Here is a 111,630-nt window from a genome sequence, read left to right on the forward strand (position 1 = left end):
CCAACCTCCTCTCTGAAGCCTTCTCCAGCTTCTCCAGTCTGACCAGATGCTCCTCCTTGGAGCAGAATTTGGTCACTAGGCCTTGCCCTGTCTCAGCCAGTAGTAGATCTTATCTCCTTCACAACCAAGTCGAGGCTCTGTGAGGACAGGAAACACCTGGGAAACACAGGCTGAGTAATGACTGATTGGTTAGATGATGGTTCACTGAGAATTATCAGGGACATCCCCGACCCCTTCCGGGTCCTGGTGTGGTCATGACAAGGAGCCTGTGTGGGCTGATCTAGAATCTCTCAAAGGATGCTGCTCCTTCGGGGAAAGGCCTGGGGCCTGGTCCCTAAAAGAAGCTCAAAGGAAGTGAGCAGCTAGGGCTAGGAGACCTGGCTTCTAGTCCTGGCCCTGTCCAGGCTGTGTGACCTTGGGGAGGTCACTTAACCTTTCTGGGTGTATCAGTTTCCTCCCCCGGGGGAAAACAAAAAGGTTGGGGCTAGATGGTTGCTAAGGTCTCCTCGGCTCTGGCAGACGGTCTGGGATTCACTGCGTGCAACCCAGCCCAGCCTTGAGACTGTGGGCAGAGAGACCTCTCCCACTCTGGGTCATCCTGCCCTATACCTGATAGTTATCCATAGCTGAGGGAGGAGGCTAGGACAGCTGGATCCTCTGGGGACCCCGCAGCCTCTGCCCTAGAGCTGCGGCCTCTCCCAACAGCCCCTCACTTCTTCCCTGTGGCCTTTCCTTGGAGGCAGAAGGGGCCAAAGTCCATTCCACTGAGCCTGCGAGGCCTGGTCTCAGGGTAATCTCAGAGGAAAAATAAACTTCAGCCCTAGCAGAGGCCTTCTGGAAAGGGCCGTAAGCTGGCGGAAAATACCCAAGAGGCCGTGTGTCCCTGTGGAGCTGGCCAAGGCGGCCACAGAGGCAATAAGCCATGCTTATCTGGGTGTCTGAAGCTCCACTCCGTCCTGTCTGCTTAGGGTGTCCTAGGGGCTGGGCCTGGGGACAGGCAGAAGACCAGATGCCTCCCCTGATCCCACCTCTCCAGGCCACAGGGATACTCTCCCAGGACCCAAGGGGGAAACAAACCCCTCTCCCTGTAAGCAGCCATCATGCCCCAGGGAAGCTGGCCTGTGCGGTGTGAGGCCAGAGGACCGCCACCCTCATGGAACTCCATGAACACCTGTTTAGTCTGAAACCCATAAGCGCTCCATGAGTGTTTAACCTCCGCCACGGACAACGTCAATAACAGCAGAGGAACAGCCAGTTGCCGAAGCGCCAGAGACAGCCCAGGCTCCTGTTCTGGGACCAGCCATGGTTGGGGGGGGGGGCGGTCAGCAGCAGAGAAGGCACGACTCAACCCCCTCCCATTCTCCACACGGACCTCCACCCGGCTGGGCGGACAGGCCCACGGCCAGGTTAAGTAGAGCTGCCTGGGTTTGGAGGCAGAAGGGCTCTCCTTCCCTCACCCCACACCCCGCCATGCCCCAGAGCCCCGAAATCTGCCCCTTTCTGGGACACATGGCCAGAGCGTGTGGGAAGGAGGAGGGCGCGAGGGCTAAGCCGGAGGCGGGCTGGGCCCAGTTTACCTGGCAGCCACCAGGAAAGAGGGCCATTCACCCTTGGAGGCCACTGTCTGGGAGACAGTGGGAGAAGCAGAGGGGGGCCGTGTGAGGGGCTGGCTCCAGGAGCATGGGGAGAGAATCTTGCTCAGGAGAGCCCCTGAGGAGAGAATCTTGCTCAGCGGCTCCTGAGAGCACTTCCTCTGGCCCCAGACCTGCTCCTGAGGCAGAGGGGTAAGAGGAACTGGAGGCCGTGGCTCCTTCAGGCACCTGCCCAGGGCTGGACAGTCCCATGGGGCTGCTGCAGGGCCTCAGACGGGCTCACCGAAACCTCTCGCCAGCTCCAGGGGGCCTGGGGCTATGCATGCTGACTTCACCACATACACTGAGTCACGTCTGAGGCTTTAGGAGACCCCGAGGGCTTCTCTGAGCCTCAGGTTCCTCAAAATGTGGAGACTGCGAATGCCTTCCCAGTTCACAGCCTGCGGGTGGGCAGAATCACAGGAAATGCCCAATCCTAGTACCACGAAGAGTAAGAGTAAAAATCAACATCCACGGCTGCAAAGTACAGAACATGCGGTCTCTCGTCTGGTGTTAGCAAGAGGGGATGGTATTTTCAGATTGTGGCGACTGGGCTCCAAAACCCACGGTACTGCCGCTGACCACAGTACATCCTCCCCGACTGATGGGGATGACAGGTGAGCTGCCCTAACGAACTGACACGTCCGAGCCTCCTAGCCCCTGTCCCTGGGAGATATGTACTCCTGTGTCTCCTCCACGGAGTCAGAGAAGCCCACTGTCTTAGAAAAAGAACCTTGGATATCATGTAATCTAATGTTCCCATTTTACAGATGAGGAAACGGTGGCTCAGACTTCTTCCGTAACTGTTGCCTGAAATACGCTAAAAAGCATCAAAGGGGCCACGGGGTGGAGATGGCTGCTGGGCTAGGCCCCTCCCCAAATCCCAAGAGCACGACACTGTGCCAGTCCCAGGGGGCACAGCAGGGAGAGGGAGAGAGTGTCCATGAAGTTCAGGGCTGCTACCTCCCCTACCTTCTCAGTGCCTGAGGGGCCCAGAAGCACAGCCAGGCCCACGAGAGGATGGCCACCAGGCGGGCTGTGCAGCAGAGGGAGGGTGTGCCCGCCCTCCGAGGCTAACACTAGTGTGTGTGCGCACGCCCCTACACGCTCCCTCTCCCACAGCACGATAGGAAGCCTCGGTAATGGTGTGTGGCTTTGCTGCACGTCCCAGAGAGGCAGGGAGGGAGGGGCGAGGCAGGGGGCCTGGCATGCGACTCCTGTCTTCTGCACGTATGTCTCTTTGGCAAACGACACACCCTTTGAACATTCCCTCTTGATGCAACCCAGGGTGGGGAGTGGAGGGGCCTGGGAGGGCACAGCTCATGTTCTGTCTGTTTGTAATCAATGGAAAGGTCTGGTCAGATCCCCGCAGCTCCACCAGGGCTGGGCCTCTAGGAAGGTCTCCTCACGCCTCCCTAGTCCTCTTGATTGCTGGCCGCCGCAACCAGCTCCTGGAACCCCTAGTGCGCCCCTGGCTCTCCCTGCCTGCGCTGCCCTCTGAGACCCTGCCTGCCTCCTTACATCATATTGGGAAGGGGCTCCGAGCCAACCGGATGAACCCCGGGTATACGGGCCCCAGCCTCACTCTCTGTGTGAGGGGTGATCCCGGCCCAGGAGTACACCTCGCTGGGCCTCTAGGTCCCAAAAGAAGGATCTCTCAGGTCCTGCCAACTTTGTCAGCCAGGATGTCAGCCGGCTTGCAGACTCTCCTGAACTTCCTATCAGCCTGTGCCCATCCTTGATGCCAATCCCTTCTTATCCCCTGCAGAGGACAGGGCGGAGCGGTCTCGGTGAGCATGTGCATGCCCAGCCCGGTGTGCTTACCTTCCACCTCCGATGAGCCATTCCCAGCAGACAAGGCCCACTGCTGTGGACAGAAAGGGTCAAAGATGAGGGGGTCCACCTCGGGCCTCTACACTCCGTGGCCAAGTTGGCAAGAGCGTAGGGGCCCCTCTGAGCGCCTTGTCACCCGCTGTACACACTCTGCCCTGTCTCAGATCTGCCCCTTTCCGGATGCAACTAAAACTTCACTGGACCCTGGATGGATCCCACCCCTCTCTCTGGCCTCTGTTTCCTCAATTGGAAAGGGCGGGAGGCTAGAGGATTTGGGAGACCCTTTGCCTTCTGGGTCTCAAAGATCTTGCAGTCCTTCGGGGTCTCCTTTCTCCCCAGCCCCAGGCCAGCCCTGCTGGGCCCTATGCAGCAGCCTTGGCTGGGCGCCAGAGCCCGGGGTTGGGGGGTGGGGGGAGGTGATCAGCTGGTGGGAGCTGAGGGGCTGGAGCCGGTGGCGCCATGAGCTGGTGCTGCCGTAAGGTTACACCTCTGGCCAGCCCCGAAGCAGACAGGCAGTGGAAGGCAGTGAGGCTCTTCCGCCCTGCAGGGCTGCCCAGCCCACCCGCTCCTCAGTTGGAGCTGGAGACTCCTGGGGCAGCAGGACAGTGCAGTGGGAAGGGATCTCATTGGCTTTGTCAGGATTTCACTGCCCAAGCTGGCTCCCAGCCAGACTCACCCGGCTCCTGGGAAAAGGGCCCTGATCACTTCCCCAGGCCCTGCACGCAGGAACTCCGACTGCCCACCCAGGAAAGAGGGCACAGCAGGACCTCTTGTATCACCCCCAGCCCACCCAGGAGCCCTGGGTTCTCCCAGAGCCCTGGTGGGGGCAGGGCCCGGCCTCCCCACCAATGGCCTCTTCAGCTGGCTTCCCCTCCACCAGGCCAGGTCAGAGGTCCTGGGGGCGCCTGCCTGGTCATGGGGCCTCGACCCTGACCACAAGGCCAGGGACCCGCCTGGGATTAGTGGAAAGATGCTTTTAGCAAAGCCACCAGGGCTCCAGGGGCCAGAGAGGAAACCTCCCTCCTTCCCTGTGGCTTCCCTGCCCCCGCCAAGACAGACCCTGGAGCTGGAGTCTGGGACAGCCCAGCCTGACTGAGGTCTCCTCCCAGAAGACGTGGTCCAGCCTGGCTCCTGGGAAGAGTGTGGGCATCCATGGAGATGCCACTCCCCCGAGTGGGTCTGTGATTTCAGAACCCCAGCCCCGAGGGCTGCTGGGGCTGGGAAGATTGGGGGGTCAGGCTGGGGTTGGGATAGGTCTTACCTGGGGGGGCACAGCGGGCAGTGCCAGCCCAGCCAGGAGCTGCAGGAAGCAAGTGAACAGCCTCACGGCAGGCATCTTCTCAGACGTCCCAAGCAAGGAGGTTCCAAGGGAAAACCACCATGCTCGGCCCCCTGGGGGAGCCCCCGGCACAGGAGGAGAGGACCTCACTGCTGCCCCGAGGTCCCCGCAGGTGGCCCGAGCATCCTCTGGAAGCCCCAGGAGCCTGGAGCCCGCAGGTAGGGCTGGGGCCGGGGCACCTGATGCGGAGCGCCCGGCGGGGCGGGGCGGTGTGGGGCAGGCGGGTCCCTGGGGAGGGCCCGTCGGGCGCCCAGCGCGACCCCAGGGCCTCTCTTGGCTGGCCAGGGGAGACGCAGTCTCCTCGCACACTGCGGCTCCCTTCTGGGACTGCAGCCCGTTGGCGACCGGGTTTCAAGGGCCGTGAGTGGGGCGGGGCCGGAGACCCGCCCCGCCCACCGTCGACGAGGCCTGGGAGCGGCCGAGCGCCTCGCGGGGCTGGGGTGACGGCGGCGGCGGCGGCGGCGGCGGCGCGGACCCGAGCGCTCTCGGCCTGCAGCGGGAAGGGACGCCCCCATCCCCCCAGCCGCGGCAGCTCTCGCCCCGCCGCCGCCACCACCCCAGCCCGCAGCTGCCCCCGGGGCCGCTCGGAGCCTGGTGCCCCGCAGGGCGCCCGTGACCTAGGGCGAGGACGCTCCCGCTCCTCTAGGCTGGCGTGGGTGCGGGCAGCCCGGTGGTGGAGCCCAGTGTTCGCCACGAGGCTCCAGACTTGACCGGTCTGGAAGAAACCGCAGCTCCGGATCCCTAGGAGGGCGGCCGTTTGGTCTGGCCCTTTAGGGTGCCACCTGTGCCGTCCCCACAGGGCTCAGGGGTGAAAGGATTAGTAAACCCATTTTATAGATGAAGAAACCGAGGTTCCCAGAGTGCCCCTGCCCGTGTATGTTGAACATACATATGCCCTCTTGAGAAGTGTGTGCGTGTGTCTTTGTGTTTTTCAGGAACTGACAGAGACAACACACAAGTGTGGGACCCCAGAGCTGTCTCTCCACCCCAGGCACCATGCTTCTGGCCAAGCACTCAGACAGCAGGGCACCCCCATAGTGGGCACCTGGCTGAGGATCTAGCACTATTTCCTCCTGTGGGAAGCAGTTTTCTCAGGCTGCCACGTGTGGTTTGGAGAGTGGCCTAGTGCAGCATTTCCTCCCTGTCTCAGGAGAAGGAGGAAATGCTCTAACTGGGCAGGGGTCTGTCTCTAGGAGTCTGTGTATGTCCCATGTGTATGGGCATTTGTGTGTGACTGTGGAGGTCCACATGTGCCAGGAGTCTCTGTGCTGTAGACTTCTGTGTGTGTCTGCTGTATGTTCAAGCGAGGCTTGTGTGTGGGTCTGGCCACATATCTCTGTATGTTTGTGTGATTATGTGTGTGTGTGTGTGTGTGTGTGTGTGTCTGCTGTATCTCTAGGTGTGTTTGCAAGGGTGCCTGAATGTGCATTTGAATGGGATTGTGAATTTGTATGCCTGTCTGTGTCTTTGTGTGTGTGTTTTTCTGTGTGGGTGAGCATTTGGACTGGCTTCCCTGTAAGACTGTGCATCTCTGGGTGTTCCTGTGTGCCCTCCCACGGTCCTTGAGCACACGTCAGCCCCACTGCCCTGCACGCACAGTCCCCTGGCTGCAAGAACCCTGCAGGAGTCAGGGATTGGCCTGGGCCTGGGGCCCGTGAGTGCTGTGGGAGACAGGGGCGGAGGGGAGGCAAGGAGCTCAGAGGCAGCCCCTACCTCTCACATTCCAGCTGGGACCAAAGGGGCCAGGCCAGCCCCAGCTCTCACCCCAGTGACCTGCCTGCCCACCCACGCGGGCCTGCCAGAGACACTGCCTCCCTGCCTGGCCAAGCCCGGAGGTCCGAGAGCCAGGGGCCAGTCTTCCGCCAGCTAAGCGGGGGCTGCAAAGAACCTTCCGACAAGCTCCCACATGCTAGGGCTCGTGGAGCAGACAGACTCCTCCCTGAGCCCGGGGTCATGGTGGAGGGTGGTCTAGGCATCGTTATGGATGTGGATGGGGATGAGTAGATGTGTGTTTGTGCATATCAGATTGTGTATGTTTGCCCATAACATCTGTGTATGTGTAGGACATGCGTTTAGGTGTGTCTTTCTTTTGGATTTGGATCTGTGTATGTGGGCACAGGTGTGTGTTGTGCGTGAGTGTGTGTATTGAAATATCTGTGTTGTATCTGCCGGTCTGTAACTGAAGGTTTTGAGCACCTCCGCACTGGGCATGTTTGCCCGTGACTGTGTGTGTCGAGGCATGCATATGCTGTTTTTGCGTGTGTGTTTGTATTCACTCATGCTTTCATCCGTCACAAACTGATTCAGTCCTACTGTGCCTCAGGCACCGCCCCGGGGGCCGGGATTGTGGTGCAGAGGTTCCTTCGAAGTTTCCGTCCGTCCGCGGGGAGCTGCGACAGACGGCTGAGGCGTCTCCTCTCTTTCTACACTCCTGAGTGAGCTCCATACCCGGCCGATGTCTGCAGTTCCCACAAATGAGCTTGTTCTGTCACTAACCTGGGACCATATGCTTCTAAACCTGGCTTCTTAGGTCGTGAGATGAATTAGCTTGGGTAGGTGAGGGGCCGCAAGCAATGAGACCCAGCATTTCCATGGGGTTGATAGAAGTCTACCCTTGCTCACCTCCTGTCCTCTGCTCTCCTGAGCTGCGAGCCCAGTCCTTACTGGCTGTATAACCTAAAGTAACTTCCTCGACTTGTCAGAGCCATCCAGAGTGGGACTACTAACACTCCTCTCATTGATAGCCTGACTTCTGATTCAACTCTTGATTCTTATTAGACATACAAAAACAGGGTCCTTGCCATCATGGACATGAGACAGATAGAAAAATAAAGAGTTGTATGCTTCTGCTAATTGCAGGGAGCAACACGATGGAGGGATTTGCGTATGTGCGAACGGTCCTCCGCCTCCCACCCCTCACGGTCTCACCATCACCATCCAGGCGATCAGGTCGCAGCTGTCATCAGGGGCTTCTGAGTAGATCCACTAACAAAGTCAATGCTGGATATTCCACATCGAACTTTTTACCGTCACAGTCATTGGTGGGTGTTGCAGGGAGAAAAATGACATTTAGTGAGCACTTATTATGGGCCAAGCCGTGTGCCTGGCGCCTGAGTCACTTCAACGTGGCTGCATTCCACCATAACCTGGGGAGATGGTTTTAGTTGTGCCCATTTTGAAGATGAGAAGATGGAGGGGCAGGGAGTTTAAGTAATTTGCCCATAGTCACTTAGCTACTAAAGAAGCGACAGGGTGAAGGTCAGCGTAGGTCTTTCTCCAAGCTCCTACCAGTAAGCATGAGCTCTCTCTGCCAACCAGATTGCAAATACCTTGAAGGTAGGTCCATGTCTGGAACATTTTCTGAGTCTTCCCCTTGCTGGAGCTGAGCGGGTGCCTGACAGACTCTGAGAGGTTGATGTGTGGGAGGGAGAAGGCCTCATCCCAGGCCTGCAGCTGACCCTGTCACAGGGAGTTGGGCAAATACAGGTCAACACAAGGATGTAGGCCATGGAAACACTGTTTGGGCCCTGACAACAGTCACCCTGAGCAGCTGTGGGGTCTAGTCCCAGATGCTGGGCAGGCAGGCCAGCCCCTTCCTCCCAAGGCTGTCCCAAAACACCTGGCTTCCCACACCCTGCATTAGTCATGGTTTTAGCCTAAAACACCTGCCTCAACTCATCCCAATTTCTTGTCTTTCAGCTTCCTGACTCATTTTCCCGTTTTGGTCTAGCCGCCTCATGGTCTTGACCCTCTGAACTATTTCCCAACTGTGACCTTTTCCTATTTCTGTGATGACAATTCAGCATCTGCCTCTGGAGCAGTGTCTCAGGTAACGCCAGGTAAGCATGATCCCTCGGACCCTGTCCCTGAGCCCCAGACCTGGGGATGGCCAGAGGCGGGTGAAAAGTAGAGTATCCGAGGACTAGAATCTCTCCTTTCCTGGCTGGCAGGGACAGCAGCAGTGGGCAGCTGGGATGGAGGGCCTTCCCACTTTATGGGCTGGACAAGCTGGAGCCACCAGCTAGCCAAAGCCACCAGCAGGAAGCTGCTTGGTTGGCCTTCTCTGCCTTCTCCTCCTCTCCTCGGGCCGGGAGCTCCTGTGGGCCCACCCCAGCCTTGCCACTGAGCCCCTTTCCTTCTCTCCATGCACTTCTCCAGGCAGGTTGCGATGACCTTGCTGGCGACCACCACTGGGTGAGACACCCCTTATCCAGGTTTCCCCAGCACCTTGAATTGCTTCTCCATCATAGCACCTGGCCGTCAGTCTCATCACTGCCCAGCTACTTGTCCGTCTTCCCTCAGACTGGAGATTCAATTCACCCTCAGATCACCAGCACCTTGTCCAGTGTCTGGCACACAATAAGGGTGAAGTGTTTGTTGAGCTAGACCAATCTTCTGAGCACTCTCTGCTCTTTTCACAGAGAAAATGTCCCAAGTTTGCCCCTTCCTTACCCAATTGTCCTTCAGTCTTCAAAGGTGGTCCTCCTAGACCCCATGCTCAGGACAACTTGGGTGGGCCTCTCTGGTAGGGGTAAGTGTGGGAGGACAACCTCCCATTACTATGTAATCACACCCTGAGTTGGTCACCACAGCCCCACCAGCCCCCAGGGGACAAGGCTTATGCTTCTGGCCAAAGATCAGAACCCAGTGGGGGGCCTGGGGTGGGGTCATGCTGGAAAGGAGACAAAAGTAGAGCCCACGGGTGACCAATGGGTTCCCAGGCAGGAAACAAGATGGCACCCGCCACGAGGGCTGAGAACAAGGGAAGCCAGGCAAGGTGCCCGCCGCCTTGTCCCAGGCCTTCAGGGCGACGCATCGTCACCAAAGGATCGGAAACCTGTACTTTGGGAACTTGGCAGCCAGGGCTGGGTTTTTCGTGTTTTCTGTAATTATTTCCCTTTTGTTCTCCCTTAGTATTTAGTAAAGCCCTTTGTGAAAATGCCAGCTGGTCTCAGCTGTGCTAGGAGGATGACAAAGGGGTCCTCTGTGCGTGCTTGGCCCTCCACTTTAATGGAGGGACCTCACTTAGTGGTGACAGCAGAGTCAAGGACCACCAAGGGCAAAGGGAGGCTCTGGGGCCCCAGCCAGCACTTCGTGTTCAGCAGCCTCTCTGATGCTGAGCCTCCGGCCTGGTCCCAGACTGGGCTTTACTGAAACCAGAGGGGCCGGAGGGCTAGCCAGCCACAGCTGCTTTGAGGGAGGTCATTTGTTCAGATCCCGGTGGTGTCCAAAGCTCTTGAGAAATCCAGAGGCGGGGCACCTGCTGTGCTCCGGCTACCCAAGGAGGGGTGGGCAGTGCCTCCTCAGCTGGGGCCACTTGGCAAGCTGATGTCGAGGAATCAGGTGCACGAGCGGGTGCCAGAGCGGCCTCCCTTTCCTGCCCTCCCAGCTCAGGAGCCTTGCTAAGTCTTGGTCTCCTGCCTGCATGCTGCCCTCCAGGATGGACCCTCAGCTGGTCCCTTCCCAACTACGGGGACGCCCCTGCACCCTTATCTCCCACGACTGTGCCCTGCTTCTCCTCCTGCCCCTCCTTTTTTCCCCGTTGCTTCTCTCAGCTGCCCTGGTGAGAGGGGGCCTGGGAGACCTTCCTTCTCAGGAACAATCGCCCCTTTCTCTCTGTTGTGTAAGTGATACACGAGGAGAGGAAGTTATTTGTAACTAATCGGCTGTGATGTGGAACGGAGCTCAGGGAGCCGACAGCTCCAGGCTGTCCCGCCTCTGCGACAGCTGGGTGGTTGGGGACGGCAGGTCACCCTTCTCCTCCCCCACCCCACTGGGGACATCTGAGCAATGATGGCGAGTGGGAGCACCGCCTGCGCAACAGGCTCTGCGTGTGACACACAGAGTAGATGGGAATCTCGCAATCACCTTTGAGGGAAGTATTGTTTTTCCCACGTTTCGGATGAGGAAGCACAGGCTGAGCGAGGTGACTTCCCTCGGCCGCGAGCAGCAGGAGGGAGAGGGATGGCCCAGGATCTGCTGGGGCCATACAAGGAGGCAGTGTTGCACGCAGGGATTAAGAGTCTGCTTCTTCCTAGCTACGTGACCTTAGGCAAGTCTTTTCAGCTTTCCAACCCCCAACTCAGGGGCTGATTGCGTGATTTAAATGAGAAAGTGGCGGTCATCACATAGCCCAGTGCCCTGTACACAGTAATAATAACTTCAGTCACTGCGACCATTTCTCGCTTGAAGGAGAAAGAGATGGGCCAGATTACCCCCACCAAGTTGCAAGCTGCAAGCCGACTTCATCATGATCACCATGGATAACAGGAAAGCCATGCTGGAGGAGGCAAGGCTTCTAGATTTTTCTGCCCTCCAAGGGGTAGAGCTAACCTCAGGGACCTCCTTCTCCGTGGAGTGGGAATCCAACGAGAGGGTGGGAGAGAAGAGCGCCTCCGCAAGCACTGGGCCCCTTCTCTGTGTCACTCACATAAGGAGACAGAGATGCTCCTCGTTCATGGATCATCACAGATGATTATGAGTTCGAAACTGAAAAGCCAGAGTCAAGGTGCGAAGTGCTATGGGAGCGCGAAGAGTGGGGAACGTGAGGCTGGCATGTGTGGATGGGGGCAGAGAATCAAACAAATGTTGGACCTCCCTGGCCTGGGAATCCTGGTCATCCTTTCCCCCAGGGAAGGCACTCACCCCCAAAACTGGAAGATTCTGTGAAAGGGGAAGGGAGATGGACCCTAGAACCAGAGCCCGGGGCTTCTTGGGGAAGAAGGTCGTCATGCCCCAGCCATGTCTTTAAGGTGGCACTGTGACAAAAATCTTCTGCAGGGACGCCCCCAAAGGAAAAAAAAAATTGCTTTCCAGCTAGTCACTGAAGGACTTCTCTGAGCACTTGTGGGGAGGTCGAGGAAAACAGCGACCAAAACACCCATCCCCACCCCTTGATCTCATGACACCGTGTCCAAAGACTGCAGAGTTTAGGGAGGCGGCCCGTCGCTCAACCTCCCGGAGCTGGCAGGGGGCAAAGGGCCTGGAGTCTTTGCTTGGTGCTCACCCCGATGCAGAGAGCCCTGGAGAGGAGGCTTCTGTTTCTGTCAGGAATGACACTGTCTCTGTTGTGGGTCAAAAGGCTAGGGGAGACAGTCCAGACTAAACATCTCATAACTGGAACAGCGTGGATGTGGACGAGGATCCCTATGAGGGCTTAGATCTGTTCCATTTTAATGTCATCTCTGGGAGTGTTAGCCACTGGTCAAGTTGTCATTCTGTACTTCGCCGGTTGGGGGGGTGCGGTGAGTCACCAGGACTCAAGCTAGTGATGGAGGAGGGACATCTTCCGTGGGTTCTCTGTGTACTCAACCCTACTCAGTGCCAACCCCTGGGCTCAGTTCTGGGGACACTGAGATGGTGGCCCTTGAGGAGCTGGTCCATCAGGACATGCCTGAAAGCCCTCGAGAGGATAGGCCATCGGAGTGTCTGCCTTTGGCTCAGGATCCTCAGGATCCTGGGATGGAGCCTCTCATTGGGCTCCCTGCTCAGCAGGGAGCCTGCTTCTCCCTCTCCCCCTCCCCCTGCTTGTGTTCCCTGTCATGCTTTATCCCTCTCTGTCAAATAAATAAATAAAATCTTAAAAAAAAAAAAGACTTTGCATAGAGAAGGTGATGCTTATGCAGTGTCTTACAGGACAAATGGAGGCTTATCGGGAATCAAAGGCCAAAGGATCATTATAGTCAAGGGGAGCAGCTTGGTGAAGTACGGATTATTTGAGGGACACTGAAGAATCTGGTGGGGTTCAACTATGTGCAGGTGGGCGGAAGGACTGTGTCTGGAGCTGAGCAAGATGGTCAAGGGGAGGCTGAAGTCAGACTGTGAGGTGCGTTGAAGGCGGTGCTGAGAGTTCAGAGTTTATTCCAAGGGCTCTGGGGAGCCACTGCAAGTTCTTGAGCAGCAGAGTGAAATGGCCAGATGTGTATTTTGTAGAAGCAACTCATGGCAGGTGGGGGGTTCGGCCTGGGGGCAAGAAGACCAGATCTGTCGTTGTCATGGACTTCAGAGTGGTCTGAATCAGGTAGTGGCTGTGGGAGGCAATGGGACGGGCCAATGCTCTCCAGGTAGAAGTTCATTTTCCAGCCTTCTTTAGAGCTGCCTATGGCCTGATGACTAGGTTTTGGCCAAATTTTGCTCCCCAGGGCTTCTTAGGGCACTGGAGATAAGTGGAAGCATTGGGCTTGACCTCTGGGAAGTCTTTTTAAAGAGAGAAGCATTTCTATCCGCCAAGTTTTTGCCCAAAATTAAAATATGATGGCAGGAGCTGGTGCAGTCATCTTAGACCGGGAAGAGGAGTTGGAAGGACACTGGATCCCTAAAAATGTTCAGGGTCACCATACAAGCCCTGGCTTGCTTATATTCAGAATGATTTTATGTGAAAAGTAAATAAACTTCTATCTCACTTAAATCACAGTTATTTCAGAGTTTTCTGTTAACATATGTGCTGTTCCCATTTTGCATTATAAAGGTGAAAAAATGAGTTCCACAGTCCTACATGGGTTTTATTAAAAAAAAAAAAAGAATGCATTCTTCCACGGCTTATCCTGGGGAATGAATCATATCACTGCTTCCTGGGGAGAATCAGGGCTCCCCCATTACCCCACAGTTCAAAGCAGGAACGGGAAGGCCACTGTTAAAGATACAGATGTTGGGGCCCAGCTGAGCTGGACCTGCCCCCCCCCCCAGCCTCATCCCTCCCTTCTCAGTGCTCATCTTTCCCCAGAGAGCACAGGAAGGAAACTGGGTTGGGGGCAAGGGGTGCAGAGGGGAGCCAGATTAGTTCCTCTTATGGTTGGATTCCCAGGGGTGGAGGAGACAGAATGTCTAGCGGAGGCTTCAGCAGACAGACTGTGGACCTCCGGCTGGCCCTTCAGGCCCCAAGCTCTTCTCTGAGTTAAAGAACACTTGGCTGCTTCTCCAAAGATCCTCCTCTGCCTCCAGCTCCCTTCATCTTGGAGAAGAACAGGGGCCCAGAGTCTATAGGCCCGGAGGCCCTCAGGGGCAGAACTGGCTCCTGCCTTGGGTAAAATGGAAGGAGTGGGAGCAGGGGGGCAGTTGGGCTGCAAGGGACATCTGCAGCTGCACTCTCCGACTTTCCAGCTCTAGTCTTAGGTCAGGAAAGCTCTGGGGAGTTGATTTCTCCCCAAGCACAAATCAAAGGCTCCAGATGACCTCAAATACCTTGAATCACTTCCCTATGTTTCTGCCAGGAACCTGCGGGGTTTCCCGGGAACCCAAACTTACTGAGCACTTACTTATGATGTGGCAGGTCTCACGTGCACAAGTCTGACCTCATCCAGTCCTCACAACAACCCTGAGAGCTGGCATCGAGCCCCGTTTTTAGCCGAGGAGAATGAAGCCACAAACAGATTAAGTAACTTGTCTCAGGTCACCCAGCCAATGAGTGGCTGAGCTGGACCAGGAACACTAGTCACGTGACTCTGAAGCCCAGCTTTCTGTGCTGGATGTTGCTGCGGAGTCCTGGGGGCTTGGGAGGTGAGGTGGGGGAGCTACCTCTGCCTAAAGTCACAGAGGGCGGTTTCCAGCTTGTGCCAAACCTAGATCAGGTTGTGAAGGAGGGATACGGTCTGGGGTGTCCTGATCTTCCCAGCTCCCCTGGGTCGCCCCCCGTCTCACCGCCAGCTCTTCTCCCACCGCGTCTTCACTTTTCAGTGACAAGGATTTGTGATTCGACCACTAATATTAATAATCCTTTATGGAGATTTGATGATTCCAAACCCCTTATGTATACTTAGTGTGCTGAAAACACCCCTGTCAGGCAGTCCAGTGAGGAGATGGACGGGAGTTGTCTAGGGCCACACAGCTGGCAAGAGACCTAGACCAAACTCAGTTTCCCAGCCTTGACCTCTCACCTCAGGCCCTTCAAACACTTGTTGAATGACACCTACGCTGTCCCAGGCCCTGTGCTGGGTACTGGGGCCCAAGACACACTCTTGGCCACTGAGACACTCAAAACCAGCAGTACTAGGAAGAAAAGCCAAGGCATCAACACCCCGAAGACCCAGAGCTGGTGTAAGTAGCAGTGGGGGTGGGGGTCCATCAGAAGGACCCCCTCTCCCTCTCTCCAGGGACCACAAATCTCCCATGACATTATGCCACATCCGTGATGCTCGCCATATCCCAATGTCACCTACACTACTATATATCTAGCGGTGTATACTGATTCATTTGAACTTTTAAAAACTAGTCTTAAAGGAAATTTCATTCACTACCTTGGAAAGGTAACTGTAAAAATCAACTAAATTCTAGGTGGATGTTGCTGGGGCGGGGGAGGCTGAGGTCTGCTCTCTTTTTGTAAAAAGGAAACACAGCAAGTGTTTATGAGGTATTAGAGACACATTGGCTCCCTACCTGGGGCTTTCTCCTAGACTCATTTAGGAGGGAAAAAGGATTGGAAGAGGGACAATTTTCTTCCTCCATAATTTCCATGTTATTAAAGACTAGCCAAAATTATCTCAAACATGCCCCAAATCATCTCATATGTCCATACTTTAAGAACCAGTGGCACAGGGAACAAACATTCTAGTGCCTGTGGTCAAGGCGGGTCTGATGTCTGCAGAATGGACCTCACAGGGGACATATGGAAGGGTCATGTCATCTTCTCTCACAAAAGAACAACAGGATAGCTGGGCTCTCAGCTTAGGTATATCCTTTTACAACTTACAAAGCAAACTTTTTTTTTTTAAGTATATGAGGCTCACAGCCTTCGGAGGCCCACAAGACCCCCATGTAACTTTCCTCTCTATTGTGGCTGAGAAAGCTCGGTAGAGGTCACCGGACCTACCCAAGGTCATCCAGCAGGTTACTCCACAAAATACTGAGCAGGTCCTTAATGGTCCTTTCTATAGCACCGCTATCCTCAGGTAGGTGAATGCAGCATCCACTTTGTGCAAAAAACCTGTTCCCCGCTGAAGGAAACCCAGACCCTTGGAGGCTGGTCCTGGAAGAAGAGCTTCCGGAGAAGCCATCTTGGGAGTCTGATCTCGACTCTTGAAACTGTGTTCACCTTCCCTTAGCGGAATCTTTCTTCCTGACACCCACTGCTCCCACTCTGTCCATTCCACTCCGACGAAGGAAGTTCAAAGGGGATACGCACACTGAGGGAATAGGGATGGGTCACTGTGAGAGCCTGAGATGTCTGTGTTCCAGTGTCAAAGTCCTGGTGGCCTCGGTTCCCAGCCTGTGCCTGCCTCCCCATGGGTGGTTCATCTGCCAGCCCACCACCTGGGGTCCCTCTAACTTTGTCCCCTTTTCATGGTCCAGGTCCAAAGAATCCCACTGCTAGGTTGCCTGGCCAGGCCTTTCCAGTTCAGGGCGGGGTCTTGCACCAAGGGAAACATTCTTCGTAACTGATCTCAGCAACGTTTCCCCTTCTAGTGAGACCCACCTCTCATATTTGGGGTGTGGCCTAGAAGTATATACATACTTTGTTTTAATTAAACAATATAAATCCATTGTAGAAAATATGAATTAGCATAAAGAATAAAGTAAAAGTCACCCAATCTCATCAGCCAGAGAAAATCCCTATTAATATTTTGTTGTGTGTTTTTTCTACACGCGCATACTTTTTCTTATAAAATGGCATCTTACTGTCTTGTAGCATGCTTTTCTCCATTTTTGTCATATTTTGGTAATGCTTTTTCACATCCGTACTGAAAATTCTACGGGACCAGCCGCACTGGCGTTGCCTGGGAGATTGCGAGAAATGCAGGATTTTAGGTCTGATATTGGACCTGTTGAATCAAAATCTTCATTCTAACAAGATCCCCAGGTAATTCTTGTGCATTTTAAAGTTTGAGAGTGCTGTTTGGTGTCTTTTTTTTTTTTTTTTTAAGATTTATTTATTTATTTTAGAGAGAGAAAACACATGACTGGGGGGAAGGGCAGAGGGAGAATTTCGAGCAGACACAATGGGGCATGGAGCCTGACTCTGGGCTGGATCCCAGGACCCTGAGATCATGATCTGAGCCAAAACCAAGAGTCGGCCGCTTAACCAACTGAGCCAGCCAGGTGCCTCTGGTGTCATTTTTTAATGATCATACTTGCAGCTGTCTGGCTGAGAAAGCTCGTGGAGAGGTCACAGGGCCTCTGCAAGCCCATCCAGCAGGCTTCTCCCGCTGAGATAGGGAGAGATGTTGCCACTGAGGACCGCAGAGAGGGTGGCCTGAGCCCAGTCCTGGTGTAGGGCCCTGCACAGAGTAGATGCTCACACTGTTGCCTGCCTGAGAACACAGTCGGCTTGGGCCCAGTTCAGACTCAGTCTGGCTTCTTTGTGGGCCCCAGCCGCGTGCTGTGTCCAGACTCCAGAGCAAGTCCCAGCCATGTCCCCTCCTCCTGGCCTACTGGGGCCTGGGTGCTGGCTATCACCCAGGATGGTGGAGTCAGGTTCGAGCTGGGCACTCCATGGTTCTCCCAGCAGGCCGGCTGGCCAGCCAGATGTGCGGGGAGAGCCGGTCGTGAGAACAATTCAGGGAAGTGACCCTGCCCAGTAGCCGAGCTCCTGCCCCAGCAAGCATTGTGAGCCGCCCACTGGCCACAGTCACTAAAGCTGCTGACGGTGGCCGCAGGAAGCCGAGCTCACTCAGCCCGGCTGCAGGGCTGCACGTGGCTGTGTTTGCGCCCCTCTCCACCCAGCCTTCCTCCCAGGCACAGCCTGGCCCGCCAGCAGCTGGGGGAAGTGGTGCGCAGGGAGGAAACAGGGGGGACCACCCCCCACATCCCCTGCAAGGCTGCACCTGTGCTCCACTGGCCCTGCCACCTGCCGCCTGCCTGGGCACAGAGCTCGCCTGGGAGCCTCGGTGGCAGAGCGAGGCATGGGGCTGGGACCCGGGGTGGGTGCTGGCCTGGGGCAAGCAAGCTAGGAGGGGGACGCCGCGTTGACATCTTCTGGATGCACCACTCCCTCCCCACCGACACTGGGGTGTCTGAACTATTGTCTTTCTCTGCCAGAAAAGGAAATCAAAGCTCAGAAAATAAGAGTAATAAGAGCCTAACCTAGCATTTGCTTTTTAGGAGCTAGGAACTCTGCTGCACATGTTGCCAATGTTTTAACTTCTTTATGTCTCACAAGAATAGCAGGTATAACAGCTGGCCCGTTTTCCCTGATGAAACCCAGACTCAGAGAGGTGAAGACACTTACTGTAGAGCACACAGCCTCTAAGAGGCAGACCCACATGTCTGACTGCAAAACCACACCCTTAACTCTGCCCCCACACAGCCGATGACCGGTCCCCACAGGAGTACCCACACTGTACCTGGTGTGGCACTAGTCAGCAGGAGTCCCTGTCCCTCAGCCTCTGTCTCACCATCCCCTTCTGTGTCTCCATCCACGCCCCCCCAGGTGTCCTTGGAGACCCTCAGTTGCTGTGTCCTCTGGCTGTTCTCTATCCTGCCCTGACACTGGGTTTCTCTGGCTCTTCTCTCTGGTAGGCAAAGGGGACAAAGAGGGAATTCGCATGGAATGTGGCAAATAAATTGTGGCACCCAGTTGCCATGGGCTACAGAAGAGTGTCTCCCGGCTGGGAGATGAATGGGTAGAGAATAAAGCAGGCGGGAAGGGAGAGAGGAGCCAGTTCGGGGGCTGGGGGCCAGTGGAGCTGGTATCTGGAGGATGAGGGGGTGAATGAGGCAGAGCGCCGCGGCCCTGGGTCCCCCTGTGCTCTTTGGCTTTGGAAGTGGTAGTAGCAGCCCCAGGCCTCACTGAGGGCTGCTACTGCTGCTGTTGGGAGCCTTGGGTTGCCAAGGATGGGCGGGCAGGAGGAAGGGAGTTGTTCTCAGAGTGAGGGTCTCTTCGTAAGCCTGTTGACAAGCTTTCAAGTCTGCAAGATGGGATTCTGGGTTCTCAACAGATTCACTTCTACCCTGAGTGGGGCTCAAAGCCAGGCCTCTGCGCCTTTGGCAATCAGGATGGAATCCAACCACCAAGCTGTCATGGCAACCTGTATCTCTAGAACTGCACAGAAAGGCCTAGAGTCTGCAGCCCAAGGGACCAGAGGCTCATTAGTACGTGGCAATGGGCAAGCCCATGGGTGTGCCGGGGGGGAGCCCTATGGGGTTGGGCCCAGAAAGGGGTCTGATTTGGCCCAGCCGCTTCCTTCTAATCCTGGCCTCTTCCCGGCAGTGTCTCCAGGGTCTGGCCTAACTAAGTTGGGCTTTGGCCAAGCTGGCTGGCCTCCAGGTGGATTTGGGACAGACAGCTGGGATGTGGTGTTTCCCGCTCTGAAGAGACAGAGGCTGGAGATGGGGCCGTGATGGGGCTGGAGTCTGGAGCGCTGGGCCCCTCAGCGACAGAGCTCAGCAGGATGGTGGGGTCAAGGGTGGGTGGAGGCTGGATGGACTGTCCTTAGTGAGGTTTCCCAGCAAGGGGATATGTCAAAGGATTAGGACCAGGTGGTCCCCATGCCTCTACCCCTTCTTTATCCAGGGGTCTCTGGAACCTGAGCAGGTCCCTCTGGAAGGCCAGCCAGATGGCTCTGAAACTCCCTTCTCTGTCCTCACCCCACAGCTCGGACTTTTTCAGAATAGTTTCCCTCCTCCCTGGGGTCAGGTCAGCCTGCCCCAGGGTAACATCTGACACTGCTCACTTGCCTCTTTCTGCACATCCTGGTAGACCTGGCCACAGCTGCCTGCACTCCTGACTCTGGTATAGACACTGTGTTCAGCTCCTCAAGACAACCTTTGTTTGGATCTGCACGGCATACGTGAATAATAACACAGCCCTTCCCTAGCAGTCCTTGCTGCCAGGTTCAGCTTTGGTCCTTTTTTCTGTCCTCCTCTAGACAATTCCTATCCATCCTCTGCGCCCATGTCGGATGGAAAGCTCTGGCTCCTCCCGATCTGTTCAGGCAGAAGCACTCATTTCCTGCTCTGTGCTTCATTAGCACAGAGCACTGAGTGAAGGAAGCTTCCCAAAGAGAAAAAAAAGCTTCTGGTCTTGACAGTCTCCTGCTCAAAGATTTTCCATGGCTCCCCGCTGTGAAAAAGCCTTTTGCCCTTTGGGGCCTCATCAATCCCCTAACCTGTGCCAGAGAACCCTCCACTCCAGTCAAGTGGTCCCTTAGCCTTCCTCAAGCTTGGGCTGAACCTTCCCCTCTCGACTCCTCTGCTCAGGCTATCCCCTCTTCCTAGAACACACACCATCACACTCACATAGTGAAATCCTACCTACTCTTGCATTTTGTGGCCCTGGGAGGCTGGTGGCTCTCGGAAGGACATTAAGAGAAACTGCCCTTGGGGGGCCTACGGTTCCTCTTCCGCCCCCTCCCCGATCTCTAGAGCCAATCGCTTTGATCAACTTGCATCATATATTTCATAATTTGAACCAAGCTGCAGGTGACAACCACCCATTAATGTTCCATGTAAGTGCAAATGAGTGTGTTCGTGGGAAGATACGAGCAAACATGCGCACAGGGAGGGCGCAGGGTGTGCTTGGAAATGCATAGGAATGAGTGAGCCTTTCCATATGTGAGAGCAGGTGTGTCATGCCTGTGTGAACATGGGTGTGCACATGAGCCCATGTGCCAAAGCATGTGTGCACATGGAAACCTACAGGGTGCTTGTGTGTGCTGAAGGTGTGTGCTTGCATGTGCCAGCAAATCCGTATGTGCATGTGGCTGTATATGTCCCGGGACACCTTCTTCTGCCCAGCCCGGGAAGGCCAAGGCCAGTCAGTCCGCTTCCCACAAACCTCCCAATCTCCAGGAGCATGAGGACGGGCTGTACACTGCGCCCTAACTTTTGTAGAGATAAAAGGAGCGCTCCTGTGAGGCTGCTGGGCTGTGCTGCTGAGCAGCTGTGAGTGTCAGGGATCTGGCCCTGTGGGGACCTGGCCCCTGTCCCTCACTGAGCTGGTAACCAAGACTAGGAGGGCTCAGGAGGGGTCCAGCAAGAGAGAATGGCTCTATCCCAGTCCTCAGGTGACAAGACTCTACCCTAGGCCTGTGAGGTGCTGCCTATGCTGGGCCATGACAGTGGGGACAGTGACAGGGCCAGAGTACCCAGAGAATGCCAGGTCTCTGGTCCTCCTTCCTCTGGGGACCAAACTTTGAAAAAACAAAGCACCCAGTTAATGCTGAGGGAGAGTGCATTATGTGAACTCGCTCTACGTGGAAGAAGGATTTATCGGTTTAAAGTGCAGCAACGAAGCTTAGGCTAGACCTAGGGAAGGAGTGTTCTCCTTGACAAAGGCAACAAAATCTGTGCCTTCAAAGATCCCAACAACAGGATCCGTGTCCACCCACAGGACTGGTGGAGGGGGTCAGAGATAGGAAACTGGCCGTGGTGACCTTTAGAAGCGCCCCCTCCCACTGTCCTGGCTCTGTTCTCTGCAGCTCTGAAGGGGCCCAGAGGGGTGTCTGGGGAGAGAACTAGTCAGACGCACTTCCGTGCACGGCTCCCGAGATCCTTCCCTCCTCCGGAACCTTCTTATCCCTCATATCCTGCTTCTCTCCTCTCACCTCCAGTGGCTGCCCCAGCCTTGGCCTCAAAGTGGCTTCCTCACTCCCTCCCCGCTGCTCCAGAATTCTCCCAGCAGACCACCCCCAAAGGCCCAGCCCAATCCTGCCTGGTCCCTGGAGTACAGCCCTGGGCCTCCCACCCAGAGGAGAGGCGCTCAGAGGCTCAAACTGGGAGGGGTGCTGGGGTGGAGGCAGGGAGACAGCAGGCCTGGTGGGCAAGATCCCTCACCTGGGTGGTCCTCAGGGAGCTAAGGCCAACTGGATGTGAGAGTGTATCCTGGCGTGGGGTCAGCAGAGGAGCCCTTGGTGCTGGAGGTCCTCCTACTTGAAGGACTTTGGGTTCCCTACCTTGCCTTTCCTGGTGGCTTCCTCTGGCTCCCCAAGGAGTGGCCACGGGAAAGGATATGCAGAGGTCCTCGGGGAGGATGGGGAGGGCGAATGCCCCCACACACCCTGGGCTCCCCTCCTCCTCCTGGAGCGCCTATGCCTTCCCTGGGAGGTCTGACCCAGGCGAGCCCAGGGACGAGGGGAGGAGGTCATTAATCACCGTTATTTATTATTTCTTATGTAACCGGTGTTATGAAACATGGGACCTTGTACCAGGCACAACCGGGAATACGTGCAAGATGGCCCCTACTAGTAAGAGCTTCCTATGGGATGACCAGGTAGGCTCAGGAACCACAGGGCCACCTACAGTGGGGAAAGTGACAGCCTGGAAGGAGGGGTGCAGGCTGACCGGGCTCTGGCCGGAGGCAGGTCTGCCCTGTTGGGCTGCCTGCTCTCTCAGGGAGCCCTTAGGTAAGAAGGGAGCTGAGTTTTGGGCCCCCTGAACCACAACAGGCCTAGATCAGCTCTGGCTCCGGGGTGGCCTGGGTCACAGCTGGAGTTGTCAACATACTGACCCAGGAGGAGATAACATCCAAAGGGCTTGCAGTCCCAGTCAGACAAGGAGGGGGATGTCGCCGGAAAAGATCCCTGGCCCCTAGAGGGATCAAACTAAATGGGGCTTTAATAGGTCTCTTCCAGCTCAGATTTCATGGGTAATTGGAAGCAGGTCTTGAGCTGAGCAGAGTGGGCTGGCTCTAGTGGCCTGCAGGGCTGGGGACGGAGGAGAGGCAGGGGGACGCTGTCTCCGTGCCACTCCACACACCCCACTGCGGCCTCACTGGGGCTTCGGACTCCCTTTACACTGCTTTGGAAGTGTGGTTCTTTTAACTCTTTCAGGGTAAAAGAATGGATAAGCGGGGAGGGAGGACCTGAGTCGAGGATCAGAGAGGAACAGAGAAGCAGGTCCTGGGCTAGGTATGTACTAGGTTTTTATTCATTCATTCACCCACTCCACAAATCTACATTAACATTTTTTTAAAGATTTTTATTTATTTATTTGACAGACAGAGATCACAAGTAGGTAGAGAGGCAGGCAGAGAGAGAGGAGGAAACAGACTTCCTGCCGAGCAGAGAGCCCGATGCGGGGCTCGATCCCAGGACCTTGGGACCCACTGAGCCACCCAGGCACCCCAAATCTCCATTAACATTTAAAACTGGCTTCAACCCTTTAAGATAGAGCCCTTGCATATTTTTTTTTTCACTGCAAAAGAAGCACACACTTGCTGAAATAAGATTCAAGCAATATCAAAGCGTATTAAGTACAAGTGAAAATTCTCCTCCGCCACACCGCTACTCGGTCCTTTCCTTCCTACTCCCAAACTCTGGGGTATCTTCTGTCTACAGCTTATTTGATCTCCTTCAAGCCCATCTTCAGCACGTTCTGTATTATATCCTGCTGTTTTGATTCAACAATGCATCATTAATATCCTTCCAAGGCAGTAAGGAGAGTGTGGATATTCCTTACTCCCATTTTGAAGATGAGGAAAACTGAGGTTCAGAAAGCTTTAATGGCTCTCTCAGACAGCAGAGCCTGGCCTTGTTCTCACTCTGCCAGAAATCTCAGCTTCTTCCCTGCAGAGGGTGAATATGATAGAGCAGAAAGGCTGGAAACCCCCTGAGGGAGGGTTGGGATGGGAGAGAGGGACTGGAAGTGAGAAGGAAGCAGTGGGCTAGGAGTGGGTGCTAGATCTGCTTGGATACAGTGGCACTCTTCCTTCAGTGTCCCCCAGGGTCCCTCAGTGTCCTCTGTGGCTCTGGGGCCCTAGAGGCCGGGGCTGGGCAGGGCTGGTTAGCTGGTGGTGGAGGGATTTTCAAACCCAACCTGTCAAGAGGGAAGGAAGGACTGCATTTCCGCCCCTAATTTACAGGGGACACATACATTCCTACCCTGGCCTCCAGGGGCATTTCCTGCCTAACACCGTTGGTGGGTGCTGGCCACCGCCCCCGCCTGCTTATGCTGACGAGGTGGGCCTGTTCCCCCTCCAGGACTACCATCCTATATTTCCCTGTGGCCACCAGCTACCTGGCCTCTAGTGTGTCCACAGTGTGGGGAGGGAGGCACCCCTTACCCCAGCCCAGACCCTGAGCAGCCAGGACCACCTCCTACTCTCCGAGGGCCGAGGGCACCCCCTCGGAAGGTGACTGAGGGGACAGGCAGGTGGGAGGCCAGCCCAGCCTGCGCCTCAGCCTGAAATATAAACAAGACCAGCTCTGAAAAGGTCGTGACCCAGAAAGCCTCCCCACCAGACCCCTAGCCTTCCTCCTCCCTGCCTGGGACCTCCAAAGGAGGGAATCTGGGAAGCTGAGAGAACACAGAGGATGGGCAAAGAAGAAAACATCCAGCGTTCCTTCTGGGCAGACGCAGATGCTCACACCCAGGCACATGCACACACCCTCACGTGCGTGCGCACACACTCATGCCGAAAGGGGGACCTTGGCCAACGTGTGGCACAGCTGCCCGTCAGAGATGGTTTAGGGAATGCCGCCCTTAGAGGCAGGGGAATGGACCGGATGGCCTTGGGAGAGCTCTCCACTCGCAAGACTGTCTGGGAAGATGTTCCCACGAGGACCACCGTTGGAGGGGATCACAGACATTCTCCCACGAGGCAGTCAGGCCAATTGGGGAAAACGGGTCCACCCGCTGATGCACTCGTGTTGCCAACATCCTCGGCAAACCCACTCCATGCCAGCCCCTAGCTGGGCCTAGGAGAACAGACGGCTCCGGCAAGGCTCCAGGGTACCAGGCACCACCGCGCAAATGGGAAGGAGGGTCCGTAACTAGCAAGAGAGGAGCCCTTCCCTTCACACAGGGGTGGCCGGCCCGTCGGAGGGGCTGCAGACGGGTTCTCAGAGGAGCTCAGGTGGCACCCAGGATGAAGCCCCTCTGCCTCCCCTCCCCCTGCTGCCTGGCTTAGAAGAAGCAGGGGGAAGGCCGAAGTCTCCTTTCTGCCCCCCACCCCCCACCCCCCAGTTCTGGCCCTGGCTGGCCGCAGAAAGGAAATCATTAAGGAGGAGTGTCAATTCACCAACTAATTGGATCAGCACGAGCGGCTGCAGCACACGCCGTTCCCTCCCCGGCTCCTCCACCGCCCTGGTGGCCCGGCTGGCAGGCCCGACCCCGCCTGGCTGCGGCTGCTGCGAGGCCTGTCACAGCAGCCTAATCACCCTGTGGCCGGCGGCAGCGGCGTTAACAACTGTCTGCCCACCAGGCTCCTTCCTGGGGCTTGGCGGACGGGCTGACCCCTTGCAGCTCTCCTCTCGGAGGAGCGGGAGCGGGAAACTGGATCCCAGCAACAACCCGGTGGCTGCCGTCCAGGGTAACGCCTGGCTCCTCGCGCTGCCTGCTGGCCGCCTGCGTGTTTGCCCGGCTCCTCCAGCCATGTGGCCACTGAGGGTCTGCAAGGACTGCCCGGGGACTGAGCATCCCCTGAGCACGGAGGCCACTGTTCCTTCCCTGCTGCCAGTGCTGCTCATGGGCTGAGCAGGGGAAGCGGTGCTCCTTGCCAGCCAGAGCAAATTCGGTGCCTGGACGTTGAGGTCTGCTTGGCATTTCCTGTGTTGGCTTTGGCCGATGAGGCCAGGCCAGTGGGCCGCCCTCTTGACCCCAGCCCAGTCCAACAGGCACGTCCCAGACTCTGCGGCCCACAGACTTCTGTGCTCCACAGGGAATCCTGTTCCGGAAAAAAGAGATCACCCCTCCCAGCCTGGGTTCCCACTGAGCTGCCTTCCCTTGCCTTGTAGGGTGCTCTGACACCAGAGGCCTGGCCAGCCCCCAACCTGGCTCATCTCGATGCATGTTCCTCCGGCTTGGGCATGGAGCCCATAGAATTTGTAGATCTCTGAGCCTCCCAGTGCTTCCTGGACATGGCGAGCCCACTCTGCATGCAGGCCCCCAAGGCTGAGGTTCCATAGGGGTTGCTGATCTCCCCTGATCTCCTCTTCCCATCTGTCTATGGAAAAATTTCCCCAGCCCAAGGCCTGTCCTTTGCCTGGACCCCTGAGAGCCTTGAGCAAGGAGGTTGCTCTGGACATCGGCACCCTGGGTTCAGCTTGGGAACCCATGGGAGGTCCCGTGCTCAACCCCAGAAGCGTGGGCTTCACCTGCAGGCTTCAGCATTGCTGGCTCCTGTTCCTCGGTCCATGTTTTCTTTGGCTTGGGTCTCTAGGACACCAGATTGTCCAAAACAAGACGACTTCGTGATCCTTATTTTCCCAAAGAGCAGATTCTCTAACACAATCAGGCTCTTTGTGTGCAGTGCAGTCCCTGGCCACCCCCTCCCTGGTCACCCCCGTCCCTGCCCCAGCCAGGTCCCCTTGGGGCATGAAGCACTCCTCATTCCCAGTGGCCAGGGGTCTCTGGCCTAGAATTTGGCAAGGCCCAGCAGAAAGAGCAGAGCCAAACCCCGCCCCACAGACCATCCATCACTGATCTACAGCTCTTTCCTCTCTCCTCCCCAGCCTTGGGGTGCCAGCAGAGCCCCTAGGAGGAGAAGCAGAAAACCAAATAACCCTGAGTTAGAGAGGCCTGAGTACAAATCCCAGCTCTACTACACACAGATGTGTACCTTGACCAAGGCACCAAATGGCTGGGGACCTCAGCTGCCTTGTCAGTAAAATGGTGACAGTAGAGGAACCTACAGCATAGGCTTTGTGAGAGGAACCTAGCCTCACTAGAGCCTTTGGGCCTAACGTATAGTAAGCCCTCCATAAATGGCTCCCATTTATATAGCTGTCTATCTGTATGGAGTTGGCCGAGCAGTCACTAGAGTCCACAGATTTGTCCTGGGCCAAGCCTAGGCCACACCTAGGAGAGAGACTCTGCACCCCTTACCCTGCTAGCTGCTTCTTTGCTCCCAGGCTGGTTCTGCACTGCCATCTCCCCGAGGACGCTGAAGGCCCAGAATGGCTCTCCTCTGGGCCACTCTGCTCCATGGCCATCAAGGACTTGCCACCTCAACTGGACAGGCCGACCTGCCAGGGCAGTCTTAGGAGGCACCGGAAGCTGGCTGGGTACCCAGACTTGTGGAAGTCTTCACCTTTCTCCAGGAAAAGAGAAGGCTGCACACAGGCATCTGGCTCCTCAGTGCCAGGTACGTGAGTGCTCAGAAAACTGCCAGATGTGTGGTGAAGGAAGGAAAAGGCTCTGGATTTCCCGCATTGTTTGTGGGAAAAGCAATACGCATAATTTTTCTGGCAAGTGTGGGGTGATAGTTATCAAGAAGACTGAGGAATGCTTATTACCTTGATGAGCAATTCCATTTCCGGTACTCGCCCTTGAGAACTAATCTGAAATGCCAGAAGGCAGACAGGGCTGCAAGGAGGGCCCATAAAAATGTCTGCAGAGATGTTCTCGGTTTTGTTTATAAGAACAAGCAAACAATAAAACAAACAAAGACGATACGTCAGCAGCCAATGGCAGAAGACTGGTTAAGTCTATTACGCTATATCCATGCACATAAGGAATTAAAGAGTAAGCACTACAGATTATGTTTAGGGAAAATTTTTAATGACGTAGTAACATCTGAGTAAAAAAAGTCAGGATATCTAACTGCTGACAAAGTATAATCTTAATTATGTGAAAAAATGTTATGAGTACATAAACAAAATATGATATATATATTCACACACATATACACATGTATCTATACACACACAAAATGGCATATTAATCTCCGTTAAAAAGGAATGGATTCTGATTCTGACACACGCCACCACATGGGCAAATCCTGAAGACATTATGCTAAGTGAAATATATCAGACAGCAAAGTACAACGATTGTATGGTTTCACTTACCTGTGGTACCTAGAAAAGTCAAAGTCATAGAGACAGGAGGTAGAAGGGTGCTTGCTGGCTGGTGCCCGGGAAGAATGGACAGTTATTTTTTTAATGGGCACAACGTTTCGGTTTGGGAAGATAAAAAGTTCTGGAGATAGCGATGGTTGCACAAGAATGTGAATGTACTTGACGCTAGTGAACTGTACACTTAAAAATGATTAACATGGTAAATTTTGTTATGTACCTTTTATCACAATAAAAGAAGAGGTCATAGGGAAATACATCAAATGTTCTTAATGGGTATTTTTAAGGGATTATGCGTGACCTTTATTCTTTTTAGTTTCCAACATTTGCCCCTAGTAAATGAGATATTTTGTTTTGTTTGTTGTTTGTTTTAAGGAAGCTTGCTTCAGCATCTCCCAGATGTGCGGGGGTGGGGTGGGGGAGAGGTTCAGCCCAGCTGCAGCTGGAAACGAGGGGAGAAGCCCAGCCTGCTGGGGAGGGCTGGCTCAGAGAAGCCTTGGGGTCTCCCCAAGCTCTCGTTCCCCTCCTGGCTGGCCTCTCTCCCCCCCCCCCCCCCCCCGCCCAGCCCCATGCTCCAGCCATGCTTAGGGGCCTCCCTGCAGACACAGCAGTCACTAGCCTGAAGGGGCTGTCCCGGCTCTAGTGGGAATGCGGGCTCGGGGCTTTCTCAGACAGTCAGTACCCATGCCGCCTTCCCACTGCCGCTCCGCCCCAGCCCAGCTGCAAAAACAACAGCCCATACCCCAAGCCCTGTTATTGCAGCCCAGAGTGGAGCCTCAGTGTGCAGCGGAAGGAGTGGGAATGGGGCCGGTCAGTCCTAAACAGACCTAGGGGCAGGGGTACTCTCAGGAGGTTGGAGGGTCCCTTCCTGCTCCCTGGGGAAACCTGGCTCCCAGGTGTGCGGGGAAGGGGCTTGGGAAGGCCTGGGGACTGGGGTACTGAAAGCCAACTTTGACAGTGGCCTCCCCGGCTCCCTGGAGACTGCAGGGTGGGGGGAAGTATAGGGGAGGAAGTCAAGCCACTTGGGAACCCGCTGAACCAAGCTGAGCCAAGCCGTGGGCAGGAGGCGGCACCACCGTGGCTCCCAGGCAGGCCCGGGCCAAGGCTTTCCCACGGGGTGCAACTGGCCACTGGGCTCTACGGAGCCATCCACTCCAGGCTAGGGCCTGTAAACCCTGGGAGTTTTCCATGCAGTCTTCCCTTCAGGGCACAAGGGCCAGCAGGCAGATCCAGAACCCAGCAGAGCTCTTCCTTGTCCAGCCCCCGGCACCTGCAGGTGTGTGCTGGGCCTTGCAGGAGGCTGGGGTACAGCTCTCAGAGGACTGCTACTCGGCTTTCTCAACACCCTTTCTCAGCCTCATCCACTGGCTCCTTACCCATGTAGCAGAGCAGGGTCACAGAGCTTACAGCCCTAAGAACCCAAAGGCCTCAGAAACTGTTGGAAGTCTGGTCCCTGTTTGACCCCCAAAGGCCACTCTTGCCACTCTAACAGGAAGGGTGTGGATGGCGTGGCATTAGGAGGCACTGGGAGGTCTCTGGAGACAGACAAACCTGGGCTAGAACCTAGGCTCTGCCCCACTAGCGGTATGACTGGGCATGTCCCTGAACCCCTCTAAGCCTTGGCTTCTTCTACTGTTGAGTCTCAGAAGGTTCAGAGGTGGTATATGTAGTCTGTGGCGCATGTGAGTGCTTAGTAAGGGGAAGACACTGTAATTCTTAACACACAAGCCCCAAGGCATGAAATTAGCTGAGACTGGAAAGAACTTTCTGATCTCAATGGTCAACTTAGTTCTTCCGACCCATGGCATTCGGCACACTTGTGAAGTTCCCCCACCTCTTCTTTTTCCACTTTGGTTAGGAACCAGTTAATCAAACTATGCTCCGAGGCTAGACAATGACTGTTTTTAAAGATGTTGCGGGTCACAGACATCAAACCAGGGCCAGAAGTCATTTCAGGGAAGGAGGGGAGCCAGATGGGAGAGGGTAAGCCTCCGGCCTCTAGAAGCCACCAGCAGCCTCTGTCCGCAGGTTAGTCAGTGAGTATCACTGTGTACCAAGGGGGGCAGGAAGCTATTCCGGTGGAGGGCCCAGGCTTCCTGACTGGGATGCAGCCGTGTGCAAGGTCTGTTGCTGTTCTCAAATGCTCTCAGGTAGCTGCAATAACTCATTCATTCTTGGAAGAGAGGAGTTCTAGAAATAAGAGCTGATGTAATTTTTATCTGGATTATCTGGTCTTTAAAATACAACCAGACCGAAATACAAATCAAAACCACAATGAGATACCACCTCACCCTGGTGAGAATGGCTAAAACGAACAACTCAGGAAGCAACAGATGTTGGTGAGGATGCAGAGCAAGGGGGACCCTCTTACACCGTTGGTGGGAATGCACACTCCCCAAGCTGGTGCAGCCACTCTGGAAAAACAGTATGGAGGTTCCTCAAAAAGCTAAAAATAGAATGACTCTATGACCCAGCAATTGCCCTACTAGATATTTATCCAAAGGATACAAAAACGCTGATTCGAAGGGGCACCTGCACCCCAAAGTTTATAGCAACAATGTCCACAATAACCAAACTATGGAGAGAGAGACCAGATGTCCATCGACAGATGAATGCATAAAGACGACATGGAACGAGGGGCGCCTGGGTGGCTCAGTAGGTTAAAGCCTCTGCCTTTGGTGCAGGTCATGATCTCAGGGTCCTGGGATCGAGCCCCGCATCAGGCTCTCTGCTCAGCGGGGAGCCTGCTTCCCTCTCTCTCTCTCTCTGCCTGCCTCTCTGCCTACTTGTGATCTCTGTCTGTCAAATAAATAAATAAAATCTTTAAAAAAAAAAGAAGATGTGGAATGAACACACACACACGAATATTAGCCATCAAAAAGAATGAAATCTTGCCATTTGCAACAACATGGATGGAACTAGAGGGTATTATGCTAAGTGAAATAAGTCAGTCAAGGAGAGACAAATACCTTATGATTTCACTCACATGTGGAATTTAAGAAACAAAACAGATAAACATAGGGGAAGGAAAGGAAAAATAAGATGAAAACAGAGAGGGAGACAAACCATTAGGGACTCCTAACTCTAGGAAACAAACTGAGGGTTGCTGCAGGGGAGGTGGGTCGGGGGAAGGGGAATTGGGTATTGGGCATTAAGGAGGACACTTGTAATGAGCACTGGGTGTTATATGCAATGGATGAATCACTAAATTCTACCCCTGAAACTAATAATACACTATATGCTAACTATGTTGAATTTAAATAAAATTTTTAAAAAACATAACCAGACCTTTATTAAGTACATTAGAATAAACTTTTATGGAGACTTTTAAAAAATTCCCCAGATTAGGTAATGGGTATCAAGACCTACTACTTTAAAGATCACTAGTAACAGGGACATCTGGGTGGCTCAGTTGGTTAAGCGTCTGCCTTTAGCTCAGGTTATGATCCCAGGGTGCTGGAATCAACCTCTGCATTGGGCTCCCGGCTCAGCAGGGAGTCTGCTTTCTCCTTCTGTCTCCTGTTCCCCCTACTTGTGTGCACGCTCTCTAATAAATAAATAAACAAATAAAATCTTAAAGATCAGTAGTAGTACAATATCTCTAAATCTCTGAGGTCACTACCATTTATCAAATGTCACTGTTACTATCCTTTCCACTGACAGACAAGATCACCAAGCTTGGGAAGGGCAGACCTATGATCTGAAATGAGATTCATCTGACTTCCAAGCCCAAACTTTTAAACAGCGTAACACAGTATGAGCGGATAACTGGCTAGTGGGCCTTAGTCTCCACATTTTTCTTTTTTTTTTTCCAGAATCACAGATTATTTGTTTTGTCTACTTATGTATTTGGTATTATTCTCACTTATGATGAACCTATCAATTGTGGTATAACTGATCTCTTTATCAGAACCAGCTCACTTCTTAGAGCTCTTTAGAGAACAAAAGAGATAAGGAATATGAAAATCTTTAAGTAAAAGGCAAAATCCTCTACGTTTAAAGGATGATGCTGTTTTATTATTGGGTTTCCCTTAGTACAGGGGCTCTTTTCCAATATGCAATATGGTGCTTGGTATGAAAAGATGCTCAACAAATATTTGTTATATACTGTACACGTGGATCTATGAAGACCAACTGTTAACAGGCAGTCCTAATAACAATAGGGTTTTGTTTTTCTTTTTCCTAATCACATGCCTTGGTACCGTTACCTGTGTCTGTCAGAATTTTCCTCCAAATTCCTAGCAACTGACCAGGTCACGTGGCAGGGAATCTCAAGAACAGAGCCAGATATCACTAAAATATAAATCTACATTTAGACCAAGATCAGCTTCTAGTCTAGCAGAATCAAATAATGGCTGAGAAGAGGGTTGGGCTCCCTGGAGGACAAAAGAGAAGCTTAGTTAAGCCCCTAGCAACTGAAAAAGTTAAGCCAAAGGGCGATTTGTTGGTAAGTCCAAGGATGGCTCTACCTTCAAGCCTGGCTAGTTCTACAAGCCTACAAAAGTTCAAGTCTTCAGCTCATTTGCCCTTTCTCTCTCACTCCAGGAATTGTCTCTGTTCACTCTACTTCTTCTGGAGCAGTTGCCTGACTTTCTTCTACAGATATGCTTCTTCCATGAAACAGGAAAGCCAGCCACCAACAGTCCCAAGCCAACCTCCTTACACCAGATGATCTAAAGGCAAGAAACCTGCTTTCTTCTGGGTCCGTATAGCAAATCACAGGGAAGGAGTGAATGACTTAATACAAACAGTATGGAATTGGGGTGAGTGTCCAGATCCGGGTGGTGTGCCATCCCTAGGCCCTGAGATTGACAGTTCCACCTGAATGACATGAGGAGGGACAGTTCCCAGAGGAAAGGGGGTGCAGAGCAGACAAAAACAACAGGTGTCCATGACAATAGCACTTGTTCTCAGGTTGCGTAGAGACATGACTTATCCACCAAAACAATCAGAGAAGGATAAAAACAGTAGTGCATTCACATGCCGCAGTGTTGAGTCAAAGCCTTTCAGGAAAAGGAAGTGATCTGATGGCATAAAGGAGATTCTTTGGAACAGAAGGAGAAAGACACAAATATTTTGGTCAGCCTCCCTCCTCACAGTTGAGAATTATCATCATAATCACCCTATCTCCAAATTAAGTTCAGAAACTGTGATAAATTTGCAGGCAATTAGCCAGAATGTCTCAAATTGGGACACTGGGAAAATCTGAAAGAGCTGGTCAACATAATCGTACTCCTGGTTAAGAGAACAGGCCTGATGGAAGGATTTATTTTTCTTACAAATAACTTTTTTCTGGGTCTAAATGCGATGTGTCTATTGCTGAAATTTTGGGAAATACAGAACGCAAATGAACATAAAAATCACTCTTGTGTTTGTTAGGATTGGGTGTGACTGCAAATAATGGAAACCTCAAGATAAGAAGACAGAAGTTTATTTTGCTTGCAGCTACATGAAGTTGAAAAGTCCAGGCTGGTAGGATAGTTTTGCTCCCAGAGGGCTTAGGGTGCCCAGGCTCCTTCTAGCTCACTACTCTGCCATCCCTGCAGCGTGGCCTGAATCCAGAGCAGAAAGGCAGCCAGAAAGAGAAAGGGATAAAGAGGCCAAAGGAACATGCCAGTTATCTTCCCAGGAAGTTTCTCAGAAATGGCAACACAACACTTCCGCACTATCCCAATGGTAAGAACATAGTCATGTGCCACACCTACCTGCTTGGGAGACTAAGAAATGCAGTCTTTATTTTGGGTGCCTATTTGACAAGCCAAAATTCTACTACTATAGAAGAATGGCTTATGAGGCAATTACGGGTCTCTGATAAACTGGTAATCATACTATCCAGAGAGAGTCACTGCTAACATCTTGGTGTGTCATTTATACACAAAGATATCCACACACACACAAACACACATACACACATACCCATATATATATATATATGGGTGTGGGGGGGTGGTATATGTGTGAATATGTATTTACGCACAAAGCATAAAAATAACGTATAAATATTTTCCCCCTCCCCCATATAAATATTTTTAAATGAAATTGAAATCATAGCAAATATACTATTTTTGCATCTTGCTTTTTTGAAAAATTGCACCTTAAACAGTCTCTTTTATTATCTATTTTAGCAGAGTAGTTTAACAATTAACGTAATGTAACGCAATCCATTAATTTCTTTTTTCTTTTTTTTTTAAAGATTTTATTTATTTATTTGACAGACAGAGATCACAAGTAGGCAGAGAGGCAGGCAGAGAGAGAGAGGGGGAAGCAGGCTCCCTGCCAAGCAGAGAGCCCTACATGGGGCTCAATCCCAGGACCCTGAGATCATGACCTGAGCTGAAGGCAGAGGCTTAACCCACTGAGCCACCCAGGCACCCTTTTTTTTTTTCCTTTTAAAGATTTTATTTTTAACCAATCCCTACACCCAACATAGGGCTCAAGCTCACAACCCCGAGATCATGAGTCGCACGCTCTACCAACTGAGCCAGCCAAGCGTCCCTATAATTTTCTCTTAAATAGATGCTTTTATTTTATAAAACCTGGTTTATGAAGTTTTTGTCTATTTATTTCAAAATAATTGCAGAGTCACAGGAGGTTGAAAGGAATGTATACCAAAGTCCCACGTACTCTTCCGTCCTCTACAACATTTACAACCATAGTACTGTATCAAAACCGAAACACTGACATTAATATGGTCCGTAGTTTTAGATCTCACCACTTACACATGCACTCGTGTGTGTAGCTCTACGAAATTTTATCACGTGAAGCCTTGCGTAACCATTCCTACAACATCTACAGACTCAACTGCACTAACCTTTGTGTTATTCTTTCATAGCTACTCCCATCTCGTGCCCTCCACCCAATCCTAACCCCCAGCAATACTAATCCATTCTTTTTTTTTTTTTTTTAAGATTTTATTTATTTATTCGACAGACAGAGATCACAAGTAGGCAGAGGGGCAGGCAGAGAAAGAGAAGGGGAAGCAGGCTCCCCGCTGAGCAGGGGCTCCATCCCAGGACCCTGGGACCATGACCTAAGCCGAAGGCAGAGGCTTTAACCCACTGAGCCACCCAGCGCCCCTACTAATCCATTCTTTATTTCTCTCTGTATGTTACCTCATGAATGATACATAAATGGAATTATGCAGAAAATATACGTTTGAGATTGGCTTTTCTCATGCAGGGTAAGTTCCTTGAGGGTCACTGAATTTGTTGCAGGTATCACCACACCAGTTAGTTCCTTTTTATCGCTGAGCCATATCCCAGGCTATGGGATGTGCCACAGTTTGTTTAAACGTCAACCAATGGAAGGATATTTGGGAAGTTTCCAGTTTTTGGCTATTATGAATAAAGCGGGTGTTTGGACACAAATACTCATTTCTCTGGGATGAATGGCCAGGAGTGCAATTGCTGGATTGTATTATAAATCCATTTTCAGTTTTGAAAGGAAATGCCAAACTAATTTCCAGAGTGACTGCATGCAACGTACTTTTTAAACTTAACAATATGTTGTCAAAAATTCTTATCATTATTTCCTATGTTCTTAAATATTCTTCTAAAACATGGATGGCAGTACATGATTTCCAAACCAATTTCCTAATTTCGAATACTTAGGAATATTTCTGATTTTTATGTTCTAAATAATAAAGTGAAAAATGTGATTGTGAATAAATCTTTGTGCCTATTTCTGATTATTTCCTTAGGATAAATTTCTAGACTTACACATACTGGTTTAAAGAGTATGAATAAACATTTTAAAGTCCTTTATAAGAAAGATTTTATTTATTTATTTATTTGACAGAATGAGAGAGAGCACAAGCAGGCAGAGTGGCAGGCAGAGGGAGAGAGAGAAGCAGACTCCCCAACAAGCAAGGAGCCTGATGTGGGACTCGATCCCAGAACTCCAGGATTACAACCTGAGCCAAAGGCAGTGACTTAACCAACTAAGCCACCGAGGTGCCCCATTTTAAAGTCTTTTGCTACATTTAAAAAAAATTGGCCTACTGAGGGGCACCTGGGTGGCTCAGTGGGTTAAAGCCTGTGCCTTCGGCTCAGGTCATGATCCCAGGGTCCTCGGATCGAGCCCCACATCGGGCTCTCTGCTCAGCAAGGAGCCTGCTTCCCCCCTCTCTCTGCCTGCCTCTCTGCCTACTTGTGCTCTGTCAAATAAATAAATAAAATCTTTAAAAAAAAAATCGTCCTACTGAAAGGTGTTTCAATTTAAAATCCCACAGCAATATATGAGAATTGGGCAAAGTTTCTAAAACTAATACTGCAACACAAATTGCAAATGATTGGTATCTTTAATATATATATATAGATCTTATGTATCAACCAGAAGATTAAATACCCAATATCAAGATGCTTTGGGCTCCAGAAAGTGACAGAAAACTCAAAATTCAAAATTTTATCAATAGAGAAATGTACCACTTTATATAATAAGAAGTCCAAAAGTAGGGCAACTTCTGTATTTGTTGATTTTACACAACTTCAATAAAAAGCACCACAGTACACAGACCAACAGTGCAGACGCTGAAGTTACATTGTTAGATTAGTATCCCAACTCTTCCACTTACTGACTGTGTATCATTAAGCAAATCACTTATCCTATTTATGCCTCAGGTTCCCATTTTGAAAACAATTATAATAGTAGTATCTATTTCATAAGATTGCTATAAGAATGAAAAGAGTTTATATACATAAAATATCCATTAAGTGTTGATATCACCAAGAGCCTAGATTCTATTTTTCTGTTCTGCCATCTTTGGCATGTTAACTTTATCCTCAATCTTGAGACATCGTGGTCACAAGATAGCTGCAGTAACTCTAGGCATCATATCTCAGACAATCAGAGATAGAAGAAACAAAGTAATTTTCTCTGTTACTTAAGAACAAAGAAACTTTTCCAAATAGATCTCCCTCTTATCCTGCTGGCTAGAAAATGGGCTATCCAACACCAACCTGTTAAAAAAAATTTTTTTAAAGGAGAATGGAATTGCCATGATTGGCTTAGACCAATCAGGATTTACTCATAAGCTAAAACCACTTTCCCTGTGGGTAGATACCAAACAAAATCAGTTCTTTTAACAAGGAAGAAGAAAGAAATGGGTATAAGGTGGACAATCAGAATGTCTGTCATGTATCATGTTAGAAAAAAATGGGCAAACCACGTGCACCAGCAATTCATAAGAGAAGAAATGAAAAGGCAAATAAACATGAAAAAGAAATGTTCACCTTGATTAATGAGCAAAGAAATGCAAATTAAAAGGAGTTTCTGTACTTTCTCTATTTGGCAAGGATGAAAAAGAATGATAATCATTTACAATGGTAATAAATATACAAAGCGCCTAGGAATAAATCTTACACAAGATGTGCCAAACCTACATGGAGAAAACTATGAAATTTTATCAAACAAACTTAAAAAAGACCTAAATAAATGGAGATATATATCAAGTCCATGGATAGGAAGACTCAGTATCCTTAAGATGTCAATTCTCTTCAAGTTAATTTAGAGATTTAGAGTAATTCCAAGCAAAATCTTTAGGTTTTTGTTTTCTGGGTTTTTTGAGGAATAGACAAATTATTTCTAAAATATATATATGAAAGAGCAAAGGCCCAAATCTAGTTAATACCCTCTTAAAGAAAGAAATATGGCAAGGGAATTTTTCTTACCAGGTAGCAAGACTTTTTATAAAATAAGACAAAAGTAAAACAGATAATGTGATATTGGGTAAGGGATAGGCAAATTTAGCAATGGAACAAAGTAGTCCCCAAACAGACTCACACATTATAGACACTTGACATATTACAGTGGTAGCATTAAAAATCAATGGAGGGTGCCTGGGTGGCTCAGTCAGTTAAGTGTCTGCCTTCAACTCAGGTCATGATCCCAGGATCCTGGGATTTAGTCCCACATCAGGCTTCCCACTCAGCAGGGAGTCTCCTCCTCCCTCTCCCAGTTGGTGCTCTCTCTCTGGCTCACTCTCTCAAATAAATAAATAAAATCCTTTAAAAAAAAAATCAATGGAAAAAGAAAAGAAAACTGGATTCCCACCTTTCACTCTACCCAGAAAATAACACAAAATTACTTATAAATTTGAGTTTTTAAATTATTTAGAAGAAAATGATAAGGAGTTAATCTTTAAGCCTTTCTATTAGGGAAGTGTTTTTTAAATAAAACATGAAAAGCATTAACTATACATGACAAGGTTGAGATGTCAAAAATGTCAAAGACATCTCAAAGTGAGTAAAATGACAAGCCATGAACTGAGAGAAGATATTTATAGGACAAATAACTGAAAAAGTTTAGAGTTCAGAATATATAAGAAATTCCTACAAGTCTATTTTTTTTTCAAAGATTTTATTTATTTATTTGAGAGAGAGAGAGAGATCACAAGTAGGCAGAGAGGCAGGCAGAGAGAGAGAGGAGGAAGCAGGCTCCCCGAAGAGCAGAGAGCCCGATAAGGGACTTGATCCCAGGACCCTGGGACCATGACCTGAGCCAAAGGCAGAGGCTTTAACCCACTGAGCCACCCAGGCGCCCCCTACAAGTCTATTTTAAAAATAATTTTTTAAAAAGTAGGCAAGACACACACACAGGTATTTCACAAACAAGAAAAAAAAAACACATGGCCAATAAACATATGAAAAAATTAACAGCCTCATCAGTAATCAGGAAAACAAATTAAGATCATAATGATACAACCTTTTATATCTATCTGATTCCCCCCCAAATAAAATAACTGATAATACCAAGTGTTGGTAATGAGGTAGATCAGTTGGAACTCTAAGTCCTACTGGAGAGCATTAATTAATTTCACCACTTTGGAAGACAAGCACTATTTGTAAAGCTGAATATTCATATAGATAATGTCCTAGCTGTTCCACCTGTAGGTATGCCAAAATATACATAAGAATATTTACAGTTTATATTCTCCTAACCCCCCAAAAGACTGGAAACAACCCAACTATCTGTTGAAGGAAAATGAATACATAAATTGTGGTATGGTCACATGATGGAATATTATGCAGCAGTGCTAGTGAGAGGACCACAGATAGATGTAGCAACATGGATGAATTTTAGGAATGTCATATCAAGTGAAAAAAGCAAGTTATAGGAAATTACATTATAATGCCATTTGCAAAAAAAACCCTTAAAACCAAGCAGAACAAAACACTATGTTTAGGGATTATAAATATATAATACATTTTTTTATAAAACAAAGCAAAATCAATCAAAATTCAGTGGTTATCCTTGGGTATTCGAGAAGACAAGGAAATGGGTTGGACAAACACACACATCAATGAGATGGTTTTGGAAGTATTTCAAGGTTTTTTTGCATATGTCATATATTTTTTTACATTGTGGTAAAATACAAAGAACATAAAATTTACTATTTTAACCCGTAAGTGTGCAGTTCAGTGGCATTAACATACATCCATCATCCCCCATCCATCTCTAGAACTGTTTTTATCTTGTAAAACCAAAATTCTGTACCCATTAAATAACTTATGCCTCCCTCCAGCCCCTGAAAACCACCATTCTACTTTTCATGTCTATGTATTTGAGAATCTTGGTTTTTAAGTTGGGATGGGTTCATGTATGTTCATTTTGTTGTTATGTTTCATAACTTATATATATATATATATATATATTATATACATACAAACATGCATTCTTTTGTATGTATAAAATAGTACATACCTTATTTTGTAATGGCTTGATGCCTGGAAAAGTAAAGAACAATATCCAAAATTGGCCAGAACACGGTAAGTGCTAGCAAGCATGTAAATTGGTACATTTTTTAGGACAACTTAAACTTAATACAAACAAAATTGACAAATATATTATTACAAGTTTTGGCAAGAATGGTGTTTTCAATTTGGGTTTCCAATTATTCATTGCTAGTATACAGAAATAAGATTGATTTTTGTGTGTTGACCTTATATCCTTGCTATATTCACTTATTAGTTCTAGGAGTTTTTTTTGTCATTGTTGTTCATTCTTCAGATTTTCTGTGTGGACAATGTCTTCTGTGAATAGGGAGTTTTCTTTTTTTCTAGTCTGTATGTTTTAAAAATTTTTTTTCTTATCTTACTGCATTGGCTAGGACTTTGAGTATAATGTTAAATGGGAGTGGTGAGAGTAGACATCCTTGTCTTGTTCCTGTTCTTAGAAGGCAGTCTTTCACTATAAAGTATTATGTTAAGTGCAGGCTCTTGTATACTAAGTTAAAGAAGTTCCTTTCTGTTGCTAGTTCTCTGAGAGTTTTTTTTTTTTTTAATTCAATGGCTGTTGAATTTTGTCAAATGCTTCTTGCATCAATTGATATGATCATGTGGTTTTACTTTTTATATTATTACTACCGCTTGTTAAATTGATTAATTTTCGAATATTAAAAGAGCTTTGCATTCCAGGTTTGAACTCTATTTGATAATGATGTCTTAATCTTTTTTATATTTTGCTTGATTTGATTTGCTAATTTATTACAGATTTTGCATCTGTGTTTGTGAGGGATAATAGTCTGTAGTTTTCTTGTACTAGCTTTATCTCTGATTTTGGTATTGATGTATCTTTTTGGAGGTCAATTTGTCAATTGTAACAAATGTCTTAAAAATGTGTGTGTCCTGGGGTGCCTGGGTGGCTCAGTGGGTTAAGCCTCTGCCTTCAGCTCAGGACATGATCTTAGAGTTCGGGGATCCAGCCCCACACATTGGGCTCTCTGCTCAGTGGGGAGACTGCTTTCCCCTCTCTCTCTGCCTGCCTCTCTGCCCACTTGTGATCTCTGTCAAATAAATAAATAAAATCTTTAAAAAAAAAAAGTGTGTGTCCAAAGAGTCTAAGAACTTAAAGAAACAGGGATTCTCCTTATAAACAGACTTTGGATTCAGACAGATGGAGCTTTAAATACCAACGCATCCCCTTACCAACTGCTTAAATTTTGTGCCTGTTTTCTAACCTGTAAAATGAGGATAAGAGGACCCACCTCATAAATTGCAAGAGATGAGATAATTCACACACAGTGCTCAAGACCTAGTGAACTTTAAGTCAGCAGTAGCTCGTCTTTGCTCCCCTGTGAGCTCCCCCTGTGAATCTCCTTACTGGGGAGTATTCGGTCTCCTCATCCCTGATTCCTGTCTTACATTAGGTGTGCGAGGCGTTGGGATTGCAAAGGCAAAAAAGGTACGGACCCCGCCCTCGGGGAGCCGAAGCTATTAAAACACACAGGTGCAAACGAACCAGTTCCATGCAGTATAAGAGCATTATAATGGCGCGTCTGCCCAAGGTGCAGCGGCTTGGACCCGCACTCTGAGCGTCTGTCAGGAGTGCGGGTGTTCGCTTGGGGACCAGACCCAGGGAGGCAACTTGTGCAGCGCAGCCTCGGGTCTTGGGGGGTGGCGGGGGGGGCCCGAGACTAGCTGTTTCCATAGCAACGAGACTAGCCACCCGCATGGTCCCTCACCGCTCACCTCTGCTCAGCGTCTGAAGAGCCACGAAAGGCCACTTCCGGTCCTCCAGCCTCGGTGACTCGCGGTCACTCTGCGGTAACTCAGTAACTCGAACTCCTAGCTTCTGATTGGCTCGGCAGATGGAGGGGGCGGGACGTGACGCCAAGGGGCGTGGCCTGCGGACCCTCAGACTGGCGTTTTCCTCGCCGAGCGGAAAGCGACTTCATCTGCCCCGGAAGTGCAAGGGACGGGGTCGTACAGGTGTGGATTCCGCCGGCGAGGCGGCTCTTTTCAAGATGCCGGGAGCCGCGGTTAGGGGCTCTGAGTTGTACGAGAGCATCGAGAGCTTCGTGGAGGCCCTGAAGCGGGACGGCGGGCGGCGCAGCTCCGAGGACATGGCTCGGGAGACCCTGGGGCTGCTGCGCCGGATCATCACGGACCACCGCTGGAGCAACGCAGGTAAGGCAGGTCTAGTTCTGTCGCGGGCCTCGCCACTATCTGACCCCGGTCCTCAGGCGGAAAGCCGCCCGGGCCTCATCGCGCTGGTGCCCTCTCTCTGTCTCCCTCGGTCTGCAGGGGAGCTGATGGAACTGATCCGCAGAGAAGGCCAGAGGATGACGGCTGCGCAGCCCTCAGAGACCACGGTGGGCAACATGGTGCGAAGAGTGCTCAGGATCATCCGGGAGGAGTATGGCAGGTCAGGATGTGGGCCTTTCTGCACAAGCCCCTCTTCCTGCTGAGCAGCTCCTGTTACTTAAATGACTGCACCTCCGCCCACCTCCCTGTTTGGCTCTTGTTGCCTCCCTAGACTCCATGGACGCAGCGATGAGAGCGATCAGCAGGAGTCCTTGCACAAACTCTTGACATCCGAAGGCCTGAGCGAGGATTTCAGCTCCCCTTATGCCCAACTCCAGTCCAACATCATTGAGGCAATTAATGAGCTTCTTGTGGAACTCGGTAAGAGTCCTGATCCCTGATGGACAGGACAGGTTACAGGCAGACGAGGGAAGAGAAGACCTGGAAAGTTGTTCATCAGCAGAGAGAGGAGATAACCAGTCTGTGGTTCTCCCGGTTTTGTCTTCCATCCTGATTAAGAGAAAGGGTTGGAACAGGTGGCAGGGCTAAGATAGCCCTCTCTGCCTTTCCTTACAGACCAGCCGGTTGTAGACTGCAGGTCCACTGCTGCCAGGACTGTTAGGACAGAGCTTTATTTTCATTTTAAAGATGAACTCCGTAAAACCACAGATGATAGACTCTTCTTCCCTGAATTTCCTCCTGAATTTTTATACACACAGATGCACCACTGCCATTCCCATTGTCATTATGACCCAGGAGACCTGCGTAGATTCATTGCAGTCAGAGTTCCCCAAGGGAGGAAGAAGCTGGGTCTATGTGTCTGGCCCTGCTACTTCCAAATTCCTCCCCTGTTTTTCTTCTGTAGCCTCCTTTTCAGGTGGGCATGTTGCGGCTACCTTTTGGAGGAGTTCTTTTAGGGGAAAACTGTTTACCCCACTCTCAGCACTTTACAGTTTCCCAAATTGGACCACTTTTTACCTGAATTTATTGTGTTCAAAATGGATTTTAAGGGGCTGGTGTCATTGGGGAAGGGTTGACTGAGAACTTGGGAAGTAGAAGATGGCACAGGAGCAGGACTTGTAAGAAAAGGTAACCTTCACATTAAGTCCCTTCACTCTGTGTTACCCATGTCTGCTACATGGGCCGTCTGTGAGAAGGGCACCTGTCTCTTTCCATGTTTTATCACGTTTGTCTTGTGTTGTGGCACGGCAGTTTCACATTTCCCTTGCCAAACCGACTGTTCTTGCAGAAGGGACTACAGAGAATATTGCTGCCCAGGCTCTGGAGCACATCCACTCCAATGAGGTGATCATGACCATTGGCTTCTCCCGGACAGTAGAAGCCTTCCTCAAAGAGGCTGCCCGGAAGAGGAAATTCCATGTCATTGTGGCAGAATGTGCTCCTTTCTGTCAGGTAGGGGGACTGCTGGAGCTGCTAAGAAAAATGAAAAAGGAGGAGGGACTAAAGAAGTGATAGACGGGCTTCCATGCCACCTTTGAATTGATAAGTAAGACATTGAGAAGACAAAGGAAAGCACGAAGGGAATTTTCAAGTTGCTCATCCTTGTCAGCATTCTTAAACGTTGGCTTAGGAAGGTTAGGGGAAATGGCTGGGTCGAAGAAAAGAAACGCATTGGTTCTCTTAGGAATCAATAGAGTAAATTATCTTGGGGATGACTGATGCTTGCGCTGACCTCACTCAGTCTCTACATAAATAATAGGTCTCTAGAAAGGAAATAAGTAAGGATGCAGGAGGTCATAAAATAATGAGCCAGGAGCTATCCTGCCAGTGCTCCCTAATTACCCAAACTAAGCGGTATTTCCAGTTTTGTGGCTGCCCTAGTGCTCCTGTGGAAAATTCAACATTTATTGGCTTCTCCTGGGCTTCTCTGCAGCATGCCAGAGAATACCTACCATGAGGAGAAAAAGAAATTAACTGTTGGCAGTTGTGTGTTGGCTGTGCCCAGTATCACAGAATTCTCCAGATCCAGTTCCACTGGAGGTGCCTTCCACTCTCTTACCTTCTCTCTAACGTCAGGCCTTTCTCTCCTATTGCAGGGTCATGAAATGGCAGTCAATTTGTCCAAAGCAGGTATTGAGACAACTGTCATGACTGATGCTGCCATTTTTGCTGTTATGTCAAGAGTCAACAAGGTGGGTGTATTTGGAGTTATGTTGAATTCATGAAGATTATACTTAAAATACTGATTTTTTTTTCTCCTTCCTATAATATCCATGAGAAGAGAAGAAAGCTTCTAGTGCCTTTTGAAAGTACATACTTGGGCCTTTTTAATATATTAACTGGATTTCTTTTCCCTTTATCTGTATCATTGTCCCTCACTTACAATAGCTTCTTTTTGTTTTTGTTTTAAAGGCTTTATTTTGGGGGCACCTGGGTGGCTCAGTCATTCAGTGTCTGCCTTGGGCTCAGGTCATGATTCCAGGGTCCTGGGATCAAGCCCCACATCGGGCTCCCTGCTCCGCAGGAAGCCTGCTTCTCCTTCTCGCACTTCCCCTGCTTGTGTTCCCTCTCTCTTGGTCTGTCTCTCCCTCCCTCTCTCTCTGTCAAATAAATAAATAAATACATAAAATCTTTAAAAAAAAATTTATGTTTTAAAGCAATCTCTACACCCAACATGGGGCTTGGACTCACATCCCTGAGATCAAGAGTTGTGTGCTCTACTGACTGAGCCAGCCAGCTGTCCCAAGAAGTTTCGTTTTGGTGAAAGCATTGAAGAGAATGAAATAGGTCTAAGCTAAGTGTGGCAGCTGCTAGGCATTGGGTAGAGGGTTCCTGCCTTCTGCTGAGAGAGCTTGACAGTAGTGGATGGTGACTAGTAAGGCTCTTAGTTTCTCAGGAGGTATGGCATATGGATTCCAGAAAAGGCAGGGCTAAGAGCAAAAGACAGTGTACCTACCTATCACATACAGTATTCACACATACAATATTCATTCTTTCTTTGGGAAGCCACTCTTTTTTGTTTGTTTGTTTAAAGATTTTATTTATTTATTTGACAGAGATCCCAAGCAGGCAGAGAGGCAGGCGGGGTGGGGGGTGTGGAGCAGGCTCCCTGCTGAGCAGAAAGCCAGATGCGGGGCTCGATCCCAGGACCCCAGGATTATAACCTGAGCTGAAGGCAGAGGCTTAATGCACTGAGTCACCCAGGTGCCCTGGGAAGCCACTCTTGAGCTAGAACACGTGGTCCTTACCATAGAATCCCTTTTCCTTGACTAGTGTGTGACCCTCACGATGTCAAGACTGAGGCCTGGGCATTTAGCCTCTGGTGCCCAGTGGTCCACTTAAGGCTGTATCCCTAAGATGACTCACATTTTGCTTCCTGTTCCAAAGGTGATCATTGGCACAAAGACAATCCTGGCCAACGGTGCCCTGAGAGCTGTGACAGGAACTCACACTCTAGCACTGGCAGCAAAACACCATTCCACCCCGCTCATCGTTTGTGCTCCTATGTTCAAGCTTTCCCCACAGGTATGTCTGTCTGTAGCCAACAGAGAGAAGGAAGCCAAAGGCTAGGCTTGAACTCTGGGCCTTCAACCTACTCACTCTGGGGCTTCTCTTTAGCTGCCTTTGCTCAATGGATTAGACTCCTTTGAGGCTGGAAAAAGCCACAGAAGTCTTGAACGAGAAAAAAATATTGAGAGTTATAACTTGTCAACTTTGAGAAATCAAAATTGTAAGGTCGGATGGGACATTGTTAGGGAAGGCCCTCTGTTGACATTGCCACCATCGCCTATCACGCTGATCATTTCTGAAAATGCCAAACAAGTTGAAACTTGGAACACAGAATCGGTTTTGTCATCGTTGGAGGGACTGTCCTCTGTAGCCTGAATATAAGCAGTATTACCAAGTGATAGAGCCATTTCATTAGTGATAGAAGCTGTTAGCTCTGAAATACCAATATATTTGTAGGTCTCTTTTTTAAAAATTGAGGTGAAATTCACATAACATACAATTAACTATTTTTAAATGTACAGTTCAGGGTTATTTACTACATTCACAGCACTGTGCAACTACCACTGTCTGGTTTAAAACGTCATCATCTCAGAAAAACACCCCGTACCCATTACGTACATCATTTCAGAAAAACACCCCGTACCCAGTGATTCCTCTTAGGAATCACTGATCTGCTTTCTGACTCTGGCTTTGCCTGTTTGGGATATTTCATATAAAAGAAGTCATAGAACATGTGCCTTTTGTTTCTGACTTCTTTCACTTAGCATGATGTTTTCAAGGTTCCTAGCTATAGCACAGCACTTTCTGTGGCTGAATAATACTCTGCTGGGGGCCATACCGGTTTGTTTATCCATTCACCTGTTGGTGGGCAGTTGGGTTGTCCAACCTTTTGGCTTTTGTGAATAATGCTGCTGTAAGCATTGGTGTACAAGTCTCTGTGTGGACATACCTTTTTTAATTTCCCTTGGGTATACACTTAAAAGTGGAATTTGCTGGATCTCTCTTGCTCTTTTTTTTTTAAATTTTTTTCTTGTCTAGTTCCCTAATGAAGAAGATTCCTTTCATAAGTTTGTGGCTCCTGAAGAAGTCCTGCCTTTCACAGAAGGTACAGAAGGGGCTGTGTGTGTGTGTGTGTGTACACGCACACACGTGTGCACATGTATATGTTTTGGGCTTTTGCTTTTGTTTTGGTAGTCAGGGGATTAAATGCTGCCAGGTTGCACTTTTTATCATAATTCTTGTGGGGACTTCTCTTTAGCATCTTTGAGTGCAGGGGGGACCTCATCTAGTCCATGTTCATTTTGTTCTGACACTCCTGTATTTGACTGTTGGGGCCGTGGTGGTTGGATCATCCAGCATCGATGCCGTGTGGCCTTGCACATTGCTTGACACATGTGCAGCAACCCTGTGGGAAGATGTACTCATTCTCATTTGCTGTAGGGACTCATTTTGGTGACATGGCTCCCAAAGGAAGCATGCTCTAAAAGGCTCCTACTCTAAAACTTACCTATAACCTGGGCACCTTTATGTTTTGGGGTCCCTTTGACTTCTGAAGGCAGCAGCTGTGCTCAGGGAGCCTGTCACCTCATCAACATGAGATGGCCTTAAGCGCCCTTAAACCATACCTCGGTGCTAATTCTTAGAAGTTGAATCACTTCATCCATTTACTTACACAGTTTTTCAAGGATTGCTTGTATCTTTTGAGTACCCACTACGTATCCAGCACTATTCTAGGTACTAAGGATATAACAAAGAACAACACAGATCGGCCCTGCTCCCACAGAGCTCACATTCAGTTGCAGCAGACAGACAAGAATATGTCAGGTCATGGGATATTTTGGGAAGAAAACAAATAGGCTGATGTGACGGGAAGTGGTAGGAGACTACCTTAGTGGGGGAGGGGTCTAAATGAGAGGCCCTTTCAGCTGGGTCCAGAATGAATGGAGCCCACCATGCAAAGATCACGGAGAGTCTCCCAGGTGTTGCTGCAAAAGTCCTGAGTTGGGTCCAAGCTTAGCCAGTTGGAACAAGATGTTCATATAGCTGGAGAGCAATGAGCATGAGGGAGAGTGGGATGAATTCTGATTAGTGTAGTGCAGTGGGGGAGGGGCCGGATCTTGGAGGCTACTCTCCCAAGATGGAATTTTATTCTAAGGGCTATGGAAAGGCATTGGAGAGTTTGAAGCAGGAGTGTCATGGTGTGAAGCCATCTCTTCTGGTGTGTACTTTGCTGAGTTTCCTTTTCATGGGGTAGCACATATGCGTGCGCGGTTGAGCCTAGAATCTGTGTGCTCATTTATTAGAGCAGGATCCTTGATTTTATCTTTAGCATATGTGATTGCCTTTCAGGGGACATTCTGGAGAAGGTCAGCGTTCACTGCCCTGTGTTTGACTACGTTCCCCCAGAGCTCATTACCCTCTTTATCTCCAACATTGGTGGGAATGCACCTTCCTACATCTACCGCCTGATGAGTGAACTCTACCATCCTGATGATCATGTCCTATGACCACCACCCATCCTAAGCAGAAGCTGCTTAGCCAAATACAGAATGGAGAGGGACTTCAGTGTGATTGCTGAAAACATCGTCCTTGTATTGGGAGTGACCTGGAGTCAATCTGAAAAAACTTAATACTGTTTCCTGCCCTTTTAGTCATCCCAGAACAGGATGCACATTCAAGACTATCTCTTGCCTTTTTGATCTTAACGGGAGCAGCAGGGCTTGACCTATAAATTTTGGAATCTCTCGGGGCTCCTGGCCGGCTCATTTGGTAGAGCATGTGACTCTTGATCTCGGGATTGTGAGTTTGAGCCCCACGTTGGGCACAGAGTTTACTTAAAAATTTTTTTGGTGGGGGAACCTCTTAACCTCCTAGTGACCTGGGGAGTCTAGAATTTAAGTTTCAGGAACTTAAACTTTCTGGTTCAGTGGGGTGTTAAACGTAACACTGAAGACCTTGCTGGGATACAGGTTTTTGCTCAGAAATGGCTACCACACCTTTTCCTGGGCTGTGCCAATAAAAGCTTCTTGAAGATTCCTGAGTTAGTTTATTTATTGTTCTGCTCTGATTGAACAGCCTGAAACAGGAGCGGCAGAGCCCTTTTTGTGCTTTCAGAGGGCTGTAGTTAGAGGGAACTGGCTAAAACAGAATGCAAAAGTATTTACAGTTTCCTTCCTAATTCACTGGGAGTGGTCCCAAACAACTTGTTAGTAATGTAAGACAGTGGTTCCAAAACCTTTTTGATCATCAGAATCATCTGGGAGCTTAAAAAAATGTACCATCTTGGGTTCTAACCCAGACCCATTTTATCTGATCTTTGGAATGGCACCTGGGAATCTGCTTAAAGCAAGTGAGACATACTGTGGAACATTATGTATACACTGCAGTAGAGGTTTCAAAAGGGTGGCTTAAGGGCAATGTTTGGATTAAAGACGATTTGTCTTGTTCATTCTGTATTTAATTTGAATTAGTTACCAATATTTAAAAATGCAAAAAAAAAAATGTGGAGGTTGCACATTAAACAAATTCAGATTTCTTGCTTCCCTTGAAAACAAGCTTTGGCAATTCTGGGCCCAGTTTCCAAAGTGGTAGCAGCTGGCTGTAGCTGGGCTGCTTCTGACTCCATTAAAACGGAAAACCCTTTTCTGCAGTCCCTCCCATTTAACTCATTTACATTACCTGCCTAACCCCTATAGGCATTTGCTTTGTGAACCTTGTGTTAAAAAGAATGGGACAGGGGTGCCTGGGTGGCTCAGTAGATTAAAGCCTCTGCCTTGGGCTCAGGTCAGGATCCCAGGTCCTGGGATTGAGCCCCGCTCAACAGGGAGCCTGCTTCCCCCTCTCTCTCTGCCTGCCTCTCTGCCTACTTGTGATTGCTGTCAAGTAAATAAGTAAAATCTTTATTTAAAAAAAAAAAAAGGGACAGATTTGTAAGGAGGTCCATTTAATACTGTTAATTAAAAATAAGCTAGGACAAAGTCAAGCTGCAGAGCCGTATGCATAATATGACTTTTACTTCATTAAAACAAAACTGTATATGCAGTAGGATAAAAGTAGGGGCTCCTGGGTATCTCAGTCGGTTGAGCATCCAACTCTTGGTTTAGGTTCAGGTTGCAATCTCTGGGTCCTGGGATTGAGCCCAGCATCAGACTTCCTGATCAACAGGGAGTCTGCTTCTCTCTCCCTCTGCCCCTCCCCACAGCTTGCTCTCCCTCTCAAATAAGTAAAATATTTTTAAAAAAGGAAAAAAAGTCTCCCCAGGTAATCCAGAGGATCTGCCATGTTTGGGAACCACTGGTCCAGAGCAGAGGTCCAAGGCAGACAAGTGTGCTGAGGAACCCCCGGGGATACTGATCACAGGCCAGCTTCCCATCTCCTTCGGCATCCTCTGTGGGGTGGAGGGAGGGAGCACCCCAAGGGATTTTAACAGGTGATTTGATAACCACACTTTGGTAAATAATGGCCAGAGGTAGGCTATGAGGGAAAGGTCTCTACTCATTGACCTTAACTTGAGGTATATCTTTGCCTGAAGGCCTTTGTCTTCCCTGAAAGAGGGTAAAAGGGAGATTGAAGAGGGTCAGTCTGAAAGACAGACCTAAAGGCTCTATGACTCAGAAAAGCCTGACTCACTCAGGCCTCAGTCTGTCAATTATTTCTTAAAGCATCTAAGACCCCGCGCTTTCTCAGTGAAGTGGCTTGTAGCTACCAATTATGAGCAATTGTCTCCTCTGAAGGCACCAATCCTAACAGCAATTCACTTGGGTACAACTGTGTGGTCTGGAGTAAAAGAAACAGTGAGTCAAGGAACTTAAATCTGTTTCTGGCTCCAAAAATGCCTTATGATACTTGTCCTTTGTGCATCTTAGTCTCTGGATCTAAAATTAGCACCCACATTCTTCCCAGGCATAAGGGAGATGGATGAAGGTTACAAGGGTAGAGACTGTCTCGTTTGGGTCAACTCTTAAAGTTCCTGGGACAGAAGAATACACCAATGTGTATTCTTTAAGCTCTTTAGGACCTCAATTAAGTAAATCCCACAAAGCTATTTATAGGCCTCATTTTTCTATTTCCTTCTCTCCCTTTTCCTGTTTGAGGAAGAGTAAATATTAGAACCTGAGAGCCTGATCTGAACAGGGAGAGACAGGGGTTCTGTGTTAACTTCCTACCTATTGGCCTTTGTGCCTGCCTCCGGCCCCTGCTTTTTCAGGCGGAACCGGGAAACTAAGGTCAAAAACTTGTAGCTTTCGCTTGAAGAGAACAGAAAGAGGATTCCATGGATGTAAAAGTCCTCCTGAATACGCCAAATAAACCAAGTTAAAGAGTTACTCAATACAGTTTGTAAAGACACTTTTCCCACGGTTTATATCTTCCAGTTTGGGCGGAGGGCAGGAAAGGCACAATTCTTGGAACTCAAATAAGGAACAAATTCCTAATTTAGTCTCAGAAGAGAAGTCTTTGAAAAATACTCCACCAAGGAAAACTTCCGCGTAAAATGATACCTCAAAGAAATACATGCTAGTACCCGTAGGATCATACGTTTCACAGATGTGCTTTGAAACCATTTCTCAAAGCAATCTGTCGTATCAGTCTTCGGGGTAACGAAGGCTGCCAGTCCCGCGGTTCCATCATCGAGCTACGTGACTATAACACCACATATGTAGAACTCAGCACATCAGAACCGTTTTGACATAAAGATAGTACCAGATAGTGACGTAATTACTATAAAGGCCCCATACTATCCACCTGTGCTCACAGAACTCCTTCTGCAGGCACGCACCTCTTTTGGACACAAAGGAGCTATTCTGAAATGTGGTTTGGAAGTGTTTTATATCTGGCCTACTTTGCTTTGAATTATTCTTTCACTCACCAAACAGCTGTTCCAGGTTATTGTGCAATGGCTAAGCAATTATTAATAAAGAGCTTATAGTCTAAGCTTTCAGTCTTCTGCACGACAATCACACAACGGATGGCCGCCTTTGAGTCTAACCACACAACTGTGATTGCCTGATGTTTATATTAAATACTGAGCTGAAGAGAAGGAGCCTTTCAGGAGTGTTTTTTCAGGCCTGTTACATTTAGAATGAAGACCTATCTTGAGAAGGAGGAAGCTACTTGAAAACTTGACAAGATTCCTAAAATTCATAATTTATATGTAAAATTCTGCGGTTTACTATAAAAGAGGCATGACAAAGTACCATGAATAAAGGCTACACTAACAGCAGTAGCAAACTCCGACTCCGAACCATCTTTTTTTTTTTTTCTTCTGGGGTGGGGAGGTGGATAGGCGACCACCACTGCATACTCCCTGCTTTTGCAGTAAATAAGATTAAGTTGTTTAGTCGGGCAAGTTGTAAGAGTAAAGTTGGACCCAGTCTAGCTTCTTCACACTGCTTCTGGAGTCACGCTAGCTTGCAGGCTCCACAGACGCTCAAATCCCCTGGACCGGGATCAGGTTGCCTGCATTTTATCAGATGTTTCTGAGACAGAGTGCTCTATGACAAACGGGAAGGGGGTGAAAATGATCCAACGGTCTGAAAAACCCCAAGCCAGGGAAGAGCCTCTTTTTTCTTTATATCCCCACAAATTCTGATACATTTAGAAGGGACTCATACATTTAGTTACTAAATGATAAGTGGAGAAGAGAAGGAAGGGTTTAATTGGCAAAGATAATCTAGATTTTCGGTTCCCCAAACTTCCTTCTCTTCTGAGTCCACCTTGCTGCTGTCTTCCTGTCGATATGAGAAAGGGAGAAAGGGCATGATAGATAATGGCAAACATAGTGAGTGGTCAATTTGCTAACCTGCTTGTGTAAAGGTTTCCCTGGAACGGGGTGGCACTTCAGGTAGAGGACCGGAAGAGTCCGGCTCTTTGTGCCAGAAACTGCTCTTCCCGCTTCGTTCGGATATGCCCCTGCGGGCTCCCTCTTGAGGCTTCAGCCTAGCATGGTTGTCAGTGCTCTCTAGGAACTGATGGGCTGCATCTGTTCTCACCGCGCATGGCTTCCTCAGCCCCCTACACATCTCTAGAACTCGGTCTTGGGCCCCCTCCTGCTCCACCCCTGTTTCGGTTGCCCTTTTTTTTTTTTTTTTTCCACTGTTGGGTTCAGATCCCATCTGTTCATTTGTGCTGACCTTTTCTTTCCTTGCTCTGATATGTGATCGCTAGAACATCCCCATTCTCAACTGCTCATGGAATTCCAGATCCCCAGCTAGGTTCTGGATCTTTCCCTAGTCTTCTCCCCAGTCCCTCCCCTCCCTTCTAGCCTACACTCTAAGCTTTGCCTTAAGCTTTTCCTATACTAGCACTTTCTACCATCTATAGCCTTAATTTCTGACAGAACCATTATCTCCTCTTATCCCAGTAAAAGTGACATAGCTGGAACTCAGTGACCCCTGAGCCTGGAGGAAGTTACCACATTCAATCATCAGTTTCCTTGTCCTCTGACTAAAGTTACGCTTTCTGCAGGCATGTACCCTTATTGCTCAATAAAACTGTGATGAATGTTCTCAAAAAAGGAACCCTGGAGGGTGGCTTCATTGCACATGGCATCTGTCAAGTTTTACTCTGAAGCTAATGAAGTCTCCACCAGCCAGACTCTAATAAAGTTGAAATTGACAAACTGGTTAAGACCCTCACAAATTAGAAATAAACGGGCAGCATGGGTTAACAATGGGAAAGAGTGTTCCACGTGAAGCCACATAGATCTGGGTCTGGATTCTGAAACTTCTCTGAGGCTCAGCAGTCTCACTGTAAGAGAGACACTAGCTTGCTAACAGAACTGTTGTAAAGACTAAAAATAATGTACACAAAGTTGGGTATATAGTAGGCCTTAATAAATGGTAACATTTATTCTTGTTAGTGGAGCCAGAAAACTTGTTTACCATTCTCAGCTTTACTACTTAGTACCTGTGTGATCTTAAATAAATCACTTAATGTATTTCAGCTTTCGTAAAGTGAGAAGCATAACATCATCTCATCTCATGGGTTGCCAAGAAATTCAAATAACGTCTGCAAAAATTATTTTATAAATCTTAAAGCACCATGAAGGTGATAATGATTGCTATCATGTGTTAGAAAATTAAATATATCTTTGCTCTATGGCCAGTAAGTTAAAAACAGAACAGGGGCACCTGGGTGGCTCAGTCATTAAGCATCTGCCTTCAGCTCAGGTCATGATCCCAGGGTTCTGGGATCGAGACCTGCATCGGGCTCCCTGCTTGGCGGGAAGCCTGCTTCTCCCTCTCCCGCTCCTCCTGCTTGTGTTCCCTCTCTCAGTATATCTCTCTGTCAAATAAATAAATAAAAATTAAAAGAAAAAGAAAGAACAAAACAAAACCCTAAAAGGCAACAAAAGTAATGTTAGATATTTTTGGCTAATAGGTTGGTTTTATGCTGATGTATGCAACTGAGTTTATAAATTATTAAAATAGGGTAATTATCTCTTCCATTACTTGAGTCAGGCTAGCCAGGAAGACTAGTTACATAATTTATGGATAACTTTTTCTAATCCTCTGCTATTCTGAAAAAACAAAAACAAAAACATGTGGTTTGGGATTATAGCAAAACATTTTGAAACTGTACACCAACATCCTAATATAAGAGGTATCATAATACTTATTTTAATACCACACATTAGTCTAACCTCAAAAAGTTTTTAAACTCCCAGGACAGCTGGCCTCTGTATAGCTCTGGAGAGTGGAGGCTGAGGTCCCAAGGCCACAGCACCCCACTGGGCCTGGAGGCAGAGTCCCTGAGAGCCTTGCAAATCCCCCGAAAACACCCTCCTTTCTAAGGTCATGTCTCCCAGTCTATGAAACCGTTTATATGTATTTAGAAGAATAAAGACCATTTTTAGACAGTGGTGCCTATTCTTCAGGGTTCCGATTACGTAATTCTACAAGGATCCCCTTGAAAACCAGTGAAGGCTTTTCTTGAACCTTCTCTGAGACACACACTAATGAATACAATACTTCATTGCTCCTGTAAGATTCACTGCAGGGCTACTGGCGAACAAACTTTTCTTCCATGAGCACAAATTTGTTTCCTGTATTAAAAAAGAGAAAAATCATTCCACTGATACAAAGGCCAATTTAAGCAAGCTGCAAAATACAAAAGTGGAAATTCTCACTGCAACGTCTTTCTCATTGTACAGTATCCCAGATGCAATAAACACTGCCAGCTGGTTTTGTGCTTTTCTTTTTGTCCTTCTACAAAGCTTTAGTCTACTGAATCTTACTAACCAGAAATCAAACCTTTTAAAAAGGTAGAGGAAATACAGCTTAAGGGTGGCATAACAAGCATTTGTGCAAAGATCAGTTCTGGTCCCAAGTGAAATTATGAGGTCATTAGATAGGCATACTGTAATAAAACTGAGATAGGACTTGAAAGGGACCAAAAGAACCACTGTCTCCTGAAAAAATGCAAAGAACATACCTGGTTAGGTTGAAAGAATGAATGCTGCATTTTGATATGAAAATTGCTTTCACATAAAGAGAGATATTTTTAAAATACCCACAAAAAATGATATTTTAAAAAACAAGTTCATAGTACTCTCACCATTTTACCAATTGGGATATGGACAGTATCAGACTCTGAATGAGATTTTAAAGAGGCAATAAGACAAAAAACCAGGACGGGACTTTAAATCTTCTCTACTCTATCCTTGTCCTTGTTTCTCTCTACCAATAGTTTTTAATCCCTAAAATAATCTAACTGTAGGCCTGATGGAAGACTGCAGGGGATGTTTTTATTGAGTGTAGAGAAGCTCTTTAAGTCTGAGATTTAGAATGTAAAGCCAGCAGCAGCAGGAAGTGAAGAAGATTGGGAGAAAGGCTGGGACCAATGGAGCATGGCTATGGGCTGTGTAGGAAGGCAGACTGGATCCTGGGGAGTTCAACATCAGGCAAATCACATCAATGCCAACTGTGAGGCTGGAAAAAATTGCAACACAGAACCAAACCACTTCCACCCCCCCCCATTAAAACCCCCCCCACAAATGAACCAATTAATCATTAAATTTTATCTTTAAATAAGTTATAAAAAGTAGATATTATAGGGCAACCTCCTGTGTCCAGGGCTGCAGGGATACAGCCTTTAGCTTTAGCTGGAGGGCTCATCTGCCCAAGACTGGCCCATCATGTTGCCTGGGGGCACCAGCCAACTCAGGCCTCTGCTGGTACCTGCAGCTCATGCTCTCTGCTCAGGGGCATAGAGTTAGCGTTCCTTTGGTTCCTTATAGATAAGTAGTTCTGTTCTCACGGTGGCTCACAAGGATGCATGGATGCCTCCAGGCTTTGCCTTGCATCATCACATCTTTCTGCTTTTCCAAAGCGGTGCCAGGCCTGGGCCATTTTGCGAAGTTTAGCGAGATTGGGTTTAATCTGTGGGAAGAAACAGAATAACTGCCATATGTATCACAAAAAGCCAAGGAGCATATAAAAATTTCCTAATTATGGTTATTCCAATCTGTTTAGATTTCTAATTTCTGGATTCAGAAAAGAGGAGAGATTTCCTTAGGATAAGTGGGATTACAAACTCTAACTAGATTCTCATCTCTTCAGGAATGAGGATAAAACCTTTTTTCATTGTCATGTGAAATAGTAAGTTTAAGGGAGTAAAGTCTACTGGAGTATCAGAAAACAAAAGTACCAGAAAACTCCATGTAAGGAAGACTCTCTAGCCCTTACAAGAGAGGCAAGCAAAAGAAGAGATTTTGGAAAGCAGCAACATGGACATTCCTATTATGCTCTCATGTTCTGTTTCATTTAAGATTATAGTGAGAACAGAAAATATTCTTTAATTTAAACCACTCTGGGGCTTTATTGCATTACCCACACATCATTGTTCCTGGGTTGTTGAGTAATCAAGGCCAAACCATAATGTGAAAATATCCTAAGCTTGGTTTCCTGCCTAATGATCCCCAAATCATAACTCTAGAGATCCTCAGAGATTGCTACCATTTCCAGCAAGGGCCCCACTTACAGCACATACCATCAAGCAAGTGGCTGTTTATAGACTGTATTTGCTAGCAGGGGATTTGCTGTGTTTCTATCAACTTTCTGGAGCCCCACAGCAAACTTCTACATCTTATCAAACCGAGAGGCAGGAGACAACAGATGTTCAGGCTATGTTAGTCAGAACACGTGTGAAGCTTATACAATACAAAGGCATCATGTGTACAATCTGACAGTGTAGCCTAGGCTCCATGTCGAATTTGAAGTAGAAGATGAAATGGTGAAATTGTATATAAATAAACTTTCAATGCATACTTTATAAAACTCTGGTATTTTGGAAAGGATTAAGGTAGATTACATTTGACTAACAGGAGCTAGACTGGAAAGAGAAGATAAACTGTGCTCCCTCCTCTCCTGTCGGTCATCACTGTACCTGTCTTTCCTGTTCCAAGTGCTCTATGTCGGCCAGCGGCAGCATAGAAGGCCTCCCATGAGCACACTGGAATGGCAGCTGGCACCGGGACAGGCCTTCAATAAGGCGACAGCTCTCCTCTGGGCTTAGCCCATCATTAAACTTAATGGCCCCTAAACGAAAGACAGAAACAAGAAGGTTATGGTGTGTATAGTGGGAAACCAATCCTGACCCTGGGCCAGAGCCAAATATCTGGGAAAGTAAAAGGTTTCTTAGACTTTTTCATGTGACTTTAAGACTGCCTGAAATTGGCACTTACTGACCGTGGATGAAACTAAGGCTTCAGGACCAACCTATGTCTCAGCTTTTCCCTATGGAATCGTTGTCTTTCTAATCCCTCTAGGAGGCATTCCTTAACTTGCTAGGATTTTGCTTTCTGAGTTTTCCTCAAGAGGCAAGGGCAATATTTTTACAGGCTGTGAAATCGAGGTCATCTTTTAGCCAATCTATCACCAAGATCTCTGATTATTCCCTACAATGTCCATTTTATTTGCTTTTTCCTATTTCCGTAATCATCTTCCTGGTCTAAACTCTCATGTGGCCAGAACCTACCTTTACGCATACATTAATTCTCTACAAGTATACAAATATTTGTAAGTATATACTTTGTAGCAGGACCTCTGCCACAGTGAATGAGATGGTCTCTGCCCTCACAGGCTTATGATCTAATGGGTCTAATAGGTGAGAGACAAACATTAAACAAATAATTATACAATACAATAATTATACAATTATACAATAGTCATAAATTTTTTTGTAGGCCTCTGATCTTTCTTACCAGCCTAATTTCTTGGTGTCCTTGGTATCCTCTGCTGCTCCTCATATAACTAATCTGTTTCTGCCTTTCAGTCTGTGCATGGGCTATTTCTACCTCTTGTGGTAAACTTTTCCTTCTATCCTAGGAATCCACGTCCCTCAGCTCATTCAAAGCTTGACTCAGAATCCATCTCCTCCATGAGTTACTCCTCTACTCATATATGTCAGTCAGAATTATGGTCAATGTATGTGTTGGTATTTTGCTTTGTAAAAGCAATTTTTTAGTGTTCACTTTTAGTGTATACACTTTCTTGATCCAAACTGTACCCTCCAAGAAGTGAGTAGTAACTGTGCCTTCTACTTCTTTCCTAACGGTCATACCCCTGCCAGTGCTTAGCATACAGAAGCATTCACTAGCTGGCGTGCTGAGTCTTACCGTGGCAGGCTTGGGATGCCAACACCTTCTGGACGGTTAGTGGCAAAGTCCCTTGGATGGCTCCTGTGGTCTGGAGTAGCTAATGCATAAACACATTCTTCATTAATGGGAAAGGGAAATGGGACAACAGAGCCTTTGTGTGTAGGGTATCTGTGTGAAACCCCAAAATAAGAGAAAGGCTTACCTCCACTTGTTCTCGAATAAATTCCTACAAAGCAGAAAGGAAAACAGGCATTACTCTGTTTTAATTGTCTTTTTATATCCTTTTATAGTTTAAAAATACACCCCCTAAAGAAGAGAGTTCCAGCAGTATAGCACTTAGGTGCAAATAATTTTTTTGTTGTGAGGCATTTTGAGTCTGAAAATACCAAGACAATTTAATAGAACTCCTACTGACTAGATAATATATTTAGCTACTGAAACCTCCTCCAGAGATAGCTCATAACTCAGGAGGTTATGTAACTGCTGAGAGCAGCCTTGATGATTCAACTGAGTCTTAAGTATCAGGGAGACTTCTCACTAAAAGGCTGTTTGTATTCATGATCTTAGCCAAAACAAGTGTAATATTACACACAAACGGAATAAATACACCATGGTCATCAACACAACTGGGCACTGAGTCTGACACGCACTTAGATATATCGTGAACATAAGCAGTCACTTCAGTTCCCACAGGCATCTTTTTTTTTTTTTTTTTGACAATTCCCTTTAGGTCAAAAAGCTTGTTTTCTGGGGCGCCTGGGTGGCTCAGTGGGTTAGGCCGCTGCCTTCGGCTCAGGTCATGATCCCAGAGTCCTGGGATCGAGCCCCGCATCGGGCGCTCTGCACAGCAGGGAGCCTGCTTCCCTTCCTCTCTCTGCCTGCCTCTCTGCCTACTTGTGATCTCTGCCTGTCAAATAAATAAATAAAATCTTTAAAAAAAAAAAAAAAAAGCTTGTTTTCTGAGGCAATTTGTTCAGAAGTTTCTCCTCACTAGCATACCTCTGTCCCTTGGGTAGCCTTCTCAATAGTCACCCCTGCAGATGTTAATATTTACAAAAGGACCTCAAAGAAATTTAAAGCAGACACTATTTTTCATGCTACCAATCTGTTTAACCTCTAGAGATAAAAAACTTCTGAGATAAGGAGTATTTAATAATTTGAGAAAACAAAAGATTTTTTCACTCTTAGAACTGGTGATGTATAAATCACCTTCCTAAGAGTACAACATGATAGATCTTAAATCAGACTCAGAAAATTCTCCCCCTTTCCTCATACGCACTCTAGTCCACCATGCTCATAAATAAGCATAGTTAGCAAGAGCTAGGGGGTAGATACCATGTACTTTTCAAAAGCCATGTACTTCTCCAAACAAACCTACACAGAAAGATGTCTCATAATACCTGACCCACTAATAGAGCTCAATGTGGACAGTGATCAAACCTAACCTCTTCACCATTCTCTCTCATGCTTGTTCATCTGGGACTTGTGAAATACAATTTTTTAAGCCTGATAAGGGGGAGACAGATCATATTCTCTGTTCATTTCACATTTCAGTAGTTCAATTAATGCTAGATAATTTAAGTAATATTTTAAAAAGCTCATTCATCAGGCTAGAGGACAGAACTTGATAGAAAATACTCATGAGGGGTGCCTGGGTGGCTCAGTGGGTTGAGCCTCTGCCTTCAGCTCAGGTCATGATCTCAAGGTCCTGGGATCGAGACCCACATCGGGCTCTCTCCTCAGCTGGGAGCCTGCTTCTCCCTCTCTCTCTACCTTCCTCTCTGCCTACTTGTGATCTCTCTTTGTCAAATAAATAAATAAAACCTTTTAAAAAGAAAGAAAGAAAGAAAATACTCATGAGCTTTCAACTGTTAAGATCCAAGTAGCTATCTCCTTTTTAAGACACCAAAACTGTTCCAGCTTCTTCCAGAATCAACAAAATCTTTTCTGATCAGTGTGACTTAACATAGTCAAGATTTTCTGAAGCCATAAGTTTTATTTCAATTTGAAGTAAACTCCTTACCAGTAGTCTTTGAAGTCACTTTGGGAAAAGTTTTTATTATAATTTTCTGGTTAAATACTTAGGGATTGAATTACAATAAAAGATTCTAACAGATCCTATCTTTTGGATTTAAGACAGTTAGGAGGAGGAGCCTTGGAGAACAAGGCTGTGTTGGGAGACAGAGCACTGATGAAAGCAAAGCAAAGGTTGTCTGATCAAAGGGCAATTTTGGAAGGGCTAAACTCATGGTAATCCAAAAGCTGGTGCTATCAACTGTCTCTTCCTCTCAAATGTCTTCTCACCCTTAGCCTACAGACATGCGTAAGTCTCTCCCATCTGAAAACAATCAAAAATCTTTCCTCAACCCTGTGTCCTGACCTAGACTTCAGACCACTCCTAACCTTTAGCTATCACCCTCTCTCTCTTCTCCTGAATGCGGCCAAAGATCTTGAAAGAGCAGTCTACTCAGTTCCACCTCCAGCAATCTGTCTTCTGCACCCCCACTCCCAGGAACAGACTCCACCATGGCACCACTGTTCTCATGATTGCAAACCCAACTTTTCAAGCTTTATGGCTATTGTTGACTACTTCCTTCTTGCTTAAAATTTCCACTGGCTTTAGCGATATTACTTTTTCCTGATTTTCTTCCTCTCAATCTGACCAAATATTTTCAATCATCCTTTCCAGTTTCTTCTTTTCAGCAGTACCTTTCCAGACCTTTGTCAAGACATATGCCCCCTGAATGCTGGTATTCCATCAACTCCACCCTTTGCTCTCCTCTTTTTATACTTCCGCTAGACCCTTCTCCAGCTTCTGATATTATCAAAATATATACACTGTTAACTCCCAGATAGGTACATAGAGCCCAGCCTTCTTTCCCAAGCACTAGATCTGTATGTCTGCCTATCCATTAGACACCTCCACTTGAAGGCACATTCAATGCTTCTAAACCCAGGCTCATAATCCAGCTCCCCAGGCAGGTGTACCCCTCCCCCTCTACTTCCTTCTTTTGGCAATGGCACCACCATCCTTCCAGTCATCCAAGCTAGAACCTTCAGAATCCTATATCTTTTCTCCTTTATCCCTTTTATACTTTCTATTGCTCAGGTCCTCTTGATTCTACCTTCCAACTTATGTTTCAAATATATCCCTCCTCTCCATTCCCAATGCTATGACTTAGGCCCTCATCCTTTCCTATTTGAATGAGTGCAATAGTCTTTCAACTGCTCTCCCTGCCTCAAACTTTTCCTGTATCAATCTATCACACAATTTATCCGCCAAATCAATCTTCTAATTTTTTTTTTATTTTTAGATATGACTAAGGTAACTTAGATTTCTCAAAAAATGGTAGACTGGGTTCATGTGGATTTGCCTGTGCTCCAAACAGAAAGACTTAGAGATAAATAAGGAATAGAAACCACAATGAATTAAATAGGACACTGAAAAAAGAACAGATAGATTTGAGAAGGAACCTAATCATAATTCTGGAAGTAAAATAATACAGTCACTGAAATAAACTCAGTGGATCAGTTAAACATCTGATTAAACAGTAAATGAAGAGAGAATTTAGTTCACTAGATGATAAATGAGGGAATTGCCCAGAATGTATCATGAAGAGGTAAGACAATAGGAAATATGACTGAGACGTTAAAAAGGTAAGGTCCAGTAGACATCTGACAGGATTTCTAGGAGACAAGAGAGAATGGCGGAAGAAGCAGTGCTTGAAGTGATAATAACTGTACATTTTCCACAGGGAAGAAGCTTGATGAATCTCAAGAAGGAAATGGAAACAAGGCATATCATAGTGAAATGGCAGAACACCAAAGGCAAAGAGAAAATCTTAAAAGCCACCAGAGATAAAATCACATTACTTACAAAGTACTGATAACTAGGTAGACAATGGACTCCAGTGGCATATAGAATGTCAAAGTAATGGAAAGTTCTCAAAACACTGAGGGATGACAATATGGAATTTTGTTTTTAGCTAGACAATCATGCAAGTGTGAAGGCAAAATAAAGACATTTTCAAAGACAGTTTATCATTAATAGACTCTTAATAAAAGAACTTTTAAAAGATTTTGGCAAAAAGAAAGCTGAACATGGAATGAACAGTAGGATTCAAGGAGTAACAGTGAACAAAGACTATGGTAAATGTTTTGGTTAATCTAAGTAAATACTGGCTAACCACATGCAGAAAAATGAAACTGGACCATTTCCTTACACCACACACAAAAATAGACTCAAAATGGATGAAAGACCTCAATGTGAGACAGGAATCCATCAAAATCCTTGAGGAGAACACAGGCAGCAACCTCTTCGGCCTCAGTCATAGCAACTTCTTGCCAGACACGTCTCCAAAGGCAAGGGAAACAAAGGCAAAAATGAACTATTGGGACTTCATCAAGATAAAAAGCTTTTGCACAGCAAAGGAAACAGACAAAAGCAAAAGACAACTGACAGAATGGGAGAAGATATTCGCAAATGTCTTATCAGATAAAGGGCTAGTATCCAAAATCTATAAGGAACTTATCAAACTCAACACCCAAAGAACAAATAATTCAATCAGGAAACGGTAGAAGACTGGAACAGACATTTCCCCAAAGAAGACATACAAATGGTCAACAGACACATGAAAAAATGCTCAAAATCATTTGGCATCAGGGAAACTGAAATCAAAACCATGATAAGATATCACCTCACACCAGTCAGAATCGCTAGAATTAACTCAGGAAACAAAAGTTGGCAGGTACGCAGAGAAAGGGGAACCCTCTTACACTGCTGGTGGGAATGCAAGCTGGTGCAGCCACTCTGGAAAACAGTATGGAGGTTCCTCAAAAAGTTAAAAATAGAGCTACCTTATGACCCAGCTTTTGCACTACTAGGTATTTACCACAAGATACAAATGTAGTGATCTGAGGAGGCACCTGCACCCCATGTTTATAGCTGCAAAGTCCACAACAGCCAAAGTATGTAAAGTGCCCAGATGTCTATTAACAGATGAATGGATAAAGAAGATGCGGTATATATATACAATGGAATATTACTCGACCATCAAAAAGAATGAAATCTTGCCACTGCCAATGATGTGGATGGACCTAAAGGATAGTATTATGCTAAGTGAAATAAGTCAACAGAGAAAGACAATTATCATATGATTTCCCTCATATGTATAATCTAAGAAACAAAACAGAGAAGCATAGGGGAAGGGAGGGAAAAATAAAACAAGATGAAATCCGAGAGGGAGACAAACCATAAGAGACTCTTAAACACAAGAAATAAACTGAGGGTTGTTGGAGGGAACAGGGGCTTGAGGGATGGGGTAACTGGGTGATGGGTATTGAGGAGGGGACATGATGTAATGAGCACTGGGTATTATATAAGACTGATGAGTCACTGAACTCTACCTCTGAAACTAATAATACACTAAATGTTAATTAAATTTAAATTTAAAAAATAAAATAAACATTGACTATAAAATTAATGACTGCTAAGGAGATTAAAAACAAGATAGAGTTAAAATACTGAGCAACAGCATGGAAGATGGGAGGGGAATGATGGAAGATAAAGGGCTGTAAGGTTTTTGTACAGTTTAGGGAGAACAGAGAAACAAATTACCTGATAGTTTGTTAAGGCTGAAATTCAAGGCTAATCTAAAGGAATACAATAGAATATGTAACTTCTCAACTAGCAGAGGAAAAAAAGAAGAAATAGAGAAAACTCTAATAGAAAACCAGAAAGGAGTAAAGAAAAGACAACAAAGGCAAAATAAATTGTCTGTTGTAAAAAGTAGTGTGGGGTGTCTCCGTGGCTCAGGTGGTTAGGCATCTGACTCTTGATCTCAGCTCAAGTCTTGGATCTCAGGGTCATGAGTTCAAGACCCACAGTGGGCTCCACACTGGACGTGGAGGCTATATGTTTTTTTTTAAAAAGTGAAACACAATAAATAAAGTAAGAAGTATGGTTCTCTCTTCAACACCTCCAATGCCACATCCCAGCAGCAGTTTTCCAGACCTTTATCAAAACACATATGTGGGGGCACCTGGGTGGCTCAGTGTGTTAAGGCCTCTGCCTTTGGCTCAGGTCATGATCCCGGGATCCTGGGATAGAGCCCCACATCGGGCTCTCTGCTCAGCAGCGAGTTTGCTTCCTCCTCTCTCTGTCTCTGCCTGCCTCTCTGCCTACTTGTCTGTCAAATAAATAAATAAAAATCTTAAAAAAAAAACCACCCCACGTATGTGGAGGATGAAATGCAAACTTAACAGACTATGTAAAATCCCTTTATGACTTGGTCTTGATGGCCTTTCTAGCCTCATCTAGTCCATCACTACATATATATCTTCATTTAAGCCATATATACCGGTAGTTCTCTAAACACAGGATCTGCTCCGTGTTTCTCATATCAGTTGTTTTGTCTAGACTGCCCTTCTCCTCTAAGGTTCTACAAGATTTTTACTAAGGGAAAAAAAATAGCTTTTCTTCAACTTGAGGTAATTCATCTCTGAATCTCTAGCACCTGGCACATAGCAGGGATCTCACAGATGCTTGTTAGATAAACGATGAATATAGAGAATTTCTAGAATTTCTAAAGAAAACAGGAGGTTACCTTCACTCAGCAATCTCCTCAACATGTGAAGCTCTGTCTTACCTCCACAATACTCTTGGTCACAGGAGCTCTTCCTCTTCGAAGTTCATTGGCTTCTCTTTCTACAAAACAGAGTGGTACTTTTCCTACAAGGACCAGAGAATCACTGGTGTCTGGAAATGTAATTTCAAGGCCCAGATCTTCCAGATTTTTGTGGTAACACCTAAAGAGATAACCTCAATTACAAAAGTATTACTTCATTCACATTTTACTATGAGTTCCAAACACTGGATAGTTTCTCAAAAGCAGCCACAGGTTTTAAGAGTTGTACTGTTTTTCTCATACTTATGCTCATTTGTTTAGGATTTTATCATCAATTTTCCTTTTTGAATTATAGTACCTTTCATCTTTTTTTCTCTTTTTTTCTCCATTTTTCTCCATTGAGAGAATCAAGTTTGTTTCTAAGTTTTGTTCCTAAGTTTTTATTCTTCACTGGCGAATTGCTAACTTCTCCTCATTGCTGGCAGTTCAAGGAGTTCGGCACAAATAAAAAGGGCTGAGAATGTTTTGAATCAGCATTAAAGCAGGGAGGTAATTAACAGCCCTAGGAACTGAGAAGTCCTGATTAACAGCATGTAAATAAGTGGATCTGTTTCTATTATAAATTATGCCCCAGGGAAGAAGATTTATTGGCAATTGCATATTCCCAAACCTGACATATATTCAGAGACAATTCTTTTTTAATTTCCAATAATCTCTGCTGCTCAAAAGTGGGACAGCGTCCTATCTTGTGACTCACCATATGATTTACCCCTTCCTCATGGCTCAGTGTTTTACTTTCTTCCCAGTATGATTATGGTAATGAAAACTAAGAATCTAGAATGCACCAAGGCAAAGCAGAATGGAAGCAATTACTGCAGTAACTTTGCTTTCAGAAACAACACAGCATAAACACGGACTTTTCCAAGAAATGGTAAGAGCATTCTAAGCCAACTGCTGGAAAAAATTATCAAGGAAACTCTATCCTATACTCAACAGCTGTGATATGGTGGAAAGAAGAGCATTTGGAGTCAGAAGACCTGCATCTGAAAGACTGATCCACCACTCAAGAGTTGTTATAACATTGAAGAAGTCATGTAAACTCACTTTGGTCTCAGGTGTCTCACTTGAAAAAAGGAACAACAGTTATACCTCACAGAATTACTGTGAGAGGTTATACTGTTAAGTATCACACTCTCATGATGGTACTAACCGTAAGAGTCTCCTTTGTTCCTCTGTCACTTTTATCTCTAGTGGAGGACTTACAACGGAAGACAGTAATTTTTTCCGACCAGAGTCCTGTGGCTTTTGCTTCTCATAGGAATCTATTGGAAAAAAGATGAATGGGTGAAGAGGAAGAAGTAAAGTCTTCCAGAATTAGATAAAAATAAGGCATGGTGAGGTACAGCCATGTTAATTATTATCGTACTTAGGAATGTGTTCCCTGTTCAGTTTTAGGTTTTGAATTTCCATTATTAAGGTCAAACTAGTAAATATCTAGTCCATTTATTCATTTCGTCAGGATTTTCCAAAATAAGAAATATAAGACTTAAGTCTTACATTGAAATGAACAAGGCAATGTTTCTGTAGATAGTCAATAAATGTGGTTTTAATAACAGGGGATGGAGGTAATACTGTTGATTACTGAGAAAATAACATTGGTAAGGCTCAAGATTTCCCCACTCCTTCAGAAGGGTTTTCCAGTCTCTGAAGACAATCATCAGTACTGTTCTCAAATAGTCCTGAGCCTATGGCAAGTTTTCCTAACACTAATTTTACCATATCTTTCCTGACAATTAAGTCTTCATCTCATAAGGAAAAGTGAACGTGGAAGTAATATCACTGCCATTCTAGTCCATGAACTATCTCCTTAGGTCCTCCCCTCTTTGACATTAGTTTTCATTACTTGACCACAGGAGTAAAGATTTTCCTGGGCTTTTACCATTTGGAGAACATACGACCTCATGATGAGAAAATAGGGTAGCAAAGATTAAAAAGCACATACTGACTTTGGAAAAAACATATAACAAGTTAGTGATATTGCTTGTCTCTGGGGAGAGAAACTAGTGGGATGAAGAACAAGGGTAGAAAGGAGACCTTATTATATTACCTTTTATACCTTTCAGACTTGAAATTACTTGATTATACCACCTATTCAAAACAAATTTTATAATAAAAATAATATACTGGGTCTTATGAGCTGGTGGTAGTCTCTGCCAGATGAAGTGTTAAGATACATATACCAAGCTCATATGGGCACACAGCGTATTTTTATGCTGGTCACGATAAAGTAGCCTAATTCTTAGGTACCCAACCATTAGGGTCAATGATAAATGTATAGCAAATATATCTTTGACCATTTAAGACCACCAAGTTCAAATCACCAGAGCGAATCGCTATGTTCTTTCAGTTATAAAAGAAGCCAAACCAGAAGACTTCAGCTTAATTTTTTAAACATAAAATTCATCTTTCCTCAAAACAGTCACAGTTAGAAAAACTCCTTCAGTATACAAGCTCTGCACGGGAATGTCAAATCTCTTCTAGTCCCAAACAGATCCTTACCCGTAATCAGCTGCTCTAAACGGACCCGCTCATGGGCAGCATGCTGATCCACTAAGACCAGCAGGTTTCCACCTAGAAGATTAGCAAGGATGATTGGAGTTTCAAATTCTCAGATCTACATTAAAATAATCATGTTGTGTGCAGGGAAAAAAAATTAATTCAAACTATATAACAACATAAGCATAAGGGAAACATACATATGTAGTAGTAACAATTATATCCTTCATTTCTTAAAAAACTGAAATTATGGGGAAAACTATAACTAATTTATTCCCGATGAGAAAGTCTTTAGTTCATGGTATTTCATTTATAAAACAAGGTTAAAGCCCTATATTCCTAATGTTTAAATACTGATCTTGCTTTATTAATTCAAATTGATACAATGAAGGACTTTACACACATTATCATAATCAGCTGACTTTGATTTACAAGCTACTCTGGAGCCCATGAAGAACGTAATTCTAGTACACTTTTTTTTTTTCCCCAGAGAGTACACTTTTAATAAATGACAGATGTTGTTCACTTTAAGAAACATTATAGCCAAACATATAAATTCAATTTGTTGATTTACATTATATAATAATTATGTCTTTTAAATATAAGTGTAATTAGAATTTTTTTTTAAAAAACATCCTTCTGGCCAATTTCAACTTTTCTCACAAACCATTTACATATTAAAAAAGGTGGCTGCCAGATCTAGTACACTTTAGATCAGAGTTCAGCAAATTTTTTCTGTGGCTTTTTAGGACATATGGTTTCTGTCACAACTACTCAACTATTCCTTTTGAACCAAAGCAGCCATAGACAATATATTAACACTGTAGCTGTGTTCCAATAAAACTTCATACTGAAATATTAATTTCATATCATTTTAATGTGTCAAGAAATATTATTCTTTTGCTTTTTTCAACCATTCAAAAATGTAAAAACCATTCTTAGCTCCCTGGGTGCACAAAAGCGGGTGGTGGTTGGATCTGGCCCTCAGTCATAGTTTGCCTTGCTTCAGACTCAGGCTTCTCAAACTCTGATGAGCACACAAATAACCTGCGGGTCCTGCAGAATCTCATTCAGCAGATTAGAGATGGAATGCAAGATCATACAATTCTTTTTTCTTTGAAAGATTTTATTTATTTATTGGAGACAGAGAGAGCATGAGCTGGGGGAGAGAGAGAGGGAGAAGCCAACTCCCCGCCGAGGAGGAAATCAGATGCGGACTCCATCCCAGGAGCCCAAGATCACAACCTGAGCCAAAGGGAGATGCTTAACTGGCTGAGCCACCCAGGAGCCCTGAGATTCTGCAGTTCTAACAAATTCCCAAGTTATGCTATTTACAGACCATGCTTTTGAGTAGCAAGGCTTTTGACTCTCAAGTGCAAGAGAGAAGGCAGAATATTCCTACCCAAAAAGCCAAACCAACAGGGAAATCCCTTTTTCACTGACAGGACTGACTCTCAATTACATTAATACATCTTTTTGTCTTGTAATTTTATCACTTTGGGCCAAAGGGTTGAGGTTTATTGCTATTGGGCATATTGAAATAAAAGTTCTCCTCTTGAATATGATCAAAATAGATAATTCCTGTTTTTCCCATTTCTTCCCAATTCTCCCAATTCTAAGAATTGAATGTTACTATGACACCATCAAATTCATGGCATGAGAGCTTAAGACTTAAGGAAAAAAAGAAGTAATTTTTCTGACGGCATGTTCGACCACAGGAACATGAATTTTAAATTCCTTTGAGGATAGAAGGAGTTGCAGCTGGTTGTGATGAAGAGGGAACATCCTGTATTGGGCAAAACAATGGAATAAATAAAAAAGTTGTGAGGGAGTAACCTCAAACTTAAAATGAGTTGGTATGAATTCCAAGAGTCAGGGGCCCTAGGAAATCAAATCTGTACCTGATGGTAGCAGAATGATTTATAGTCTGTATACTGTTCACAACATTTTCTCCATTCCTCGAATGAAGCAGAAGATATGAAGTTATTTAATCATGTCAGAAGCTATATTTTTGATATTCTAACACAACAGAATAGCAGTTTCATAAGGGGAAGGAATTCTATCTGTTATACTCCCAGCATGTATAATAGTACAAGGCACATCAAGGACACTCAATAAATATTTACAGAATAAATGAATGAACCCTTATTCTTTAGGGTATCATAGCAACTGTATTTTATCACAGGTAAAAGTATGCTATACAAAATGCCAATTTATGAGTATATGGGATTAATTTCACTATAATTTAAAACAATACATTTGTCAATTAAAAAAACATGCAAATATTAAAATAAGTCAATTACAAGAATAAATTGCTTTTAGTATTCATGAGTGACAGTAAAAACACTTATATTTTGATTTTTAAAAATGTATTTATCTAAGAGTTCTCTTTGGTGGTATCTAACTAAAATCGACCATTGAACATGGGTTTGAACTGCTTGGGGCATCGACATGCCGATTTTTTTTGATAAATACAGTACTGTAAATGTATTTTCTCTTCTTTATGATTTTGTTAGTAACAATTTCTATAGCTTATTTTATTGTAAGAATACAACATATCATCTACATAACATATAAAATATGCATTGTTTAAATTATCAAAAAGGCTCTGGTCAACAGTAGGCTAATAGTAGTTAAGTTTGGGGGGTGTCAGAAGTTATACACGGACTTTGATTGTTTGGGGGTTTAGGGCTCCTCTGCATTGTTCAAAGGTCAACTATAAACCCAATGATAATACAGAACTGCAAGAGAAATTTAAATAGGTCCCTTTTGCTTCTCTGAACATCTCAGATTTTGTGGCTATACTCATCTCAGATGCCATTATAGAGATTTTGGTATTCAACAACAAAGGGGGGCGCCTGGGTAGCTCACTCGGTTCAACGTCTGGCCCATGATTTTAGCTCATGCCATGAGCTCAGGGTTGTGGGATTGAGCCCTGCATCAGCTCTGAGCTCAGTACGTGTGGAGTCTGCTGGAGATCCCTCTACGTGCTGGGTCTCTTTCTCTCTCTCTCTCTCTCAAATAAATAAATAAATAAATAAATAAAATCGTTAAACAACAAAGAATTCCAGGTAATCAAAACTTTAGAAAAAAATCTGTTCATTTTCCCAAAATGGTGAAACTACTAGAATTTGACTTTCACTCATATTTATGACAATTTTGACAGCACTTTTAATTTGCCTTTGATCTATTATGACATTTACTAAATAAATCTACAACATAAGCAAGGTAAAAGGGAATACTCTGGAATACCAAGAGCGTGAACTGCTTCCAAACTTTCGAAGCATCCCCCTGCACGTCTGCCTGTCTGGACCCAAGCCCTCCACAGGTGCTCAGAGCTCTCAGCCATACACTAGCAAGCATTCCTCATAAATGTGCTCGAATCTTCTCATTTAAAAAGAAAAATGAAAAACAAGCTTTCTTTCACCCTCAGCCTCCTTCAGTCCCTCTCTTACATGGGACAGATTTCTGAGGCTCTCCTTGGGATCTCTGTCACCTGGTCCTACATCATCCACTCAGTGAAGAGGTCAGAAAATGAGTTGTCATCTTTGATTCCCTTGCCACACCCAATGCATCACTGAATGCTGCTGACCTTATCTTCTACATATCTCTCTAATGCACTCACTTTTCTCCAGTCCACCCTGGTCTTCACCAACGATCTTTAGATATTGCAGTAACCTCCTACAGTCTCTCTGCAATTACTGGGACTCTACCCCAGCCCCAACCCATTCTCCATACTGCAACCAGAGCAGTATTTCCAAGGCACAAATGCGATGTGACATGTGTCACTGCAAAAACAAACAATAACAAAAGAAAACAAAAAGCTTTCCATTGTTTCCAATCGGGGTTGAGACAAATACAAAGACGGTAACTGACACTTAAGATCTGGCTGTGACCTACTTCTCTGGCCTCATCTCCATGCTCTCACTCCAGCTGCATGTGTCCTGCTTCCTCTCACTAGAGGAGAGGAAATCAAATATATATCATTTGTCATTCCTCAGCCCAGAATACTCTTCCCTCCCTTGGTTACCTAGTTAGCTCACACTCATACTTCAGATCTCATTTTACCAAGACAACCTTCCCAGGCTTTCTTAACTAAATCAAATCTCTCAGTACCGTTTTTTTTTACAGCATCTTGTTTCTTGGGGCACCTGGGTGACTCGGTTGGGCGTCTGCCTTCAGCTCAGGTCATGATCCCACGGACCTGGGTTCAAGTCCCACTTCAGGCTCCCTGTGCAATGGGGAGTCTGCTTCTCTCTCTGACCCTCCCCCGTTTCATGCTTTCTCTCTCTTGCTCTCTCTCAAATAAATAAAATCTTTTAAAAAACAAATAGCATCTTGTTTCTCTCTTCCATAACATTAGCTAGAATTAAAATTTTAATGTTAATCTACTTACCTGTTTTTCTTACATGTATATTTTTCCCCACCATTGTAGCTCTAGGGCCTAGTATAGTCCCTGTCATGCAACAGGCAATCAATATTTGTTGAATGAGTTAATGTTATTGTTTACAAACTACTATTGTTTTATTAAAGCAGGTCACCGAGGTATTATATGTAACTCTTAATAAACCTAGCAGAGTTCATTATATAAAATTTCTATTATTATAAAGGGAATACATGAAAACATTATAAAAAAGTCAAATACTATAAAATATTTTAGAGTAAAAGATGAAATTTCCCCTTTGCCCACTCTCATCGTCACCCACAAGGTAACTATTATTAATAGCTTAAAATGTATCTTACATATGTATGTCTCTGCATATGCATATAAAACTAATGTACTTTAAAACTGTTCTTTCATAATATTAATTTAAATTGGTTTTCCCAGTTGGTTTTAATCTGCCCAAATCACTGCAACTGAATTGTATATTAAAAATACCTTAAAAGGAGCCTACCAGACCAGCTGCTTATTAATGAAGGCTAAATTCCAATCTTTTTTTTCTTTTAAAGATTTTATTTATTTATTTGAGAGAGAGAGGAGAGAGTGAGCCAGAGAGAGAGCATTAGAGGAGGGGCAGAGGGAGAGAGAGAAGCAGACTCCCCTGCTCAGGAGGGAGCCTGATATGGGACTCAATCCCAGGACCCCAGGATCACAACCAGAGCCGAAGACAGCAGTCAACTGACTGAGCCACCCAGTCGCCCCCTGAACTCCAATCTTACCTGCTTCGCCATTCTCTTCAGTCTTGGTGCTCATTAAACAGGCAATAAACTTGTTATCCACTTGCTGGAGAACCTGCCACACATTAAAATAAGAGGCACAACACTAAATACAAATTAACAAAGTTTTATCTACATATAAAGGGAAAAAGTGTACTTAATTAAGAGTCATTTGCACTATAACATTCATACCTAAAACTATGGTAAGGTCCTAATGAATCTGAAGGAGTCATTAGGAAAGATTAAAAAATTGGCAGGTAGAATGATCAGAACACATAAAGGAAGGAGACTACAGGCTAAGGATTCTACAAGGGACATGCTAACAAAACTTTAGAGTAGACCTGAAATGTTCCCAATAGAATGACTCTTATTAATAGGAAATAGGACCAGAGAATTATTAATATAATCAGAGACTGCTAACAAATGGGGCTAAAATAAATTTGAAAATTTTGCTTTGCAAAAGCAAGGAAAATCATTTTGGAGGAGCTAGTCCCTTACAACTGTAAGTTAAAAGCCACAAGGGGCTTTAATCCGCGGTGGCTCCTCTCTGTCCAGGTACAGAAAAGGTTCTCCCTGTACTTCCCGGCCTCACTCCCCTAATTCTGGATCAAGAGCTTGCTTTGCGGCCGCCTGGGTGGCTCAGTCAATAAGTGGCTGCCTTCATGACTGCCTTCGGCTCAGGTCATGATCCCAGGACCCTGGGACTGAGGCCCACATCCGGCTCCCTCCTCAGCGGGAAGCCTGTTTCTCCCTCTCACGCTCCCTCTGCTTGTGTTCCTTCTCCCTATGTGTCTCTGTCAAATAAATAAATAAAATCTCAAAAAAAAAAAAAAAAGAGAGAGAGCCTGCTTTGCTTTGGTACCAGGTCAATGCCAGGTTAGGAGTTTGCCTGTATCTGTCTAACCTCCTAATTTGTTTCCATACTGAAAATAAGTAAACAAAGACAGCCTGAGTGGTGTAGGGAGAGGGCAAACTAGCAAAGCAGATGAAACAAGGGGTTCCTTTTGTTAACAGAGATCCTGAATCTGGAGTCTCCTAAGCCATGTCATTTGTAGCCTCACACAATAGAAGGTCGTTTACAAAGGGGCACTGTTAATACATTTAAGGACAATGCCTCTATAGTATTTACTTGACTTATTAATTATTGTCAAAATATATATAATCCTTGAAACTGTGAACCTCAATCTATAATTCATCCCTCCAAGCTTGTTCACACTACTGAAGACATTTTTCTTTGTAATTAAAATTAGTCCTTTTGCTTTTTCTTCTGATAATAAGTTCCAATAAGATTTTAAAACATACATGTGCCTTGACCAGGGTGGTCTAGATCATCAAATATATTCAATTTCATAAGAGTTTGTCCAGGTTGGGTCCTACATATATTTTTATGAGATTTCAAAGTCAACTTCTTACCTGCATTGAATGAATCATTTCCTTGGTGAAACGATAAGGATACAAGACATTGTGAATTTTAACCACCAAGCTTTTGGCCTGGCCACTGCTTACATCAACAGCAACCTAGAAGGACCCAGCAAAAACATCATTTAAATTTTAATTCTTTATATCTGCAGAGCTGTTTTACTAAAGGTCTCAAAGTGCTTTAAAACATTCATTTTCATAGAACCTATTAGAGGTGTGTTGACTTCAGAAATTCAAAAGGCTCTGTAAATTATTAGCCTTAAATAATAATTTTGGGTTATAAACAAAATTACTAACAAAAACCAATGCTGTTTCAGAATAACAATCTGTTTATGCACCATGATCAAGTCCTTAAACACAACTTAACTGAAAAATCAGTAATCAAATGTTTATTTTATACCTTCATTACAACATATGAGTATGTACTGTGATAACCCACTGAGGAGAGAACATAAACTCACATCCCATGATGAAGTATCCTGCCAGTAGAAGTCTAGCTACTTTATATAATGATTTAATGTGTTTTTTTTTTTAATTATCACCCCCTCACCAAATACTTTGCCAAAGCTGGAAGTCAGGTTTTCTAAAAGTGGCAAACACATTCACTATTCACAAACTGATCACACTTTACACATGTTTAAACCAAAATGTGTGAGCTCCCAAAATGCTATGAATTCTGATTCCTCCTCTCTACATTAAATAATTAAATAGTATTAAATAATTAAACAGTACTTCCAAATAAATTATTTGGAAACATGCCCACTATCCATTTGTAATTAAAAATTAGTGTAGTCATTCATGCCCATAGACAAATGAAATCCAAATTTTAAAATAACAAGCAAAGAGTAGACCCACCTCTGGATAACGGGCAAATACTGGATTTTCCCATTCTGAGAACAAAGACTGAAGTGATTCTCTACCTACAGGATCATCCACCACAGTATCTAAGGCAAAAGGGAACAGGTATAGTTGGCATCAAGAGCCTCAGAAAAAGAAAGTGAATGGCATCTCATATTTTGTGTGGTGCAGCCTCAAGACCAAAGAGCAGACATATTGTTCCAATATTCTACAAATGTTCAGTGTTTGCTGGATCTCTAAATTGTTTTGATCTGTTACTTTTTAAACTAGAGTGATGACTGCGTCTTCTGGCATTATAGCTTTTTCTCCAAACTATGTTCAGGAGATATTTCAGAATACAAGTTGAGAAGAAACTGGTTCAAATTAGCAGTCTCACCATCTTTAGATAAAAACACACCTTACCTCTTTTTAGAAACAAGGAACAAATATAATGTCTGTAGCTTTTTTTTTGAAAATAAGAATTTTGCTTACATGAAACTACAACAATATGGAGCAAAACTCCAATCTTTAAAAATAAGAGATAATTTCTCAATCACAAGACACCATAGATGGTTCATAATCACCCAGTATTGACTTCAAGCCTGGAAAAGTAATTTCTGATCTAAATGCATGCACTGAATTACTTAGTTCTGCTGTGAAATAGGACCGTGGGGAATTCCTGGTTCCAGTAAGGCACAGCTGGCACTGATCAAGCTTAATAATACAACCCTGCTTTTTAAAAAAATTTTTGAATTAGGTGGTACATGACATACTAGGTGTCCCAGCAACCTCTGTTATTGCCCCTACCTCTGGACTTCTGTCTCATCACAGTCCTCTCTTCCCGAGCTCTTGGAAGGAAAGGAAGAACGAGGTTGCTTCTAAAAGGATGACACCTGTACTGAGATCCTAAATGTAAAAAGGAAACCTACACATTTGAACTCAAAATATAAGTTATTAAATAATCAAGTTACATAAAAAAATCTTTCTGCACAAACCAAATCAAGATATAAGGTTGACTACTAGACTGAGAATCAGAGTTCTTAAATGAAGTTATGCTACTAACTTAGGAACCTACATTAATGTTTAGTCCCATTATCCATCTATACCACAGAATAAGCACTGAAAATAGATCACCGATTCTCAATGGGCACAATTTCATATGCGGGACATTTGGCAACATTTGGTTGTCACAACTTGCGTGAGGGGTGCTACCGACATCTAGCAGACAGAGGCCAGGGACACTGCCGAATATCCTACAGTGTGTAGGACAAACCTATGACTAGACATTATGTTTGTTCATTTGGACTAGAATTATCTAGTCCAAAATGTCAACAGTGTCATGGTTGAGATAGTCAATATTAAATATATAGTGGTACTCGACTGTTATCCTTCACTACTTGGTGCAAACTTCACCAGTCCCTATACCCAAAATATGTTTCTATTACAACATTTATGTCACCATATTATGTTTAGATAGCTGTCTGGAACAGCTATCTAACAGATTGTGAACTCCTGCAAGCCAAGTCAGTGAATCTGCAACCTAGCACAGTATGACCAGTCAATAAATGAATGAATACATGAGCAGACAAAAGAATGAAAAGTTCTCAATATAAACTCCAAATTCCAGTAAGATCTGGCCCAAATTCTGCCCTCCTCTCTGAAGGATGATTTTGAGTTTTAGAAATAATGCCTGAATTTGACACTTTTGAATAGGGGCAAAACATGACAAAACTTTATTTCAAAAAGATAAATCTGTTGGGCAAATTTGAAGAGGTTCATTCAGAATGATAAAATTAAAGGGTAAGGTGAAATAAGGTTGTGTCACCATCATAGAAAGGACAGAGTTAAAGGCTTTTTAAAGAAAACTAGCAGGGCTTGAAGATTTGACACTACTTCTTAAAACTACCTTTATAGATCTTCTCTTCTGTACAATTTAATTTACCTCTTAACAACTCAACTTAGGTAACGTTTTTATGTAAGGTCCAACAGTGTTCCAATGTCCTACTATGTATGAGTCGTTTCCAGAGAGGTAACATTCCATGTGAGTAGAGGGCGCTTAGGAGCCATCTTTCCATGGAACTTGTTTCTATACCCAACATACTTTATTTTTCCTTTGGAAAGTGAGTTAACATTAGCCTTCAGAGTTCACTGCAAGACTTGCTAATCTAGAAAGTCAAGTAGGTTGAAGTGTTTGAAACATCTAGATTGATTTAACGGGAACAGAGGTTTATGCTGAGTATGGCAACCGGCAACTGAGACTCCCCCCTTGGTTTTAGCAACAACCACCTCAGTGTAATGTAATCAAGTTCTTTTTTGTCACCATTTTAGAAGCAGTTGTATTTCAGGAAGATGAGGTGCCAGTGCCTTGGGCTTACCTCTGATAAGCATGAGGTATAAATCAGGACATTAAGTTACAAAGACCGAAAAACATGTGGGTCTTTAGGAGCAACCTCAGAGTCTCAGGAGCAGTACTCAAAGACAAGGGTTTTCTCCCTACTTAATACTTCGTAAATTACTATGGTAATTATTTTTTTCACAAGGGAAAAACTGGAAACCATTGAAAAATAAAGGTCTTATTTAACCTTAGATAAATCAGAGCCTCCTGCTAAAGATATTCATCCTAGGGAAAATTACAAGTTAATTTGCGATTACATTCATACATACATTCTTCTGCAAATTCAAGACTTTTAATATGGATGAACATTTAATGTTTATCCTCCTGATGCAAAACCAAGATTATAGCCAGATGGAAATCACTTTACCATCTCCCAACATCTGGCTTTCAACACACTGCCAAAACCATGAAACTTTAATGTTGACTGGGACCTGAGAATTCAAGAGTCACAGTGTAGGCTCTGATGGAGCCTTCTGGTAGGATTTAAAAACTACATTCTTTCTGAGTAACAGCTACTTATAGCATAAGCAGTTCAAATGGGTTAACATATATATTATAATAAACTATATTTGAAAAGTACAGTTAGGAAAATTACATACTTTACCTACATTCCAAAAAATTTATGGTCAGGTCTTTTTCTAAAAACACACAAAAAAGTTCATAAATATATAGTACTGTACTGAGCCACAGATTATCCGGGAAACCTAGGATGATTATAGGATCATTCTGGCCCTTTACCTGGCAGCTGCAGAAAGCAACTTCCAGAAAACTATCACACTGGCATTGCAGGTATCTTTAAAGACAAATTTCTAAGAGCTGTATGTTTGGGAGAGAGAAGAAGTGGGGTAGGGGAGCACTGAGGATCTTCTCAACTATTAATAGTATCATTTTCATTAAAAATAGTCTCATCCTCCTATATGTCCACACACCCATAGACACATATACATACACTTCCATTCTACTACCAGTCTTTCTTGTATTTTTAGATATAAATAGTACTGGATCTAGAGAATCTTCATATACCATGAAAGACATTTTGTAATTAAACTTCAAAATGTTCCAACAGCTGAGATAATCTCTTTGGGCAATGATTATCTCACACCTTGGCCATTATTTCCACCTTCAAAAGCATTTCATGCCAGTGAATACTACATGCTTACCATTCTCATGTATGACCTCCACAGCTACAGTTGTTAGGTCTTTAGTACAAGCAGCCCGAACGTCCTCAGTGGGAGCAGTGAATGTGCTGAGTCCAGTTATTTTGTTGATGTAAACCATTCTTCCCAGGGCCACATCAAAATGCTGCTGCCAATCCAAAGAACATGTGCTTGACTCTTCATCTACAGAACAAGTTCTTGCTATAAACTCTTCACTCTGAAAACACGGTCCATTTTGGTCAGAGGTGGAATCTTCCACGTGACCCACTGACATTCTACTGGGAGAGTCAGGACTTCCTATCTGTGGTTCTGAAGCCACAAGAACATCTGAATCTTTACTGACAACATTAGAATGATTACAGGGTAACACCAAAGGAGTTTCTGGTATCACAGAGTTCTCTGTTGTGTTGTTAGAGTATGTTTCACTATCCTTATTGAAGGAATTATCCTGTGTGACAGAGTCCAACACTGGAATGATGCCACTCTCTGTTTTTTCATATTCATTTTGAAATAACTTACAAGAATCTAAGGTTAACCCGCTGCACAAGTCATGGTCTTTCCTCCTGGAATCCGATAGTGGAAGTTCATCAAAGTGACTCATCATTTCCATTGCTTGAGTCTCTCTTTCCGAACCTTTCATTCTGGATAATTTAGAGGCTAAAGATTTAGGAGACTGCTTGACACACAAAGGTTTTCTGTTAAAATGAGATAACTCCTTTAGAGTTATAGGACTTTCTCTTAAGCAAGGCATCTGTTGTTCCAAACAATCTTCTTCATTGGAGAATGGAAACTTCTTTGAGTAAAGGATGTGACTTATTGTTTGACAACTATTATCTGGGTCTTTATGTTTCACACTAGTGACTTTACAAATGTCTGAGTTGTCCAAGTGATTTCGGTCTGTCCACGGAATGTCAGGTTCCGTTCGAGGACTGAGACTGGTAGAGATTTCAAAATTATTATTTTCTTCTACTTCTATATTCAGAGGATTTTTAACCTTCCCATACTGCCTCTTAAACTTCTCTAAAGATCCTAGTTGTGAACTTAATCTTAGCTTCTTACGGGCTATGGGTTTGGAGGAACCAATCAATTCGTCTATTTTCTTACTACCATTTGAAAGAGGTATACACCAAGGGGAAGAAGAGGATGTGTCAGGTAATAAGCAACCTATGTGTGATTTTTTACTACTTTCCTGAGAAATAGAAACATTTTTATAAGTTGCTATAGGTTTGTTCTCTAGCCCCAAATTTGTATTTGTTCTGCATAATTTTTTGTTAGACAGTTGAGCAAATTCTTTATTTAAAGTGCTAGTTCTGTCTTCGATGTTGGGAGTCTCAACTGAATGGCACGCTCTATTTACAAATGTTTCTTTGGCACTCGCAGGACCAGGTTGAATATAGTTTTTAAGCAAATGTTCTCTTTCAGTTGATTTAGTTTGCTCATTTTGTACCACATGAGTTATAAAGCCAGTGGAACATAACTTAACTTGTCCATAACTAAAAATGTTTATTCTTCCACAATTACTAGGTTGTTTTTTCCTTTTCTCTTCCTCCCTCTGAGCACCATGTACTCTCGATAATGTTGTCGCAAAAGGCAGAGGTTGGCATCCCATTTCGGTAGCATCTTTAAATCTCTCTAGTTGATTCTGGGTTCCATTGTTTTCCAGGATACTGGTAGCCATGCCATTAACAATAGTATCTGCATTCTGTATTTCTAGATCATCCCCACTTTTCTCAAAGCAGTATGATGTCTGAAAAGGGCTTGCAAACATTTCTGAACTGGTGCCACAGGGATCTTCTGAACAGTTAAGTTCTAAGCAAAGTTCTTTATGTTTTTCATTTTCTCCTGATTCTGCTACTTCAGCTGTCTGTTGTTCCAAGATCCTTGATTCTGAGCAAGAGCTATCTTTGATTTGTAAAGATGACTCCATCACTTTACTATGGCCTGGGCCGTCTGATTCATAAACGTACAAAAATGAATCATCTGTCTCTTTTCTGAGATCTTCTGAATCTCTAGAATTCTGTGTGTTTCTTCTGTTTTCTATAGCAGCTTTTCTTTTCACAGCTTTTGATTGACAATTAAACATTTCATAGGAATCCAAAATACTATTACATGCTTCTCGGAAACTGGCCTGGTCACCCTTCTCATCAGAGGGCACATGCTTCTGAAGAGTAGCACTAAATAAACTAAAATCATTATCTTCAGTAAATTCTTTAATGTCCTCACCTGATAATTCCACAAATAATTTTTCTTTCTTTAAAAACATTTTCACTCCTTCCTGAATGCAAACCAAAACAGTATCCCAGTTCTGAAATTCCATCAGCGTTTTTGCTGGCTCCATGCACACATCATATTCACAGAACTGGCACTGCACATTGATTACATATATCCCGTGGAGTTCTGGGTTAGACCGATGCCGAAGACTTGAATTCATTTGTCTAGTAGCAGAGCCATTCTTTGGCTTGCAAATAATACTTTCTTTCCTCAGTAAAAAGTCAATGAGTTTATGCAGCTTTGTCCTTAAAATTAGTCTTTTGTTCACAAACAAAAATTGCATATTCTTATTATAATGTCCTTCAGAGCTGATATAGCCACTAAGCTCAAAGTCCTTATATTTAAATTTTATTTCTCTCAATTTTTGGGACTTACCCAGTCCATAAATTTGACAAAATCGGGAACATATGTCTTTGGTTTTGGGGAGCTGAAGAACCATTGAACCAGAAACATCATTTCTCAAAGAGAAAGAAATGGAGGGGTGCATGAGTGAGAGAGCTTCTATTCTCTGCCTAACCTTCTCGAACTCCAGTCTAGGATCCATGCATTTCCTTCTTACAGGTAACTGATAAAACAGGTTATATACTGTTACTGTTGTCCCAGCACTTGGTCTAGTCAAGTCAGCTTCACAAGCTTTCAGGGCTTTTCCATTCTGAAACAGTTTCACAAAAGTTTTCCCTGTCCTGTTTTTCTTGGATGAAATTTCCACAGCGCTGGCCATGTCAGCGATACTTGCCAAGGCCTCCCCTCGGAAACCATAAAACCTGGGATTCTCCAAGTCCCGCAGAGAGTTGCATTTACTAGTGAAATAACGATTTCCCACCTTGTCTATATCATCACTCCCCATCCCAAGTCCATTGTCTATCACTTGAACTTGGAAGGTTTCCATGTTCACCCTGACGGCCACACATTTTGCTTCAGCATCAAGACTGTTGAGGGCAAGCTCCTCAACACACTGGCCCAAGGAGCATATAGCCAAACCAGAACGCAATCTGGCTTGTACTTCAACTGACAGGCACTTGATCATGGCAGGTAGAAAGCTGGTAAGAATGCCAGGCACTGGTTTCCTTATCTCACTGGAAATAACTGCCTGTGGGAGAAAAAAAACACACGCACACACTATCAAAGCCTCAGAGTTACACAGCATTATCCATTTCTCTCAAGCATTACAGAGAAATACCATTTGAGGTAAATTAAAACTCTTACTAAACCACAGTGCAAAAACCAAAACAAAACAAATTATAGCTTTGATTTCTAGGCAGATCACACAGCTCATGTTTGGTGGAACGGATTTAATATCCAAAGGAGCATTCACAATTTCATAATTTTCACTGCTCCTTTCTAAATCCCACATGCCCTAAAGTGAAATCATAATCACAACTGAAGTTGACCCATAAGACAGTGCTCAAAATTCTAATCACTTCACCAAAAACAGATGTCTAAATTAAATTCAGCTAGAAATTCATGAAAAAAGTGTCCAAGCTAGTTTCATAATGTTTATACATTACACAATAACCATGACTTTTAGTAAAAACTCCTCATGAAGGGCTAAGACAGAGGAAATGTAAAAAATCAAACTGTTGTATCAAGGCGAGATGGGCATTAAGGGATTATTATTCCTTATTATTGGTTAAACGTTGCCTCAGAGGCAAGAGACTGGGAATGGAAAAGGGTACGGCAGGAATTGCCTTATTATCCACTTTTCTGTATTATTTGATTTTTAAATCTTGTTCACACATTACTTTGATAATCAGTTTTCAGAAGGTCCCTGCATTAACCGTCTTTACAGGGCTCCACACTACCTTCACCACAGCAGCGAGGGTCTGGGGCTGTCTGGACTGGATTTTACGCTTTCCTGCCAGGTATAAAATATTAAATTATAGCGCCACTAAATCTCCTCCCTTCCTCACAGGCGAGAGAGCAGCGTGAACCCGACCTCTCACCAGTGACAGGGCTGGTTTTACAAGCCCGGGAACACCAATCGCAGACCCGGTGTTTTTCAAGGTAAGGAACTTCGCGGCCGGCAGCGAATGAGAGGTCAACATTTAACTGGCATTCAGACTGTTACCCAGCGTAACGATTTCTTGACGACATCCCACTCTTTTCCGGGCCACAATCAAAGGGGACGATCCGGTTCGGCTCCCCCCGCTGCGAAAGCTCCGGGGATGGGGGTGGGGGTGGGGAAAAGAACCGCCGCCGCAGGTCCCCCAGGCTCAGGCTCCACCCCGACCCCTCCCCCAACCGGCAGGCCGAGCTCGGCCGCGCTGACGCACGAAGCCTCCCGCAGCCCCTGCGCAGCCGGGTCCCAGACAAGCTCGCGGCGGTCGTCAGGGCCTTTCCGCCGTTAGAAAGGCTCCTGGAACCGTCCTTTCGACGCGTGCTTTGCCTTAAGTCACCTCAAACAGCGCTTCACCCAACTCCCGGTTACCAATCGCCTCGGACGCGGGGCGCGCGCACGTCGTCTCGAGAGGCTCATGCACGCGCCACGAGCATGCGCTTCCGAGGTGACCCGCTGGGAACGCGCTTTCGTCGGTGACACCCAAATGCGCACGCGCACCAGCTGTTCTCTGGGAAAATACCTGGGGATCTCTTCACAATGGTACCCCGAATTCTCAATCCTTCTCCCCCCTACCATGGTGTGAAAAGCTGTTCCCAGCAATTTTCACTTCTGCTCTTCTCGTTTTCCTTTCCCCTTCCACCTTCATGTGTACTACCTACCATTTAATTCAATATATATGTTATTTGTGTTAGTAGGTCTTCTCTCACTAGAATGTAAACTATTTGAAGGTAGGGATTTTATCTATTTTGTTTACAGTGCCTGCCCTGTTAGGCACTCAATGGATGAGTAAATCCACAGCTTTCCATCTTACAGAGTTATAGCATTTAAGAGACGGGAGAGACAGAGAAAATAGCCCATCCCTCTTAATTTACAGATAAAGACACCAAGAGTCCTTTCATTTACTTTTTTGGTATGTTACTAATGCCACCGCAGCTCCTTTTCAAACTGAATGAGAACCGTAAAAATGTGAGAATAAGTGTTTGGAAAATTATTAACCCAATCCTGTTTTTGCTTCCTGTCTCATTTTCATTAAAACCTATTATTTCCAAAAATTTTAATTTATGAGCAACTTGTTAAATCTGGTAAGCATTTGCTATAAACATGTTTAATGGCTGACCCGCCAAACTGGGAAACGTGAGGGCTGAGGAAGCAAAATCCTGATTATTGCTCATAGGGGTGCCCTAACAAAATACCAGATGGAGTGGCTGAAACAACAGAAATTTACTGTCACAGTTCTGGAGGCTAGAAGTCTGAGGTCAAGGTGTTGACAAGTTGATTTCTTCTGAGACCTCTCTTCATGGCTTGTAGATGGCGGTCTTTTTCCTCTGTCTTTACATGGTCTTTCCTCTGTGCATGTACATGTCTGTGTCCAATTTCTTTCTTTTTTTTAAGGACACTGGGGCATATTAGATTGGGGCCTACTCTAATGACCTCATGTAACTTTAATTACCTCTTTAAAGGCTCTATCTCCAGATTGTCCCATTCTGAGGTACTGAGCCTTAAGAGTTCAACATATGAACTGGGGGTGGGCTGAGGGTGTGTGATGTAATTTAGGTCATAATATTGCTTTATATGAAATCCTTGCCCAGAGGAAAGGAATGACAGCAGAAACTCCAGAAAAGTAATTAGTCCGAAAACGTCATTTGAACACTAACAAACTGAAATTGTGGGATCTGTTATTATTAGTTATGTGATTTCCTGAAGAAAACTTCATGGAAACCATGTAAAAAAGTGATTCAGGGGCACCTGGGTGGCTCAGTCGGTTAAGTGACTACCTTCTACTCAGGTCATGATCCCAGGGTCCTGGATAGAGCCCCACATTGGGCTCCTTGCTTAACAGGGAGCCTGCTTCTCCCTCCCTCTCTGCTGCTCCCCCTCTCTGTCAAATAATAAAATCTTTAAAAAAAATAGTGATTCAAAGTAATTGCCTTTTTTTTCAGCTCTTTAAATTACATCAAAATTCTCTTCCCACAGACGTTTACTGAATAAATACCTCTTATTTTGTCCCACATGCAGTTTAGCAAGACAGTACCCTACGCAAAAGGTTCTAATTTATTTTTATTTATTTAGAATTGTGTAGAGTTGGTCATCTATCCTATATATAATATAATGTAATATTCAAATATCTGATACTAACATAACTTACTGACCAATTCTAATACTGAACACAGACTAGATCTATATTAACAATAAAAACAAAACCAGTGAGTTTATCTTAGAAAATTTAAATTCAAGCCATTATTTCACAATCTGGAAATCTGAGTAATCCAACTTTACGATGACTTTCTCATTCCTGAAGTTTGCTCTGTCGATGTGTGATTTGGGACTTCCTCTTGTCTCAAGCCATTCCTGCATATGACGCACTTTGGAGATGGGACCTTGCAATTGTCCTTGCACAGTGCCCTCGTCAGTGTTCTGGACCCAGCCAACTAATCCCAGCTTTTTTCCCTCAGCCTAAGGGGAAGAAAAATACAAAAGAGAGAAAAATCCAGTGAGATTGAACAAAACAGTAAGACTACAATCAGTTGCCAGAATCTTGGCCTAGAATCAAGCCACCAAAACTAATTTGATGTTGTCCAGAACAGTCAAAACAGAAATACAGCAAGGAGAATCTCATTGACCTTAACATGAAGTGTTGGCCATTTGACTTCATCTCCTCCTTCTACCCTATAAAACTTAGGCACTAGAAATTTTCGCTACATGGTCAGACTTAAGTACTAAAGCAAATCAGATGCTTTTAAAATGATTCCCTGAGGCTGATTGTTGTTAGGATCCTGGGCGGTATCTTGCTCATCTTCTCTTCTCCTAATCAAGAATCTAGTGGGTATATTAAATAGAAAAAGCATGAAATTATCTGATCCTTCTCTTTGTCTTCAGCCAGGACCACACCTAAACAAATCCAGATGAATGAGTGTCCATTGTATCTTTAAAGATCATTATTTCCTGGGCAACTCATTCTTTTGTTCTCACTTGAGAAAAATTGTCTCACCCAAGGTTTTTATATTGCATCCAAAGCCCACTTTCTGTCCTCCTAGAGAAGGAAAAAGCATGTAGTGATCTGCCTCTGAACATCAAAGTTTCATGAGACTACATAACTGTTGGGTTTTTCCTTGACTTTCTTCTCTTCTGTCTAAATAATCACAGCTTTAGGAAGACCGTCTAATCATTGCAGTTGCTTTTCTCCTAGCCTTTCCAATGTTCTTTCCTTTACATCATGAAACTGTGGAATGACTGAAAAACTGGGAAACGTAGCCGTGTTTAGAGGTAATTTTTTTTAATTTGCAAGCAGAAATATTAGAAAAGTTATCATTTAAGTAACCTATCTAGATGGAAGGAATTGGATTACAAAAGAAAATGGGAGTTACCATGACTGCATGCCCAAATGCCAGAGGAGTGACCTAGTAAATATGGGAAATTGCTGCAGTTGGCCAAAGAAAATGTTATGCACAGCAAAACCATGTTTGATGAGAAACTAAAGTATCTATCAAATCAGTTATGTTCAAAGCAAAGACATGTTTGTATAATGAACAAAAGAGACTGCAGCCAAATAACAATTTAAGGGATACAGAGGAAATTAAGGAAGAAAAATAGAAAATACCTATAGCATGTATTAAGTGCCAAAGATGGGGCACCAAAAAAGGATGTAGCAAATGGATATTAAGGAAGCCTATATCCAACTGACTTTGTATAACAATTGTTCTCTTCTGCTTCCAATTAACCTATGAGAGTTGGCTATCCCCAGCTCTTCAAAGTTACCTTATATGGTAACTAGCTATAATAATGATTGTATTGAGTTTTGCATAGGAGTTGATATAAAGTCAAATAAATTCTTAAATTGCAATGCAATTTATCTGATTTCTAAGAGGGAAAAAAAAAACCTCGCAAATTTGACCAGTGAGAATGGGAATTTCCGGTAGGTTTTATTTATGCATTTGATTCTGTTCTTACTTTTAAATACCATAATGTTGCTGACTTGTGTTCTATTTTGAATATCTATCTAAATAAGCAAATAGTGTTTGGTCCTAAGAAAATTCCAAAAAGCTACTTCTTCCTCATAACCATATTCTGGAAACATTATTTTAAGGAATATAATCACCAACTCCAGTTTCAATCTAAAAAGAAACTCACTTCAGATCAATAACCTAGACTTCCAACTTAGGAATCTAGAAAAAGAAGATCAAGCCAAACTCAAAACAAGCAGAAAGATAAAAATGATAAAGATTAGAGTAGGAATTAGTAAAATAATAAAAAAGAAAAATCAATGAAACCCAAAGTTGGTTCTTTAAAAAGATCAACTAAATTGCCAAACCTTTAGCTAGACTAATAAAAAAGAGAGAAGGCTCAAATTACTAAAATCAGTAATTAAAGCGGGGGGGGGGGGCAGTACCACCAACTTTACAAAAATAAAAAGGATTATAAGGGAATACCATAAACAATTGTGTGCCAACATATTAGAGAACTTAGATGAAAAGGGGAGATTCCTAAAAAGACTCAAACTACTAAAACTGACTCAAGAAGAAATAGGCAGGGGCGCCTGGGTGGCTCAGTGGGTTAAAGCCTCTGCCTTTGGTTCAGGTCATGATCTCAGGGTCCTCGGATGGAGCCCCGCATCCGGCTCTTTGCTCAGCAGGGAGCTTGTTTCCTCCTCTCTCTGCCTGCCTCTCTGCCTACTTGTGATCTCTCTGTCAAATAAATAAATAAAATCTTAAAAAAAAAAAAAAGAAATAGACAATCTGAATATGACAAGTAAAGAGACTCCGTAATTTAAAACTTCCCACAAAGAAACACCTATGGCTTGATGGCTTCACAGGTGACTATACCAAATGTTTGTTTGTTTGTTCGTTTGTTTATAAAGATTTTATTTACTTATCTGTCAGAGAAGAGTGTGAGGGAGCACAAGCAGGGGGAGTGACAGGCAGAGGGAGAAGCAGCCTCCCTCACTGAGCAAGGAGCTCGATATGGGACTCGATCCCAGGATTCTGGGATCATGACCTGTGCTGAAGGTAGACGCTTAACCTACTAAGCCACCCAGGCACCCCAATATACCAAATGTTTAAAGAAGACTCTTTCACCAATCCTTCACAAACTCTTCCAAAAAACAGAAGAAAACTCCCCAAATCATTCTATTAAGCCAGTATTGCCCTCATATCAAAACCATGCAAAGACATCACAAGAAAACTATAAATTACTATCACTTGTGAATACTGACACAAAACTCAATATGAGCAAATCAAATCTAGCATCATATAAAAAGGATGGCACATCATGAAAAATTGGGATTTATCCTAGGAATGCAAGGTTGGTTCAACACAGAGAAATCAATTACACCGTAGTTTAAAAATCATAGTAATTAAAACACAATATTAATAAATAAAATATAACAAAGCATATTAATAAAACAGAAACGAGATGAAAACAGAAACGAGATGAAAACAGATGGCCAACTCATAGATGAAAAAAAATCTGACAAAATCCAACACTCAAACTAGGAATAGAAGGGAATATACTCAACTTAATAAAAAGGCATCTGTGAAAAACCCACAGCTAACATCATACCTAATGGTGAAAGACTGACTATTTTCTCCCTATGATCAGGAACAAGACAAGTGGCTCTTGGGGTGCCTGGGTGGCTCAGTCAGTTGAGCATCTGCTTTTGGCTGAGGTCATGATCCCAGAGTCCTGCTCGATCATGATCGAGCCCCACATCAAGCTCGCTGCTGAATGGGAGCCTGCTTCTCTCTCTCCCTCTGCCTGCTGCTCTGCCTACTGGTGTGTGCTCCCTCTCTTTCTCTCTGTCAAATAAATAAATAAAACCTAAAAAAAAAAAAAAAAAAAAGACAAGTGACTCTTGCCACATCTACCCAATATTATACTGGAGGTTCTAGCCATGGCAGGGAAAAAGAAATAGAAGGCATTCAAAGTAGAAAGGAAGAAGTAAAACTACCTTACTCACAGATGACATACTCATTTACAGAAAAATCTTAAGAGGTAAACACAAACACACACACAAATTAGAACTAATAAGTCTATAAGATTGCAGGATACAAGATAAATATACAAAAATCAGTTGTATTTCTATAAACTGGCAATGAACAACCAAAAATGAAATTAAGGGAACAATTCCATTTATAAATAGTATTGAACATAATAAATTTCTTAGGACTAAGTTTAACAAAAGTAGTACCGGACTTACTACTTACAACTATAAAATATTGTCAAAAGAAAATAAAGATGTGGGCGCCTGGGTGGCTCAGTGGGTTAAGCCGCTGCCTTCGGCTCGGGTCATGATCTCGGGGTCCTGGGATCGAGTCCCGCATCGGGCTCTCTGCTCAGCGGGGAGCCTGCTTCCCTCTCTCTCTCTGCCTGCCTCTCTGTCTACTTATGATCTCTCTCTGTCAAATAAATAAATAAAATCTTAAAAAAAAAAAAAAAAAAAAAAGAAAATAAAGATGTGAATAAATGGAAAGACATCCCATGTTCATGAATTGGAAGACAATATTGTTAAGATAACAATACTTCCTAAATTGGTCTACAGATTTTAAGCAATCTCTATCAAAATCCCAGCTGCCTGGGTTGCAGAAATTGACAAGCTGATGGTAAAATTCACATGGAAACACAAGGGACCCAGAATAGCTAAAAATAATGTTGAAAAGGAAGAACAAAGTTGAAGGACTCACACAACCCAATTTCAAAATTTACTTCAAAGCTATGACAGTCACAGTGTGGTACTGGCATAAGGATAGGTCAATGGACTAGAACTAGAGTCCAGAAATAAACCTTACATTTACAGCCAATTGATTTCTGACAAGGATGCCATGACAGTTCAATGGGAGAAAGTAATAGTCTTTTTAACAAGTGATCCTGGGACAGCAGGATCTCCACATACAAAAGAATAAAATCCACCTACCTCACACAATATAAAAAATTAACTCTAACTGGATTAAAACATCTAAAGCTAAGAGCTTAAGTGATAAAACCCTCAGAAGAAACTTTCAGAAGAAAACATAGGCATAAACCTTCATGACCTTGGATTAGGCAAAGGTTTCTTAGATACAACACTAAAGCACAAGCAACAAAAGAAATAATAAATCAGACTTCATCAATATTAAAACCTTTTGTGCTTCAAAGTTTTCATCAAGAAAATAAAAAGAAAACCTGCATAAGAAGTATATGTAAGTCATTTAAGTAATACAGGACTAGTATCCTGAATATATAAACATTTTTACAATTCAATAATAAGACATAACTCATAGCAAATGATTTGAACAGACATTTCTTCTAAAAAGATATACTTTATTTTCTTTCATGTGCCAATAAGCACATGAAAAGATATTTAACATCATTAACTATTAGAAGGCAAACAAAATCACATACACCAGGTATATTACATACACCAGAATATTATTCAGCCTTTAAAAAAAAAAGGAAAATCAGATACATGCTAGTGAAATAAACCAGTCACAAAAGGGCAAATACTTGGTGAGTGCTGTGAAGCAAACCTGGCGATTCACAGACCTGTACCCCTGGGGGAAAAAATATATTATATGTTTATAAAAAATAAAATTAAAAAAAAAAAGGACAAATACTGTGGGATTTCACTTATATGAGGTACCTAGAGTAGTCAAAGTCATAGAAACAGAAAGTAGAATTGTGATTACCAGGAGCTAGGGAGGGAAAGGGGGAATTAGGAGTTATTGCTTAAGGGATACAGAGTTTTGGTTTTGCCAGATAGAGTTCTGTGGATGGATGGTAGTGATGGTTGCACAATGATGTGAATGTACTTAAGGTCACTGAACTGTACACTTAAAAATGGTTAAAATGATAAATTTTGCATTATATATATTTTACCACAATTTATTAAGAAAGTGTTTTGCACAGTTTCCAGATATAGGAGATTTCCTAGTGTCTTTCTGTTAATGATTTGTAGATTAAGTTCCATTGTGGATGGAGAACATGCTTTGTATGACTTCAATCTTCTAAAATTCATTTATACCTTAAAATGAAATAAAACAACAAAAACCAGAGTGATATAACACTTCATACTCACTAGAATAATAGTGGCTCTAATAAAGATAAACAATGACAGTTGTTGACAAAGATCTGGAGAAACTGAAATTCCCATACATTATTAGTGGAGATATAAATGAAATGAAAATAGAAAATAGAAAATATAGGGTGCCTTGGTGGCTTAGTTGGTAAGTGGCTGCCTTCAGCTCAGGTCATGATCCCTGGCTCCTGGGATGGAGGCCCACATCAGGCTCCCTGCTTGGCGAGAAGCTTGCTTCTCCCTCCCCTGCTCCCCCTGCTTGTGTCCCTCTCTCACTCTGTGTCTCTCTCTGTCAAATAAATAAATAAAATCTTAAAAAAAAAATAGAAAATATACAAAATAAATGAAAATAGTTTGGCAGTTCCTCAAAAAGTTATATATAAACTTTTACCAGGTGACCCAACAATCTACTCTTAGGTATATACACCCAGGGGAATTGAAAAGAATGTTTATATAAAAACAAATACATAAGTGTTCACATAATAGCCTAAAAGTGGAAACACCCTAGATATCCATGAGTTGGTGAATGGATATATAAACTGTGGTATATCCATACAGTGAAGTATTATGCAGCCATAAAAAGGAATGAAGTACAGTAGTCTCTCTCCATCTATAGTTTAACTTTCCCTGGTTTTGGTCACCCTCAGTCAACTGCAGTTCAAAAGATGATCATCCTTCTGAAGTGTCATTAGAAGGACAAAAGTAGCCTAATGCTACCTCACAGTGGCCACATCATTCACCTCAATTCATATACAGACATTTTATCATCTCACATTATCACAAGAAGGGTGAGTATAGTACAATAAGATATTTTGAGAGAAAGACCACAGTTACATAGCTTTTATTATATTGTAATTTTTCTATTTTATTAGTTATTGCTGTTAATCTTTTAGTGTATCTAATTTATAAATTAAAATTTATCATCCATAGGTCTATATAGGAAAAAACATAGTATATATATGGTTTGGTACTAACCAGTTTCGGGCACCACTGTGGGTCTTAGAATGTATTACCTGCAGTTAAGGGGGACTACTCTACTGACACATGCTATGATATGGACCAATCTGGAAAACATTACATTAAGTGAAAGAAGCCAAACACAAAAGACCACACATTGCATCATTCCATTTACATTAAATGTCCAGAATTGGCAAATCCATAGAGACAGAAATGAAGTTAGTGATTGCCAGGGGCTGGGAGGGATGGGATTTCTTTTTGCTCTGGAATTAGTGAACAATTTTGTGAATAGACTAAACACCACTAAAATTATACATTTTTATTTAAAAGGGTGAATTTTATGGGATGTCAATTATATTGCAACTTTTAAAAAAGTTCCTTTGAGTTCTATCATCATTTATTCCAGGAATGAGTGATTAATGGGATTGAATTCAGAGGTGAGATGATATCAACATATAGACTGTCATGAAAGAAAACAACTGTTAAAATGAACATATGGTTAAATGACTGTAAGTAGTAAAAAATATGTTATAAGTCTAATTAAGAAGAAAAAGAGATGGCATTTTCTTTCTTTCTTCCTTTTTTTTTTTTTTAAGATTTTCCTAATTTACTTGACACAAAGAGAGAGAGAGAGAGAGAGAGAGCACAAGCAGGGGGAGCAGCAGACAGAGGGAGAGGGAGAAGCAGGTGCCCCACTGATCAGACTGATCAGAGAGCCTGATGGGCTGGCAGTGGGGGGGATCATTCCTGGAACCCTGGAATCATGACCTGAGCTGAAGGCAGATGCTCAACCAACTGAGCCACCCAGGGGCCCAGAGATGGCATTTTCCTGTAGTTTTCCAAATCAATATTTGTTGTCTGCATTATTTTATTGTCTCTCTGAACTGTGGGGTGGGGGGACAGTAGAGAAAGATGAGCTATACTACTGCCTGGTCCTTTTCCCTCAATAACTTTAATTTTTCTTTGAAGCTGTCACCCCCCATTCACTAAGTTACAGGAATTTACCCTGCATAATTGGTACCAAAGCTAACTCCAACATAGCTCTTGCTACGACTTTTCAGCAATTCTCTTTCAACAAGAACTTCATATATGGAACAGGAGGAAATGATTTGCAAGTGATTGGAAAAAAGAGGTAATGACATGTAACATCCATATTTCGAAGATTTCAGGATTGAATTTTATGTACCACAGTACCAGGAATGCGACACTTGGAAAGTTCTGCAGTCTTAACTCATTATATTTGGCCATACATTGGGAAGGCAACAGCCTGATATCCCCTTAACAGAGACAGAAGGGAAACTGAGATTACAACTCCATGTGCATGTTGTGGGAAGATTAGTGACATTAAGGCAGAGGTACAGGCTGTCAATGTTTTCTTCATCCTCACAATTACACCATGTTACTCTAATAGGAACACTAGACTCCATGTTCAGTGTTACCATTACTTAGCCTAGAATAGATCAAGTATTTTCATTAGAAAAGCTTTAGCTTGAAAAGGGAACTCTTCTTTCAGAGCCATAATGAGTAGAAAGGAATCAAGTGGGGGAATGGGCAAGGCTGAAGAAATGAAAGAGGTCTGAAGAAAATGCAGCAGCTACAGAGGAAGCAATTACATAAATTTCATAAATATCATGAATTCATCTAAATGCTATCTGATCGGGGAACCCGGGTGGCTCAGTCGGTTAATCGTTTGCCTTCAGCTTAGGTCATGGTCCCAGGGTCCTGGGTTCGAGCCCTACATCAGGCTCTCTGCTCAGCAGGGAGTCTGCTTCTCCTTCTCCCTCTGCCCCCCTCTCTCCCACTCGTGCTCTCTCTCAAGTAAATAAATAAGATCTTTAAATGCCATCTGATCATTGCAAGCTGGTGCAGCCACTCTGGAAAACAGCATGGAGGTTCCTCAAAAAGTTGAAAATAGAGCTACTCTACGACCCAGCAATCGCACCACTGGATATTTACCCTAAAGATACAAATGTATTGATCCAAAGGGGCACGTGCACCCGAATGTTTATAGCAGCAATGTCCACAATAGCCATACTATGGAAAGAACCTAGATGTCCCTCAACAGATGAATGGATAAAGAAGATGTGGTATATATACACAATGGAATACTATATAGCCATTAGGAAAAAACCAAAATCCTGCCATTTGCAACGACATGGATAGAACTAGAGGGTATTATGCTAAGCAGAATAAGTCAATCAGAGAAAGACAATTATCATATGACTCACATGTGGAATTTAAGAAACAAAATAGGGAAGCATAGGGGAAGCGAGGGAAAAATAAAACAACATGAAATCAGAGAGGGAGACAAACCATCAGAGACTCTTAATCACAGGAAACAAACTCAGGGTTGCTGGGGGGTCACGGGGGAGAGACAGGATGGCTAGGTTATGGACACTAGGGAGGTTATGTGCTATTGTGAGTGCTGTGAATTGTGTAAGACCGATGATTCACAGACTTGTACCTCTGAAGCAAATAATACATTATATGTTAATTTTAAAAATGCCATCTGATCTTGTAGTTTTCCTACAAGAATTGTGATCGGGGTGATGAGGCCACAACAGCGAGAACTGGGGAAGCCCTCAACTCCCCTTGGGAACAGAAAAGCTCATTAATATGTGTCTAGGTACTCTGGTACCACTGTCCAAAAAGAATGATAATAACAGCTCCTGATTCTGCCATTTATATTGTCTTTCATCCACTCCAAAGCGTTTTCATTCCCATTGCTCTACAAACCACCATGCAGCTACAAACCACCATGCAGCTACCAAAGAGCCAGCTTCTCCCAATGAACATTCATTCATCAGGAACATGGTCTGTTGTTCCCCTACAGGTAACCTTGGTATGTCCCCAAAGCCTCTAGGCCACATACCTGAGTGTACTTGCGGAAAAACACCCCTTGGACCTTCCCAAAAATTTCATAATCCACTGATATCAGGGTGTCCCCCTCTGCCATGTTCATGCCCACACCTGTCAGAGACCAGAAAAGCAGAAAAGTAAAGGTCTCGTTATCCGATTCCAGGACCCCAAATCCCGAGGAAGAAAGGACCAGACCCACACTTCTCCATCTGTAATCCCTGCACCTCTCCCGATGGTTCTCCATCGCCAGAGCACACTAGCTGGTACGTGCAAGCGCGGGGGTGCGAAGTAACAGGAAGAAGACACCTGGGCCAAGGAGCCTGGGATCGCAGCTGCCCGGAGGCCCCCTATAGGGTAATGACCCGCTTATCCAATTGCCTCCCTACGCCCATCCCCCATCGGGCTTCCTCTCCATCCCCTTCTCTTCCCAGGGACCCAGCTTCCATAGGCCACCAGAATCCCCTTCTACTAACATTTTAGGGGTATCAAACTATGGACGCGCTACGGGCCCTATCCCACGCTCACCCTCCTCGTCCTCCTCTAGGGCTCCTGGTACTACTCTCGAGACCCGCTTGCCAACGGTTCCCACCGCCCGGTAACCTCGGCTCCCGGAAGCGTAGACAGCGGCTCCTCCTTCGCTGTCTCTCATGCCCATCACCTCTGCCGACCAATCAGAAATGGAGCGCTCGGCCCAGAGCCCGCCCAGAAGGTGAGATTTCCAAACGCGGCTGAGAGAAGTCGCAAGCCTCAAGCTGGGCATCTATCTGTCCAGTCTCAGCTCTGATTCTACAGACCCAGGCCTCACCCCATCTCTGTCACTAAGTACTTTTTTGGTCATTTTTTCGTGGGGAGAAAGGCGTAGATGAAGAAGGACTTGAAATAAATTCAATCACTCAGTAAATATTTACTGAAAACCTTCAGTATGCCAGGCGCAGTTCTAGGTGGTTGACCTACATCAGTGGACAAAAAGGGTCACTGGCCTGGAGGAACTTAAATTCAGGCGGTGGGAGACAGGCAATAAACATTAAATACACAAATTGAATAGGACACAGGCATACCTTGTCTTACTGCAGTCTACTGCACTTTACAGATACTACGTTTTTCGTTTTTTCTTTTGGGTTTTTACAAATTTAAGTTTTACAAACCTGAATTAAGCTTAACAGCACCATTTTTCCCAACAGCATTTGCTCTCTTTGTGTCTCTGAGTTGCACTTTGGTAATCCTCACAATATTTCAAACTTTTTCATCATTATTATATTTGATATGGAGATCTATGATTAGATTATCACTCACTGAAAGCTCAGCTAATGGTTAGCATTTTTTTTCCCCACAAAGTATCTTTTAAATTAAGGTAGGTACATTTATTTAAAAAGGTATGTACTTTTTTTTAGATATACTGCAAATGCATACTTAATAGACTACAATATAGTGCATGGGGAAACCAGTGCCAATCAAAGCTGTATTTCTATTTGACTCACCTTATTGCAATATTCACTTTATTGCAGTGATTGGAACAGAGTCCACAAAGTGTCTGAGGTATGCCTATACTTTTCTGCCCTGACTTTTTCTTTCTGTTCTCTTCAAATTTGGGGCCATGCCCCAGTCTGGAATTGGTAGCAAAGGAGTTAATTGAATAGGAAGTCCCAGAGGAGGTTATTCTTCCTTCTGTGTTTCTGGAAGCTGCCCTACCTTATGAAGAAAACTCTAAATAAAGCTTATCTAAATCAATCAATTACAAGCACATGCAAAGTAACCCAGGGCTCCAGAATCACAACAGAATCAGTCAATCAAAGCCAAATGACTAAAATGCATGAGTTTCTTTTGAGAAAATGGAATTGTCAAGGGACTTGTGACTGATGATTGTTAAAAGTATAGTGACCTTGCAGGCATCAGTATCCAGCTACCCTTATGATTAAGAATGTATGAAGGAAAACTGTAGTATTTATTGTTCTTTTTTGAATTGCCTGTATACATCACATCTCTTCATAAGACTCCATATGTGAGGGGCACCTGGATGGCCAAGTCAGTCAAGCGTCTGCCTTTGGCTCAGGTCATAAAGTCATGATCCCCAGCATCCTGGGATCGAGCCCCTCCTTGGGCTCCCTGCTCAGCAGGGAGCCTGCTTCTCCCTCTCCCACTTCCCCGTACTTGTGTTTCTGCTCTCCTGATCTCTCTCTGTCATAAATAAATAAAATCTTTAAAAAAAGATTCCATATGTGAACACTCTAGGTGGGCAGACTGCGTGAGGTGAGATGGATTTACAATGGAAGCCAAAAAGATTAATCATTTCACTTGTTCCCCCACTGAAAAGTGAGGATCCAGATCCTGAAGAATCATATAACCTTAGCGCTGGAGTGGGCTGGGGGTGGGGTTGGAAGCTGGATTGAACGTTGTTATGCTTGGCAATATTTGAAAATGACAGCTAAATAGAGTGCCTGGCTTATGTTATTTTTTTCTCTAAAATTAATTTTTTAAAGATTTTATTTATTTATATGACAGACAGAGACCACAAGCAGGCAGAGAGGCAGGCAGAGAGAGAGAGGAAGGGAAGCAGGCTCCCCGCTGATCAGAGAGCCTGATGCAGGGCCCGGTCCCAGGACTCTGGGATCATGACCTGCACCGAAGGCAGAGGCTTTAACCCACTGAGCCACCCAGGCGCCCCTAAAATTCATTTTTTTTTAAGATTTCTTTTTTTTTATCTGAGAGAGAGAGTGAGACAGAGAGAGGGCAGGAGCAGGGGGGAGGGAGAGAGGGAAAGGGAAAGCAGACTCCCTGCTGAGCAGGGAGCCTGATGTGGGACTCAATCCCAGGACCCTGGGATCATGACCTGAGCCAAAGGCAGATGCTTAACTGATTGAGCCACTCAGGCGCCCTCTCTAAAATTCATTTTTATTTATTTGTTATTTTTTGTTTCTTAAGAGAGGGAGGTGGGCAGAGGGAGAGGGAGAGAGAGAATCTTAAGCAGGCTCCATGCCCTGAACAGAGCCCAATGCGGGGCCTGATCTCACAACCCCGAGTTCCTGACCTGAGCTGAAATCAAGAGTCCCTTATCTTTAATTTTTAATGTTTTATTTATTTTAGAGAGAGAACACTAGCAGGAGGGGCAGAGGGAGAGAGAATCTCAAGCAGGCTCAATCTCATGACCCTGAGATTGCTACCTGAGCTGAAACTAAGAGTCAGACACCCACCTGTACCACTCAGGTGCCCTGATAATTCTTTTTGAAAAAAACGAGTTTCTCGATAGAATTTAAAAAAAAAAAAAAACCTATTGTTTACTACATATGGGACACTGTAGGCTATACAAAGATGAATGATACAATCTTTGTCCTCAAAGACTGTTTTATTTAGTATGAGACAAATACGCATGCACATAATGACAATAAAATGCACATGTTAGTTAATTCCATGAACATCCATTAAGAGCTCATCATGACTCAACCCCGTCCTTCAACAAGAACAGAAAATACTTGAGAGCACAAAGGAGCAAAAAGTTTCGCTCTGACTGAGAAGATTGGGAAAGTGTTCTTGGAGGAAGCAGGACATCATTCAGGTTACACAACCACAACCAGTAAGTGATGGGGCTGGGATCTATTTCCAGGCAGCCTGAGTACAGAACGCACTCCCATAAATGCTACGCTGTACCACCACTGGTAACACCACTGAGATAAGAAAGAGAAAGAAGAAAAGAAAAGAAAAGAAAAGAAAAGAGTGAGAGAGAGAAAGAAAGAAAGGGGAAGTGTAAGTAGTCAGGTGTGGCTAGATCAAGGGTTCTCAACCCTGGCTGCAAACTTTTAAAATACCAATGCCCAGATCTCACCCCCAGAAGTTGCTTTCCAAGGAGTTCTAAAGCTCAGCCAGGGTTGATATCCACTGGGTTAGACTCTAGGGAGGGAGGCAGGGCTGGAAAGGCAGGCTGGATCTAATCTGGCAGATTGAAATACCATGTTAAATTATGTGTTTCAACTTGAAAGGTAAAAGTAAAGAAGGTATAGGTAAAAAAGAAGCCCCTGGGTAGGAGAATGATGGGTTCAGAGGTATTTAAGATAATTACTCTGGCAGCAGCATAAAAAATGAGGTTGGGGAGTAGATGTCGAAGGCAAGAATAGCAGTTAGGAGAGTGAGAAAAGTGAGGAAGAGCTCACCAAGGGCAGTAGCAATGCAAAGGACCAGTTATATATGAGACATTGCAAAGTACATTAAAGAGAGCCTGCTCACTAATTAGACAGAAGGGGTGACAAAGAGAGGGACGAGTGCAAGATGACTGATGCTTTCAGCATGAAAGGGAACACCAGACAAGGGGCACTTGGGTGGTTCAGTTGGTTGGGCATCTGCCTTTGGCTTGGGTCATGATCCCAGGGTCCTGGGATCGAGCCCTGAGCCCCACACCAGGCTCCCTGCCCAGTGCGGAATCTGTTTCTTCCTCTGCCTCTGCCCGTCCACCCACTTGTGCTTGCTCTCTCTCATATAAATAAATAAAAACTTTTGGGGGGAGATGATCATGAATTTGTCTTCTGTCATACTGAGTCTGAGGTTCCTGAGGAACATTCTGGTGGAGGTGCTAAATAGGCAGCCAGAAATTTGAGTCTGTAACTAGGGAGAGAGCCCCAAGCTGAGTATCATTTAAACATAGGAGAGACCTGAAATTTCAGCTTTTGGTTGAAACTGTTAAGGAAGAGAATGTCTGGGACTGTGTGTATATGAGAAATAAGAGGGCTTTGGAGAACACCTAAATTTGGTGGGCAGGTGAGGAAAAGACATAAATGCCCAAGACTTGGAAGACGATGGAGCAAAAACATGAAAGAAGAAACCAAGAAGGCACGAGAGAGCAAGGGAGAAGAGAGTTCCACAGGAGTGGAAAATCAATGATGGCAAATGAGTAGGCTAAAGAAATAGCAGCTTTTGTTTCTGGCCATTGGGAAGCCATCAACAGCCTGGCAGTTAAATAAAATGGAAGAGGTGGAAGCCAGACCTCAATGGACGGGACTCTGAGGAGCAGATGAGAGAACGGGGGCCACAAATGCACAGCTGTCTATTAGGAAAGCTTGCGGGGAAGAGGAGAAATAAATGGGACCCTAAGGTGAGAGGCAGCAGGTCACAGGAAATAAAATTCGTTTTGCAGGGGAAAGGTAAACATATTTTAAAACCAAAGAGAAGGAGTGTGTGGATAGATGCAGCTTGAAGTGAACAAGATGGAGGGATAAAGTGATGGAGTGAATTCCTGGGGGGTATGGAAAGGGACTAATTCAACAGAACTCCTGGAAAGAGAGAGGCTCCTTTTCCTCAGACACAAGAGGGAAGGAATTCAAGATGGAGGGAGGCATTCTGGGAAATTCAGCCAGACTGGAGGGGAGCTGCAGGAGCTGATGACAGGTCCGCCAGATGCTGAGATAATTAGGACCTTGAGAGTAGTGGGTATATAGAGAAGGCAGTAGAGTCAGCTGGGAAAGAAAACAAGGAATAAAAGGACTGCCCTGGAGGGCCCACCAAGGAATTTCTCTATAACATGTAAAACTGTAATAATGACATGTTGAAGCATTAACACTGACTACTGCTGTCCACTTTATTTCCCATGTGCATGAGTCTTCTGGGTAGTTACAGGAAAAAAAGTAAACCGCCTGTTCCAAAAAGCTTACACAAATGAATTAAAGCATGAAGACAAATAAGCTCTCTTCTAATGTTTACAATTTATAGAATATTATTTCGTGTTGAAACCAGGTTATACTGATTATTTTCAATCTAGTAGTTAACTTTATTATCATTACACTTGGCTGAGTCACTCTTGGGCCCCACGAAGAGACGGCCAGAGTTATCACGTGAGAGAAAAACATTATATCAAAATAATTAGATTGGCTACAAAAACTACTTCGGAAAGATACTGAGTAGCAAAACCCAGCCAAGTTGCTAAAATCTGACCGCAAGCTCCAAACTACTGGCTAGGAAAAAGCAGGGAGGGACAGCCATACCTGGGGCCCGTACCAAGCAGCCGAGCGAGCTAAGAAAGGCTATCAGCAGGCCCACTCCCGCTAAGCGGGCGGACACCGGAATCCGGCGGCAGGATGACCCCGAGGCGCATCTAGGGGCTCCGACTTTTGCCAGAGAAGGGCACACCCCAGGGTCTGGGAGCATCGTTCTCAGAAAAATACAAGGTCTTTGATGAAGCCCCAGAAAGCCTCTCCCGCCCCCTCTCCCGTTCCCCAGGGGCAGGGCGGGACCGAGCTACAGAGTTGGCGGGACACCGGGTCAAGTGACACTCAAGCTGACCACACCCCCCTCGCGGGCGCCTCAGGACCGCGTGCTGCCTGCGCCTGCGCGCGCTTCCCGGGCGGCGTTCGCGGCTGGTGAAGGGGCTGGGCGCGCACGCGCTCCGTCTCCAGGCAACGAGAAAAACAGAAGCCCTCAGAGAGCGCCTGCGCGGCGAGCGGTTGGCATGGGGTTGGTCTGGTCTGGAAAGCTAAGTGCTGGGGTTTTCCCTGAGCAGGAACGGTCCTCCAGAGCCTCAGGTACGCGGAAGGGGAGGGCAGACATGGGGTCAGCACCTCGACCTCCCCAGGGCCCCATGGATAGAAGAGCGAGGGCTTGTTCTCAAAGCGGAGTCCCCAGTGGGGGCGCCCCGCCTGACCCTTTAGGACGGTGCGTGACTTCAGCGTTCCGGATCTGAAAGCTGCGGCGGCCAGGCCAGGTGGCCTCCACGTCTCAGTTTACAGACCTTTCGTAGTCCGCGCCGCGGGGACTTGTCGCGTGAGGGTTTGACATCAGGCACCTGCTGCAGGCCTTGGGCAGCCTCTGGTTCTTTGGAGTCAGGCACGCTTCCAGCAGGAGGGACGCTGGAGAGCTCTTTGTGCCAGGCCCTGACCTCTGGGCCGCAGTTTGCTCTCCTGTGAAACAATAGAGCTGGACTCAGAGTCCTAAGATCCCTAAATGCCAGTCCTGTAACTCCTAGCGGAACTTCAGTTTACCAGTGAAGAAACGAGACAGCAACGGAAAGTTGCTTGTCCTGTGTCACAGGCCTAAAACCTGATTTTCGATCCAGTAGCTCTTCCCCAATAAATCTTCCCCCCAACTAGGGAGTGTCCTGTGTATGGCAGGAGCATCACTGTGAATGGCAGAGGCTGGTACTGGATTAAAGCTAGGTGGCAGGAACACCCGTGTCACATTCGTTTTTCTATCCTCAGGACCTAGTAAGCACCCACAGGAAATAATGAGCATTCACCAAATGCTTATTGAAGGAAAGCTCTGGCAGACCCAGCACCTCTTTCCCTAAAAAGTTCAAGAGAATTAGGTAGGTAGGACACATGGAGAAACACTTTTTTACTTTAGCAGCGGGGAGGAACCTCAGACAAATTCCTCACATATATCTGGCTTAAATCTCCCCTAGGCTTCAGTCCAGTCCCTGAATGGCTGGCCTCCAGTTGGCACCATCTCTGCCTGTGGGCGTTATGCTTCCATATAATAAGACAGAAGCTCCAGGGCTTCTCTCCACTAAGCAAGAGCCCTGTGAAAAAGGTGACTCTTCTCAGCGGTCCTCCATTGGGCACCCGAGGAACAATTTCCAGCAGAAACTTTTGAGCAACAAAGAGTTGACACTGGATAATATCTACACTCACTCCAAATGGAACACCTGCACGAAAGTCCGGAACTACTCCTATCCCCACTGTGTTGGAATCAGCCAGCAAGATTTAAGAAGCAATCCCCAGGGCCAAGCAAAGGGTTTATTTTACTCATCAAGTCCTCAGTCCTGGTATCCCAAAACAGATAATCAGGAATTCATCTCCTTCACAAAGAAGCGAGTTGGGGTAGACCGGGCATACCCACTGAAACCCGTGTTTCATAGGAAGTCTCATAATACTGGGGAGGCTGGCATTGATGGGGACCAGAATGCTTCTCCAAGACCCTCTGAGCCAAGAGAGTTTCCATACAGCAGCTTTGGTTCAAGGAACTGGGTGCATTCATCTGTGGTTCGTGCTGTTGCTGCCACACAGGAGGAGAGGGCCATGCCAAACCCCAACAGAACTGAATGGGTGCAGATCCAAAGACTAGAAGCTGCAGGGGAGAGCTTACAGGAGGAAATCCGAAGAAAAGAGACCCTCCTAAGGGAAAAGCTGAAGAAGACAGAGGAGGAACTCAGAAGGATCCAGAAAGAAAAGGAACAGGCTAAGGAAAATGAAAAAAGAGAGCTACAGAGAATGACACTCCCCAGGAGGAGAGTTAAAGGTAATAGCAGCACTGCATACAGACCTGCCTTCTCCCCAGAATTCGGGTCTGAGGAGGTCTTCAGTAGAGCCAAGGGAGAGGATGAAATTTGGGGACGGTCTCAAGAAAATTCTAGTCCATTTCAGCTCTCTGATTATGGAATACAGAAACTCAAAAGGGAAAGACTGGTGGCAAGCAATAACAAAATCCGAGACCTAGTCTCAGAGCCATCAAAAGAGTGTTCTCAGTCTTCAGAAGGGCCTGGCAGTGCTTGGCAGGGGTCCGCCAGCAATCCGAGTTTGTCTAGGGCCCCAGACTCCTTGCTTCCCAGCTGTTCCACTGAAGAACCCGAACTTGGCGAATGTAGCCACTGCGGACGCAAGTTTCTCTTGCTCAGGCTGGAGAGACACTCCAACGTCTGCAGCAGGATGCAGGGTTCCAAGAGGAAAGTGTTTGACTCCTCCAGGGCCCGGGCCAAGGGCACAGAACTAGAGCAGTACTTGAACTGGAAGGGATCGGCCTCAGTCAAGGTAACAAAGCCAGGGCCTTATGGATTTGACTTTGAGTGGGAAATCATTGTAAAGGGATGTCATAGCAGTTTTCTTTAGAAAAAATTCATGTGTCACATAGGGAGAAAGTGAGAATTAACATTTATTGATTACTACTGTGTGCCAGTCACTGTGACGGGAGCTTTTCGTTAAGATCCTCGCCAGAATCCTGTGAAAGGTTTTGTTGTCTCTTATTTTATCAATTCAAAAGTCAAGTCTCAGAGAGTTTAACTTGCTTGAGATCACAAACAGCTTTAAATGGCAGAGTCGGGGCGCCTGAGTGGCTTAGTCATTAAGCGTCTGCCTTTGGCTCAGGTCATGATCCTGGGATCCTGGGATCGGGCTCCTTGCTCGGCGGGAAGCCTGCTTCTTCCTCTCCCATTCCCCTTGCTTGTGTTCCCTCTCTCGCTGTGTCTCTGTCAAATAAATATATAAAATCTTTAAAAAATAGTAATAAATGGCCAAGTCAGCACGTATGGGGTGCCTGGGTGGCTCAGTCCATAAAGTGTTAGTTAAGCATCAACTCTTCATTTTGGCTCAGGTCATGATCTTAGGGTCCTGGAATCAAACCCCCCAAGCCCCACTTTGGGCTCCCGCATCTGGCCCCAGCCCCACATCAGGCTCTGTGCTCAGTGGGGAGTTTGAGGGTTCTCTCTTTCCCTCTGCCCCTCTCCCCGGTTGTGCACACACTCTCTAAAATAAGTAAATAAATGGCGGAGTCAGCATATAAATCTGGGTCAGAATGACTGCAAAATCTAGACTTAAAAAATATATGTCCTATTGATTATGAAAGTTAATAAATGTTTAGAAAATTTAAAAGATTTGAAAAATATAAAGAGAAAAATGATGCAGCACTTCACGCTGGGGAGAGAGTTCCTTGCTCTTTGTAATATACTCTGCCACCTCCCACGATTAGGATTTGTTACAACTCCTATAATGGTCTCTACTTTCTCAAGATTAGCTCAGTTCTGATATACTTCTTAGTAAATACATGAAACACAATTAAGTTTTCAATCCTTTCTCTCCCCATCCAGAGTCTAAACACCTTAAAGGTGAAGGAGTTTATTTTTGGTTAATATTCCTGCTGCAGAAAAACTGGGTCATAAAAAGACTGTGAGACACTTGCCTGGTAAGTTTAGGGGTATTTCACAGGCGTATTTGGACAGTTAGATCTGTGTCTCATGAATAAATCTACCACTCTATCGATGTTATGCCCCTTGGTCTATAAGTGAGTGTTTCTCAAGGTGGGGCATGCTGGCAACCATTTTTTTAGTAGTTTTAGTGTGTATTAGAAAAATATAACAACATATGAAGCCTGTGGTTTCTAGGAATCATGAACGTAAAGAAAAACATTAAGTAATTTATGGTAAGGGGGATAAAGTGAAAGTGGTATGCAGATGACCAAAGTTTGGGAAAGCCTAGACCACGTGATCTCAAAGCCCCAACCAGCTATAATTTTCTAACAAAATATGACAGTATATTCTGTTTTCAGTTCTTTCCAACCCTCCCTGTGCTGCATTAGCACCTCTTACCTGCTAAGCACTTTACAGTTTATGGGCAGGCATACTTGCGGGGGCCTTTAAAAAACTCAAATTTTTGCAGCGGCTCTTAGGAGAAGTCAATTGCAGTTATTTCCTTCAGTATAGTTTGGAAGATTGCCACAAAAAGTCCCTCTGTGTTCAGAGAGAATCTACCTGAAGTCCAGTTTCCAATAAGAATTCAACATTTTGCTCTTGCAGAGAATGATAGGATCACCAGTTCCTGTTCTTTCCTGTCTTCTTTCCGGACAACCCAATAATCTACTGGGGTCTTCTTTGTCTCACTATAGGGGTGGTCTGGCAGGTGCCTGAAAAGAATCTTGTGTTTCTTTCTTTTTTTTTTTTTTTTAAAGAATCTTGTGTTTCTTAAATTCCTAAATACAGTAGCAGTGAAGCAAAATAATTGGATTTCTGAGATCAGACACTCCAGCTTTGTGGAAAACTAGTTTTGTGGCAGGGCGGGGATATGATGCATCGAGGATACTGAAGCAGAAAGGATCTGGATTGAGATGCACTAACATTCCTTGGAATGTTCTTAGTCTTATTCCAAAGCTTTGTGCCTTTGGAAGCTGAATGTCTCCCTATTATTCCTCTACTGTACTCACAAGAACAAGTGACTTTCCTTGTATCCTTTAATTTTCACAGAACTTCCAGCAGACTCGTAGCTCTGGTCTCTCCACTGGACCTTAAGCATTTGAGCACAGGAACCACATCTTTGTGCTTTGTGAAAAATAAGTGTTAATTGAATTAAAATTTCAATATCATGAATATGATAAATTAATAGTTAATTTAATATGATGAACTATCATATATACTTGAGCAACTTTCCCCAATTCTTTTTTTTAAATGATTTTATTTATTTATTTGATAGAAGACACAGCGAGAGAGGGAACACAAGCAGGGGGAGTGGGAGATCGAGAAGCAGGCTTCCCGCTGAGCAGGGAGCCCGATGTGGGGCTCAATCCCAAGACCCTGGGATCATGACCTGAGGTGAAGGCAGATGCTTAACAACTGAGCCACCCAGGTGCTCCTCCCCAATTCTTTTAAAAGTTCCTGGATAGGGGTGCCTGGGTGGCTCAGTGGGTTAAAGCCTCTGCCTTCGGCTCAGGTCATGATCTCGGGGTCCTGGGATCGAGCCCCACATTGGGCTCTCTACTCAGTGGGGAGCCTGCTTCCTCCTCTCTTTCTGTCTACTTGTGGTCTCTGTCTGTCAAATAAATAAATACAAATCTTTAAAAAAAAATAAATAAAAGTTCCTGGATACTATTTCTAACACACAGATTCTCTTGCCTTCTTGTCTGTTTCAGTAAGGCTCTCCCCTGAAGGATCCTTTTCCTTTGATAATATCTCTTCCTGTCATTCATCATTAATAATATCAGATCACCAAACAGCCACTTGTCTCCTTTTTTTGTCTTTTTAAAATTAATTTTATATTAATTTAAATATTTGAATACGTTTTAAAAATCATGTGCTAAGTGATCTGTAAGGCAACAAGCAGGATCCTGCCTTACCCTTCTCCATCTTAATGGCCCCCAGTGGCAGCCTTCAGTTCCTGATAGATGACTCTTCTCGTATGCATTTCCATATTTCTCAACAATGTGCCTATTTTCTTGATTAATCAGTTTTGCACACTATCTGTTAACTTCCTCCTGTGAATGCTGCGGGTTAAGCTTTCACATCTCCTCTCCTTTTACTTTTCTTCTTCCCTTCTCCTTCCATCATGGTGGAATCACAATTTTGGGTTAAACCAGTAGTCAGCTTTTACATTATAATAACCACGTAAATTTTGTTCACTGATGAGTTTATAAATTCTGCCTCTGCCCACATGAACCTGGAATTAATAGCTGACTCATGTTTTCATTTGCTTGGATTTCCTACGTACCTGTCTCTAATTTTTATTTTTTTCCTAAACGATCCAGCTGATGTCAGACACCTGTTAGTGTTTTTGTAAATGCTCAAACACCTAATCCGTCAGTTTAATTTTTTTTTTCCTTATTCTGGAAACTTCCCTCCCACCACTCTTTTTCCTCCTGCACCAGTCTGGATTGGTTATTCTCTAGGCCTGGTGCAAACCTGTTGTTTTGGGACTGCTTTTTGCTCCTCCTCTGTGTTGGGTCCTGTTTCCAGCTTCTTATGTCCTTTTTCTTGCTTTATTCCTTGCTTTGCTGAAGCTTTCAAGAAACATGCATGGGCGGTATATATATATATATATATATATATATATGTATATATATATATATATATATATATATGGTACAGATATGTCTCAGAATGAATTAAAATATCTGTACAATAGCCTTATATTTGATGGATGATTTGACCAGGTACAGAATTCTAGGTAGAAAATGATTTTTTTTTCAAAGATTTAATTTATTTATTTGAAACAGAGAGAGAGAGATCACAAGTAGGCAGAGAGGCAGGCATAGAGAGAGAGAGGAGAAAGCAGGCTCCCCGCTGAGCAGAGAGCCCGATGCGGGCCTCGATCCCAGGACCCTGAGATCATGACCTGAGCTGAAGGCAGAGGCTTTAACCCACTGAGCCACCCAGGTGCCCAGAAAATGATTTTCTTTTAGAACTTTTAAGGCATTTTCCCTTTTAGCATCCAATGTTACCGTTGAGAAATCTATGCCATATTGCTTCCTGCTCCACTATATGAAACCTCTTCTGGTGTTTCTCTTTTTCTGAAAGCCTACAGGATTCTCTATTCTGAAATTCTACAATGATTGTGATGGCTACTTGGTAGATAATTTCAATTTCAAGAGCAGTGACCTTAATTCTAGGAATGCTTATTGTATTATTTAATAATATCTTCTGTGTGATTTTTGTATTCTTTTTGGAACTCCTTTTGGTCAGGTGTTGGACTTTCTAGATTGGTTTACTAATTTCCTAATCTTTCCTACTTTCCATCTGGATCTTTTTTCCCATTCTGAGCAATTTTCTTGATATTTTACAACATTTCTATTTTTATTTTTAGCTATCACCATTTTTTAAAGCAGTCTTAAAAAAAAAGATTTTACTTATTTGACAGAGAGAGAGATCACAAGTAGGCAGAGAGGCAGGCAAAGAGAGAGAGGGGGAAGCAGGCCCCCTGCTGAGCAGAGAGCCTGATGTGGGGCTCGATCCCAGGACCCTGAGACCATGACCTGAGCCGAAGGCAGAGGCTTTAACCCACTGAGCCACCCAGGCGCCCTAAATGGTCTTTTTTAAAATAAAGATTTTTATGTATTTATTTGAGAGAGAAAGAGCGAGAGCAAGTGATCAGGGGGAGGAGCGGAGGGAGAGAAACGAGGATACTCCGCACTGAGTGCAGAGCCCAACCCGGGGTTCAATCCCATTAAGAGTCGGATGCTCAACCGACTGAGCCACCCAGGCGCCTCTTAGCTCTCACAGTTTTTATTTATGATAGTTCTTTCTGGTTCTCTGGCTTTAAGTTTTCTTTTACCTCCCTCATTCTTGTTTCCTGCGAGTGAGTGAGAGAATACATGTACCTGTTTTGGTTTCTCTCGTTAGAACTTTACTCAAATATCTGGTGATCCCAGGCGGTCCATTCCTATTTAAGCTTAAGTGGGGTTTGTTTTTGTTGTTGTTATTGTTTTAAGGTAGTACTTTTTTTTTTTTTTTAAGATTTTATTTATTTATTTTTGTGAGAGAGGGAGAGAGGGAGGGAAGGAGGAGGGGCAGAGGGAGAAGCCCATTCCCCTCTGAGTGGAGAGCCTGATGTGGGACTGAGCTGAGGACCTGGGACCTGATCAGGACCTGATCTGAGCCCAAGGCAGACGCTTAACCGACTGAGCCACTCATGCGCCCTGAAGTGGGGCTTGTTGACTGGAGGCCTTCGTATTAGGGTTATCAAACAGTGAGCCTTTTCACTGGAGTCACTCAGGGTCGGCATCTAAAGGCTTTTCTCTTGACTGCTTGGTGCACGCAGAGAACTCCTGTCTCCTATGAGGGTGCCAACGTGTTTGATATCCTGGGAGCTGTATGGGGGAAGGAGGCCGACAGTGCCATAATTCATCACATACACCCGCACTTAATCCCAATTTTCAGCCTCAGTATTACCCTGTTCTCTACTATGCCTGGACTTCCGAGTCTGAAACCTGTCTGGTTCGGTTTCTCCAGAGGACAAACCCCTGTTCTCCCGTGAGAGTGCTCAAAGGGACCGACACTTGGGTGTGAAGATGGGAGAAGGGCCCAGGCACCCAGTTTATTCCCGGCCCTGCGCCTCTCCCTCTCCACTGCCTGTGCGATGAGCACCCAGCCTCTCAGTGCTGTCCCCCGTGGCAGGCCCTTAGCTCAAGTGCCTCCACTCTGGCAAGTCAGCTGTTGCTCCTGTCCTGTTCTCTCTGATCTGACGGATAAACACCCTGTACATTTCCTTACTGTCATTCCGATGAAGACTGGGAAGGAGATGTGGTAACCGGCAAGATGAATGACCCGTCTTCCTCCCCCTTACAGGCTGAACCTCCTCAGAAGAGCAACTGGAGACAGAAGCACGAGTCCTTCATCCGTACGCTCCGTCAGGCCCGAGAGGTCCAGCAGGTAATTGCCAAAGGCGGAAACCCCGCAGACTTGCCTCCCATCCTGCCTGCAGAAAATCCAGATTATATTCAGTGTCCTCACTGCAGCCGCCACTTTGCTCCCAAGGTGGCCGAGCGGCACATTCCCAAGTGTAAGACCATTAAGAACCGGCCTCCACCTCCAAGGAAGCATTACGGTTGAGCAGACAGCAGTGGGAGCCGCAGAAGGCTCTGCTCTCGTCAGCAGTTAGTGGGAGTAGAACAATTTGATGCAAAACAGAACTAAAACTTCCACATCTCCCACATCTGCCTGCAGGGCTTACATCAGTGAGGAGAGCCCCATCGCTAAGCAGCAGGAGGCTAAAGGAAGCCTCAGCTTCCCACGAAATTACCACCTCAGGCTGGTGCGCCTTGTTATTGGCCTGGGAACGGATGGGCAAAGACTCTCAATGTGGCGAGCGGCCCACAGTAAAGCTCTCTTCTCTCGAGGCGGGCGTGTGGTTCGTGCTGAGTGCCTGCGTCCGCTGTGCCTTCCTGCCCCTGCCTCTGCGCGTGTGCCTGTGGTTCCTGTTAACTCTTCTTGCTCCTGCAGGAGAGTTCTAAAAGAATCTCAAGCTGCTACATGGGATTGAGCTGGTGTCAGAGGATCATGATCCCCCCGGTGGCAGCGCTTACAAAAGAGAGTGTGAATTTGCTGTAAGGCAAATAGAAAATTATCCTTGACCTCCGCGATGCGTGGTCCTGGCCGAAAGCCAACACCAGTTTGTAAAGATAGGGTGCCAGTATATCCTAAACCCTCCTTGTGGTGTACTGTGCCATAAAGGGAACCTCATCTTTCTGTGCCTTGCATGGTAGGGCTGGGAGAGAGCATCCCGTATGCCCCAGGAGTTGCTCTTTGCTAACGGACTGCATATGTCCAAAAAAAAAAAAAAAGGAAGGAAGCAACTTCAGTTTCAGCTCTTGCTGGCATTCTGCTTTGAGATCAGGTTGGGTATATGGCTTTTTAAACGCAGCAGCAATGTCTACCATCAAAGCAAGCTGGGACATTGCCAAGTCACCTGTCCCTGCCCATTTTACCACAGCGAACTTCTCTTTTAGAAAGTAAACTCTGATGAAAAAGATACTGGATCTTTTTAAAGTTTTTCTGTGCAGCATTGTGCGTCCTGCACAGTAGTCTTCACAATTAGACCTTCTTTCAGTGGGTTTTGGGGATTTAAAATTAAATGATAAAGTAAGTAAGTCCTAGATAGGTCAGATGGGAGAAGTGATAAGGTAATGCCTGTCGGGGGTAGTATCAGTTCAGACAGGATGAAGATAGAACAGATCTGAAATAACAGGATTATTGTACTGAGAGCAACACTCAAATTGTTAGTTTAAAATACTGCAGAAAAAACACCCAACCTGACAGGGGCCAAGGTGACAAAGCAGACAGTAAAACCATAATCTGCTAACAACAAAGGACCAGTCGCTACAGCTTTTCCTCTGCAGTTTCTGCTGAACGGCTGGGCTAACAGATCAAACCAATTAGGACCCAGGCCTGAAAAAAATGTACATACTTAGAAAACACAACATAATGAATTGCTTTATGCTTCTAAATTTTTGCGAAGAAAAAGAGGGATCCCAGAGCGGGGCCTTCGGCTGGCCATTTGACGAAACCTCACACACAGACTGGATATTTAACCCAATAGATACATTCCCCAGGCAAGTCTAGTGAAGTACAGACGAAGCTTCACACTTGATGGTAAAGGCAGGTGGCGAGAACGAGATGCTGCCAAAGCCGCACAGAGGTAGCCTCGGGACTGCTTTGTCCTACAGACTTGACATACATCTGACATTCAAAATCTGGGCTACGGAGAATCTCTTGAAAAGCTGGAAGTTCTGGAAATACTGGGCCAGCAACCCTGCAGAGCTCCTTCAGACGGGCTGACCACACCAATCACCAAGCCCCCCCTGGCCTGCTGCACCTAGTCACCTTTCCGGCCTGGCCCCACGGGCACTCAGGTTTGGGATCCCTGGATGATGGGATTAAGTTCGCAGATCAGGGCCCTCTGGGGAGAACAAATGTCTGTGTGGGGAGTGCCTGCTACAGACACGGGAAGCAGTTACTCCTTCTTATAATGCTGGAGAAGTGATGCAATAGTGCCTCAGTGTTCCCTCCAATCTCAACACGCACAGTCCTTGATTAGGTTAGGGCGATCTATTAGTCTTTTAAATTTAGCTTGATCTGCTCTTTGGGAAGAGGTCAGAACTCTTTTGCTAAGTCCCTTCCTGGACAGCAGAGGATGACAGTAGGTAAGGCTGATTGGTCTTGTCCATGGGTGATGTGTCTTTATCCAAGAAGCTTCAGTACAAGCAAATGTTATAAATTTTAAAGTTTAAAAGGTTAAGCAATGGGGAAAATATCTCATGGTGAAACTCATGTCATATGAAAGTATATGCAGACGTACTGAAATAGTACTTCTTAACAGCAGTGTATTTAAGGCCACAGGGTACCTTTTGGCCAACATTTGCTTTTTGGCCATTAATTTATCATTCCTCACAACTACAAAGGAGGAAGCAGAGATGTGATATAGTGTTTTTCTCTCTCATGTTCCTGATTCTGTGAGGTTTGGTGATCAGCATGTTTATTTCCGTAGTTAATCATTGAAGTTATAAATGATTTTTGGCTTTGTGGCAGGAAGGAACATGTTTTGTGGTCCTCACTACAGCCCAGTCTGCAGGACACTAATGAGTAATACTTCTTTGGAGGCCCAGGGATACTCATTTGAAAGAATTTATTTATAATACATCCTTGCTCCAGAGTTGTTCTTTCTGTTATGAATGTTTCCAAATATATGGCAAGTCAAATGAAATGTGAGTTTAAGGCTGCCTTTAACTTTAAACTTCAGTGAAATGCTCAGCCAAGAGAAGGGGTAACTTGGCTGTGCTATGCCAGGGAGACCA

At 45.0% G+C, this 111,630-nt stretch overlaps 5 protein-coding genes and 1 long non-coding RNA gene across 15 annotated transcripts in view; 2 read left to right on the top strand and 4 right to left on the bottom strand.

Annotated features, from left to right (window-relative positions):
- The window catches only part of PGF (placental growth factor), a 12,646-nt gene extending 7,506 nt beyond the window's left edge, over window positions 1-5,140 (bottom strand). Inside the window, exons 1-2 of one of the 2 annotated variants that reach the window (XM_032837393.1) lie at window positions 4,726-5,140; window positions 3,456-3,498 (exon numbers count right to left, since the gene is read on the bottom strand). In XM_032837393.1, coding sequence (XP_032693284.1) covers window positions 3,456-3,498; window positions 4,726-4,800 — 118 coding nt within the window. In that variant the 5' untranslated portion in view covers window positions 4,801-5,140. The remainder of the gene's footprint in view (window positions 1-3,455; window positions 3,499-4,725) is intronic. The other variant, XM_032837394.1, reaches the window with a different exon arrangement.
- A 24,003-nt stretch (window positions 5,141-29,143) lies between these two features.
- Window positions 29,144-41,018, bottom strand: LOC116855071. The gene is made up of 3 exons (XR_004380277.1): window positions 40,931-41,018; window positions 39,165-39,187; window positions 29,144-29,654 (listed from the first exon to the last, which is right to left on the bottom strand). It is a non-coding gene; the product is annotated as an uncharacterized LOC116855071 (long non-coding RNA).
- A 106-nt stretch (window positions 41,019-41,124) lies between these two features.
- Window positions 41,125-47,991, top strand: EIF2B2 (eukaryotic translation initiation factor 2B subunit beta). Its single transcript, XM_032837344.1, has 8 exons — window positions 41,125-41,368; window positions 41,486-41,606; window positions 41,718-41,866; window positions 42,735-42,898; window positions 43,543-43,638; window positions 44,834-44,971; window positions 45,995-46,061; window positions 47,306-47,991. Exons 1-8 carry the CDS (start codon window positions 41,206-41,208, stop codon window positions 47,461-47,463), a joined length of 1,056 nt encoding a protein of 351 aa, XP_032693235.1. The 5' UTR covers window positions 41,125-41,205; the 3' UTR covers window positions 47,464-47,991.
- Window positions 47,992-54,959: 6,968 nt separating this feature from the next.
- Window positions 54,960-82,468, bottom strand: MLH3 (mutL homolog 3). Of its 7 annotated transcripts, none has more exons than XM_032837515.1 (13): window positions 82,369-82,468; window positions 77,705-81,062; window positions 74,957-75,055; window positions 74,168-74,256; window positions 73,307-73,411; window positions 71,897-71,969; window positions 66,740-66,811; window positions 65,391-65,502; window positions 64,202-64,361; window positions 57,757-57,780; window positions 57,573-57,651; window positions 56,342-56,493; window positions 54,960-55,335 (listed from the first exon to the last, which is right to left on the bottom strand). In XM_032837515.1, the coding sequence occupies exons 2-13, from the start codon at window positions 80,997-80,999 to the stop codon at window positions 55,210-55,212; spliced, it is 4,386 nt and encodes a 1,461-aa protein (XP_032693406.1). In that variant the 5' UTR covers window positions 81,000-81,062; window positions 82,369-82,468; the 3' UTR covers window positions 54,960-55,209. The 7 variants fall into 7 exon arrangements, 6 of the variants coding, with proteins under 6 accessions (XP_032693406.1, XP_032693401.1, XP_032693404.1 ...); XM_032837510.1 differs by lacking the exon at window positions 82,369-82,468 and adding an exon at window positions 81,916-82,106; XM_032837513.1 differs by lacking the exon at window positions 82,369-82,468 and adding an exon at window positions 81,775-82,019.
- A 1,608-nt stretch (window positions 82,469-84,076) lies between these two features.
- On the bottom strand, window positions 84,077-100,120 carry ACYP1 (acylphosphatase 1). 2 transcript variants are annotated; one of them, XM_032837339.1, is made up of 3 exons: window positions 99,858-100,120; window positions 93,908-94,005; window positions 84,077-84,485 (listed from the first exon to the last, which is right to left on the bottom strand). In XM_032837339.1, exons 1-3 carry the CDS (start codon window positions 100,018-100,020, stop codon window positions 84,270-84,272), a joined length of 477 nt encoding a protein of 158 aa, XP_032693230.1. In that variant the 5' UTR covers window positions 100,021-100,120; the 3' UTR covers window positions 84,077-84,269. The 2 variants fall into 2 exon arrangements, with proteins under 2 accessions (XP_032693230.1, XP_032693231.1); XM_032837340.1 differs by lacking the exon at window positions 99,858-100,120 and adding an exon at window positions 94,420-94,493.
- A 137-nt stretch (window positions 100,121-100,257) lies between these two features.
- Window positions 100,258-108,983, top strand: ZC2HC1C (zinc finger C2HC-type containing 1C). 2 transcript variants are annotated; one of them, XM_032837337.1, is made up of 4 exons: window positions 100,258-100,394; window positions 101,067-101,169; window positions 101,267-102,614; window positions 108,626-108,983. In XM_032837337.1, exons 3-4 carry the CDS (start codon window positions 101,289-101,291, stop codon window positions 108,887-108,889), a joined length of 1,590 nt encoding a protein of 529 aa, XP_032693228.1. In that variant the 5' UTR covers window positions 100,258-100,394; window positions 101,067-101,169; window positions 101,267-101,288; the 3' UTR covers window positions 108,890-108,983. The 2 variants fall into 2 exon arrangements, with proteins under 2 accessions (XP_032693228.1, XP_032693229.1); XM_032837338.1 differs by lacking the exon at window positions 101,067-101,169 and having other exon boundaries at window positions 101,270-102,614.
- Window positions 108,984-111,630: the final 2,647 nt, after the last annotated feature.

Source organism: Lontra canadensis, unplaced genomic scaffold, assembly GCF_010015895.1.
Source record: "Lontra canadensis isolate GAN:19392208 unplaced genomic scaffold, GSC_riverotter_1.0 scaffold98, whole genome shotgun sequence".
NCBI classification, from domain to species: Eukaryota; Metazoa; Chordata; class Mammalia; order Carnivora; family Mustelidae; genus Lontra; species Lontra canadensis.

Bases quoted from the DNA above. Each gene is read 5' to 3' on its own strand.
- EIF2B2 (XM_032837344.1), top strand. From the start codon at position 41,206: ATGCCGGGAGCCGCGGTTAGGGGCTCTGAGTTGTACGAGAGCATCGAG. The intron at 41,607-41,717 runs GTCAGGATGTGG...TTGCCTCCCTAG, and splicing joins ATCCGGGAGGAGTATGGCAG to ACTCCATGGACGCAGCGATG. The intron at 42,899-43,542 runs GTAGGGGGACTG...CTCCTATTGCAG, and splicing joins AATGTGCTCCTTTCTGTCAG to GGTCATGAAATGGCAGTCAA.
- MLH3 (XM_032837510.1), bottom strand. From the start codon at position 82,017: ATGTTGACCTCTCATTCGCTGCCGGCCGCGAAGTTCCTTACCTTGAAA. The intron at 65,503-66,739 runs GTAAGGATCTGT...TTTTTCCAATAG, and splicing joins TTTAGAGCAGCTGATTACGG to ATTCCTATGAGAAGCAAAAG. The intron at 64,362-65,390 runs GTTAGTACCATC...TTATCTCTTTAG, and splicing joins GAACAAAGGAGACTCTTACG to GTGTTACCACAAAAATCTGG.
- ACYP1 (XM_032837339.1), bottom strand. From the start codon at position 100,020: ATGCTCCCAGACCCTGGGGTGTGCCCTTCTCTGGCAAAAGTCGGAGCC. The intron at 94,006-99,857 runs GTATGGCTGTCC...GGTCTCTGACAG, and splicing joins CTGCTTGGTACGGGCCCCAG to GTGTGGGCATGAACATGGCA. The intron at 84,486-93,907 runs GTATGTGGCCTA...TCTTCCCCTTAG, and splicing joins TTTTCCGCAAGTACACTCAG to GCTGAGGGAAAAAAGCTGGG.
- ZC2HC1C (XM_032837337.1), top strand. From the start codon at position 101,289: ATGGCTGGCCTCCAGTTGGCACCATCTCTGCCTGTGGGCGTTATGCTT. The intron at 102,615-108,625 runs GTAACAAAGCCA...TCCCCCTTACAG, and splicing joins AGGGATCGGCCTCAGTCAAG to GCTGAACCTCCTCAGAAGAG.